We start from the raw sequence: 144,179 nt of genomic DNA, 5'->3' as shown, positions 1-144,179 counted from the left end.
TGCTAACCACTCAGACCATATAGATCCACAGACTTCCATTTGGGTGGGTTTTGTTTTGTTTTATTTTCATTATTAATATTAATATTATTATTAGTTGTGAGCCTAGCCTTTAACAGCTGAACCATCTCTCCAGCCCTTATCTTCATTATTTTTAAATTATATTTACATGTGTGTGTGGCAGGTGGGGGATGCTTATGAACTTGAGTGCAGAGATTGCAGAGGCCAGGAGAGAATGTTGTGTCCCCGACGATGAAGTTGAGAGCTACCAGATCTGGGTGCTGGAATCTGAACACGGGCTCTCTGGCAGAGCAGCAAACACTCTTAGTTGGTAAGCCATTTGTTCAGTCCCATGTTTTGTTTCAAATATTTGGCAGTAAACAATGCAAAATTCAGACCAAAAAAACCTTTCAAACTTAGTTTTATTTTCTTTTTTACTACAAACTCCAATGAAAGAGTTTCCTCCCAAGTCTTGTGAGAATGTGTGTGGAGCTGGGATTGAACACAGAGCCTTTTACATGCTCTCCCAGTGAGCTACAGGCTCAGCCCTCTTTCTGTTTTGAGACGGGGTTTCACTAAATTGCTCAGGGAACTGACTCTGTATGCCAGGCTAGCCTCAAATGTGTGATCTTCTTGCCTCAGCCTCCTACATAACTGGGATTTACAGGCCTGCCCCACCAAGCCTACCATTTTTGATGTTTTGTGTGGGAATCAGTAGTTTGCAGGCTGAAGATGAACCATGATCTCGTACCTCCTAGGCACGTGTTCTGCCACTGAGCTATATCCTCAAACTCCTCATGAACTTTGGATTTTATTTTTTGTGTATTTTGTCAGCGCCAACACTTTTGAAATTGTGCCTGTCATGGCTTGATTCCATGATATCTTTCTGTAATTTCCTAAAAGAACCATAGAGACTATCTAAAATGTTAAAGTATGATAAATTCACTATCATGGTTTCATAGGTAAATATAAACATCAAAATGTATCAAGATGTATGCTTAAAGTACATGAATTTTATTGCATGTTAATCATACATTAATAAGTATTTTATTTTAAAATGAAAGTACATTTTCTGTAGATTATTAGGCCTCTGTCAGCAATCACTGGACACATATGATGGGAACATTCCAGAGGCCTTCCTGGTGCCTTCCAACCAGGTCATGTTCAGTCTCTAGAAGCCAAAACAAAGGACTTACTGCCCTTCCAACGCTGGCTTCAGATAGAGGTCAGTCAATGGGGAATTAGTGGGAGAGAGAAGAAGGACAGGGGAGAGCCAGCAGCCCTGGGCCAAGGTGCCTCGGCCTGGCCACCTGCACCTTTGTACTGAGGTCACTCTGAAAGCAGCATCCCCATGTGCCTCCCCCTTCTAGGCCACGTCAGCTTTCCCACTGGTTCTCTCTGCTACACTTTCTGTCTACTCCCACATTCACATCTTCAAATAAAATATGGTCACTTTGCAGAGAAACCTTGGACTCTAATTTGAATATTCCATCTCCTTCCCCATTCAACCCTGAATGCTAAGGATTTTATAATTTCTAGAGAAAGGTACTCATCACTCCACACGCGCATAGAAACATGCACGTGCACACACACACACACACACACACACACACACACACACACACGCATACAAGTGTGTTAATACACACAAAGGATTCTTTCCACTGTTAGCACTACAAGCTTACTAAACAGAATATTGAGCCAAGGCTCAAACACTTCATAACATATACCAATATATCACCCAGCAGGATGTAAAAGTAGTATTTGATGGAACCCAAAAGCATCAGTGGATATAAATGTGCAAAGCTCACATGGGAAGCCCATCTATCACACACAGAGAATTGTCTCTGATCACTAGAAAACACTGCCAAAAGATGTTCTGCAGTTTGGTTTTTCTGTGCCATGGGCAGCGAGGCAGGCAGTCAGCTGAAACCTGTTTCCATTCTCTACCATCATGCAGAACGGGGAATTTGTTCTTTTTAGTTCCTGAGAATTTATTTGACAGAGCATTTTTATGGCATTATTGGGAAACAGAAGTCAAACTCTGGATGGCAGCCAAAGACGTGTGTTTGGTCTGTTCAAATGCTGTTTAAAATCAGGAAGCTATACTGTGTGGAGACACAGTAAACAGGCAGGTGCCAAGCTCATGCCACTCCAGCACAGAACTCTGGGGTTATCCCACAATGCCTGGGGCAGGCTGTCATGGGGTACAAATGCAAATCAGAAAAAGGACAGTTATCTAAACACAAGAAAGTATACAAATCTAATCCAGAAAAAGGCATAGCTGTAACATATGAAAGTTCATGGGTGCTACCACTCATCTGCCTTGTGTGACTATCTCTTCTTCATGAAAACAAATCCTCCTGCAAAAACAGCCCCTCCAAGAGATTGCATTTGACCACCCAGGATCTGCTCCACTGCTGCCAAAGGTATGCAAACCCCAGGGAGGGTCTTGCTTTTCATGACATAACCGACTAGAAACTTTAGTCTTTTTCTCTAGAGACCTAGGAGATGCTCGTTAGTTAGAAGGAGAAAAACAAAATCAAAACCACTTTCTGCTGTGGGAAGGAGGTTCTTGGCTCTTAGGTCAGAAGTTCATCCATTCCCCTTTCTGAGACCCAGGCAGTCTACTGATTAACTTTGTGTCTGTGGCAATAGTTTTATGTCAAGTTGACACATGCTAGAGTCATCTGAGAGAGCGAGCCTCAACTGAGAAAATACCTCCATAATATCAGACTGTAGATAAGCCAGTAGGACACTTTCTTAATTAGTGATTGATGGGGGAGGGTCCAGTTCACTGTGGGTGGTGCCATCCCTGGGTTGGTGGTCCCAGGTTCTATAAGAAAGCAGTCTGAGTAAGTCATGAGAAGCAAGCCAATAACAAGCACCTCTCCATGGCCTCTGCATCAGCTCCTGCCTGGAGATTCCTGCCCTGTTTGAGTTCCTGTCCTGATTTCCATAGATGATGGACTATGAAATGGAAATGTTAGCTGAAAAAACCCTTTCCTCCCTGATTCCCTTTTGGTCATGGTGCTTCATTGTAGCAACAGAAACCCTGACTAAGACAGTATCTCAGAGCTCAGGACACATCAGCCACCTTCATAAGAAACTGTACCAGGGCTCAATGGACCACTGTAACACACTTGGCAGTGGAGACCATTTCTCTCCCACCCTCAACAGTGGTAGGATAACACCCGGTGGAGCAGAAAGGAAATTCCATCTGTCTATCAGCCCTACACAAGTTGAACACATACCCTCCACGCACCCATGTGTTTGTGAAAAGCCACCTCTATGGCACTTGAGAATTCAGAAAACTGAACAGGCCTGCCCCTCTACCTTACACACCAGGGAGCCTGAAGGAGGTTTTCCGGAACAGAAAACAGAACAGAACAGAACAGAACAGAACAGGAGCCATGGGACATGATAGTGGCCAGCCAGAGGTTCAAAACTCTCATCCAGTGCTTTTGTCAGTCTCCTGTAGGTTTTAATCATGGTCAGAAGACACTTGTACTACCCTACAGTTTATTCCTGGGGATGGCCACAAAAGGAGAGTAGAAAATTTTCTCCCTCCCACTTCAAGCCTTCTGACAGTCAGCTGCCCAGGGTGCTGAAGCCAAGAGCTACAGAACACACATTATGTCTTAGGACCCTGGCTTGGCCATCTGGCTTCAGAACTGGCCCACACCACTGACAGTTTTAAGGGCCTATTCATTTTGGTGTTGATTAGTAAAGAGTTCACGGCTTTGACTAGACACACAAAGCGATGCTGTTTGTAAAAAGAACAAACAAGGTAGAAATGGTTTCTATAACTTCCTCTGCTTAAATTATAAATCCAACAGAGGTTTATTAAGAAAGAAAATATAAAAATTGTGAGAACAGAATTTTTAGTAAAGTGATATGATTAAGAAAGCAAAATCAATAATGATAATAGTGACCGGAAAGCAACAGTATATGCACAGATATTTTTCAGTTACAAATTGTTTATTACATTTATTTATGTGGAATGGGGTATATGTGTATGTGTGTGCATATGTATCTGTATGTATGTGCTTGTGTGTGGACATGTGTGCACTGCTTCACACACGTGGAGATCAGAGGACAGCGTGTAGAAGTCGGTGTTCTCTCACCTGTGGATCCCAAGGACTGAGCTCAGGTGAGCAGACTTAGTGGCAAGCAAGCACCCTTACCTGCTAAGCCATTTCACTGTCCTTGAAGTGATCATCAAGTAATCAACTACATCAGTCAATCAACTACAAAAATGTCACAAATCAACTGATCATATCCCAGATGGCCTCCTGGCTGCGTGCTGCTCTAATCTCTGCCTCCTTGCACTTTGGCCAGACGATGCTATGACTCTTCCGATTAGCATCACATGTGCTCACCCAAAGCCCCCGCTACCAATTCTCCTTGCTTTTCCTCTGTTTAATCTAGTTCAATGACTGGGAACCAACCCATCAAGGCTGGTAGGGACCAGGCCAGACCCTGAGGACAAGCAGGAATAGCAACTAATAAGGCCATGTTTACACAGACCTTCATGTCACCAGGCCCTCTTCCTCTGCAAGTGTCTCCTGCCAGTCTTGAAGCAGAAGTCAGGAATCACCTCCCCTGTGCCTGCACAGCCTCTTCCCATATTTCCTGTTCAAGGTTCTGCTTCGGGGGTGAGTAAAAAGCCCTGAGAATGTCTTGTCTATTTATCAATATGATTAAGAAGAATGTGGCTGAGGTCCCCTAGGAAAGGACTGGTGTCATCTTTCATTGTCTGTCTTCTCTGCCAAGGCTTATAGAATTCTGGCGTGGAGTGACCTCCTCAGTCCCCAGGGAAGAATAAGTTGAGGACTAAAAAGAGTTACTTAGCATTTTCACTGAGACCTGCCATTTTTGTTGTCCTTCAATCTTTCTTCTCCTCTCCCTCCTCCCTTCCCTTCCTCCTTCCTTCCTTCCTTCCTTCCTTCTCTCTCTGTGTGTGTGTGAGAGAAAGAGAGAGAGAGAGAGAGAGAGAGAGAGAGAGAGAGAGAGAGAGAGAGAGAGAGAAGGTCCCACCCTGGTAGACCAGGCTGGCCTCGAACTCACAGAGATCTTCCCAAGCACTGGGATTAAAGGAATGAACCATCTTGCCTGGCCTTTTAAAAAAACGTCTTTAAAAACAAGCAGGCACTCATTCCCACTGAGGTAAATTTTAAGTCCCCGTTTGTTTGTCTGAGACGTCTTGATTTGTAGACCAGGTTGAGCTTGTATTCTCTATGTACTTGAGTCTAGCCTCAAACTCCTAGTTCTTCTGCCTCAGCCTTCCAAAGCTGGGATTACAGGCACATGGCCTCCACCCAGCTCAGTCCTAGGTCTTGAACTATGATAGAGCTCCTTCTTGTCAGCTCACACCACATGCATCAGTTTAGCTGCTAACACTGAGCGAGTCTTTACACCAGAGAGAATCAAAGTCAGCCTAACAGAGGAGTCAGGCCTCAGAACAACAACCACTAACACTTGTACTAGAGGGCTGAGTGATGCCTCAGTGGTTAAAAGCACTCAAAGTTCTTACAGAGGACCTGGGTTCAGTTTCCAGCACCCTCCTGGTGGCTCACAACCATTTGAAACTCCAGTTCCAGGGGATCTGATGCCCTCTTCTTACCTCTGAGGGTACCACCACAGTACCAGCCACACATATGGTACACATATATACAGCCAGGCAAAACACTCATACACATAAAATAAATCTTTTTTTTAAGTAGACATTTTTATTGGAGCCTGGAGAGGTAGATGGCTCAGGAATTAAAAGCCCTGGCTGCTCATCCAAAGGTCTCAGGTTCAGTTCCCACATGGTGGCTCCCAACTGTCTGTAACTACAGTTCCAGGAGATCTGGAGCCCTTTTCTGGCCTCCATGAACACCACGCATAGACACAGCATACAACATGCATGCAGAAAAACTCCCATACATGTAAAAAAATAAGATTTAAATTAAAAAATATTACTGGGATTACAGATATACAATGAATATTGTATAGTGAATTGAGTCAACTTGTTAGAATTTGAAAGTTAGTATTCTCAAGTTCTCTGTTTGAACTAAAAACAGTATAGAAATGCTATTAGGAAAGATGAGAAGTTTGAACAGAGGACAAATGAATATAAATAAAATCTTTTCCCTATAGTAAATAGGGGCTGCTGAATGGAAGAGGTGTGGGAGACAGGAGAAAACTACTTTTCCATTAGAAACTTCTGGGCGCATTTCCTAGATGCAGTGTTAAAAATAAGAATGCCAAGCTGGGCATGACAGTACAGCCTTTAATCCCAGCACTGGGAGTCAGAAGCAAGTGGATCTCTGAGTTCCAGGCCTGTGAGTTCCAGGCTACATAGTGAGACCGTCTCAAAAAAACAAAAACAAAAAAATGTAAAAGAATGTCTTATGGAAGTTCAAATTTACAGTATTTATCAAAATTACAAATGATCATTACATTTAAACCCAGAAAATTTATTTTTGAGAAGCTGTTCTACGAATGTGTTTCAAATGAGCAAAAGGACATGTGTACAAGATATTGATTTTTGCCTTCTTTGATACAGAAAAGGCTGGAAATTACATTCATAGCCATTATTATGTGAGTGGTTAAAATGTTATGTTCACTAACAAAATAATATGCAGACATAAATGAAGATGCTATTTATTTAACAATATGAATGAGGCCAAATGTTCGGTAAAATTAAACATGGTACAAAGGTGTGACCAGGAAGTTACCATTCCAATAAAAAGAATGGAATATCTATATGTGCATTTGCTTGCCCAGTCATGAGGAATTTCTGGAAGGATCTTGTCATTCACAGCTCATCACCTCTCTGTATACTTCCCTATAAACACGGGAACTGATGCCTAAGATGTGTGGGGGTTGGGGTAGAGGAAAAAATTCAATGTAAACCCTTCTAGGAAGCTTTAAGGGTTTTAGATTTATTTGACAGGTTCATATACTTACATAACAGATTTTAACTGTTTTCATATTTCAGCCCCGGCCCTCCATAGTAGCACTTCTCAGCAGGTTCCCCTCCTACACTCCTGACTTCTCTTTGTGTGTGACCCTCTGAGTGTAATTAGTTTTTTGCCTGAGTGTGGGATGGGAAGATTTTACTGAAACAGGAGCAACTATTAGGGACTACACCACTGAAGAAAATAAAGCCCCCCTCCCCTAAAATTTGGGTTTTTTATGCCATACCTGTCTTCTACTTCAAAATGAAATGTATAGACTGATTTTAAAGATAGTGAGTAAAGGTCCTGGGGAGAACAGCAGCCTGGCTGTAGAGAGACTGAATTCTAATTCTCATGTTTGCCATTAGCTACCTTCCTCATCCACAGCTCAGTCTCCCCATTGCTCTCACCCACCTCACTCGGGCACTACACATTATCCACCAAAACATGAGGGTTAAAAGGTTCATGCGAAAGAACTGGTAATAATTAAATGTCTTAATACAAAAACCTAAATTCATATTCCTGTTTAATTCTTAACAGCAGAATAACTAACCTGTGCAGTGCTAGGCAAGGGCTATCTGTTCCCCTTGCAGTGTGTAAGGCAAGTGCTATCTGTTCCCGTGCAGTGTGTAAGGCAAGGGTCATCTGTTCCCGTGCAGTGTGTAAGGCAAGGGCTTTCTGTTCCCATGCAGTGTGTAAGGCAGTGAGTGCTAGGCAAGGGTCATCTGTTACTGTTCAGTGTATAAGGCAAGGGCCATCTGTTTCTACCAAAGATTGGTGGGTATGATGACATGCACTTTCCCTAGGACACAAAAGCATCAGGGACAAAGAAATTTAAGGCTAGACAGAGCATCAGACCTTAGCCCAGGTCCTGTATCTATTTGTGAGAAACCAAGTCCAGCAAGGTCATAATTTGACACATCCAAGACTGAAACCTACTTCTCTTTACTCATCACTTTCAAAAGTAAAAAACCACACACACACACACACACACACACACACACAGTCCCAAAGCTCAAGAGAGCAAAGTTCAGTTAGTCTAGGCTTCTCATCCAATTTTCAAATGTGAAGGTTTCCATAAACATTAACCCTCTCAACATTGGAAGGATTGAAATCCTAGTTTCAATTTTATTGCTGTGATAAAAACCACCCAACAAAAAGTAAGTTAGAGGAGAAAGGGTTGTTTTAGCTTCAGATTGCAAGTTACAGTCCATCAAGATAGGGAAGTCAAGGCAGGAACAACAGCTAACTAGCAACAGCACACCCACAGTCAAGAGCAGAAAGAGATGCGTGTGTGCCTACGCAGCTCACTTTCCCCATTCCCATCTGTCTAAGACACAAACTTAGGGGATGCTGCCAACACAGTGGGCCGCACATGAGTTAACACAATCAAGACCATTGTGCACAAGCCAACCTAATATAGGCAGTCTCTCACTGTGACTCTCTTTGAAAGAGATCCTATCAAATTGACAACTAGAACTAACCGCCACCAATTACAAGACTCTTGAACTGTTCTTTCAAGTACCTAATTTTGAAATAATTAACAATTTTTTCACTTTATTGTACTGAATGATTCTCTCAGAAGTAAAATCCATTCCCATTTTACATTAAACATGGGCAATTTTTAACTAAAAATATGATATTCATTTTTTAAGACGGAGATGTTTAGGAGCACTAGTGGTAATGTTTTTAATACTTCTGAGGAGGAAATATGCTATAGTTGTTGTAAGTATTGACTCTGAGCACACTGCATTTTCATAAGCAGTTCCAACATTTCTTAGCCCTGTGGCCTTGGGCACTTTTCTTCTGTATGACGTGTGTGTGTGTGTGTGTGTGTGTGTGTGTGTGTGTGTGTGTGTGTGTGTGTAAATGTGGGTGCAGGTGTGTACACACACAGCACCCATTGAGGAGCCAGAGGACAACCTAAGGAAGCAGCCCTCAGGCACCTTCTACTTTTTGGTCTTGATACAGGGTCTCTCATTTGTCTGATACTCTGCCATATAGACCAGTCTGGCTGCCCCAAAAGATTCCAGGGATCTACCTGCCCCACCTGTCATGTTGCCAATGCTGTGATTAAAGATACATGGCACCAGCCTGACCTTTTATGTGGGTTCTGGGGATCAGAACTCAGGTTCTCATGCTTGTGAGGCAAGTGCTCTGCCACCTCAATCATTCCCCAAGCCCGAAACTTCTTCCAGCCTCAGTTTACAAATCCTTGTTTCCTTGTTATAAAACAGCAATGCGAATACAACATGACTTTTAAAAATGTAAAATCACTGCTCTTCGGTATAAACATAACATCAGGACAGAACTAGAAGTTAATTTCAAAGAATAATGCTGCTGTTGTGGAGAGAAATATATCTGTATGTTCCAGAACTATCGCCACTGCTATGTCACTATGACCCCCAAGAAATATAAAGAGGTTACTATGTGAGAAAATCTATAGTTGAATATTTGGAAGGTACAGAAAATATTTTCCTGTAGATTCTAAACAAGGAAGTGTCATCAGTTTTGAATTATTGAAGGATAAAAATCATTGTTTTAATTCGCTTTGAAGGATATGAGAAACGTGCCCAGAATGTACCAACGTGTAGAATTTGAAAGCAACGATTGTTCTTAGGCTCCGGTAAAAGAATATCACTAAACAGGAGTAATATCTAACAGGAACTCTTGAACTCTAACGGGTGGGAAAAAGACAGAAGATGCTGAGTCAACTCCCTTGAGAGCCTCTGGTGGTGCTGGAGGACTCAGCATTACCTTTTCCTTCACTTATTAACCACAGGTCCACCCCAGTACTCAAGTATCTCCAAGGGCATGGTGGGTGCCCAACATTAGGGGGTAAAAGTGATCCATTCTGAGTGAGACTCCAGGTGCAGTATTTGCTTTCTTGTCCAGGTCTGTTAGGAGGATGTTGCGTAAATGAACAGCCCTCTCCATTATTTTGCAATGTGAGTTCAATTCTCTGTCTTCAGAGCAAGGGCAGAAGCACCTTCCCCTACTCCTGAGTAGTGTGCTAGTAGACACTTGCATTGGCCCAGGGACTACTGATTACACTTAGCAGCCTGGTAGATTCCCTGGAATGCCCTTACTGCTGGTAGGGAAGCAAGCCATGCTTTAGCTCCATGGTAAACTCTGGCTATGGTTCTGAGTCCTTTAGAAAAATATTATCTTCTCTCTTCAGTCTTCTGATCACTGTTGAAACGTTTATCTCAGTCTTTTGAACACGAGGTTAGTATTGATTTGAAAGGTTTGGGGAACACGTATGTAGGACTGTGGATTCAAAATGCTTGTTGAATAGACACTGTGTTGAAAATTCATTACACAGTGGATTACATCTTACTTACATTTACTGCTAATTCCTTTTCCCTCAAATATCTGCTACCTGACATCTTTGACTGACTTGTTCTAAATATCTACACTGGCGCCATGTTGTCTAAATCTTTGCATGAAGAAAGACCAGAAGATTGTGTGATTGTGTGTGTGTAGAAAGATGAGAAGGGGGAGAGGGAGAGAGGGGGGATGGAGTGATAAATAGAGTCAGAGAGAACACCAGTATCTAATAGTAACCACTACAAATTATTATATTTAATTTGGTCATAATCACATCAGGATTTTATAAACTCATCAGCCTCAGTCAGAATGGGGAGAGGGCTAATTTTACAGGTCTGAGATGACTACTGGATGCAGGAAACCAAGGATTACAATTTAGTAGCTATATGACTGACTCCTCAGCTGACATCCCATTCAGGCAAGTTATCACCTCACCTGTAAAGGAGACTCAAGGTAATGACCTCATGGGGTATTTTATAAATTAAATTTAAAGACAACAAAGCACTACTAAACGTTCCTTCTGATCTTAGTCATCTAACAGACACGTAGTCTGTGGGTAAATTCATCAGTTCCAGAAACCTTTTCTAAAGGACCGTGAAGATGCTCACACAAGTTGGATTTACCCTCAAATGTGGAAGGAGTATCAGCACCCATGTTTCATCTAGGGGTGTGGAGAACCTAGAAATGACTTCCTTCCATTGTTGGTCGTGTACAGCGGAGGATCTGGCCAGCCGACACTGGAGTTTCCAGGTTGTTGACACATGGATTAGTTACAGACAAGCAGATGACTTACTGAAGGACGGGCAGATACAGAGGCACCTGGGGTGTTCCTTATCTCGCCTGTAGCCTGGCTCCAAGGCACAAGAGGGACTGAGAGTAAAGGGTAAGACTTTTTACGGTACCCCCAGAGTTATACACGGTACCCCCCAGACTCATACATGGTACCCCACACCCTGCAGGCTTCTCTGATCATGCTCCCCTTGCCAACAATGTCAGTCTTTTTGGAGTTTCCAAGTTCATCTCTGAAACTCCCATCTACACGGTTTTCTATTCTGTCCCAGTGGGTCACTCCTGAGCACACCAGTTACCAGGGTCCTCCCCGCTCACATGAATTTCACTCTGGAGCTCCTTGCACCTCTCTCTTCATCCTTCCTCCATCCTTCAGGACCCTATCTACCCTCGTCCCTGGGGATTCACAGGTACAGCACCTCGCGATCACAGAAACCTCCACTCCTCAGACCTAGAGAAAACGAAAGCCACTTCAGCACTAGGCCACCAAGAGGACGCCGGACATGCGCAGAGGCCTGGGGAAGCCATGGGCTGCTAGCGCGGTCACACTGAGCCATTGGTGCCAGAGCGCGGCCTCGCAGAGCCACTCGGGGAAGAGAGGCCGGGTTGGCCCGGGGCGGGAGGCCACCTCGTACCTGATAGCGCCCGGTGAGCAGCTGGCTGCGCGAGGGCGTGCACAGCGGCTGCACGTAGTAGTTGTCCAGGACCACCCCGCCGGCCGCCAGCGCATCCAGGTGCGGCGTGCGGATGACCGAGCCGTGGAAACCCACGTCGTTCCAGCCCAGGTCGTCTGCCAACACGAAGACCACGTGGGGCGGCCGGGCAGCCCCGGAGGCCAGGCCCGGCGGCGGCTGCCGGAGCAGCAGCGACAGGAGCAGCAGTAGCTGCAGCCCGGGGCCTCGGGCCTGCCTCCCCGTGCATCCTTTCGGCTCGCCCATCCTTCGCAGCCAGCCGAGCCCGAGCCGCTGGCGTCCTGGATAGAATCAGAGTGGCCCGAGGACCCACAAGATTTCATTCACCTGGGCGGGCCGCGGGCTGGGGAGGGCCGACGTCCACGCCCTCTGCCTCCTCGGAGGGGTCGGGGGAGGAGCCCGAACAGAGCAAGCTTGCAAACTCCGCTGGGGCTTCCAGAGCCCAGAGCAGATTAAATCTATCCGCAACCAGGGCCTCTAAACGCTATAATTAGCGCTCCCCTTTACCCTCAGAAGAAACCACCTTGTAAGTGGTTCGACTCTTGGCTCCACATTCTCTGTCTCCCTGTGTCTGTGCTCCGTGTCTATCTGTGTCTCTGTCTCTCCCTCTTTCTCGAGTGTGTGAGTTGTAACTAGCAAGTTGTGTCTAGCTCGAGGCCATAGTTTGGAGCAGGTGAGAAAATAGAGAAGAGAGCCAGCCATGCAGATGGTGTTTCAGATTCATTATGAAAAGTATGCACCCATGAAGCCACTTCCTTTCCATCAGCAGTGGGCCAAACACACAGTCCATCTGCACAGGGCCTTTTTGATGGTGAAATTTCATTTCCAAGTTATTTGGGGTGTGCCCACGGAAGACTGCTTACTCAATGTCTAGAAATGAGTGATAACTGTTAGGTGGAGGAGAAAATACTGCACTACCTAGAGAACATAGCCTCTCAGGCTGAGGCCAAGTCCACGGGAGCTATTTACAGCTTTAGAAGCTACAGATGAATGATAGCCTTGAAAAAATAACCACTGCTGGTATAACTAAATGACTCGTATGCAGCCGATCGACAGACGTTTGTTGTATTGTTCGTCATACAGGCTTGAACTTCTTCATTAAGTTTAATAAAAATCTGATTATGTGTTCATTTTTACATTTGTGTGAGAGTAAAGAATTTTTCCTTTTTTGGAAAATTATCCTTAAATGTGTGTTGCCCTCTTAAGATACTTATTTTTTTTCCTTTGAAGGTAGATAACTACTTTTCATCTTTAGTAAAATGTAGTTGGAGAGCTTTAAATTTTAGCATTGTAAAATCAAAAGAGACTGTTTTAAAGAGCAGCTTGTTACCCTATATGTTGAAGATCGTATAGGAGGAGACAGAAATGTCCACTGTGGTCTTTGCATATTCTTCTACCCCATAAATTGTTCTCTATGTCCCATCCATTTTTTTTTTGAGCTAGGTGATCACTGTGTAGCCCAGGATAGCGTCCTCCAGCTCTCTGTCCTCCTGCCTCTTCTTCTAACTGAGGGGAACTGGGGTTACAGTCACATGTAACCATCCAGGCTCTCCCCACCCTTCTTGATGAAACTCCAACAGCCTGGCTAACCCTCTTTTATTACTGCTCCTGAAACTAAACATACACCCAGACTACCTGTGTCCTACACTTTCAAGTAAAAGCATGCAGGCTGGTGGTCCCCTGGAAATGTGCACATGGAAGAGTCACTTCTGGTTTTCATCTATGTACTGAATACCTGTGGCATGCATGCTGTGCCCAACAGTTGTTGTTTTTTTTTTTTTTTAATAATCTCTCTACTGGTGTTCATTTGATACTTTATCAGAATTTGACTCAGGCAACAGCTTTGTACACACATGCAAGAAAGCGGTGTAGGTGCTTCTTGGTGCCCTCAGACAGAGACACAGTGTTGATTTGCTCTCTGTGGGATCAGTGTTCCTGGCATCCTATTTCGTCTGTAAAGTTACGATTCCCCCCTTGTAATCACTAAGGAGTCCTCAAATTTTGCTTTTTGGTTTTCATTTCTTGCTTGAATTGGTTATAATTAGGATGGCTATCAATAGTGGCCTTTTAGTTTTCTCTCTATGAGTTTCTGAGTTCCCTATTTAAGTCACTGTGAACTCTTGGGATCTTGTTTTGATAAATATGCCCTAATTCTTTAACATAATTACCTCCCCCATCTCAACAGGCAGAGACTACTCTATTGGAACAATGAGTGGCCCCAACCTTTCCAAGGGATAAAGGTTGAGTGCATTTAGTGGGGCTGGGAGACACACACACACACACACACACACACACACACACACACACACACACACTTAGGTAGCAACCAGGAAGTTAGAGCCATTTTTTGTGATTTGATTGGGAGCAGAATGAGTTGTTTTTGGTATCTGGGCTTATTGTTTCCTCAGCTGGACCCAGAATGGTCAGGCTGGGGCTAAGTCATTCTTTATGGTTCAGGGATATTGCACCTGTACAGCCTGACTCAATTCCTGAAGACCTGAGGTCAACATATCCCAACTCTGGAAGGGTAAAAAGAAAAACAAGGGGGGAGTGTGGTTTCAGGAGGGCTGCTTCCTGTTGGAAGGAGGATATAATCTCAACATTGGAAAGGGAATGTTGAGATAGCTTCCAGGTGGGAAAGGGACTGGTAGTTTTCTGCCCTGAATAATTCTGTGATGGTCAGCTCGAGGCAGATGTTTGCTGGTGTTTTATTGGAACTGAATTAATTTTCAGAGATCAAGTTCTCTGTAATACTCAGGAATATCATCATGTGAGAGGTGCCTCTCCATTTCCTAAGGCCTACTTCTGTAACCTTTAGGAGTACATTAAGATTTTCCTCCAACACCTTTTTTTGAGTGGGTTTCTAAATTTTATTTATTTTTATTTTATGTGCATTTATGTTTTGCCATGGGTTTCAGGTACCCTGGAACTGGAATTATAGATAGTTGTAAGCTGCCATGTGGGTGCTTGGAACTAAACCTGGATCCCCTGGAAGAGCAGTCAGTACTCTTAACCACTGAGACATCTCTCTAACTCTACTCCTACACTTTTACACTTATCTTATTAAATTGATTCCTTAGTACTTCTCCTTCTCTGCTGTTGTTGGAACTAAGCTGTCACTACCATTTTATCTTTCAAGTCTGTTACTAGGTATGTGCCTTGAAGTTTCAATCATCTAAAAAGATAATGTGGAACAATAATCTCCAATACAACTTTTTCTGGAGTTAGGGAAAGTTATGAACGGAGTGCTTTCATTTTCTTCAAGTGTGTGGGGGGCAGGGGGCTGGTCGTCCCCAGGTAGATAGGTTGATCAGGTATTTTTCACCATGTATCCTTCTGTACCTTCAAACTCTGCATCTGAGTATTCATCTCTTCTTGTCCTGTTCCAATTAACATTATTATTAGTAATGTAACAACACACTTTGCAAAATAGCATGAGCAAGTCTTCACCCTACACTGAGGAACCACACCCAGAGCCACCCATGTCCACTGTCTCCTGCTATGTTTGGCTTTTGCTGAAAACCAGCAAGCCAAACTCAGAGTCAGAACTCCTTTGTCTCAATTCTTCTCCCTAACCATTTTTTGTCTCAGCATCTTTGAATGTGCTTAGTACTGGCTACAAAGACCAAACCTCCTTAAACACCTTATGTCTAAATGAAAAACCGTTGGTGTGGATGAAGTAAAGCTACGCAACTGCTGAGATAAGACTGGCAAGAGGTCTTTCTTCAGAGAGATAACTGAACGGTATGTCCGTGTGTAAAGTTGTGGTTGATGTTACTTATCGCTTCTGGCTGGCACAGTTAGGCACCTGAGCATCAGAAAGAAGACCAAGGTCTGTTCATCTAGATGTCATCTACTAAGCTATCTTCAAGATATATTTAGTTATAGAAATGGATGTGGGAGGCATTTGTAACTAAGAGGAAAGGATCTCATACGTGTGTAAAGTTCTAGCACAGGTGTCTGAGGAGTGTTCTGGGGTCCTAGGACCCTTCTTCCGTTTGCTAGCACTTACATGCATACACTTTCTGTACTGTTGAAGGAGGAAGAACCCCTGAGCCTTCCAACGGCATATTAAAAAGGTAATTCTTCATAAGAAGCATTTTCAGTTGTGTGTGTGTGTGTGTGTGTGTGTGTGTGTGTGTGTGTGTGTTTGTGTGTTAGGAAGGAAAAGGTGAGAGGAAAAAAGAAAAACAATTCCCTTTAGCTCTAAAATTCTCCAAATTTATGAAATTGCTAAGTTTGAATAAGAGCTGATGCTAATTCAAAATGAAACTACCTTGACCCCTTCATCCTGCCCACCACTTGTTGCCTCCAATCTCAAGGCCAGCCAGAGCAGAGAGAAAAACACAGTTCTGTTCTGAAGAGATCCTGGCATGGCAGTGTGCCTAAGGCAATGGATTCTAGCAAAGTAATTCCATTTCTTCTCTCCTTGGCCACAGCCTGCATGGAAACAGCTTATTTCTCGACCTAGTTAGTGTTGCTTTCTAGAATTCATGGACCTTCGTATACTTTTATGTCTTTATTTTGTGCCTAAAAGGAAATGTGAACACTGCTTTTTTGGGTGTATACCACACTGTCTACATTTTATATCCATTTTCTAAAAATAAGCTACATTTCAACTCTTTACAACCATATCTAAATATGCAAACTAATGTGAATACATTTGTTTAAAAAAATCATACTCTATAACTCTATAAAAAAATCCACTACTAGAGAAGAAAGCAATATATGTGCTATTTTAAGGAGAGTCTTAAAAAAGGTAAAATGGACATAATTGTGTACAATTAAATACTACAAAAAGTCACACAATATAAACTAGGTCTTTCAAACTCTTCCTAGGATTAATACAAAACATCATATTTCAGAGATAACACACACAGACACACACACACACACACACCCTAAATAGTGGCATATTTCACTTTGTCATGGAGTTATGATTTAAATGTAAAAGTGCCTAATCCCCAGTTAATGCTGATGTTTGGTGGCACTGTAAAGTCTTTAGGAGGGGTGGCCTAGTTGGGGAAGTGGGTCTCTAGGTCATGAATGAGCTAGGAGTTTATAGACCAGTTCTGCTTCCTGCCCTGCCCCCAAAGGTGTCAGCAGACAACCTGACCTCCTGTCACCACGGTGTCAAGCCAAACTCACCACCATGCCTTCCCCCTCATGATGAGCATGTCCTTAAACCATGGCCCTCAAATCAATCCTTCTACCATTCAGTTGCTTCTTGTCAGGTGGTCACAGAAATAAAAGTTGTTAGTACAGACATAATGTGAGTAGACTTTTTTTTAAAGTGTTGGTTCACCCAGAGCTCACTTCTTTCCACTAGGCACACATGCTCCTCCTGAATGTGAACGTGAATCAACAGACATCTCATTGTCCCAGTGGCAGCCACTGTCCATGTCGCGTTATCTGTTCCAGTCTTCCTCTCCTTTGGTCTGTCACAAAGGGCCAATCCTTACACAAGAGGCTGTGTCCCTTCACTTCCGGGGCATCCAGCTGGAGTGACTCAATGAGGGGCCCTGGCCAGGATTTGGAGGGTGAGAATAAGGAAGATGTTTTAGATACTTCTGTGGCAGCAGGGATGTATGATTCCAGCTCCTGCAGGTGTTACGGTGGCTCCTTCAGACATCTTCATCAGCCATTCTGCATGCTAGTTAGGTTGAGTATTTGAACTTTTTGGCAAGTTAAGCCCATGGAGAAAGCCCCTTACTCACGAAGTTGGGCAAGAGTTTTGCAGTTCAAGGCTAACCTGGGCAACTTGCCTCTGTCTCCAAAGGGAGTCTAGAGAGAGAGTTCAATGGTAGAATGCTTATTTGCCATCCGCAAAGCCATAGAGTCAATCCCCAATACTGGAGAAAAGACACCATTTTGGATAACCAAACGATGAAATTAAATTTTTTTTAAAAATTGTCTCTTCTACATGACAATTATTTTTTAGTAATAACATAAAATAAAACGATAGCTAGTGACCAGAAAAGAAATCAAAACTTTTCTATTGATATACACATACATAATTATATCAGTAAAACTGAGATGAAAAAAATAAGAATGAAATAAAAATTACATCACAAAAGGAAACAAAAAGATGATATTTCTAAAATATATTAGGTAATACTGTTTCAAAAAAAGGACAATATTCATCAAGATTCCCGGAGTTCAGCTCAGTGATTTGCTGTGGATCTCTGTATCTGTTTCCAGCAGTTACTGGACAGACAGACAATTAGGGTAGTCACCAATCTGATTACAGTAGATGACCAGTCAGGCACCCTCTTCACTGTTGCTAGGAGTCTTAGCTGGGGTTATCCTTGTGGATTCCTGGGGGTTTCCCTGGCTCCAGGTTTCTCCATAACCTCAAAATATCACCCAATCAAGATATCTCTGTCTTTACTCTCCCTCTCCAACCCACTTCCAACCTGCCTTCTTCAACCAACCCACTCCTTGAAATTTCCAGACCTCCATCCCCTCCCCCCACCCCCAGTTTGCCCAGAAGATCTCTATTTCCCTTCCCAGGGAAGTCCATGCATCCATCTTTGGGTCTTCCTTGTTATCTAGCCTCTTTGGGGCTGTGGATTGTAAATTGGTATCCTATACTTTACTCCTACTAGCCACTTATGAGTGAGTACATGCCATGTTTGTCTTTCTGGGTTTGGGTTACCTCACTCAGAATTATTTTCTTTTCTAGTTCCATCCATTTGCCTGCAAATTTCATGAAGTAATTGTGTTCTTACTGCTGAGTAGTACTCCATTGTGTAAATGTACCACATTTTCCTTATTCATTCTTTGGTTGAGGGATATTTAGGTTGTTTCCAGGCTATTGTGAACAAAGCTGCTATGAACATAGTTGAGCAAGTGTCCTTGTGGTATGATTGAGCATTCTTTGGGTATATGCCCTGGAATGGTATAGCTGAGTCTTGAGGTAGATTAATTCCCAATTTTCTGAGAAGCCACCATATTGACTTCCAAAGTGGTTGTACAAGTTTGCATTCCCACCAGCAATGGAGTAGTGTTCCCCCTTACTGTGTATCCTCTCCAACATAAGCTGTCCTCAGTGTTTTTGGTCTTAGCCATTCTGACAGGTGTACGATGGTATCTCAGAGTCATTTGATTTGCATTTCCCTGACTAAGGATGTTGAGCAATTCCTTAAATGTTTTTCAGCCATTTGAGATTCTTCTCTTGAGAATTCGCTGCTTGGATCTGTACCCCATTTTTAATTGGATTATTTGGTATTTTGATGTTTAGTTTCTTGAGTTCTTTATATATTTTGGAGATCACCCCTTTGTCAGATGTGGGGTTGGTAAAGAGGCAGGGGGGTCATGACAGGGGAAACCACAGAGATGGCTGACCCCAGCTCATGGGAGCTCATGGACTCTGGACCAAGTCCAGTGGACTTTGGACTCTGGGCCTAGGAAGCCTCCATGGGACTGACCTAGGCCCTCTGCATGTGTGTGGCAGTGTGTAGCTTTGTTTCTTTGAAAGGCTTCTAGCAGTGAGATCAGGACCTGTACCTGGAGCTTAGCTGGATTTTGGGAACCTGTTTCTCATGCTGAATTACTTTGCTCACCCTTGATGCAAGGGGAGGAGTTTGGTCCTACCTCAACTTGATGAGCTATGCTTTGTTCAAGCCTGCCCATTTCTAAATGGAGACAGAGGAGTAGTGGAAGGGGAAGGGAATAGGTGGGAAGCCAGGGATGGAGAGGGACCAGGAAGGTAGGAGGGAGGGGAAACTGCAGTCGATATGTAAAATAAATGAAAAAATCTTATTTAAATAAAATAAAATTTAAAAAGAAAAGGACAATATCAATTAATATCTGCACATTCTATTGTAATAAACTGGTCTCCCATGCATGTAATTCATTTATTTACTTTTTAAATTTCGTGTATGTGAATGTTTGCCTGCATGTATGTATGTGTACCACATGGGTGCAGTGCCCACAGAGGCCAGAAGAGGGTATCAGATTTCCTGGAACTTGAGTAATAGATGATTGTAAGCTGCTATGTGGGTGCTGGGAATAGAGCCCTGGTTCTCTACAAGTGATCTTAACCACTTAGCAATCTCCCCAGCCTCTCAGTTTTTCTGTCTTTAAAACTCAAGTTTTACAAAAGGGTCAATGACTTCATCACAACCAGTTTCCTTCAAGTATCAGTGTTTAAATGTCCAGGCAGCCAGATTTGTCCATTTATTGAAACACTGTTTTTTAAGCTTTTGACTTCATAGGAAAAGACTTCAATCTAATGATAAATTTGGCCAATCTGCTTTCACATCCATGCTACAATTGTCTGTGTCTTTGTTTTACATGAGAATGATTCTGGGTCATTTTGAACAATCCTCTGTACTTGAAACATTCTCAGTTCACCAGGAAATTTATGGAGCGCTTCTTTGGTTTTCACACAATTAATAATTTGAGAAGAAAAAATCTGAGGTTCAGCAATTCCAAGTACTGCCTGCTCTTTTAGAGGACTGGGGTTCAGTTCCCAGCACCCATGTTGGGTAGCTCACAACTGCCTATAACTCCACCGAATGTGATCCAGTGCCCTCTTCAGGCTTGGCAGGCACCTGCACACAGGTGGCACACACCCACCACACACACGTGCACATAAACAACACTACATTAATCTTTAAACAATTTAAAAAGAATCTGAATTTAACAAATCTATTCAAAATCAGTGAGCTGTAGATTTGCCTTCTGTTTTATAATACACATAACAAACAGATAGAAACTCCAGTATCACAGTACAACAGAATTGAAGAAGCTTGCCTTCGTTTCTGTTTAAAAACCTCTGTGGCTACTGTTATTTCCAATTTGGTCTTTAAACATAGGATAGCTAGATCTATAGGAATTGAAGACATAGATTCCGTCTATGTAAAATTGAGTCATTCCAGAAAAACAGAAAAAAAAAATCTCATTCTGTAAATGAACTGCATGGAGCTGTGAATATTGGGAACCCATGAGAAAATTGTAGCTCTCCAAATTATCTCTGTAAACAGTGCAATGTTCATTAAGATGTAAGTGATAGTTGGTCATACTGGGACAGACCTGTCACTCTAGCACTTGAACGGCTGGGAGAAGGATCAAAGCCTGTCTGGGCTATAAAATGCCTGCTGTGCAAGCATGTGAATTCTGATTGTGGCACTCAAATAAAAGCATGTGTGGCTGGGTGCATGCCTTTAACCTCAGAAACTGGGAGGCAGAGGCAGGGGGATCTCTGGGAACTGGAGGCCAGCCTGGCCTACAGAGTGAGCTACAGGACAGCCAGGGCTACACAGAGAACCATGGCCCCACAAAGTGTGATTGTGTGCACTAGTAGTGCCAGCACTGAGGTGAGGGTGGGGAAGAAAGATGGGTCCTGGGGATGGACAGTTTAGCTAATCAGTGATCTTGGGGGTCAGTGAAACATCTGCTTCAAAAAATAAGGGAGAGGGTGATAGCAGAAGACACCCAGGCAAGTAGGTGGCCAAGTGCTCAAGCCCTCCACTAGGAGAAAGATACCCAGCACACACACACACACACACACACACACACACACACACACACACACACACACACACACTTTCTAAAAACACAAACTCTTAAGTAACCAAGAGTGCTCATTTGAAGCTAATTGTCTGTGTTGCATAACCATATATTGATATGTATGATCGAAGACTTTTTTGGCCTTTGTCTTCATCAGTTCCCTGAAATTGTTCACACCACTAGCATCATCAATAAGCACTCTGCTTAACATGGGGGAGCAGATTTTTTAGCTTTTAATCTTATTTGACATCTCCTTCCTTCTGATATTAATTGTGTAGATGTATACAGTTAGAACTGAGGAGGCTTTAACAGCCTAGGAAAAGAGTAGTATGGTACCTCAGATGTTCTGGAACCTACCAAACATCTTAAGCGATTTAATAAATCACCTCCACTTCTGTTACTAAGATTTTTTTTAAATCTGCAGCCAAATGTTTGCTGCTAACTGACAGTCTTTATAATCATCTTATTTAAGGTTACTTACCCCTTATTGAAAAAAGCTGTGTCCCAATTCTCCAACTCCTTGTTCATCTTGTGATGCAGTCTGGCTTTTCTCCTCACTGGTCCCCTAAAACTGTTCATGCTGGTGGCACAAAAGACCATCTGCTGATCCTAAGAGGAACTTTTCAGCTTTTATTCTTACTTGACAGGTCCTTTTTCCCATCCCCTCATTCTCAAAAGATTTTGTCCCTTTGACATATATGACACCATCATATTTTAACTGTAGAGCTATCTGTCCTTTTCCTAAATGATTGCCTGAGGCTTCTGTAGTCTGGACAGCCCTGGAAAGCAGTGTTGCCAGGGAAACCTCTTCTTAAGAAAGGAATTTAGAAACAGACTCAGAAGGAAGCTTCAGGATGAGTGTCTGTGAGAAAGTCAACGGGGCAGGCAAGCTGTAGATCTTGGCAACTGCCAGGAAGAGAGATAGTGAAGAGGGAGAGAGAAAGCCATGCCATTTGCAATTGAGGTCAGCAAGCACCTGCATGGTGGAAAGTCAAGTCCTTCAGAGAAAGAGCAAGAAAGCCTGGAGCTCCAGGGAACATGAGTAGGCCTTAGGGCAATATCTGAAAGGAGGAAAAGGCAAAGTAAGGACAGCCTTGCCATACTGCTCATGGAGGTGCTTAAAGCATCCCTGACGAAGAGGCTTCTGGATGAATAAGTACACCATTGCATAAAGGGGACAATGAGTCCTCCCCTCTTCTTAGCAAGTCTTAGTGTGAACTTGCTTTCCTGCTCAAGAGATTGACAGGCCCAGCTGTGATCCTTAAAAGGAGAGAATAGTATATGAGGTTTGGGTATCTTAGACTGTGAAGTCTCCACCTGGGTTCACAGTAGAACGCAGACCCTATTCTTTTGACCAGAGGAATAACTACTTTGAAGGCCCAGATTCAACACCACCTCTTTATTCTGCAATTTAAATCCTAGTGTTAACAAGAAAACACGAGGTGGGTCTGAAGCTCACACGGAGAGAGGGGCCCATCCTTAAAGGCCTCCAATCTCAATAACGGGGGCGAGGGTTGTCAGTTCAGTAATCACTGTGTTCCCAGGGCTTGTCTGTATAGACCAACAAATCCTTCTCTAATCTGTCAGTCACACGTTTGAAATACAGGCATGGCTTCAGAGATGGACTGTGAGCTGTGATTCATTGATGGCAGGTCTTTGAGAACCAGGTCTGGAGTCCTTAAGTCCTGAAGCCTCCACACTATCCACTACCTCCATGTTCCATGGCCTTCAAATTTCATCCCAAGTCTCTCCCTGTGGAAGATGCTAACCAGTGTGTAGTCTTCTTATCCTTATGGAGCTTTCCATAAACCACGAAGTACTTCTACAACTTGTTAACAGCAGAGAGATAAAACTGGGGTGGTAATTTATACACTATCTTATGTATTACAAATGGTTTGCCTGCATTACGTATGTGCACCACGTGTGTCAGAGAGGGCATTAGATCCCCAAGAACTAGAGTTGCAGACAGTTGTGAGCTGCTATGTGGATGCTGGGAATTGAACCCAGATCCTCTGCAGGAGCAACATATGTTCTAAAGCACCAAGCCGGCAGCTCTCTAGCTTCCCTATTTTTCTAAACTGTATAAACTTTATTATTTAAAAAATAACTTGCAAATAAATAAGAACGACACACACAAAAATTACCCAGATCCAAAGTCTATTTGACTCAATGAACACAGTTAGAATAGGCATTTGGGACAGGAGCCTATTCAGTGGGCTCACGCCTCAAAAGGGAGGAACTGACTCAATTTGCTTTCTCAGAACTTGGTGTTGTGAAATACCATAGCTGCTCTTTCCTAACCCTCCCCAGCTTTCCTTTGGCTCAGTTTAAATATTCGCACAGGGAAGTGCTCAAAAGCCCAGAATCTAGTCTACCTCCTCCATGGCATACTTCAAAGTGTTTAAAATAGTTTTTCTCCTGTCATTTCTCCTTGTCGGTGGAAAAGAAGAAAAATGCAGATTCCTTAGGATGTGAATGCCAACAGCATAATAACACCATAATATCTTGAAAGAGATTGATTCCCTCTCCTGCACCTGGGTCTCTTTTAGCCCAGGATGACCTTGAATATCCCATCTTCCTTCCTCTGCCCCAAGAGCTGGAATTGCAGGTGTATGCCACTAGGTGCAGCCACCATCTGTTCTGCAGAATGATTCTCCTGTACAACTCTTCTACACATCTCTCTAGTACTTTCAAATTTTATTTGAAATTATTGGGAAGGAGGCTCATATGTACCATGGTGAGTAGAGGTCAGGGGACATGTGTGAGTTGACTCTCTCCTCCCACCGTGTAGGGCCCAAGTCCTTGTCAGGCTTGGCCACAAGCCTCTCTATCTGCTGAGCCATCTTGCCAGCCCTCCTTCCGGTATTTTCAAGAATGCTGGCTATTGGCTATTCAGAGCTCACATCAGTCCTAGGGCCAGTTCTCAGAGATCTCTCAGCGTATGATCCACATTTCAGAACTGGTTACCATGTGGGCTTTCCCTCCACCCCTCACCCTTCACCCTTACCTCTGATGCTGCGAGTCAAACCTGGGGCCTCATAGTAGTTGGAAAGTACTCTGCCATTGTGTTATATCCCTGGCCCATTTTAGTTTTAGTTTTGAGACCGGATCTCACTAAGTTGCCCAGGCTTGGCCTTGAACTTTGAAATCTCCTGCCTCAGGCTTCCAGGTATTTGGGATTCTAGGCCTGAACTACCAAGCCCAACTTCACTTGGGCTCTTTTGGTCACAGTACTCATCCAAGAGCGGCTGACTAGCCAACGCTGAGTGCTTGTGACCTGGATTCCTTCCCTGTCTTTCTCAGGGCTCCCTTCACAGAAGCGCTCGTCCTCTGTGGGCTTCATGGCTTCCTCTTCTGTGTATCTTTTCAGCTCCAATTTTGCATGCTAACCAGCTTGTTCGCTGTGAGCCACAGCCCATATTCCCACAGGGAGAAATCTGTTTCATTCTCCTTTCTAATAAATGGCTTCATTCTCCAATGAGGCCATTGGGTAACGGGTAAGCTGGGCTGTGTGTAATTTGTTAGCAATGGATTGCTTAGAGCAAGGCCAGACCACTGGCTGGTGGGGACAGGAACACAGGAGTGACCTAACTCCTAATGGTACAACATGAACAAAAGTGGGAACTTGGGCCACTTCCTACGGGACTGACAACGTTAGAGAGGACCTCTTTGTGAGACATAAGCCCTATGCATTCCAGTGTTGTACTGGGTTTTTGTTTGGTTGGCTTTAGTTTTTTGGTTTCTGTCATTGTTTGGTTTGGGGATTTAAAAAAACAAAAACAAAAAAAAACCTTATTTTGTAGCCCAGGCAGTAATCCTCCTGCTTTAGTCTTCCAAGGGCTAGGATGACAGGCATGTGCCTCGCTATCAGCATTGTGCTTTCAAAATTGCTTCTTGCTGTCGTATCCTCAAAATAAGAGAAATGTGAACCCACTTGGCATAAGTAGAGAGCAACTCTCCTGAGGCCACTGGGTAACGGAGCCGGAAGACAGGAATCCAGGTTCCCAATCCTCACACAGGAGTTTCTACCAGCCTAGCCTGGGAACTGGGCTCAAGCCTGGATAATATTCCCAATAACCAGGAAGCATTTATAACCAAGGGTCCCCTCTTTATGTAAGAAGACATACCAAAAGGGATGGTGGAAGAGATTCTTAGTCTATAATCACTTGGATAAAACATTGAAAATGCAAATTTGGTGTCATTTCAAAACTCACAAGGTAAAAACTCATTTTAGAGTCTATTTTGATTATAGACTCTTGAAAAGCTTCAAGTCCAGTTTTCTTTAATACCTAGGAAAAGTTCAAAACCACAGAGCAAATTATATATGTGCAAATTAATCACAAATGATATACCACCTTCCAAATCCTTTTGATTTATTCAGTCAACTAAATTCTAATGATGTTAAGAATATCAAAGATTTATTTCTCAATCCTCCCCCCTCCCCCGGGCCATCAACAGCGCTAAGGGTAATCCTGTCAACTCCAAAGGCTTTGTTTGACCTGTGTTGTCCAGTGCTTTGTGAAAAGCTGATCAGAAGGGCACCCTGTGATGTCAGCTTGGATTAATTCTTTCTCCAGGAGAGGCACTCAGTATTCACACGGTGTTTGTGCTGGCATAACCTATTTAGTCTTCAGCTTGTTCTGGGGATTTACAAGCACCACTTTGCTTCTGTGGGAAGACTCTGCAAGCCCTGTGCAAAAGCAAACTTGGGAAGGGCAATCACAATGTCCCTAAAGCCGCTTTACACCAGAGCCATTAAGAAACTGGTAAATATTTGAGAGAGCTGTGTAAGAATGTATGTGACAAACTGATAATAAATGCAGCTATTTCCATCATAGACACATTATGAAAATTTAAAACTACCACTTATCCACCTAAGGAAAAGGTTCTCAAAAAAGAAAACCCATCCATGTCATTGTATCTGTGTATGTAAAAGATAATTTATCCACTTGTTTTCAGCTATTAGACGCATACTGCGTTTCTAAAATCACAGCGTTCTTTAATTCCATTAGAATCACAATTTCATATCAGCAAACACCTAATCTTTCTCTGATCCAGTTTCATTTACATCGGTTTGCGGTAATAAAAAGTGTTCATCTTAAGTTCCTTATTTGAACGGACAACACAAATCACTGATTCATCAAGCCACTGTGTTTAGAAAACAAGTAAGAAAAAGGTTTTACTAAGATGTTGATCTAGATTTTGATGATTTTGAAATGAAGTCTTGGCAACCTTTATCCTGGTTGGAGCGGAACTCCTGAGCAGTCCCTTCAGCTACTGCCCAGCTGGAGGGAATGGGTTCTTCTCAAGCTTTGTCTTTCTACCACCCTTCTGAAGTCTGGTCCTGGCAGGTTCTGTGAGTACCAGGGGTTCTTGTATGATGGTTGCTGGATAATTTTTGCCCAGCAGTTCAACCTCCACTTGCCGTCCCACTTTACTGAGTTCTACGGGGACATAAGCAAAAGCCAGGCTCTTCTGGATGCTGTAACTATAGCTTCCAGATGTTGTGTTGCCAACCACCTGGAAAGAAGAATAGCTCTCCTCAGTATGTCAGCATAATGGGCAGAGCTTTGTGCTCCTCATCTCCAGATGTTTCTCGAGCTACAGAGCAGGTTCACAATAGATAGGGGGCTATTAGCATATACTCATTGTACAGAATACAATTCACCCTGAAATGGTCACACGTGCACATCATGTCCTTCCCTCCATCCTTCCTCCCTCTTCCTGCTGGTCCCTTTCGTCTTCATTTGTTCCCTTCCTACCTTTATGTCTTATTTACCGATATTTTTCAACCTGTATTGCACAGATGAAAGCAGGCATTGTCTGTCACTTAGCACAATAATCTCTGGTTCCACACCTTCTTCATTGGATATTTGTACTGTTTTCTTCCCCTCTTTTGATGGGCACCTAAGGTGATCCCATGTTTACTGTTGTGAATACTGCTGATCCTGGGTGTGGTATCTCTGTGTCTGCTGGCTCTTATTCCATTGTATATTCTCACAGTGGTACGGTTGTAATTCTGAATTTGATTTTTGAGGAGCCTCCACACTGGTGTCCATAGTTGCTAGACTACGTCAGCTCCCCACCAACAGCCTCTCACATTCTCACCAGCACTATTATTGTTTGAAGAAGTCCAGTCTGGAAGGGTGCTCTTTCAACCACACCAATTACAAGGCATTAGGTAGGTAAGGTGTGGTGTTAACAGTTAGCTTTACCATGTTTCCTAGACTCCGAAGAAATGAGTAGGAGTCCAGGTACCTACCTTCAAGAGCTTCCAGCTTAGCTGGGGGAGTTAACAGAGCTACAAGAAAAAAAGAACCAAACAGCCATGGCTTAAACATGAAAACAGGTAGATTAGGTTGTCAGAAATGGAGGATGAAAGACTCCAGGAGGAGGAAAGGCTACTACCAGCACATGATAGATAAGTCAATAAAAATGTGTTGGGTGAAATTGCACCCTACCTCAGTTAGCAATAGGCAAAGAAATGAACCATCAAAAACAGGGAGTTTCAAGGTAACTGGGGTGTGAACAACACCAATTAAGCAATAAAAACCCAGGAGATGAAAACAAGGGTTTTATTCAACAAAAAACAAAACCTATGCAATAAGTCTCATTGGAAGATCAGAGGGTTAGTGCAAGCCAGATCTAAATGAAAGGGATGACAGAGAATTAAAAGCAGGATGCCGGGCTGGAGATACAGCTCAGCAGTTGAGAGCACTTGCTTTTGCATCCCAGCACCCATGTGCTGTGACTCACAACCTCCTGTAACTCCAGCTCCTATAACTGGCATCCTCTTCAGGTTCTTAGGCACTGCACACACACATGGTAAGCATACAGGCATGCAGGCAAACAGGCATACATATAAAATAAAAACCTCTTTTTGAAGAAATCAGAATCCAAAACAAATTGTTAAATCAAAACACTGCTTGGCAAAAAGAATAGAACACAACAAAAGCAACATATGATATATCATTAAATGTACACACACACACACACACACACACACACACACACTTGAGGTCTCATGACATTCTACTGTCCCTCTGTCCAGCCACTGTGGACTGTACATGGCTGGTGTCAACACTCACAGCATGAGTCTACCTGGTTCCTCAGACAAGAGCTCAGTTTAGCTCGAATCACTTCTAGTGTTTCAAATGTTAACACACTTACAAACTTAACTGTAGACCCTTATCTCAGAGGTCTGGGATTTTTTAACTACCTCTTGGAAACTCCAAATCAGAAGCTCTCCATCAGATTCTAAGCTTATGATAAGAACTGGTTATTAAAGACAAAAACAATGGAGTTGAATGTTTTCCCCTGGCGTATGATTGATAGCTAAAATACAGCATGTGTTTTGAAGTTTCTTTTTCTCCTGGGTTTGGGTCCAAGAGGATGGGAGTTAAAGACTGTCTTGGAGACTTTGGTTTCATTTCTAAGTCTGTAACCAGAGATTTTTGTTGGGAGGTGGGAGATTTGACCTGGTTTGCCTCGGCCACTTAAGCAGGAAGAGTTCTGTGTGACTGTGGGTACAGTCCCCTGACTCACTGGTCACAAGTCCTCAACCACTTCAGAGATTCCTCAGCCATGCTGTCTCTCCTAATGTCCCCAGAGAAAATGACTTGCAGTCACTTCTTCCTTAGTCACCTTAGAAAACTGTTCATTTTGAGTGCTGAGTTTTAAATGTGCTTTGTTTTATGCTAGCATCGGCTTCCATGTCTACTTTAGCCCATCTTTTAATTCTTTAGCATACATTTACTTCTACAAAGTCTAATCTTTCCTTTTATCTTACTAATAAAATCCATAGAGATTTTTTCCCTAGCACAATCTACCCCAATTCCTCTGGTTTCAAGTAGATCCATCCCTTCTCACCCAGGACATCGAAAGGTCACTCTTTGTTTATTGGAACATTGACCTTGGGTTTTGTTTTTAACCAATATATATAATTCTAATTTATTTTTAGCCCTTTCTTATTTGTCTCTTAAATTAAGTCTCTAACTGATGTAGGACAGCATGGGAAATAACCTTTCAAAACGTGATACCCTTTAAAGTTGCGAGGTATCTTGTGCTTCTTCTGCTGTCCCTAAGAATTGCAATTTGTGAACAGAAGGAGGAAGAGAAAAAGAGGACAATGATAATGACAGTGACCCCCCCCCCACTCCTGAGTTCTCTAGACTTTTCGATGAGCCTCTTCTTAAAAACATTCTTTGTCCCTAAGGGTCTTTCAGAACTAAAATGCCCTTGTGTCTTGATTTTTAAGAACTTGAACCATATTTAAGTACAGGCACCATCCAGCCCCCACTTGGACTCTGCTTTTTCAAAGGCTACTCATCACCATTTGATGTGCATGTATTTCATGGACTTCCGTCTTTGTCTACCCCCTCTCCCCTAGTGTATAAACAATGGTTCTCTTGTGTTTAATGTTTGATAGGATAACTGTGGTAGTTAGCAAAGAGGTTTCTAAGTGTTGCAAATTGCTTCACATGGTGACACATGCCTTTAATCCCAGCACTGGAGAGAAGAGGCAGGTGAGCCCAGCTTGGTCTACATAACAAATTCCAGGATAGCCAGGGCTACCTAGAGAGAACCTATCATCAAAACAAACAATCAAAAAACCAACCAAGCAAACATAAATAAGCACTCTCAACACAAAGAAAGATAATGTCTAGGATAATGGAAATGTCAACCACCCTGAAATAATCACCACACATTATGTTAGGCTTTGAAGTGTCACACTGCCCCCTCTTAAATATACACAATTGGTGTGTCAATTCAAACTTTTACAAAACATTTGCCATGATGTTCTGATCAAGAATATGGAGCCAAGCAACAGAGGACTGGGCTCTCTGAAACCTTGAGCCAAAAGAATTCTTCCCTCCTGTAGGTTGTTCTCTTGGGTATTTTGGTCACAGCTATATAAACTGACTAATACAGGCATATTAGGAAATGCTGATGAATTTAGATAAGGGTAAAGTAAAAGAAAAAGGAAAGGAAAGATAAAGATGGGGGATTAATGACTAGAAAAGCTTAGAGAGAGAGAGCCATTGTGCTGGCTAAACTTAATTGACACACAAACTGGAGTTATCTAAAAGGAGGGAGCCTTATGCCTCCATGAGATGCATTTTTTCAATTAGTGATTTATGGGGAAAGGTCCAGCCCATTGTGGATGGTCCCATCCTTGAGCCTGTGGTCCTGTGTTCTATAAGAAATCAGGCTGAGCAAACACAGGGAGGGCAAGCCAGTAAGCAGCATCCCTCTGTGACCTCTGTGTCAGTTCCTGCCTCCAAGTTCCTGCCCTGCTTGAGTTTCTGTCCTGACTTCCTTTGATGATTAACAGTGATATGGAAATGTAAACCAAATAAACCGTTTCCTCTCTAACTTGCTTTTTAGTCATGGTATTTTGTCACAGCAATAGAAACCCTGACTAAAACAGCCATAGACATTATCCTGTCCAGGGGCTTCATTTAGTAGGTGAGGAAACTGAGGTGAGCAATTGGGTCAAGAAGCTGATTACGAGCAGAATTGGTACTTGATGGAAATCATGTCAACTGTGGGCAGATTAGAAATTGGAGGAAGAACAGGGGATTCCTATGTAACCCAGGCTGGCCTCAGTTTCACTGCAGAGCTCAGGCTGGCCTTAAACTGATGATCCTTCTGCTTCAGTCTGTTGGATGCTGAGATGACCAGAATTCCTAGCTAGCAACATGCATTAAGGAATGAAGTCTAGAGCTGAGGGATGGCCCAGTGCTGAGAGCATTTGTTGCTGGAATTGAGTCTCAGTGTCCATATGGTGGCTCACAACTATCTACAAGTCCATTTCCAAAAATAGAGTGAGGAAAGAGGAAGGAAAAGACACAAGGGATGATTCAAACAGAAGAGCAAACTCAGCCCTGGCTGGGATGGGAAGTGAGGAGCAGCCTGGTGGGGATGGCAGAAAGGAGCTGGAGACCTGAGGAAAGCTAATTCCACTGTGAGAGATGACATGTTCAGATGTGGAACTGTGGCATGTAATTAGGTTGTAAAGTGACTTTAGGGGAACGCCTGTGGTCATATATTGTTTATGATCTAATGAAGCTTGCCTTGGGGTTCATAATGCAAAGGTAGCCACAAGCCATAGATGCCAGGCAGTGTGGCACACAACTTTAATCCCAGGACTCAGGAGACAGAGGCAGATGGATCTCTGAGAGTTCAAGGCTACCCAAGGCTACATGAGTGAATCAGTCTAAAAGAGTAACAGAATTTACACCTTTAATCCCAGCACTAGAGAGGTATATAAGGAAGAAGGAAATCAGTCTCAGAGATTTATTCTCCAGCCACACTGAGGACAGGAGAGCCCTTTCAGCCTGAGGTAGAGGTAAGAGCTAGTGGCCAGCTGTTTTGCTTTTCCGATCTTCAGCTTGAACCCAAATATCTGCTACTGGGTTTTACTATTCCTGTTACATACACCAGCAAGGACAGAGAGGGCACAAACTGGAATAGTCCATAGTCTTTAGGAGAAAGAGTCAAGAGTCAAAGTCGGAGTGAAATCAGCTTCATCAACCAATCACTAGCTGTAGAAACTAGTAGAAATTTACCTGTTCTCTCTGAGTCCAAAGACCTCATCTTTACAACAGAAATGGTCACAAGAATCTAACAGGGATGCTGTAAAACTAAATGAGCAAACATGAAAAATATCTGGTGTGTAGGGGCAATTCAGTCACATCAGTTCTGTCATACGGCTTGTGCCTTAGTTTGTGTGTTTGTTCAGTGAGGTTATGATTTGAGGCCACAGGTTCCCCAACTCCAGCTATCTACCACTAAAGAGATGGAGAAAATGAAAACAGATGTCAGAGATGCCACAGTAGATTAGAAAAATCACACGTCCATATCTCTGAGCTTTGTGCATTGACGACGCTGACCTTGCTCGACATAGACTAAATAGCTCTTAGAAGAGCCTCGAAGGGCCAGTGCTCTCTCCCCATCATCTCACCGAGCATCCCACACCAGCAAATCACATCCTAATGCTGAACCACACTGGACCTTACAAATAGAAAAGTTGAAGGGAACGGAGTCCTGTGGGTGGGCTTTCCCACTAACTCTGTTTATACTGAACTTCAGGAAGGGCATGAACAAGGTCTTCCTGAAGAACCAAATGGTGGCTTCTTCTCATGTCACCTTCTAAGCTCCAATCCATGATGTGTCCATTTGGATTTATGGTTGTTGTGCTAATTGTATCTTTTAAAGAGATTCCTGAGAAATTATATAAGAATACTAAATTCTTACAAAATCTATCTTTTTCATTCACAGATATAAATATACTTAAAATCTTTGACTATATATTTTCAAATGCACATAGATTCTTCTGTTTACAAAAGTGAGCAGCATTTCAGTCTCTTGTCAGTTAATTGTTTTCTGTTTCTCTAATGTCAGCTCAGAAATTAAAAGTATGCCATCCTTTAAATAAGAGAATAAATCAGAAAAAAAAAATCCACCCTAGTGGTGCACAGAGAAGTCCAGTCATGGGTGACATGGTGGCCCCAGCACCTACCTTGCCCTTGTACCAAATGCTTTCATTTCCCTCGGGATCCACGTCCTCTGTTGCCAAGGTGAGGCAGACGAGTCTCCGTTTCAGGCCCTCGGCTTTAATCTGCTTCAGCGCTTGCTTCCCTATGAAGTCGGCTGGCTGTAAGAATCCAAGATAACGATGATGAATGAGGGCTCAGACACTGTGACAAGGTTAGAGACGCAAGCATTTAAATGTGTCTTTGCTATTTTCTCACTAATTACACATTAAATAAAAATACAGATTGGATCAAACGTCTAGACAAATATTTCTTAGTGCCCAAATGACAGTGCCAGCCACCCATCCCTTTGGAATAAGTTAGACCTAATGTAATAACTTGGGGAGACAATTTTACCAGAATCACCTCAGCAGAAAAGTGTAAGATGCTGTATTGGTGGCTTACAAAAGTGACCCCATATCTAATGGGTCTGGACAGTGACATCAGCTGTCTGAACAAAGTATGTCTCAATTACTCTCATTGGAAGCTTTTTATAAGAAATAGACATATTCTTTGATGTGTGGTACCAGAACCATCACCCCCATCCAAAAATGCTACATTTCCCTCTCATTCAGAGTAACACTTTCTGGGATGTATTTACTACCAGGCTTTCCTCACTAGTTATTGAGGAGATGTTTGTGGAAGCAGACTCCAAGCGAGGCCTCCTATAGGTTGTGGGATTGCAAAGTGAGTCAGATGTGGGCGCCTGCAACAAAGACCTCATTCTTGAACCTGCTCGTTAGCCTTTTCTTCCTACTTCCAAGGAACATGTGACAGACACACTCGGGCTCCAACTTGATGATTTTCCCATTATTAGTCAGACACCCCACAATTGAGCAGGACACAGAGTGGGGACACTGGGTAATAAAGAAAGGAAAGTACAATTCTACCTGGCCAGAATGCCAGGGGGACCTTGGATAAAGTGAGACAAATTCACTGGAGGCCAAGAGCAAGGACAGTGCCTGGAGGGAGGGGTGCCCTTCAGTGAGAAGATGCTAACTCTGCACAAACATGTCCTAAGAGGTAAAGATGGAATTCGACACACAAAACATACCTCACTAAAAGATTAGAGACGCAATAAAAACTGTCAAAATAAACTGTTATGTAATTAAAAAAAACAAACAAAAAAACCCACAACCCCAAGAAGCCACCTTAAACTTATATTTCTCTACTAGACAAAAAGAAAACAACAGTTTTTGTCAAAGATGCCCACCATGGCCAGCCTATAAAAAGTCTTCTGATTTGGGGCTGGTGAAATGGCTCAGAGGCACTTGCTACCCAGCCTGTTGACCTGTGTTTGATCCCCAGAACCCACATGGTAGAGGAGAGAACTGACTCCCTCCAATTGTCCTCTGATCTCCATAAATATGGCAAAGCCTCTGTGTGTGTGTGTGTGTGTGTGTGTGTGTGTGTGTGTGTGTGTGTGTGTGTGTGTGCATTTGATACATTTATTTAATATCTTGTGCACTATGGTTAGTCTTGTCAATTTGACAGGATTTAGAATCACCTAGACAAGTCCGGGAACATGCCTGTGCAGGATTATCTAGATTGGGTTCCCTGAAGTGAGAAGGCCCACTTCAACTGTGGACTACACCATTCTATAGGCTCTGCCCTGTACTGAAACAAAAGAAGAGAACTGAGACTGTCAGCCCCCTCTCTCTGTTTCAGGTGTGTGTGTGTGTGCACGCACACACACATATGCTAAACATTTATTAATGTATTTGTGTGTTGGGAAGGGGTGAGTGGGTGGCTGTGTGAGCCTCAGTGACTGAGGAAGTCACAGAGCAAGTTGAAGGAGTCAGTTTTTTTTCTTCTACTATGTGAGTTCTCAGGGAGTAAACTCAGGTTCTCAGGTTTGGCACCAAGCCCCTTTATCCAGTGAGCCATCTTGCTGGCCTTTCCTCTGCTTTCTTACTCTGAATGCCATGTGAGCAGCTGCCTCAAGCTCCTACTGCCATGCCTTCCCCACTATGGTGGTCTGTCCCTCAGTCTGGGAACCTAAACACACCCTCTTTCCTGAAGACACTGTCAAGCTATTTTATCACAATAAAAAGGAAAAGTAACTAAAATGCTCTATATATTTACAGTCTGCATTTTTAGATAAGAGTATTATAAACATTTTATGTATTTGCCTCTAGCAAGAACATTGGCTATATAAATGATACAAAAATGTTTATTCCAAGCTCTTTCAAACATTCATTTTCTTCCATTACTTTATGGCCCACCTGCTTAGGTTACAAAATTGAATTCACTGTAAACTAATATTCACTACAGCTAAACCATGTATCTTATAAAACAGAAAGAAAGAAAAACACTTTACTCTTTTTTGTTTGTTTGTTTTTATTTTTCAAGACAGGGTTCTCTGTGTAACAGCTCTGGCTGTCCTGGAACTCATTCTGTAGAGCAGGTTGGCCTCAAACTCATAGAGATCCACCTGCCTCTGCCTCCCAAGTGCTGGGACTATGTAGTCATAGCTACATAGTGAAATAGTGTCTCAGAGGACCCCTCCCCCAACCCAAACAAACAAAAAGAATTTCCTAGCAACTCTGTCTTCATCTGCTATGCCCCTGTTGAGTATCAGATACTTATTAATATAGAACATGGTCTTATAGCCTCAGTGAAGCCCCTGGAGAAACGTGGAATCTTCTCCATAGAACAACATATTTAATCCTGAAACTGTTCATGTTTTAACATGTCAGGAAGAAAACAGACAAATAGGAGATGCCTGCAAAACCAGTGGGCATGGAAAGTGTGGCAAGGAGCAATACCAATTTGAAACATGAATTCTACCAGAGCATACATATCACAGACATTTCTTAAATTTAAAACAAAGCACCTAAAGTGTGAATGCAAGCAGACTATGATGGAGGTGTGCTCAGCGAGCACTTGGGAAAGGGTGAGAGACTAGGGCTGAGAACAGGCAGCATTCTGAAAGTTAGGAAATCACTTCACAGCACGAGTTACTGGAATTGAGCTTCGAATTGAGCAGGTTCCATCATAACCTTGACCCAGGCAAACTTCACCAAAGGTACTTGAATCTGCATTATGATTGGACCTTCACAACAACACAGTTGATGGGTTGGGGCCTAAAAGAAATTAATCAGCTCAGCCAAAATATAAACCATCAGAAAACTGACTAAGAGCCACACTCTCTTCATCCATTCTTCCACTGAGAAACATCTAGGTTGTTCCCAGTTTCTAACAATTAGGAATAAAGCTGCTATGAACATAGCTGAGAAAGTGTCCTTGTAGTAGGTTGGCATGTCCTTTGGGTATATTCCCTCAGCTGTTACAAACAATGAAATCATGATATTTGCAGGCAAATGGGTGGAACTAACAAAAAATCATTCTGAATGAGGTAGTTCAGATCCAGAAACACAAATATGATATGTATTCACTTATAAGTGAACATTAGCTATAAAGTAACAGACACTCATGCTACAATCCACAGACTCAGAGAGGCTAAGTAACAAGGAGGGCTCAAAAGAGTGGATCTCCCTGTGAAAGGGAAATAGAATAGATTTTGTAGGCAGACTAGGGATGGTGGGGATGGGATTAGGAGGGATCAGGTTGGGGTGGAGAGAGTACTGGGAGAGACAACTGGAATGGGGGGCATTTGGAGGTGATGTGGAAAAAATTAATGAAATTTAAAAAAAGACCCAAGCTCTTAGAGAGTCTGTCCTGCTGTAGCCCTTTGCTAGAGCCACCTTGACTGAGCCACTGAAATCAGTGACTGCTACACCACTGGAGTAGGGCCTGGACATAACCATGGCTTTAAACCAAGGATCAGTGAATGAGAGCTGGGTACCAGATAGGTACCAGGATGGGTACCAGGTGGATACAGATGGGTACCATGATGGGGATGAGAAGCTAGAAATCATCCTAACTGTGCCTTTAACAAATTCACAATTGTACCAAAGGATAAAAAGGTGAGACAGATAAGGATGAGAGAAGCACAGATAGAAATTTTCTTTGAAAACAAAAACTGTTAACTGGAGATAGAGGGAACTTTAGAGGCAGTAGCCCCAAAAGCAGTTCAGGAGTGACCCTGGTCTCCAGCCAAGAATGCAAGAAGGGAGCTGTGGTTTCTTTTTCTCCTCTTACATTCACATTCTTGCCTGGGGCTGCAGGTGAAGGTGGGACCATAACTCATTTCATCCTTTCTGATGAGCAACTTTAAAATCAATCTCTAGATTTTCATGGTTTAAAAAATAGATTATGTCTATCCCCAGATTCAGTGCATTCTTTTAAAGATTGATCTTATTTTGAAGTATGTGTATATATGTGTGTGTCATGGGGATGTGAGTTCAGGTGCCCATGGAGCCCAGATCCCCTGGGGGAAAGATACTGGAAATGGAACACTCCAAAGCACATTTTGCTGGTCAGTCACTTAGCTAAGAGACCAAGCCTCAGGAAGGCTGATTTACATTAAGCCTTGCGTAAGTAGCTAGGAGGAATAGCAAACCTTTTAAGACAATGTCTTTTCCTTCCTGGAAAGCCTGTCCTGGTAAAGTCGAATCTGGGGCTGCAGCCATGGGTCTGGGGTACATCTACTCACTATGCCCACTATTCTGAATTATTCATTGAAGCCCAACTTTCCCCTTTTCTCCTCTTCATCCTTTCCCAGACACTTGACAATGCTTGGGAATGCGTTCCTGGACACTCTGGACCGTCTTGCTTTCTTTGTATGGAGTTGTTCTCCCACCTCAGCCCCCCTCCCACACCCTGCTTCCTTAAGCCGGCTGCTTACAAAAGGCAGAGCCGGCTCTATTCCTCTTCTCCAGCTCCCTCCTCTGGGTAGTGTAATTTCCTGTCCTGACCACCTGGTCCCAAATAACTGACTCAGAGGCTAAATATGAATTATTTTAAATGCTCAACCGATAGGTCAGGCTTGTTACTAGATACTTGCACACTTAAATTAACCATATTTCTATTTATGCTTTGCCATGTGACTCATGGCTTGCCACCTCATTTTTAACAGGTCCTGATTGATTGGCCCTGGCTGGCATCTCCTGACTCTACCCTTTCCTTCCCATCATCCTTAGTTTGGTTGCCCTGCCTATACTTTCCTGTCTGGCTACTGGCCAATCAGCATTTTATTAAAACAATTCAAGTGACAAATCTTTTACACAAGAGGACTATTCCACGGCAGGGTTACTGCTGAGGTTTATAGTTTGCTACCCTGCCACTTTTCTTTTAAACTCTAATAAAACTGCCCTGGAGATTTCTTCTGAGTCTGTTCTTAAATTCTTTTATTAACAAGACTAAGAACCCTGAAAGGGGGCCCAATATCTGTGGTAATAGGTGGCACCCCAAGTGGGACTTCCCAAAATTTCTAGTAACAAAATAACAGTAATGATTCAGTAGAGAATAATTCTTGATAAGTCACATTTACAATTTGTTTGGTACTGCCTCTGTTTGTGACGCAGTAATCCCTACAGTAACCCTGGGGTAGGACCAGGTAGGTACACCAGTTCACAGGACAATGACTTCAGGTTCGGTCACATGGCAACACAAAACAGCATCTGTACATTTTGTCCATGTTTAAAACAAACAAACAAGCAAACATCTGTATCAGGATCCTGGAATTCATGGCTGATAGAAACATCAAAATTCTGAGTTATAGATGGTGATTCATGCCTGTAGTCCTAGCACTTGAGAGGTAAAGGCAAGAGGATTTTGAGTTTGAGGCCAACCTAGGCTACATAGTAAGACCTTATTTCAAAATAAAATCAACAAATTATAAGAGCCAAAATTAACTTGTAAGCCCCACCTGCCAAGGACAAGGTAACTTCCTGGAATTTTAGGAGTTGTAGTTCTTGGGAAATAACAAGCCACATGATTTCACTTCCCTAAACAAATTTGTTTGAACCAACTATACCAGATGTGTTTGATCACATGTAGGTGGGAGGTAGAAGGCAGGAAATACATCAGGATGCATGCTTGGGACCTGATGGAAAATGCAATGAATTATGGTTTTTGCCTTTTTAAGCCCCTGCAAAATGTGACTTATTAGCCATCTCCTGGGAACCCAGAGGTGGACCTGGCCAAAGTCCTTCTTACCTGGCCAGTATTTTATTAAAGCTTGCTTCAAATGTGGCTCAAAGTTGTGGGACTGGTTTTGCTCTTGTGAATCTCAGGATTAACAAAGCAAACACACAAATTCTCTAAAAGGAAAATGCTTAATTTTTTCCTTCAGGTGACTTGTGTCTACTTCGGTTGACATTCATTAGTCTGCTGTTTTGTAGTGTAAAATATATGAAAACACTGTGAAAGCTGGTGCTAATAAAATCTGACAACTCTGTCTTTATCTTGTGAGCAAGGGCATCCTCAGACACAAGTGAAAACAATGTCCTGACAACCAACTCCTCATAGACCATACATCCTCAGACACAGTGAAAACAATGCCCTGGCAACCATATCCTCACTGCTCACACATCCGGTGATGGTTCATGTTGTCAATGTGATTGGATTGAGAAACGCTAAGGATGTTCATAAAACACACCCTGGTGTGTCTGCCTGGGCACTTGCAGAGATTAGATCATGAGAACTCTGACCTAATGTTTTAACCCACAGATGAATTCAGAATTTGCGTAGACCTATGGGAGTTGGTGAGCCTGGCTGTAGGAAGTAAGTCACTGGGGAATGTTCTTGGGGCTCTTATCTTGCCCTTGCTCACTTCTGTGACTCCAGTTCTGCTCTGCTTCCTGGTGGCCTAGAGGTGGAGAAGTCCCTCTCCCACAGGCTATCACTAGCATAATCTTATACTCCAATACATGAACCAAACCCTCTGAAACCATGAGCCAGAATAAAGTCTTCCTCTTTCAGGTTGTTTCTGCCAGGCATTTTGTCACAGCAATGAGGACAATGACAGAGAAGAGTCATCCCCTGCCCCTGCACACACCCTTTCTCAATCTAACGGGACTCCCAACTTGGGAAGACTTAAAGTGTGGCCATGACATTTATTTTATTTGGCTTACCTACCAAGACTGTATATTTTACTCTACTACCTACTTGTTTAAAAACAAGAAGAAATTAGTCTAAAGGTGATGCTGTAATTAGAAGTGGTGCTTTTGGAATGACCCAAGAACAGGAATGTATCTGTTGAATGAGTCATTGATGAATTACCTATATAAACAGCAGTTAATACCTGCGAATTCTGCCAGTTCAATCAACCACAGACCAAAAAATGGTCAGGAAAAACTACCATGCTTGTGTTGAACTTACGTAAGCATTTTTCTGATCATTTCCTAAACATTACAATATAGCCCTGTTCACATAGCATTTGTGTTGTCTTACGTGTTGCATGATTTGAAATATACAGGAGGATGTGGAGGGCTCCGAACTGGGCTCTTCCACTGTTTTCTAGAAGTATTTGAGCACATGGAGATTTCTGTATGCCAGAGGGGCCGGATCGGCACTACCCACCAATCACAGGGGCAGCTGGAGTTTTCATCTTTCTACAGGGTAGAGAGATAAACAAATGCCCTTACATGCAAAGCAAACAACTATCAAGGAAATAAGCATGAAAATCTAGCCTGGGCAGCGACCCAACATTTTCCTTGACTTAACAACTGAAAGGGTTTCACGAATGGCCTTTTGTTTAGACCTACTGCAATCAGATGGAAAAGGACTGATGTCTAGTGAGGTGACAAATGTTCATCTCATCTCAGTCTCATTGCCTGCATAGGAGGTTTATGTTTTCTTCATTATGTAAGTAAGAAAACCGAAGTGCTTGTAGATGAAATACCTTGTGTCTTACACTGGCAAGTGGAACAGAAACCACTGAATTCTGTCGGCAACCCGGACTTGACCATCACCTAGAGTGAAGGGTTGAACTGAGGAGGCAGCAAGTACTCTGGGGCGTGATAAACACTATGGCAGGGCAGGTCCACAGGAGTTCCTCACACCCCTGTCTTTAATTTCCACATGGTCTGAAGAACCCAAATCATTGCTTCTGGAACAGAGCTCCAAACCCACAGGTGCAGCTGCCTGCTGGGACTTTCCACTTGGTTATTCCACACCCACCAACACTCTCAGCCTGCCAGCCACATCTGTCCTGTTTCCAGATGCTGACGATATATCCCTATCGTTCTCTCCACCCCTTCACACGAAGCCCCTTGGGTGAGCCCCATGCCACCTCCTCATATTGCTCCACTACTTCCTTCTCCACTCTACGGCCTCCGCTTAGCCAAAGCCTTTGCCTTTCTCCTTCAGTAATCGAGAAAATGATCTTCCTGCCACACGAACAACTTTCTTTTAATCAGGTTTCCATCACCAGAGTGTCACTTCTTGCTCAAATCCTTAAATCACTGCTTAGCCTGGCGGACAGGAAAGCCCCTTTTCTGACAGCACCAATGTGTTCCTAATAGCATTTCTGGACACTGCTTTCAACAGAATATATTTACTGAAAATTCCTCATGTGCCAGTTCCAAGTTAGGTGTAGGAGATAAAACAACAAAGCCTATTTTGCGCTGCTAGCACCTGAATTGAAGTGTACCGTTCTGTTCAAAAGGAATAAATAGAAAAGGTTTTCTTTTTGAACAAGTACAGTAGTTCCAAACGCTCAAGAGCTACAAGGAGATCATATCTGTGAAAATTATGTTGGATTCCATAATTTACTTTAGAAATGATCTAATAAAACTTGACAATATCTTTAAAAGATCAATTGTGATCACCAAGTTAATTTTATGCCTCAAGTGAAAGGGTTAGCACTAGAAAATAAATATAATTCAACAGATAACAAGTAAAAAAGAAAAATTAGCTGATTAGATATAGCAAAACCCTTTAATAAAAATATCTACTCCCAATTAAAAGACAACATTTGTCACTAGGAACAGAAGGAAGTCACTTCAACGTGATTTAAAGTGGCTGTAATAACCTACAGTGAATGCTACCCCTGGTATTTGCAGTGAATACCTACTCCCCACTACCCCTGGTGATTAGGACAGACACTTTCCATCATAAGCTCAGGATCAAGGCAAAGGGATTTGTCATCACCACTTTTGTTCAGCTTTGTTGAAGGTTAAGCCAGTGGAGGTTCTAAGCAGAACAGTAAGGCAAGAAAAAGAAATAGAATATTTTAAATGAAACAAAGAAAAGCTGTATTTTTATACAACATGGTTGTCTGTGTAGAAGATCTGATGGAATCTGCAAAAAAACTTACTAGAACTACTAAGTAGAGTTAGTAAAATTCAAAGGTACAAAAACCTACTGTATTTTTTATTCGTGTGTGTGTATATGCGTGTGTGTGTGTGTGTGTGTGTGTGTGTGTGTGTGTGTGTGTGTGTGTGCTTATGTAGTGTGGGTATGTGTGTGTGTATGGGTGTGTGGATTTGTGCATTCTTGTAGAGGGTACACATATATGTTTGTGCACCCATGAAAACTAGAGATTGATGGTGGATATCTTCCTCTGCTTCCCTCCAACTTGTTTTTTGAGACAAGGATTTGCACAGAATCTGGAGCCCATTGAATAGACTAGAACATCTGGCCAGCAAGCCCCCAAGATCCTGTTGTTTCTGCTTACAGATTACATGTGTACTGGGATTACAAGTGCACATAGCCATGCCTGGCTTTTTATATAGGATCTGAGAATTGAAACTCAAGTCCTCATAATGTGGGAAGCAAGTACTTTACCAACTGAGCTATCTCCCAAGCTTTTCTATAAAGTAACAATAATCAATTGAAACTGAATTTAAAGTACTTTTTGTAATAGTATTCAAAAATTAAATACTTAGTTAAGAATATGTACAAAGATGTTCAAACTTATATACTGGAATCTACAAAATATTTCTGAGAGAAATGAATGATGATCTAAATGAGCATAGAAATATACATTGTTTAAGTGTTGAAAGACTTGAATTAACCTATAGATGCTGTGTATTTCCAACCAAAATCCCAGCAAGGCTTTTAAATATCAGTTGACAAGCTGATTCACAATTTATGGGAAACCAGAAGGACCTAGGCTAGCCAATATTAACCTTATGTAAACTAAAGTAATTGAGGCAGTGTGAATCAGTGTCAGGAAACACTAGTTGTTCAATGGAACATGGCAGAGCCCAGACATTGGACCTATGAATATACAGGAGCTTAGTCCTCCAGAAATGTGAAGGCAGTGAGAGCAGACAGTGCAACCTTTTCAACAAATGGTGCTGGAAAACTGGAGAGCCTTATGCAAATAAACTTAATCTACACCTCTTAGCTGATAAAAAATCAACTAAAAGTGGATCATAAACCTAAATATAAGAAGATAGTTTCAAACCTTGTTTCAAAATAAGCAAATTTTTAATGTTTACAATTTCTATTGCCAAAACTTTTGGGTTAAACAACAGTTTCTTAGACATGAACTAAAAGCATCATCCATAAATGATCAATTGAGGGCCAGTGAGATGGCTCAGTGTGTGAAAGTCCTTGCTTCCAAGCCTGAGGACCTGAAATTAATCCCCAGGACCCACATGGTGGAAGGAGGAAGTCAACAAGTTGTCCTCTGCCCTCTTAACCACATATATGCCTTCCCCACAATCAATCAATAACTCATCAATCAATCAATCAATCAATATGAGCTGTTTTGTGGATCAATTGGTAAAGACTTTAAATTTTATAAATTAAAAACTCTAAAAGACACAGTTCAGCAACCAAAATAAGGAATGTGCCACCACCTCCCAGCCCAATCAGTGTTTTATTATACCATTTTAAGTGACAAATTTTTACAATATACAATAGGATTATTCCATAGCATTTCTCAATCCACACTCTCCCTCTCAGGTATGAACTGGGCAAGTCAGCTGTATCCAACTGAAGCCCCACAAAGATGGGTTACAACACAGGCACACGCCTTTAATCCCAGCACTTGGGAGGCAGAGGCAGGCAGATCTCTATGAGTTCCAGACCAGCCTGGTCTACAAGAGCTAGTTCCAGGATAGCCTCCAAAGCCTCAGAGAAACCCTGTCTGGAACCCCCCCCAAAAAAAACTAACCCCCCAAAATAACCCAAAACACTGATTGGCCAGTAGCCAGGCAGGAAGTATAGACAGGGCTACTAGACTAAAGATAATAGGAAGGAGAAGGGTAGAGTTTTAGGAGTCACAAGCAGACACAGAGGGAGCAGGAGATGAATGTGGCATGTTAATAGGGGCATTGCCATGCCTCCGAGGGTAAAGAAGGAACATAGGTTACCTTAAAATGTAAGAGCTAGTTAGTAACAAGCCTGAGCTATTGGCTGTGCATTTATAATTTATATTCAGCTTCTGAGTTGGTTATTTGGGACTGAGTGGTCAGAATAGGAAACTGCACTCTACAAATAGTAGACAGGCAAATAAAAAGGTGCTCAACATCATTAGCCATGAGGGAAACCGATTACAACCACTCCACACTTCACAGAATAGCTCCAGTTAAAGAGCCCAGTGAGTGGTACTGCTACACGCCTTTAATCCCAGCACTCAGGAAGCAGAGCCAAGTGATCTCTATGAGTTTGAGATCAGTCTGGTCTACACAGCAAGTTCCAGGACAGCCAAGGCTATGGAGAAACACTGTCTCAAAAAACAAACAATAACAAAAACAAACAAAAAGACAGACTGACCAAGATGACATCTGACAAGGTTGTAGAGAGAGTGAAATTCTTACATGGTGTTTGTAGAAATATAAAATAAAGATGATGTACTGTATAAAAATAAGCATCTTAAAACATTAACATAGGGGCTAGAGAAATGGCTCCGTAGTTAAGAGTGCGTGTTGCTCTTTCAGTGGACCTGGATTCAATTCCCAGTACCCACATGGTAACTAACAAACTAGTTACAGAGGATCTGACACCCTCTTCTGACTGCCATGGGCACTGCATACACATGGTACACATACAAATGAATGTACATACATACATACACATACACACAGGCAAACACTCATCATTATTTATTTGAAAATAAATCTTTTAAAAATAAAATAAATGTAATATAATATATCCTTGCCATTTGACTCAATAATTCTACTCCCAGTTATTTATCCAAGAGAACATAAGGCATGTGCTCATAGAAACAGCTGTACAGAAATACTGCCAGGCACTGTGACACATGCCTGTAATCCCAGCACTTGGGAGATAGAAGCAGAATGGTAGGGAGATCAAAGTTATCCCCAGATAGATTGCGTAGAGCCAGCCTGGGCAATATGAAACATTGTTTCAAAATAAATATATTGTTAAAGAAGATATATTTGTAATAGCCCTAAACTGAAGAAATACAAATATTCAGTAGCAAATCAGTGCTTAAATAAATTGCAGTACAAAAGGCAGGGTGCTGCTTACTCTCAAACTGTTGGCATATAAGCAAATGCAATGGGGTTGCAACCTGAGTATAAAGCCAAAGCATGAAGGATCAGAGAGAGCTTTACTACCTGTAGTAGACAAGAATAGCACTGACTTAGCTCCAGAACAACACCCTTCTCAGACAAAGGAAGCTTATGCATACTAATGTAGGGGCTGGCCCATTGCTGAGCATGCTCAGTTGAAGGTCATAATTTAAGGACTGTAGACATATTTTTGGATATGCTTAGCTCAAGGATAATTTGAAGGTTAAAATGGTGGACAAAGGTGCCTCTGAGCACACTCATTTTTCAGGTTTTGACTAAAAATAGAGGAAAGGACATTTTGAAGTTGCAATAACATAGGAGTTTGTCACAAATGATGCCTGTTTCACCTTGAAACTAACATGTAACAACATGAATGACTCTTGAATTGTGCTGAGTATAGATCCACACCCCAAAAAAGTATGTGTTACAGGTGATAGTTATCTTTGTCAGCTTGACACAACCTAGAATCACTGGGAGAAGAGAGTCTTGATGGGAGACTGTCTACATTGAGTTGGTCTCTGGGCATCTCTAGAGGAGGGAGTTGTCTTGATTAATTGATGTGGGAAGGCCCCGCCCACTATGGGCGACCTCATTCCCTGGGTGGGGGATTCTGAACTACATAAGTGGAGAAATCAAAGTGGGCACAAGCAAGCAAGCAAGTGGGCACGATACAGCTATTCTCCCTCTGCTCGTCACTGTAGAGGTGACCTGCTCACTCCAGCTCTTACTGCCATGACCACCCCACATGATGGACCGTAACCTGGAATTGTGGGCTAAAATAATACCTTTCTTTACTAAATTGTTTCTTGTCAGGGTGTTTTATCATAGCAACATAAATGAAACTAGAACCCTATTTTATTCCATTTATATAAATGTTCCATTTGTTCCAAAAGATACAAATATAAATTACAGTGACAGAAAGCAGGAAAATGGGTGCCTAGGAGTGGGTGAAGCTGTGGGGAGGGTTGGGAAGTGGGGATCCCCAAGGGCTGTGATTATTACTTTTGCCTCTGGAGTAAGGTACATGCTATCTTCGTTCAGCTATAATTTCATTTTGGTGTGCATATCAAATCTTTGAAACTGTTTACTTCAAGTGTCAATGACCTTGTGCTCTATATGCTGTTCAAATAAAACTAATATACATAAAAGAGAAGCAGTCTAAAATTACTTAAAATTTATTCTGAGACCAGAGTCTCCACATATTTAAAAGTTTTAAAGCAGTTACTAAAGGGCACATGAGCTTTTAGGGTAGAAATATTGTTTCATAACTGAAATTGGATATATATGAGGATGATAATTCAATAGCTGTTAGTCTAATATATTCTGACAGGGGCTTGGGGATAGCAAACTATACTTCAGCCCAAGCTTAACCCCTCTTCTTACTTTCTTTTCCCCTTATCACTTAGGAATGAAAATGGGTGAGAGGTAAGGATGGCATAATTAAAATGGCACAATTATATGACTCATAAAGAAACATAATGGCTCCCTAAATTAGCCTTTTGTAGACTCTGAGACTTGCAGAAGGAGGTTTCACTTTAAAGATTAGAAATCAGCTTGGTTCTATGCAGCACAGAATGGTCTTCAACTCACAGCAATTCCCCTGCCTCAGCCCTCTTTTCACTTTTTATTTTCACTCTGAGTCTCGCTACATTGCCAGGATGGTGTTACAGTCATTTTATAGCTCAGACTAGGCTTGAACTTGAGACCTCTGGTCTCAAACTTGGAAGTAGCTGGGATTACAAGTGGCTAGGATGTACCACCAGGCCTGGCCAAGATTCATTTTAGTTCAAGTAGGGTGGAGATCGGACGTTGGAATTTTTTAATCAACATATTACATAGGAGACTCAAGCCATGTGACATCAATGTGCAGCCAGGTCTGACCTGCAATGAAGACTCCCTGCTTCCTCAAATCTCCTTGGGTTGCATACAGTCATCACTGTCACCTACCAGAAGTTCTTTCTACCTTGCTGGCCAGCAGCCATGTTTTCTGTCACCTTGGTATTTAGTAATAGCTAATGTAAGGCTTTGGGTATAGCTCAGTTGCAAAGTGTTTGCTTAGCATGCATGAAGCTCTTGGCTTGGTCCCCAGCACCACATAACCAGGAGGTGGTCAGATGGGGGTTCAAGACCATCTTCAGCTATAAGTCAGTATGAGGTCAGTTTGGCACATGTAAGTCCCTGTCTCAGAGAATAGATGTAGCTAATTTGCACTAAATTCATAGGGTGTTTTATACTTCTTTACCACTGGCCCCCGGAATCAGCATTGCCTTCTAACTTGCTGGCCAGAATATCAAGACAGGGGTGGGGGGTGTATAAGAAGAATAAATATATAAGAAGAAAAATCTGCTCTACCTAAGCATGCTCCTCTTGACACTTAACTCTCTCTGGCTCTAGAAATGAATAGAGGTTCGGCAATTGCAGGAGAGAAATTCCACAAATGTCTAAGGAATCCTGAAGCAGCCACTTTCCCTTTGCTCGTGATAGAATAACGCATCGTTTCATTTCCGATGCTAACTAAATGCTGACGATTTTCTCCCCACATAAACTTCTTTTGGAATGAATCAAATTGCCATGAAGGACATTGGTAAGACTGATTTTTCCAGAGGAGGTTTAGTTAGATTTTAAACAGCAAATTTTTGATTGGGTTGACCGATTTTGCTGGTTTGAAATTCCTCCTTTGGGGTGCTACTGCTCACTTCCACGAGATGGCAATGCTGTGCACTGTTGCTGGCCCCTCCTCATGCAGAACGGTGTTTTCAGAATACATTGTCCTACAGCCTTACTTGCTGAAAAATTCAAGCTTCTTGAGTTCTGAGAGGCATCAGAAGTGTATCTTCAACCTGGGGCTTAGCAGATGCATAAATGGTATTTAATCAATGTTTGCTAAATGGATGTGTGTGCATGCATGTGTGTGCTTGTGAGTGTGCCTGTGAGTATGTGGGTGCGTACATGTGAATGTGCATGTGTATGAGTATGTGTCATGTGTGTCTGTGTGTGTGTGTGTGTGAATGTGTGTGACTGTGTGCAAATGTGTATGTGTGATGTGTGTGTCTTGGCGTATGTGCATGCATGTGAGTATACGCAGGTATGAGTGTGTTTGGAAGTTATACATTTGATTTTGAATGTGCACTGTGTGAAACTTTGTAAAAGTGTGTGTCAGTGTGAGAGAGTACGTGTGTACATGTGTGTGTTTGAGCATATGTGTACATGTGTGTGTGTGTTTGAGTGTGCATATAGATGAGTGTGTGTGTGTGTGTGTGTGTGTGTATGTGCATGAGTGAGTCTGTAAGTATGTGCTTGTGTGTGTGAGTGTTCACATGTGTTTGAGTATAAGTGATGAGTAATGTGAATGTGTACATGTGTGAGTGTGTTTAAGGGTATTCTGTATATGTGTGTAAAAATGAGTTTGTGTTTTTGAGTGTGCATGTTTATGTGAACGTGTGACTATCTGTACATGTATGTTTGTAAGTATGTATGAGTGATATGTGTGAGATTGTGTGATGTGTGTGTGTTTGCATGCATGCACGAGTGTTTATCTGTGTGTGCATCTGTGTGTTAGTGTGTATGATGTGTGTGGATATGTGTGTATGTGTCTGTGTTTGTGCATGTGAGTGTGCATGAGTGTGTGTGTGTACATGTGTCTGTGTGTGTGTGTACATGTGTGTGTGTGAATATGTGTGCCTGTGTGTGAGTGTGTCTCACTGAACACTATGACTGACCACAGAGTGACTAACATAGTAACTACTATGCTGACCATTACAGTGGCCACCTCAATGACCACCACAGAGCGTGTGTGTGTGTGTGTGTGTGTGTGTGTGTGTGTGTGTGTGTGTGTGTGTGTGTGTGTGGTCTTTCTTGTAAGCCAGGGAAGGAGCTCTCCTAGTAATAGAAGATTCCTATTTTACATTTTCTCTTTCTCTACTTCCTCATTGGTTTTGACAAGAACATGAATCCCTTAACAAAGCCCGATGACTAGTCCCCTCCCCCACTTTGCTCCTTAAAACAGGCATGCTGCCATGCTAAAATGAAAAGGTTGTTATAACAAAGACATACCTGAGGATGGTCTCAATGTATAAGAGAGTCTATATAAGTTCCATAATATATGTTGTAAGTGGGGGTGGAGGGGTAAGGGGGATATACCCTGGGCAGATTTTCAGGTCCACTAAGCCCATATGAAGAGGACTATAGCAGAAAGTGAGAGGCAAGGGTGCTCCACACTGAACTTCCGTCCTGGCTGAAGGGACCATTCCTCAGGTGGCATTACCTCCTGTGATTTGCTTCCACCCTCAAAGGCAGAGGAGATGCCAGGTGGTCCTCAGCCCCCACCCCTAGCTCAGACAGGCACCTACCCATGTCATCTCACTATGGTAACTGTCATGTGATAAATATTTAAAGATTTAGCAAAGGATTCTAATTATTTGTTTGGAGGTAAAGAATGGGAAGAAACTATTTCAATAAAATTCTCAAGTTTTTTGTTTTGTTAGCTTTGCTTCATTAACAAAAACAAATATTCTGTATCAGTCTCTGCCTAGTATCAGTCTTCCAAAGCAATGTATCCTTATCCTTTACAGGCGTTTTACAGAACACCTTCGAAAGACATTGAAGGGAACATCTTTCTGTAAGTTAAATGTCCGAGTAATGTTTTTGGTTCTTAGGCACAGGACTTGACTTATCAAGTTACAATGTTTGATTACCAGGAAGCTGTCTCTTATTGTAGACTGCTGCAAAGCTGTGACAAAGCTGTGAAGCCCCCAGCAAGGATCTCAAGATAGCTAATCAGACTTTGTCACTTGCCTGAGAAATTAGTCTATATCTCTACCATCTAGATCCATCCCATGGTGGAAAAGACCCAGCTCAGATAGGGCTGAGTCCTTGGGCTTCATGAATGTTCACCCAACACAATCATTAAGAACTAACTCTTTGACACCTGAATAAGAACCAACAATTCAGCATCAAAAGACCATGCCATCAATCAACATTAGTGCCTATTAAACAGTTTGCTTTGGAGCTCAGCTTTGCTTATTTGATTGTATCATTTAAAGCAGCTAATAAATTCCTATGTGCACCTGATGATTGTCATAAAAACCATCTAAAGCATCCACTTTCAATATGAAGACATCACTCATCTAGACCTTTATCCCACAATAGCATCCAAAATACAGAAGCAGAAAAATTGGTTCTCCCTCCTCCTATCAGGGCCAGCAGAGAGAGCTGGGTACTTTGAGAAGGCAAGCACTTTTATCTTTATTTTAAACAGCCAAACGCAGGCTTCTGTCACCACAAGGAGCAATCTGCTGCTAGGAGCTGCCCAAATTCCAAGCACCTGCTTTCTCTGGTCTAGAGACAGATGGTGCATCATAAAAATAAAAGCCAGAGAAAATGCACAGAGAGATGGATTCCTTTAAGAACTCTCTATGGGGTCCTTGCTCCCAAAATCCAGCACTACAAACACACACATTTCCTGTTAATACTTTAGCTGAGAATTTTGGAACTGATGGAAAGCATTAAAAAAAAATCCCATAGCTTGGTTTATAGACACACAATTACATATTCCCACAGGAGGGAAAGCCAGCCTAGAGATTAAAACATAATAGTGTATTTGGGGAATCCTACAGATACCCTCAGAGCAGCTGCTTTTCCTAACCTTGAACACTGTTTGTTGAGTGCTGCAAGCCCTATTCAGTTCTTTCTTACAACTCAAGCACCCTCGATGGCATGACCTCATTTACATGTGTAGGACTGGCACCGATGAGTGGGGCCATAATAAATCGGCCTCCAATGATATGAGTTTCCACAGTAATTATGTAGCATAGTATTTCTCAATTCCCAGAAACCCCTGTAGGGCTTATTAAAGCACAGCTACGTTGGCCTGGATCCCAGATATTCTGCTTATAGTAAGTCATGGATTGGACCTGGGAATTGCCATCTCTAACACATTCCCAGATGAGGACCGGGCTGGTAGGCTGAGGACCACTGGTGTAGAGCATCCCTTTGACACACTGGTGTCAATAATGACTCTTTGGGTCTGTGTCAGCTCCTCAGTAAATACCTACTTTGCGCTGGGCACAATCGAAAGACCTTCTTTGTTTATATTTAGATGCTATCATTAGATACAGATAAGCACCTGCTTAGCCCAGTGTGGCAAGACTGCCTTATCCTTTGAGTATCTCGGAAGAGTCAATGTCCAATCTGCTTGGTTAGCTGACGTGCAATCTCATCAGTGTCCAGAAGTGGCTGAGGCATGCACAACGGAGCACTATCTCTAGAGAGATGTCTGTTGAATTCTAACTGTTAATCATCATATGATTTTTGTTACCTTTCTTTGGTTTTTCTGTGTCAGGGTTTCTCTGTGAGTTCCTGGAACCCACTCTGTAAACCAGTTTGGCCTCAAACTCAGAGATCCACCTGCCTCTGCCTCCAAAGTGCTGGGATTAAAGGCGTGCACCACTACCGCCCAGTGAGTTTTACTACCTTTCATCTTGGGTTTTAGTCTTAACCCTTAAAGAAGCTGGATCCTGCTATCTTAAATCTCTAAGCCAGTGGCTCTCGACCTTCCTAATGTGACCCTTTAATACAGTTTCTCATATTGTGGTGATCCCAACAATAAAATTATTTCGTTGCTACTTCATAACCGTAACTTTGCTGCTGTTATGGTCATAATGTAAATATCTGATAGGCAGGGTATCTGATATGTGACCCCAAAGGGGTCCTGTGTTGAGAACCACTGCTCAAAGCACACCCCCACAGATTGCACTGATCAAATTATGACAGACAGTTCATATGGAGAAATTAAGCCACATTTAGTATTTATGTTTGACTTCTTCTATACTCACACTTGGTTAAATTTTAGAGCATGGCTCTGGTGCAAAACACTGCCATCATTTTAACATTTACTTCATACACATTTGAGAATATAAACATACCTTATTCAACTTGACAAAATCTTCCAGTCCTGCTTCCAAGGGGTTTGTATCACAGTTCATCTGAAAGGAAAACATGTTTCGAGTTTTGGATGAGCATGTTAATTTGGTTCACATCAGAACTGTGTTACCTTTAAAAGGTTTAGTACTTCACCAAGATCTGCCTGCCTCCGCCTCCAGAGTGGGGGACTAAAGGAGTGTGCCACCACCCCCAGCAAATCTTAGTACATTTTGGGTAGGGGTGAGAGGTATGTATACAAGTTCACCATTACCACAAAGAGAAGAGTAAAATGGAGAAACAAACCTATTACCTCCATTCAGCAAATACTGGCAAACACTGGCTTCTCCCTGAACTGGTGTATAAAACTGATTCAAACAGTAACATCATTTTCTTATATTGTTATCTAGGAGCAAAGGCACTTCATGATTTTTGAGTAAAGATTCTTGAAAAGACCGATTATGGACTAGCCTCCAGAAAAGTATTTTTAATTCAAAATTCAAATGAAGTCTTTTGGCAAATGCTGTCCTTTAAATACAGCAAGCACAGAAACTGGAAGTTGGGATTTGTTTCCACTGCTCTTTTATTTTAAAGATGTTAATTGATTAATTAATTTTAATGTGTGTATGTCCATGTCTGTGTGGCTAGGGCTAGGTGCAGGTATCCTTGGAGAACTGAGGCATCGGATTCCCAATCCCAGAACTGGACTAATAGGAGGCTGTGGACTGCCCAAGAGGATGCTGGGAACTGACCTTGAGCCCTCTGTAAGCAGACTACCTGCTGCTACTGCTTTGAACCACCAAGCCATTTCTCTGGCCCCTGCTATTCTAAATTAATAAATATTTGAAGGATAACACATGACATTCCACAAGCAAGAATCTCCTGTGTATTATGTAATATTTTTACATAATTATGTTTTTGAAAGTTCTTAAGTAACTTCGCTTATCTTGCAATTAGGCATGAATAGGAGTAAAGAGGGACCAGTTGGTGACAGAACACTGGCTTTTACAGAGTTCAGAAAAGAAAAAGGGAAAGTAGTGTTGAATTTCAAAATGGTTGAATCATGATAGGATTCATCGATTCAGGGGAAAGCCAATATTTAGTACTAAACCTGAATAAAGTTACGAGGTGCTGTCTCTGTTTTGCTTTTATTTTTTTCCCTCCACAAATTTTTATTAGAAGATTCGAATTTATATGATGAGAAATAAGAAAAGATGAAAGGGGTTGAGATAAACTCAGTAGAAACCGTTAGACGTACAGAAAAGGGAACAAACAGAAAACCACACCATATTCAGTTAACACTGTTCATGAGAAGAACTTTCTAGAAACCAGCCTGCTTCTCTATGGCAATGGAAACGGCCTGCTCTAACCTGCCAAAGAGCCAACACAGGAAGGCCTTACATAAGCCAGATAGACATAAGACTACCTTACACCACGTAAAATTGTTCTCATATTTCTTAAATCGGTTTGAGTTTCCTTGAAATTTTTTTTCAGTCTGCTAAAACTTGGAGGTTTTTTTTTTTTTCCCCTCCAGGAAAACAGAGCGGCTTCGTCGCTATATCAACACTAGAGGGCGCTCTGGCACTGTTGGGAAACGGAAATGGAGTGCAGCGGTAGGAAGCAGAAAAACAGAGCAAAACAAACAAAAACCAGGAAAACACCAGAAACATAAACAACAGAATATAGCAATGCTTGACTCTCAGGGGGCCGCTTCTCTACTTTTTGGGGTAGACCCAGGAGACGAAACTTTTTCTGAGGGCGCTGCCCTCACCTAAGTCCTGGCTGTAGATTGCGCCCTGAGCAGGCAGGAAAGGGCTTCCTCCAAGTTTGCTTCTAGAATAAGGCCCAAAACTCCCTACATGAGCTTTCATGTTAAATTAAAAGTTAATTGTATGGTGTGCTTGTTCGACTCATTATAAAGCTTCTCTGTGTCTATGTTCATTTTGTTTCACAGAAGAGCGGAGTATCCAAGAGATTAGGTCACAGAAAGAGAGTGCAGGCTGTGGAGGATCAATCTAACCCTGAGAAACCCCACTCTGAGGATCGTTTTCTCCATGTCCGCTAAAACCTCAGGGTTGGGCTTTGGCTCTCTCACAAGTAAATAAAAATAGGTGAATAGGAGCTGAATCGGGAATCTGGACCATGTGATCAACAATCCAGTGTTGTTGCATGCAAAATAAGAGTCATGGTAACAGCACTTTCTTGAACAGCTGAGAAGGTTGATGGCTAAATGTCAGACTCGTGGGACAAGGGCCTCTGGGTGTGCCCGTAGTGTTGCTGCTTCATTGCAGCAATTAATGTGGGAAGACTTATCGTCATTGTGGGCACCACATTTCCTGGACTATGGATGAAATATGCCAGTTCCCTCAAGCTGCTGCCACTGTGACATCCCCACTGTGAAAACCCTTTCTCCCTGGAGTTGCTTTTGCCAGGGTATTTTTATCACAGCAACAGGGAAGAAAGTAAGGCAGAGCTAAATGGAACCAATGCATATAAAAATGTTGTATAAATGATTAAGTATTTTCCAAAGAGAAACCCTTGGCTACCACTATTACTGGAAAAGGCTAGACCAACATATACAGGACCATTGTCCCATCCCTCAGAAAAAAAGAACATTAGTTCATCCAAGGATGTATTGTGAGAAGAAACTGAGACACAACATACCAGAGAAGGCAAGGATATGAAAGGTAGTACTAGAGTTCTCTGGGGTGTGCCTGTCAGAAAATGTCTGGGATTCACCACCAAGTGGGGGTGAGGGGATAAAGGAAGAATAAACATTATCCCAGAACCTGGTCAATGTTCAGTGGTAAATAGGGGGAATCAAAGTCATCCAATAGTGTATGATTTCTCAACAACCAGAATTGATAATAACACTGATAAAACTAGCCCTCCAACAAACATTAGATTCAATGATCATAAGGACGCTGGTATACAAACCTCTGAGCCCCAAGCTCGGAAAGCTTTCTCCAGTCTTAAGGCATTCAGGGCATATGTTCCAAAATTGTCGATCCCCTCCTCCTGGCCTGCATTCATGATAAGTTCATACAGTGCTGCCGAATCTTCTCGTCTGTGGTACAGCTCCCATCCCAGCTCACCTGAAATGAATGGGCAGAGCCCACCCGGGAGTGAGAGCACTGCTTGCAGTGTGAGCACTCACATACACTTGCTAACACACACAGGAGAAGCCCCACTCATGTAAGGCAGTCTTTGCCAGTTTTTAAAAGAACAGCTCATGAGGAGCCAGCCGGTCATCTTATGGTCATTTGTGTGTAGTCCTGGCTCCTATACACAGGGCAGATGCTAGAAGACTCAGCTCCAGACAGAAAGACTTGCTTCCCACCCTGGACCTCCGCTTCATGCTGAGCCTTGCCTGGTTTCAGGACAGTGTGAGTAGGTAAACAGCTAGCACATGTTTTCAAGGGCTTCGGCTAGATATGGAGAGGATGTCTGTGATGCCTACATTCAGGAAGCTGAGGAAGGAGGATTGTGAGTGCAGGGCTAGCCTGGGCTACTGAGACACTGTTTAAAAATAAAACAAACTAAAAACTTTAAAGAGGGTGAGGAGGAGCCAGTTCAGACAGTAACATACTTACCATGCACTTTGGCAGGAAGACCTGAGTTTGATCCCCACATTTTAAAAAAGTGCAAGGTGACGGGGGGGGGGGGATGGGGAGGGCACAATGGCTCAGTGGGTAAAGGTGTCTGCTGCCAAGCCTGATGATCTGAGATCCCTAATACCCATACACTGAAAGAAAAGAACTGGCTCTTGAATGTCACCCTGTTGGGCTAGGGATGTAGATACTCTGGCTGGTCAGCCAACCTATGAGAAGTTCTGGTTCAGAAAACAACATAACACCCAAGGTTGACATCTGGCCCCCACATGTAACCATATGGGTCCCCACAAACATGCACACACATATGCTCACATACACAAAAATAGATAATAATGGAGTTCAAGGTTTAAACACTCCAGTTTCCAACCCAAAAATCACAAGCCTCAAACATATAAAGAATGTGAAATTATTCCTATTTCTCTCTCGTAGATAGGCAGCTATAGCCTTTAGCTTACTTTGCTTCTCATTCCTCCCGCCCTCCCCTTTTCTTCCACTATTAGAGCTAGGTTCTAGAAAACCAAAGAAAAGAAAATCACAACTCAAAGACTCCTTTTGTTTGTTTGTTTTGTTTTGTTTTTATCCCAGTTGCCCTTTTTGTCAACTTTGGGAAAAGTTAGGAGAGAAGCCAGGAGGCTGTGATGTAACAGTGAGCACACTCCTTGTTCCCCATCATCATGGGATGATAGTGATGGACTCTGGCAGGACACCATCGGAGCAGGAGCAACATGGAAAGGCGAATGCCTGGGCACAAAGCACCCCTTCACTAAGGGGACACAGGAGTGAGAGGAACTCGAGGTAAGTGGGGGTGTCACTGGATAATAAAGAGCTTCCTGCACCAAATGCATACTCTGTGCAAGGTGGGGTGAAGACCCCCAGTGAACACATGGCTGGGAGGGAGGATTGCTGGGGGCCATGTTCTAGTGCAGTGGTTCTCAACATGTGGGTCTCAACCCCTTTGGGGGTCAAACAAGCCTTTCAGAGAGGTCTCCTAAAACCACCAGAAAACACAGATATTTACATTGGGACTCATAACAGTAGCAAAATTAGTTATGAAGTAGCAACAAAAGTAATTTTATGGTTGGGGGTCACTACAATATAAGGAACTGTATTAAGGGTCGCAGCATTAGGAAGGCTGAGAACCACTGCTCTAGTGGAAAGGCTGGCCTGGTCTGTCACATCAGGCTGGAAGCCACAGTGTGAGTGTTCCCATACAGTCTACTGACTGAGGTCTTCCAGTCATCCCAATGCATCCTCTGCTCCTTCCTTACCCACCTTCCTAAAGGGAAGCAACTAGAAGCACTACAGAAGGCAGGAGTGGCCAGACAGACTTCTTGTCTTAGAGTTTGGCAGAAGAAATCTTTCTTCAAAAATCAGAGAAGTGGGGGCGGGGGTAGTAAGTATGCATGAGTTTTCATGTATGAATACGATTACGGGTGTATGTGTGAATGAGCATGTGAGTGTGTGGGAAGGTGAGTGTGTGTGCAGGTGAGTGTGTGCATTGAAACCGTATGAATGTTGGGGTATGTGTGAGCACATGAGTGTGTATGAGCATGCATTGTGAGGGTATGACTGTGTGTGAGCACATGAGTGTGTGTGAGCATGCATTGTGAGGGTATGACTGTGTGTGTGTGTGTGTGTGAGAGCATGCATTGTGAGGGTATGACTGTGTGTGTGTGTGTGTGTGTGAGCACATGAGTGTGTGTGAGCATGCATTGTGAAGGTATGACTGTGTGTGTGTGTATGTGTGTGTGTGTGAGCATATGAGTGTGTGTGAGCATGCATTGTGAGGGTATGACTGTGTGTGTGTGTGTGTGTGTGTGTGTGTGTATGTGTGTGTGTGTGAGCACATGAGTGTGTGAGAGCATGCATTGTGAAGGTATGACTATGAGTGTGTGTGTCCCAGTTATGGTAGCCTTTCCTCACGTTAGTTGTTTTCCAATTCTTACCAGTGTAAGAGATCCTGATAGCAGTGACAGGAATGTCAGACACCTTTAAAGACTTGGTTTGGAGAAACTTGAAAACATTATCGCTGAGATCTTCTGAGGTCAGCTTCTGAAGGACTCTCCTTGCATACGGCCCTGCCACTCCCAGGACACCAACCTCATCAGTTATGTTTTGAATTTCTACATTATAGCCACCTCTGACAGCTGCTTCTTCAATCCATCTGCAATGGAGTCATAAGCACTATGTAAACGTCGCTTGAATAATGCATGCTTCTAACATAATACATCTCTGAAGACTTGCTTCAAATTAGGAATTATCAGAAAGTCCCTTGAGGGTCACAGCATGCAGCCATCTCAATTTGAAAGTTGACGAAACCGAGTCCCGGAGAGGTAAAGAGATTCTTTTTAAATTGCCCACTGAAGACTTGGGAGGGAATTTTCCAGGTAACAAGAATCGTCCAGTTTAAATGAGCTTTGCCACGGTTATAAATAGTGATGGTTCTGTTGCATTTAAACTAATGGTTCCATCTTCAAAAATTAATTTACACCTGAGTTTGCTTCAATGCCTGTACCCAGGATGCCTACTTGTGCTTCTAGCCATTAATAATGTGCCTGCCACCAGACATATAATTGCTCTGACAATCACAAAGAAAAGAGAAAAACTCCAGACTCAATTTCTAAATCTTGATGAGTTTTTGGGAGGCAACTGTCTGGCCTGTCTAGAATTTATTGAGCCATCCCTGGAGCCCTGGGAGTCTATCATAGTGTTTGCCTAGACTAGGAGAGGCTTTAGTGGCTAAGGTGACCTCCACACCCCTTGTGCTTGATCATCAGATTTCCATAATTCTACAACTAAGGTGAGGCTGAGTCAGACCTTGATTTAATAATACTACCCCACGTACTTTCGGAATACTAAAGATGGAAACTTTACTGAACTGAAGTTCCAGGCAAAGGAGGTCAACAATTCAGCCATGAGCCACTGTGCGCAGGATGTGGCAGAGGGAGATGATAACTAAGGGCATTAGCTGGCTAAAGTGAAACCAGCCAGGATGGAACCTTAATCAGTCATGCAAACTTGAACAGGTGACTTTAGCTCACACAGGTTTCCTCATCTGAAAATGGGGATAATGCATACTTTCAAAATCTTTTTATTTGGCACATGTATGTGCATGTGATGTATATGTATGCACACATGTTGTTTGTGTGTGCATATGAATGTGTATTTGTGTGTAGAGGCCAAGGAAGATACATGGAGTGTCTTCCTTGATGGCATGCCACCTTATATTTTGAGGCAGGGCCTCTCTCCTGAACCCAAAGCTTGCTACTCAGAGAGTCTAGCTAGCCAGCTTGTTCTGGTGACTCACTGTCTCTGACTCCTAAGTTCTGGGATTACCTGCAAGCCACTGGACCTATCTGCCATTATTATGGTTGCCGGGGAGTCTAAATGGATTCTACTTATGGAGCCATCTCCCCAGCCTCTGTACCATCTTAAGAGAATTAACTGAGGTCATGTCTGAAAGGAGTTCTGGCTCACTGATGATGCTTAATAAATAAGAGTCACTATTATCAGAACCAGGTAGCCCCACTGGATGGGTAGTCTTGTGGAGTGGGCAGGGGCTTTTGCTTCAACTCCTCCTATAAAACACATGAGGTTTGTTCACATTGATGAGGTTTAAGAATTAAAGTTGGGGGCTGAGGAGATGGCTCACAGATTAAGAGAGCTGAGGATCTTGCAGAGAGCTGGAGGATGGTTCTTAGCACACAGGTTCATAGCCGCCCATAGCTCCAGCTCCAGGGCTCTGATCCCCTATTCTGGCCTCTTCAGGAACCTGCACATGCACATGGATACACACACACACACACACACACACACGCACACACACGCACACGCACACGCACACGCACACGAACACGCACAAGCACACACACTGCACACATTCAAATACACACACACATTCCACACACTCAAATACACACACACACAACTACTCCACACACTCAAATATATGCACTCACACACTCAAATGTATACAACACACACACACACACACAGACACACACACACACACACACACACACACACACACACACACCCCACACACTTTAAGTGCTATGTGATGATTATCTTTTTTAAATTTTATTTTATTTTATTTACATGTAGGTTGTATTTTTGCCTACATGTGTGTTTGTGTATCATGTATGTGCCTGGTATTCCAGAGATCAGAAAAGGACATCAGACCCCCTGGAACTGGAGCTAAGACGGTTGTGAACCACCATGTGGGTGCTGGGAATCAAACCCTGGTCCTCAGGAAGAAATAAATGCCAGTGCTGCTAACAGCTAAACCACCTCTCTAGCCATCATGATGATTATCTTTGTCAACTTGATGCAACCTAGAGTCATCTGGGCAGAGTCTCAATGGGGAATGGGGCCTGGGGCGTGTCTGTGGGGGCATTGTCTTAATTAAGTTAAATGATGTAGGAAGACTTGTCCCAGGCAGGGAGTCCTAAACTGTATGAGAGTGGAAAAACAGGGCTGAGTACAAGCAAGTGATGGTGCATGCACTCCCTTCCCCGCTCTTGATTGCAGACATAATGACTAGCTGCTTGAAGTTCCTACTCCTGCCTTGACTTCCCCACAACGATGGACTGGAACCTGACATTGCAAACTGAACCCAGTGCCTTTCTTCTCGAAATTGCTTTTTGTCAAGGTATTTTATCACAGTGACAGAAATGAAACTAGAATGTGCTAACACAAGAAAAATGGAGTCTCCTGTTCAAAATTATTTTCCTGGATGTATATTTACCTAAGATCGTGAAGTTCTGATCCAGAGCCAGTAATCAACAGGAACTCCCCCGGAGACTGGTGAGAAACAGTCAGCTCAGCATACACTCGACCTTTAGGCGTCAGCATGTGACTTATGTTTGTAAAACCCACCTGCACAACACAATTTAAATCATTTTAGGGTGAATTAAATATCTTAACACACATGTAAACTCCGTGGGCCATGAAAAACCTCCAACTCTTACCATTTATATCAAGTTATGAACCAAACAGATTAATTTAAATTTTCCATTTAACCAATCATACAAAATTATTTGTCCTAAAATATTTGCACTTCAGGGCTGGGAAGATGGCACTGGGGTAAGGGCACTTTGGCCAAAGCTGACAATTCAATCCCTGGTGAAAAGACAGGGTGAAAAGACGCTTGGAAGTTGTCCTCTGACCTCTACATGCATAACACACATAAATAAGTGTAACAATTAAAAAACCCACCACATCCATTTACCTGCAGTCAACTTTTAGGATCTCACTGGCATATTAAATGAAGTCATTATTTTCCTAGATGACAATTAACTCAGCAGAAATTGCAGTTGGGAATTAGCTTGCACACTCTTGGTCAGTTGAAGCATTCTAGAATCCGCTCAGACTCAGATTAAGTGGAGCCAAAGAACGGTGGGTTTGAGGTTTTGTTTTGTTTTGTTTTGTTTTTTGGACCGGGTCAGAATCCTGGACCTTGTCTATTTACCTTAGGAATGACATTTGCCAAGAGATGGTCCAGAAGTCGGGTGGAATCTTGGCCTTTGATGTTGAACTTGCCAAATGGAGTCAGGTCAATTACACCAACTCTTTGCATAACCTGTTTGTACTCAGAGCCCACTGGCTCAAACCAGTTTGTGCGGCGGAAACTTGGCCTGAAACACGATATTTGCTGTTCAAGACAATTGTCATTCATTATCGAAAATAACAGAATAAGAATATTTTAATCAGCATCCCCACCATCTAGAAAAACTTGCACATTTGGAATCTAACTTTAATAGTTTAGTTATCTATGCGTTCCACCCATTTTATAATGAGTGAGTGAAAGCTAATTATTGAGAAAAATAGGACAGAACTCTCAGATACTCTGGTCTGAAGAGCAGTGTATAAGGCAACAGTCCAGGGGGTTTGAAACCTGGTTGCATGTTAGAAACATCTGGAAGCATTTTTCAAACACCAGTTGTTAAGCCTCATTAAATCAGAATGGAGTGTGTGTATGTACACATGTGTGCATGAATGCTGTGCATGTGTCTGTGCATGTGTATACATGTCTCTGTGTGTGCACATGTATAGGTGTCTCTGTGTGTGCATATGCATACGTGTTTCTGTGTGTGCACATGTATACGTGTCTCTGTGTGTACACATGCATACGTGTCTCTGTGTGTGCATATGCATACGTGTCTCCGTGTGTGCACATGTATACGTGTCTCTGTGTGTGCACATATTTATATGTCTCTGTGTGCATGTGTATATGTGTCTCTGCATGCATGTGTATATATGTCTCTGTGTGTGTACATGTATATATGTCTCTGTGTGCATGTGTATATGTGTCTCTGTGAGCATGTATATATATATATGTCTGTGTGTGTGTACATGTATATGTCTCTATGTGTGTACATGTATATATGTCTCTGTGTGTGCATGTGTATATATGTCTCTGTGTGCACGTGTGTATGTGTCTCTGCGTGCATGTGTATATATGTCTGTGTGTGTACATGTATATGACTCTATGTGTGTACATGTATATATGTCTCTGTGTACATGTGTATATATGTCTCTGTGTGTACATGTATATGTGTCTCTGTGTGCATGTGTATATATGTCTGTGTGTGCACATGTATATGTCTCTATGTGTGCACGTGTATATGTCTCCGTGTGTGCACATTAATGCATATGCCATGTGTATATGTGCATGCATGCACACTCACAAGCAGCTATTTAGCCAGCACTTCTTCAGAACTGTGAAAACAAGTCACTTCCACTTGTTAAAAGTGGGTTGGGTGCCATGGCAGGTTGCAGGGAATGTCCACCTGAAATAAGCAGTGGTCTAGCCCAGCACCTTCACTTTTCAGAGAAAAGGCACAGAGCAGCTTCCAGGTCTTTTGCAGTAGCTGGTGACAGAGCTGGGTCTAGAACCAAGGTCTCCTGATTCATTTCAAAAGGTCCTTCCCTCCTAAGAAAAAGGGCTTCTAAACATTCTGTTTTTAACTTCAAAGCAGGATGCTAAGTCTGCAGAACTTTCTGGTAGCCTAACTGTTAAACTAAAAAAAATTAAGCCAGATCTAAACGTCACAGAATGAAAAACAAAACTAGTGTTTATCTGAGTCATTCCTGGAAAACTAAGCCAGTATTCGGCCCCCATAATGCTAGACCAGCTGTTTCTAGAGCGGAACACACTCATTCATTCACAGCTGCTCTGCTTCTGTGTTTTACACCACTTATCTGAATTTAAAGTAGACATCAAAACCTGTTGTTTCCTGTGCATGCGTGTTCATGTGCGTACACATATGTGCATGTGCCTGAGGCCACAGGACAACCATACTCCAGGAGCCATCCACCTTGTTCTATTGCCAAGACAGGATCTCTCCCTGGCCTATGGTTTGCCAATAGGCTAGGCTGGCTGGCCAGCAAGACCCTGTTTCTACCTCCCTAACACTGGGGTTACAAGCATGTACCCCCACACCTGACTTTTATACATGGGTACTGGGGATCACACTTTAGTCCTCATGTTTGCATGGCACTCCTGCTTTGCCACTGGACTATCTGTCTAGCCCCAAACCTTGTTTAAAATAGCAAAATGAAAGTGTAAATTATCTTCTAGACTTGTTGTTCCTTTTTCCTTAGTTTATGGGTTCTCCTGGGAAAAATAATCACCATTAACACCAAGTCCAGCAATGACACACAGCACTTTACAGGAACTCAGAGGCCTGTTTTGGTGGCATGCTTGGTGTTTTAGTTTAACCCAAAATGCAGGTGCTCTCAGCTGTTTCATGACCCAGAGCTGTGGGGTTTTTCCATGTAGTATTTGAACCTAAGCTACGACAACCCTTCTGCAGCCAATCAAAACCATGTTGGTACTTGTATGGGGATGAGGAAGGATCCTCTGAGGTTCTGGTAACTGCCAGCAGAAAAGGCTTCATACAGGGTGGAGTAGTACATGACCTTAATCCCAGCACTTGGGAGGCAGAGGTAGACAGATCTCTGTGAGTTCAAGGCCAGCCTGGTCTACAAATCGAGTTCCAGGACAGCCAGGACTGTTACACTGAGAAACCCTGTCTTGAAAAAAAAAAAAAAAAGAAAGAAAGAAAGAAGGAAAGGCTCCACTGAGACTAGCAGTGTCCCCTGTGCTGGCCTAATGGAGTACCCCACCAGCAGCAGGTAAGTGATACTGGAGTAGATTCAGAGCTCCTCTGAAAGCAATGCAGTTATGATGGGAGAAGAGCCATGCCCTGCTGTCCTTCTGCTGTCCTTCTGATCTGCCCCTGCAGTGGAAGCCCTTGATCAGAACGAAGGCAGGCTAAGACATTCACTTACCGATACTGAGTGTCCTGGCCAGGTTTGTAGAACCAGTGTGGCTGTTCCCAGCCCGCATGGAAGCCCATGGAACACTTGGACTCCAGGGTCTTGTAGAGCCCACTGACCCTCTGGGTTGGCCTCCCAGCAAACCGCTCTTCTTTAGGGTAACCGACTGAGAAGGGAACATCAGTGCTCTAATAGCATGCCACTGATATGACACAATATACTGAAGGGACTTTATCATGGAAACAGCAGAACTTATATTCCAAAAGCATATATATGCTTTTTTAAAAAAAAAATGTGCCGCCGGGCGTTGGTGGTGCACGCCTTTAATCCCAGCACTCGGGAGGCAGAGGCAGGCGGATTTCTGTGAGTTCGAGGCCAGCCTGGTCTCCAGAGCAAGTACCAGGACAGGCTTCAAAGCTACACAGAGAAACCCTGTCTGGAAAAACCAAAAATAAATAAATAAATAAATAAATGCCACTTATACTGATCATCAAAGGGTAAAGTAAAAATACACCCAAAGCTTAAAAACCAGTGATGTGCCCAATCATTAACTACATAGTCACATGCATCCCTTGCTATGCCTTAAGGCAGGGTGCTGTTTACAGCTTCTCACCACCCCCAGGGGACCGAGCAGAGTATCTAAACTGAGCAGTCTTTCTAGAAGTCAGCAAGTTAGTACTTCACCAATGTTGTTGAACCCGTACGATTCTCTGGCTTTGGCCTCGGTGTACTGCGTTGTCGTCCACTTGCCATAGCGATTGGGATCCAGTTCTATTAGGTCAAAAGGTGGTTCTCCATGCAGGATCCAGTCACTGAGGTACTTGCCTACCCCTCCAGCATGGATTATGCCATAGCTTTTGGATACAAAGGTTGGCACCTTGTTACAAATGCAGTGCATTCAAATGGTAAGACATGTTCAAGTATTGTACAGGCCATCAAAAGTTGGAGTCACCTAGGCATGTTAAAACACTCCAGTAATATCATATTTATGCTGTACATGTTTTTTCCCTCAAAACATGTCAGGGCATGTTCTGGCATGCACATGAAAGGCACCTGACTTGATTGCTGGTTTGTTTTCACTGTCCACCACAAGGGATACCAGACCTACAGGTAGCCTGTGGCTGCTAGCTAGTAAAGACGATGGCTTTAGGGAGGATGTGGCTGGCACTCCCCTGCCTTCTTGAGCTGTGATTACTCTGAATGACAGGAAACTCTGTGGGAGATGCCCCTGCATCTCCTCTTGTCCCAGTGTGGTGCTGGTTCTCTTGGGTGGTGGCCCCTGTGCAGGGGACCTAGGAACACTCAGGCAGAGGCAGGCACTCAGTGGGAACTTTCGGGAGAGGGCAGAAAGGAATGTAACCTCGGTGATTTCTTGGAGGGGGAAGGTCTGCTTGTCCCTTATTTCTACAAGAAGATGTGTTGGGGTCTCATGTCACCCAGGCTGGCCTCAGACTGACTACCTAGCTGAAGGTGGCATTGAACTTCTGATCTTCCTGTACCTCCCTGTCCCTAGCTCTGGCATCACAGGGATATAGCATTATGCCTGGCTTATAGGGCACTGGGGATCAAACTGAGGGCTTTTTGCATGTTAAGCAGGCACTCTACCAGCTGGGATACAGTCCCCAGCTCCCAAGGATGCTTTAAACTACACAGATAATGGCTTGTGACATCAGAATCAGTTTCTGGTAGGCTTTAATGAGGGTCTACCTGACAATCCTTATCCAACAAAGCTTTTCAATATGGGTTACTGTGGTTACATAAGAAGGAGCTTTTGAGGACCTGAACGGGGAGAGAGAATCAAGGAAAGTTGATATTAAGTTGTGAGAACCCCATTCTATCCCTGGGTTTGATCCCCTTTACTACATATTTTAAAAATCCTAACTAAAGAACCCCAGCATCCCCCAAACTATAGTGACTTGCCAGCCAGCACCTTATTTCTAAGAAGTGTAAGAGGAATTTGACAGAAAACAAAATGCTTTTTCCATAACTGCACTCCTTTAGGAAAATGGGTGTGGTAGACTGTTAACAAGTCAGTTCCCAAGGAGAATGCAAAGGCACACTTGGTGCTTGCAGCACGAGGCTTGGCACAGAGCTTCGATCAGTAAAGATCATTAGGACCAACAGCCAAATAGAATGGAGAACAAACTAGAATATTAGAAACTGTGATATGATGGTAAAGTGAGTTTGATATCAATACTCAGCATATTAATTGGACAGATATTAGAAATGAAACATGGGCAAGGAATGGACTCTTAAACAGGAAGCAGCCAGGGGAGTTCTGCAGAAGTAAACAACCTTAGACAAACAGGAATTACGGTGAAAACACACAAGACACGTCATCCATGTGATACTTTGAATATGTGGCATTATGTTATGAAAACATTCTTGTCCAATTGGGACATTAACCCACTGGAAGGTAATGGCATAAAAAGAGGCACAGAGAATGGAAGTGTCAGGAAATACATGAAGACAGTTTCAGAAAATGACTGCCACCTGTGTGCTAGCCTTTATCATATAAGTGCTTAGCGCATTACATGATTAGCTCCTGCTTTCATTCCTTGGTCATCAAAAGGAGACAATCCCACCCTTATCTTACTCCCCATTCCACCGTATCCCCAGCCTCCATCACCTCTTCGTTTTCCATTCTGGGGCCTGATATTTTGAGACTGGATTTAGCTAAAGTAAGTGCTTCTACAAGAAATGTTAAATCTTGGGGTGCTACTCACCCAAAGCCTATGGCCACCCAGTAGTTTCTGACCCCCTGATGGGGCCCCACCATAGGCAGAATGTCAGGAGAGTAGGTGATGGGGCCATTGACGATATTGATGATGTCTGCCTTTTTCAAAACAGGAATCATTTCCATGGCAGCTTCCAGGTGGTCCGTCATCCGGTCCAGATCAGACTCGAAGAGTTCCTTTCCAAAGCCTAGAGAGACAGACCTTTGAGGTCAGAATGTCTCCGTGTACAAGCAAGTCTCAAAGCGATGCAGTCTCTGGAACAGGTGTCTGTTAGGTAGACATTCCTTCATCTTTAGATGCTAAACTTGGGACCAGTGAGACGACTCAGAGGGTAAAGGCACTTTCCACCAAGCCTGACAGCCTGAGCTCATTCCCTAGGAAAGAACTACTGACCCCTGCAAGTCATTCTTTGACCCCCACACATGTGCCGTGGCATTTAAATGTTCACACACACAAATCAATCAATCAATCAATCAATGTGACATTAAGACTAAACTTGACACTCACTATCCCCACACATTCCTGGGAATAATAAAGCTATTTCTCTCTAAAACAAAAGTCAACTTTTTAGTAAATAGAAATTGAAATTTATGCTTGGGGTCTCCCCCTAATATTTAATCCAATTTTTTTTTTGAGACAGGGTTTCTCTGTGTAGCTTTGGAGCCTATCCTGGCACTTGCTCTGGAGACCAGGCTGGCCTTGAACTCACAGAAATCAGCCTGCCTCTGCCTCCCGAGTGTTGGGATTAAAGGTGTGCACCACCAACGTCCGGCCTAACCCAATCATTTTTAAAAGAACAATAATTTGGCTTGGCAGGAGTTTTTTTTTTTTTTTAACTTGTAATTAACGTAAAAAGGAGAGCAAATGGAGTGTACAGTTACTCCAGAACTCTGAAGAATGAGGACCACTACTCCAGGATCCAGGGTGGAGGACTTAAGAGCCCTTTGAACTCCCCTTTCCCCAGGCAGCCTCCTTGTTGTAGCTTGTTCCCACATGCATCCACAGGCTCATGTTCTGGGTGCAGAGGTGAGTCTTGTGCAACAATTATCTTCTTCGTGTCCTAGAAGTCACTGTGACTGAAAGCATGGCCACAGGTAAACTTGATGACGACTGTCCACATAGTAGCCACCCAGGTTCTCCCAGCCCTTCCCGAGGCCTGAGGTCAGGGAAGTTGCATGGAGCCACCAAGCTAGCTCGGTTACACTGGGACACATGGACACCCATGCCAGGAACAATACACAGTCTGACTCTCCCTCCAGCTAGGATTATTTAAATATTTGTTCAGCATTTATTTGGAAGAAAAGCCACAGTATGGGCAGAATGGAGATGGGGCCCCTCCCCATACCAGCCTCCCAGCTCAACCCTCACTCAGAAGTCTGGAGCAATTCTGCTCAGGCCCAGATGCTCAGGGCCCACTCAGCAAACCAAAGCCCTCCAGATGCTGGACCAGCCTCTGCAGGAGGCAAAGTGGGGCATAAGTCCTTTCCTGTCACATGGGAGGGAGGGGTAAGTTATCTGCCCCAAGTTATTTATCAACATACACTTCCAGAAAATAATCTTATGTTTCTTCATATTCCCTGATACATTTCAGTGCCCAAACCATATTTTACCTTCTTTTATAGACTAAAACAGAGGGTGGGGGAGATGGCTCTGTCTAGAAAGGAACTGGCCTTGCAAGCACAAGGACCTAAGTTCAACCCCACAGGCCATGTTTTGGATGGATGGACAGATGGATGGATGGATAGATAGATAGATAGATAGATAGATAGATAGATAGATAGATAGATAGATAGATAGATAATAGATCAATGATAGACAGACAGACAGACAAAGCTGGCTGTGGCTGCATGCACTAGGGAGATGGAGACAAAGTGGATTCCTGGGGCTCACTGGCCATCCAGCCTAGCTTCTGATGAATTCCTGGCCAATGAGAGGCATATGCCCCCCAAAATAAAATAAAATGTAGACAGTGTCTGGGGAATGACACCTAAGGATGTTCTCTGGGCATCACACGTACACACATCTATACATACATGCCCCTGCATACATGGACACACACATACACACAAGGTTAAAACTAGGAGTATCTGCTTATCTGCTTAGATAACTCAATTCTTGATTTAGCTTATTGGAAATGTTTCATGGATTAAAAAAAAAGACAGAAAAACAAAGCAAAACAAAACCCCAAGCCCTTCTCCCCTGTGGAACTAGAAAGCACGGCCCTTCTTGCTGCAGCATAGAGCCCCAAGCTGTCCCTGATTGCAAAGTGCAGGAGGGCCTCTGCCCATAGTTCCGAATTGGTTGAGGATTCTGGCATGCATTCTTTGTAGGCTGGATATCCTGTTTTGGGTACTTGCAGTGTGGACAACTGTCAACACACACATCTGTAGTCAGATCTTGAAACTAGACCAAGCAGGCAGATCGAGGGAAAGCGGTTGGCAGAAGCTTGGCAAGGGCCGATAAAAATGTACCTGGAGCCTTTCCCAGCACTGGACTCAGCTTCTCTCCTCCACCATCTGTATCTCCCCCCTTTCCTCAGGTCTGCTTACTCTCCACAGGGGTATGAGGACACAGTCACCTCTAAGCCCTCCCTCGTGCCATCCCAGACACCCGAAGGCCAGCCCTGGGGTTCTGTCTTGTTCTCCACTTGGCTCTCAGCCATGGGAAGTTGATCCATCTTCCCTGACCTTTGCACTTTTTGTTTGCTGAACCCACCTGGAGGGACTCCGTGAGCAACCCAGGAGGCCTGAAGTTTCATCTTCTCCTGACTTTCATATGGGCCAAACAGAAGCCCGTCCCGTTCCTGTCGGAGGTAGTAGGATCCTTCCAGGTCACGAAGTACTGGGAGCTCTCGTTTCAAAGCTTTCACTTCCGGTATTGTTGATGTGACGACATATTGGTGTTGTACAGGGATGAGAGGGTGTTCTAGGCCAATCATTTTACCTACTTCACGAGCCCAAAATCCTTAAGTGAGAAAAACGTTTAAAAAATATCAGCACACATATCCATTACCCACAACATTGATATGGCAATCTGTATTTGCAAACATCTACATTGCTTATCTGGTTCCAGTGCTGGAGATCAAACCAAAGGCCTTGCACATGCTTGTCCATTGAAGCTCCACCACTGAGACACATCCCCAATGAGATGTTTTTGAGCATCTCAAAACTGAATGGAAGAGGAGACAATAGTTGGCACTGCCCAGAGTTTTGATGATATCTGCAATCAAAGGCTCTCCTTTCACAAAAACTTATTATCCACAAGTAAAGGAGAGCAGAAAAACTGAAAGGAAAAAGGCAACCCAAACATATGAAAAAATACAAGAAAGGTGATAACAAACTAGTCCCACCTGTAGACAGAGATAGCTAGGCGAACGGCGAGTCCTTGTGTGGATGTGATCAGCACAATTGAGAATATCACATGGGGCAGCTCTTCAAGTTAGCCCCTCCACCCTCCAGACCTGCCCGCCTCAAATTGTTGATGCCTGAAATTCTACAGATTCAAGACTCTTCTGTTGACTTAAAATTAAGAGTCGATATATGTTGGGAACAAGAACACATTATGCTCTGCTACTTCAAGAGTAACAGTGAGTTTGTGAGGTTCCTTCTTGGAAAGCACTGGAGTCAAAAAGTGAGAGAAACTGGTAGGGAAGCTCAGGGGTGAGATTTTCGGCCATGTATGTGAGACCCTGGGGTCATCCCTAGCTCTGCAGAAAGGAAAACAACAAAATGAAGACAGGGTACATCAGTTCCCAAAACAGATGTTTTTCCCTTAACATCATTTCCTAAGGTTAAACCTGGATATGAATGTCTGAAAGACCCAAGAGACTATGACCAACAAATCTAAATGCTTTTGCTGTTGCAGCAAGGCTTTAGTCCCCCCCTCCCTCCCTCCCTCCCTCTCTCTCTCTCTCTCTCTCTCTCTCTCTCTCTCTCTCTCTCTCTCTGTGTGTGTGTGTGTGTGTGTGTGTGTGTGTGTGTGTGTGTGTGTGTGTGTGTTTTAAACACGGGGTTACATGTAGCCAGAGCTGGCCTCAAACAATGTAGCCCAGGCTGGCACTGAATTCTGGCCTCCACCTCCCCAGTCCAGGTGCTGTAGACTTGCACCTAGTTAGCAAGACATTATTATTTTAAATAAACACCACACCTTTACCAAAAACAAAACAAAACAAAAAGATATTTCAGCATCTAAGATGATCAATGTGATTTTTTTTAACAAAGGAGTGATTCACCCCTCAGCTAATTATTTGTAGGGAGGGACTTCTGCTGACCAGCTTGTTCTGTTGTAGTTTAAATAATTACCAGAGGGCTGGTGAGTCTTCTCGATTACTGCTTTTTAGGTTGCAGTCTAAAATTTCAACCGTTTCTGTTTCTGGCGAGGGGTTCTTCCTTATTCATAGGTCACGGCTAGGTGCAGAAGCGCCATGTGTCATCCTGGGACCCAGAGCAGGTCCCCTGGTAGCCAGCATTTGTTTCCACTTCAGCAAGCACCATCCATATTCCCTGCTGTTCTGTTTCAGCCTGGCCTGTCAGGTCACTCATGCTTGAGTAATCACCCCCCACAGGCTGCCCTTTGTAAACTTGGAATCCAACTTATAGGCATTGGAGATGCTTGCTGGTCTTTAATAATTTAGAGTCTTAATTTATTGTTTCCTGTAGAAAGGTATGAATTACCAATGTTGGGACTTGGTAGGAAATTATAGCAAAGCTATGTATTGTCGTTATATACACTAGGACAGTTTTTAAATCTAAAGTCAAATATTTTGCCAAGTAATTCAAAGTACCACAGTATCCCCAATCTAGTTGTTTTGATTAAAAACATAAATTAAAGAAAATAAATTCTGTCCTATTCAAACATAGTTACAAATTTCTGAGTCCAATGCCTTGCTTGTTACTGCATTTTATCATTAAAATAGAGTATACTTGTTTGCCTGCATCTTGTCTAACTGCATTGCTTTAAACCCCACAAGCTCCACACCAGTTACCCTTTGGTGTTGGTATCTGAGAAGCCTCCTTTTCTGTTTATTGAATTAATCTAAGTCTACCCAGGATTACACTTTAACTCTGGTGAGAGCACCCAGCAACCAAGGTCAAAGAGGAGAGTCAAGCATAGAAAGTCATCCTAAAAGAAAGCAATTGAAGGGCCGTAAAGATGAGTATTGGAAACGGCCTCTGTTCAAAAGATTGCAGAGCTGGTCATGTCCCTCAGTGGTAGAGCATTTGCCCAGAAATGAGGTTAGAAAGAAGAGAGGCTGATTCATGACTGAATTTACTTCTTCAAGATGGCTTGTACCCAGTGACAAGGGAGGTCTCATCCAATACAGAGTGACAGGCAAAATGCAGCAACTAGGCTCCATGTTAGCACCATTCAGTCATTTCTTGACTTGTCATACTAGGAAAATTCTTAAATAAAATTTGCAAAGTTTTCTCAGGTTTAATGAGTCAACTAGAAACAAGGTCAACAGGCCCTTTGCTTACCATGTACAAGTAAGTGGCATCTGTGTGTGCTAGGCTGTGTCCCTGTGCGTGTTGCACCTGCCCTTGTGCCATGACCCTGTGCCCAAGCAAGGGGTGGAATAAAGTAGAATCCAGTTCATTTATAAAGCTTTGGGGAATAAAGGGCAGTTGGCCTACTGCACACTAAGATGTTACAAGCACTGAGAATACCTCCTTAGCCCTGCTTGCTCACAACTAGTGTCACACAAAAAGGAAAACAGGCAGGGGAAGGGAGGGAAAGGAAAGAGAGGGGTAGGATGAAGGAAGGGAAGAGGAAAGGAGAGGAGAGGAGGGGAGGGCAGGAGAGGGGAGTGGGGGAAGAGAGGGAAGGGGAGGAATGATCAGGCAGTGAGACAAGGAGGGAAGAGGGATGGAAAGAAGAGGAGGAAAGACAAGGAGAAAGGAAAGGGAAAAAAATACGGTCAGCATACTCTACTGCTGGTAAGCCAGGCTAGGGCTGTTCTCAGGAGCTGTTTCAGCATGGTAATACAGTCACTCCCATGATCCCAGATACTCAGGGAATGAAAGCAAAACAGTTTCAAGTCTAAAGCCAACTTGCATTATGTAGCATTTGAGGCCACCTGGAAATTTAACAAGACCTCAGCTCAAAGCATAATAAAATAAATGAATGGATGGATGGATGTGTAGGGTGCAGCTCAGTGGGACAGTACTTAGCGTGAATGAGGCTGTGGGTTTGGTCCTCAGCAGCAACCCCAGCCCTGCCCCCTCCACAGCCAAAGAAAAGGTCTTGCAAACTCATCTAGTGAAGACAGTGCAGTTTAAAACACAGCTCCTAGGCCAGGAACGTAGCTCAGTGCACTAGAACACCGGTATCCTGGCCAGTTTATGTTGACCTAACACAAGCTGGAGTCATTTGGACAAGAGAACACCAACTGGGAAAATGTCTCCATAAGACTGGCTGTAGACAAGCCTGTGGAGCATCGTTTTAGTTAGTGATCATGTGGGAGGGCCCATCCCTCGGCTAGTGGTCCTGGGGTGCGTAAGAAAACAAACTGAGCAAGTCTTGAAAGTAAGCAGGGCTCTTCTGGGGCTCCTGCTTCAGTCTCTGCCTCTGGGTTCCTGCCTTGACTTCCCACGGTGATGGGCTATTAGGGGGAAGTATAAAATGAAATAAATCCTTTGCTCCCCAAATTGCTTTTGGTCATGGTGTTTTTTCACAGCAACTGAGACTCTAACTAAGACAAACAGCCTAGCTTTTGCAAGGACCCAATCCCCAACGTTTCAAAACAAAACACATATAATAAATACATCTTGCAAGCCCCCAGCTAGACTGCCTAAATTAAAATCTTCCTGAAGCCTGACAAACATTCCAAGGTGATTCCCAGGTCCCCTAGCTTGACAACCAAGTTCTTTGGGAAGTCATTTCGTAGCAAATGTTTGCTAGATGGTTTTGGGCAAACAAAAGGAATAATACTATGATTAGTATCAAGAAGCCATGATACAAATATTTCCCAGACAAAGGCATAAACTTTCAAGGAAATAGGCATCACGGTCCTAATTATTATCATTATAACTAATGTTTTTACTGTTTTCCACATATACTTCTGTCCTGGGTATTTTACATTTTACTGTACACAATAACTTTGAGAAGGCATTATTATCTTCTATAAATTGGTAACTTGCCTCAAGCACAGACTCTGCAAAGCACATGTCTCTGGACCAGAGTGTCCCAGTCATACTAGACAAAACTAGAAACACACCAGCAAACTCACACATCTGTTCCCATCTACTCCTTATGGGCATCCTAAAGACTTGGCAGCCTTCACATCTCTCACAGTGTGACTGTGTTTCCAGATCCGCATCCTGATTCCTTTAATTGGATTCCAGAGCTGAGGACTATGCCCAAAGGTGTGTGGCATCTTGGTCTCACTGAGCAACTCTGGGAAATGCTCCAGCTGCCACATTCTGAAACCATTAGTACTATGCTTGCTTTTATTCATAAAATTGATCTTACTAAAACAGCATCAGTGCTACAAGAGGGAGGGGCATATCTGAATCTCTGCCCCCATTTACCAAGGCCAAGGCGTACCTTATAGAATGTCTCCAGTCTTTAGAACAGTTTTCTTTGCAAACACACAGAGAAAAACACACACACACACACACACACACACACACACACACACACACACACACACACACACACACCTCCATACTTCCCAGGGGCTACTAATATGTAGTCAGTGACTTCCACCCAGTGGAAGAAAAGGAGAAGAAAATGGGAGGAATAGGTTATAGGTAGTTGAAGGTTTGGTATGAATGGGAAAGAGTTGAGAACTGAAACAATACAGCTTTCATCAAGGAGCTTCCTACAGTATCATAGAGAAAGAGTGAAGGTGATTGGGCAGTTTTGAGGAGCAAAGCATGAAGGGAAGGACAGCTATGCCATGCAGGGCTGGCATCATTAGAATCAGATCCCATCAACATGTCTTCCTAGGCAGTTCAAACGGCATTTTCCCAGGGCTATCTGCACGGCTTCCCCAAGCCCCATCACCTCAGAATTTTACAGCTACATCGAAAACTCTACCTGATGACCAGTTCCTGGGTGTAGGTCAGATCTCTTTGGAGCAATTCTCACTTTGCTCTTCAGAAATGCCTTAGATGTCATACATAGTACACAGTTATAAAAAGTCATTGCCATGGTACCCTATTATGTAACCAGTTTTATCCATTTTAGATAAGCAATGGGTAAATGTGCTAAACTGAGAGTTATTTCTCAAAATATATGTTATGGCTTCATGAGTTCCTGAAGTATTATGTTGAAACAAAACATGGTGGGCCTCTGCAAAAGCTTGCCCAAAATGAGTGCAGTTGTTGATTATTAATGTCTGCCACAGGGACAGGATATGGAGGTCTCAGTATTTGTTATCACTATGAAAGTAGCCAAATGTCTTAGGAGTAAATTCAGGAGAACATAAAGTATTGCAGACTTACAAAGAACTTTGTTAGTTGATGGTGTTGGTGGGATGAATGATTTCCAAGTCTAGTCTTCTAAGATAACTTGGACTAGAGGTTCCCAAGGACAATGGGACAAAGGAGTAACAGATGGAGAGTCAAGGAAAAGGGAAGTTTAAGGCCTGATTTGTATTCAATTGTTTCTACTTTTTAGGCAAGTTTTATAGTGTGTTTAATAATGTCCTGAAAGGAAAGGGGTTAAAAGTTTTTGATTAGTCAAAATAATCTTTGGATAGACAGAGAATGGGAGAGCAGAAATGATCAAATCTGCCTTAAAAGGTAAATTAAGAACAAGGTACATGGTAAGAAACTGGAACAGTAGAATTCAGGTTTGTGGGTTTGCTTGGTTATTTGTTTTGAGACAGAATCTCAAGTATCCCAGGCTGGACTCAAACACCCTATGTAGCCAAGAAAGACCTTCTGATCCAAGGGCTTTATCCATCCCAGACAAGCCTTCTACAGATTGAACTGCATCCTTAGTCCTGGAATTTGATCATGAGCATAACCAGTAAAGAATAAAGATAAAAAGTGAAAGGGGAACACTCCTCCACTACTGGTGGGAGTGCAAACTTGTACAGCCACTGTGGAAATCAGTATGGTGGTTTCTCAGAAAAGTGGGAATCAATCTACCTCAAGACCCAGCAATACTACTTTTGGGCATATACCCAAAGGATGCACACTCACACCATAAGGACATTTGCTCAGCTATGTTCATAGCAGCATTATTGATTATAGACAGAACCTGGAAACAACCTAGATACCACTCAACTGAAGAATGGATAAGGAAAATGTGGTACATTTACACAATGAAGTATTGTTCAGCAGTAAAAAACAATGGCATCTTGAAATTTGCAGGCAAATGGACAAAACTAAACAACACCATCTTGAGTGAGGTAACCCAGATCTAGAAATACAAATATAATATGTACTCACTCATAAGTGGACTTTAGACATAAAGCAAAAGACAATTAGCCTACAGGCCACAACTCCAGAGAACTTAGGTAACAAAGAGGACCCTAAGAGAGACACACATGGATCCGCCTAGGAAGGGTAAAAAGACAAGATCTCCTAAGTAAATTGGAAGCACAGGGTGGGAGGGCAGTTGGAAAGTAGGAGGGGACAGGGGAGGAGGTATGGAGAAGGGGAGGAGGGGGGAAATGTATAGCTCAATTTTAAAAAAAACTGAAAGGAGAAAGAAGCCTAAATTGGTAAAAACACAATCTAGAATAGAAGAGAAGGGAAACTGGTGGAGTAGATAGGTAAGGATGGCTGAACCTAGGCAGAATGACAGAGACAGAGCTGGTGGCTTACCGGCAGCATTCACAATTCTGTTTGCTCTCACAGATCCTTGTGGAGTTTCCACATCCCATGTTCCATCTGGCCTGGGCTTCAGGGATGTCACTGGTGCGGGATACTTTAGAAGGGCCCCATATTTCCTAGCCCCAGCAGCCAGGGCCATCGTCAGAGAATAGGGATCAATGTGACCATCTCCTGGATTATACAGTCCAGCTAAAATCTAAATCAAACATAAGGAAGTCAGTATTCTATAATAAACATACAGAAATGTGTGTATATTACTCCATGCAAATATAGCCTGCTAAACAGATGTTTAATAAAACTAGACTTTAAAAGTATATCGGTGGCTAAAAGTGTGCATGGCTGAGTAGCAGAGGGCTTGCCTGACATGCACGAGGCTCTGGGTTTTGATTTCAGCATGGAGGGAAAGCATCTTGGCAGCAATTGGCATATCTTTTTTTCTAAGTCCTACTCAGACTTGAGCAAGAGCCACAATGGGAGTTGAGTGATTGGTCACAATGATAAGCCACTTGATAAGGTCTTGCAATGGTCTCTAATAATTGGACACATGCCACTAAGAAGAAATAGCTTTCATTTCATGAGCTACTCCAAAAAGACAACTGGCGTATGTCTGTCTTTGTCCCTTTCTCCATCCTGGGGTCTGAAATCCAGATGTGATGGCTGGACTCTAACTGCCATTGTGGAATAATAACACAGATTCACACCCCAGGAATGATAAAGCAATGAATGTGACTTGATTCTTGAAATTGTAATGACTCCATGACTGTTCAATATGTTCTTAGTTAAGGTTTCTATTGCTGTAGTGAAACACCATGGCCAAAGCAACTTGGGGAGGAAAGGGTTTATTCCGCTTAGGCTTCTAAATAACAGATTATCATCAAAGGAAGTCAGGACAGAAACTCAAGATGAGGAGGAACCTGAAGGCAGGAGCTGAAGCTCACTGGCTTGCTCCCCATGGCTTGCACATCCTGCTTTCTTATAGAACCCAGGGCCGGCAGCCCAGGGATGGTACCACCCACAATGGGCTGGGCCCTCCCAAATGAATTGCTAATTTAAATAAAAAGTCTTACAAGCTTGCCTACAGCCTGGTCTTATGGAAGCATTTTCATAACTGAGGTTCCCTCCTCTCAGATGACTTTAGCTTGTGTCAAGTTGAAATAAAACGAGCCAGGATAAATGCTTAAATGAAAGAGAAATAGCCTTGCTTCAGCATTATTATTTCAGTTTTTCATGTTTAAAGCCAAATCTAACTCTAGCTGACATATCAGTTATGACATATTTAATATTCAATGCTGTAAATAAATTTGCATGTTAATGCATTTCTGATACCAACTGAGTTTGGTGGTACAGGTCTGTAATCCCAGCTATGAGGAAGGATAAGGCGGGATTCCAAGTTCAATACCTGCCTGGAATAGAGTAAGTTCAGTGTCAGCCTGAGAAGCTTGAGGAGACAATGTCTCAAAATAAAACAAAAAATGGACTGGGACTGTAGTTTAGTGTTAAAGTGGTACCCTAGCATGTGAAATCACTAGGCTTCCATCTCCCCTGTATCCATGGGTACACATACATGCTTGATGAAAATGTATACTTGGTTCATTACTCAAAAATGACTTCCTGCACACCTACTTTGTGTTAAGGCTTAGGCTTAGGTATTGGGAGAGAAATAATAAAAGGATGGACTAGGATGAAGTGAATTGACAGAGCCAGCACAGTGGCATGCTACAATGAGATCTCATCTATTGGACAAGAATTTGCCATCAAAGGGAGTCTTGACAAATACTTTTCCTGCATCTGTTTAACTATTTTGTGTTCTTTGCCCTTTGTTAATGTGATGTTATTATATTATATTGATTGACATTTAGTTTTTAAAACAATCTTACATTCCTAGGACACACTCCATTTGCCAAATTGTAGACTCCTTGGTACAAGGTACTGGATTTTTGTTAAAGGCTTTCCCATCTATATTCATAAAAGACTATGTCGTTTTTGGCTTTTGTTTTGTTTTGTTTGTCCTGATGTTTTTGTCTCATTTGCATGTCAAAAACATGCTAGCTTTGTAGGTTGTGTTGGGAAGTATTCTAATTTTAAAGACTATCTGAAGGATTTGTATTAACTCTTCAAGTATCCATTAGAATTTATGAGAGATACCACCTAGGCCTGAGCTCTTCTTTGTCTGATATTTTTTACTATAGTTTAGCCTTTGTACAAGTCCAGTGCAAGAGACTTTGAGTTTTAATGGAATTCACGCTCCTGCGGACTTGCAAATGTCACACTGGTGTTTTGTAATGGCCATGTCCTTGTAGTGATCCTGTGTCTGTTTGGATTGACACTCTGTCTCTGGTCCATGTGTTTCTATTGCCTAATATCTGAGGAAAGTCTGTAATGAGAGCTTCTAGGGAAGTGTTGCAGGGCTGACATCCTGCAAAGAGACATAAATTGATTCTTAGTAGTGTAGTGGAGATGGATTTCAATGAAGACACTGCTATCACATAGCAACCCATAGACAAGGACTCTCAAGAGCACAACACCCCAGCATGCACAGCAGTTACACAAACACTCAGAGACAGGAGCTCCTGACACAGTCACTAGCAGAGAAACAACTGTCTGCTTCCTTAGGCAACCTGTTGGCTACCCATACCCAAGGCATCTGCACAGCATAAATCAGGGACTTGGGTTCAAATCTTTCCTCCAGCAATGCTGTACTGAACACACTTATCCTAATGTGTAAATTGTTTAAGATTCTGGGTTTTTTTGGGGGGGAGGGGGCAGGGCATAATAGATTCTGTATAGGAGAGACTTAACATGGTCTCTGTTGCAGAAATGCTACTGAAGTAGATGTTAATGCTGCTATCATTATGTTAAAAGGATGGTCATCCAGGAAGGAAAAACCATTAAATTCCATGTCAAGTGGATTCTCTTAAAACAAATTCAAAGTAGACCTAGATCTTTGCCTGGCACAGTCTGAAAGGGAAGTGCAGCTGGGAGCCAGGAAGTGTAAGGATGGCACAGGGCTTCTTGAGTTTTAAAACTTCAGCAACCCCTTTGCAGAATCGTCATAGCAGGATGTCATTGTCTTTGAAGTCCCCAACAGTCAGCTGGTGTGTAGGCGAACTTCAGTCTGGGCGATCCCGTCATAGAAAGGCTTTGAAATGTTTCTTTAGTTATCACAGGCAGAAACTAAAAGGGTTTTCATTGCTGCTGCATATATTATTTAGTAACAGCTCACCATGTGATTTGCCCACATTCCTGGACCAATCATCTAATGTTGCTATTTTAAATGTATGCATGGATTAGTTTTAATTTTAACTTATCAAACCCATTATAAATTCATTGAACTCATTAAAATACATTTTAAAAACCATTTTAGTTCAAGTTGACATAGTGAAATTGCCCTTCAAATAAATACCTTATTCGAGCAGGGCAGGGGTGGTGCACACCTTTAATCCCAGCACTTGGGAGGCAGAGGCAGGTAGATCTCTGAGAGTTCGAGTCCAGCCTGGTCTACAAAGAGAGTTCCAGAACAGCCAGCATTGTTATACAGAGAAAAGTTGTCTCGAAAAAAACACAAAATCAAACCAACCACACAAACAAACAAAATACCTTGTTCATGTTGAGTAAAGGGAACATCTCTTGGATTTTTTCAGGCCCAATAATATACTGTTCTGTTGCATGCCAGTTGGTCCGTGTCATTTGGTATTTAAACTCATCTACCCTTACAGGAGTGGTAGCAAGTCTGATACTACCTGGTTGATGGAATCCCACCACCTGTGACAATAATTCCAATAAAAGCACGTAAATAAACTATCCTCTGGAACTCAAACACAGTTCTCCAACACAATGAAAAATCAAAAATGAAAGAGAAATTTATTCTGCAGCGACCATAATAATCACATATTTACAACTTATGAAAAGCAACAGTTCACTTGGTGCTCCTGTGTGCCAGGCAGTAGTGTAAGCCTGAGCTTCTGGGTGAACCAGCGAGGCGAGCCCCTGACTGATGAAACCATCTGTCTACAGGTAAAGGTAGGACAGTTAAGAGCATACTGTTGCATGGACTGAGGGTTCAAATGCAGAGTGAAGGAGCAGTATGTGAAAAGGGGAAAGCCAGAGGGTTTAGAGAGGGACTATAGAGAATCTACCAGCATGCTGCCATGGTGAGTGTGATTTAACTTAACACTCATTTGGCACTTCTGAAAGTCTTTCCATTTGAAAAGTCTCAGTGAAGCCCTAGGTCATGGAACAAGAGGGCAATCCTGGTCTTCAAGTTGCTCACCCTCTGCAGGGAAGACCAACAGTAAAGTAGCTGACAGTGAGACAGCGTGTTAGGACAGCGTGCACATACACTGTGTGTCAAAACAGTGCGCACACACACAATGTGTTGCAAGCTTGAGGAGTTGGTTGGTCGTCTGTGTAAGGTGAGGGGAAGATGGTTCCAGTCAGAACAGGTAGGAAGAAAACAATACAAATTTATAAAGCAGAGGTGTGAGAGCACCTAGAACATTCCAGAAGTATGCACCATTGAGAACATGTAAAGCACACAAGCAAAGGAAATCGAGGCAAGAGTAAATGTTGGCAAGTCAAGAGACTCTGAGGCTGGGGGCCTCAGAGTCTAAGTATTTGGTCTTGATCCTGAAGACTCTGGGGGGCTTTTAGTGCCCTTCATCAAGAATAAATGCATGAAGATATTCAGAAGCCTTTGATCTTAGCCAATGGAAACTTATTTTGTGGATACAGTCAATATAAGAAAGGATTAAAAAAAAAAAAGACAAGGAGTGGGGCTTAGTGTGCTGTTTTTAAAGCCGTGTGGCAGTCAGCTCACTGTCAGACCCTGTGTAATCCACTTGCTGAAGTGCAATGACTTGGTATTTTCTAGCTATGGGAACTGACTAAACAAAGTTTGAAAAGTTGCTATTTATTTATAATAATCTCTTCCTTTAAAAATGAAGAATAGTTAATTATATAGATAATATGCTTGAAGAAATTAAAGAGATGTTAAAATCAACCCAGGTTCATACCTTAACCTTTCTCGCTCTACCACAGCAAGCATTGTACATGGATTTTATATCTAATTGGCTGACCTCACAGACAACTTCAAACTCAGTGGTTTACCTGTCCAGTTTCTTCTTCCAGCTTCTCATAAAGTTTGATGCTGTCATAGTGTATTTTCTTCAAGTTTATCCCAGGGTGAAAGTAAGTTGTTAAACCTGCCTTAAAACGGAGGGAAGAAAATACTGAAATAAGCATGGCATTTGCACAATGTTAATAACTTCTCTGCAAACAGCAACTTGGTGCTACTGAGACATGAAGTATATGGGGGATGCAAGAAAGAATACAATGGCAGCAGTTGGAGCCCCCAGAGCAGATGCCTTATCACATGGTATATGAATCAACTTCAACCATACAAGTAGAGTAAGAGCCAAGTCACAGACATGGCCATGAAGAGTCTAAAAATCGCTGGGAAAAGGGTAAAATAGAAAGAATTAGATGGAAGGTTTAGATTATATGCTCTGGTTGACTAATTTTCATCTGAAATGCATGGGACCAGAAGTGTTTTGAATTTGGAGACCAGGAAAATAGCTCAGTGGGTAAAGGTATCTGCCACCATGCCTGATGAGCTCAGTCCCCAGGATCCCCAGAGCCCACTGGGTAATAAGAGAGGACAAACTCCTGCAAATTGTCCTCTCATATTCATGGCACATGTGGCTAAACAAGTGCGCACACACACACACACACACACACACACACACACACACACACTAATTAATTAATTAATTTCTGGGGGATTGAATTTTTAAATTTTGGATATTTGTGTATACATAATAATGCCTTATCATGAGAACCCAGGTCTATAAAAAAAAAAAGAAATCCATTTGTTTCCTAGACACCTATAGATACATTATAACATGATATTCCAAATAACTCCAAATAGGCAGCACCTACACACATTTGCTAAATGAATACTGATTGATTATTCTTTGAAAAAGATTTATAAATATTAGAAATGTTGTAGCCCCTTGCATCAACTCTGAGAGATGCAATGTAGCATCCAGACCAAGAATTCTAGGCAATTACACAAAGCAAGAGTTTCCTTAATTAAGTATCTGGGGTCTCATTTTTCAGCTAATTTATCTTGGGGAGCTCATCAGAACACAATCTGTTCAAACACAAATCCATTTAGGAATATTTATAACTTTCTCCTATGGGAATTTGATTCTCTGAAACTCAAAACTATTCCCATTAAAGTTAGTCAACCACTGTTTAGAAACCAGAAGCTCAACGCTTCCATCTAAGCTTGTCGAAGCATCTAACACACACACAAGTGATGCTTCTGACAAAAATCCCATCCAGTTCCTCAGCCATCTTGCAGCACTGCTCTGGTGAGAGTAGAGAATTTTTCCACTGCAGAAGAACTGCCGCCAGGGTTTAGAAACATGACCAAACGGCTCTTTTCCTTTCCCCTTTGATATTCAGTGCATGTATGCACTTTCCTCATTCAAACAGGGAGCATCTCTGGCCTTCAGGTATCTGCCACTGACCCCAATTCTGTCTTCAATGGATCTTCTACCCATTACTTGAGTAGAAGGATGCTCCTGAGTACTGGCCAGAACTCTGATCCTGGAGATCCTGTAAGCCACATCCCTATGTGAATTCAGGTGTCTTATTAGTCCTGTTGCTGTGAAGAGACACCACGACCACTGCAACTCTTACAAAACAAAACATTTAATTGGGGCTGGCTTACAGCTTCAGAGGTTTAGTCCATTGTCATCATGGCAGGGAGTATGGTGACACACCGGCAGACATGGTAGCTGAGAATTCTACATCTAGATCCTCAGGCAGCAGGAAGCAAGAGACTCTGGGCCTGACTTGAGCTTTTGAAACTCCAAAGCTCACCCCTAGTAACACACTTCCTCCCACAAGGACACACCTACTTCAACAAGGCCAGACCTCTAATCCCCCTCAAGTAGCACTGTTCCATAAGACTGAGCATTCAAATATGTGAGCTTGAATAGGGGGCAATTCCTATTCAAACCATCACACCAGGCCACCAGAAAGTTCCATTATCTACATCCACCTATACACTATCCTTTGTTCCCCTACCCCAGAAACCAGTGCCTAATGAATTTTCATTTGAAAGAATCACATGGACTCATTAAAGACATTCAGTACTTTGTTTAGGGAACAAATTGTTTTGGATATGCATGGCCAAGAAAAAAGCTAAATCCCTTACTGAAAGAGAATATCCATCTAGGAACAGTCCACGCATCTCTCTATTTATTCGTCATTGCTGGGACAGTCAGGAGTGAGTGTGTTTTTCTTAGCTATAACTGGTTAGCAGTTTCTTGTGTTGGCTTTTGTTTTTTAACATGTGTTTAAAATACCATGCTTCTACTGCTTTCAGATCACTTGAATCTTCTTGTATATTGTCTACTGTTAATTAAACAACTGTTTTGTGATATTTTGGGCATGTGGAACACACAGTGTTTTTCTCTTCTGTGACTTCCACATGGATATAGTAAATGAAAAGTCTGAGAAAGGAGAGAATACTGGTCTTAGTCTTCAGGCACATGTTAAATGCCAGGCCACAGAGCAGGGGACTTAAGAAGTAAGGGGGCTGAAGAGATGGCTCATTAGTTCAGACTCCCAGACACTGGTAAGGTCAGAGAAGTCTTCACAGCAAGAGACCCTTTGACTCAAAAAAGAAAACAATAGCAGTTGGTAGAGGAGGTGAAGGGAAAAAGACAGAGACAGAATCCTTTGGAAGTATAGCCCTTTGGATTGGGGTGTGGCATAGGCTGCAATCCCAGTACTAGTGAAGCAGAAGCAGGAGAATCAGGAGTCCAAGTTCATCCTTGGCTACACAGGATGTTCAAGGCCAATCTGGGCTACATGAGACCCTGTCTCAAATAAATAAATAAGCACAACACACACACACAGACACGCAGACACACAGACACACACACAGACACACAAGACACACAGACACACACACACACACACACACACCTACCTTTTAGTAAATGCAGAATTTGCAAATTCTTGTTGACATAAATTTAAAATAACAAGAAAGGACTACTCTTCCTTATAGTGCAATGACAATTACCAAGTAATAAAAACTGCAGGAGTTAGACAATCAAAGTGTGCTAAGCAATAGGGAGTGTGTTGGATCTTAACTCTCGGTGTGATGCCCTAGTGTATCTAATATGTTTTCCTGTCTTTCAGGGGCCTTCACTGCCTCAGAAAACTCTGCCACTGGCCTAAGTCATCATATATCCCAGTGGCTCCAGATCTTTTTTTTTTATTCATACACTTGATCATTTAGAATGCTTGTACATAACCACTAAAATATTCTTATGTGTTTATTTATACATAACACATAAATATAGGTTACTACATTAATAGAGGATCATAAAGCATACTAAATGAGCTTGGGGTGAGTGAAGTATTTTAAATAAATTTCATCTTACTTATTGTGCCAGAAAGCTTTTGAATATTAAGCTCATGAATTACATTTTCAGTAGAGTGTTGTGATTAATGTACTTCATTATTGAACTGTGTACACACTGGATTGAAAATACAGCCTGATTCTCGGCCTGCTTTACATCCAGGGTGGTTGGTTTGTGTGTTTGCTTTAATTCCTTTTTGTTTTAAGCAGTCTCCCATTAAACATTCAATCTTTCTGCGCATTATTTTTTTTCATTGTTGTGAGCAAATACCAAGCGAGAAGCCACTTGAGGAAGAAAAGGTTTATTATGCCTTGCAGTTTGAGGATTACACCCATCATGGTGGGGAAGGCACAGGAGCAGAGGGGAAGGTGGCATCTGCCCTCAGGAAGCAGAGAGAGGTGGATGCTGGGTCTGAGTACTCCTTTGCCTTTTTATTCAGCCGGGGACCCTGGCATGGTGCTCCCCACAGTCAGGGGGTCCTCCCACCTGGACTAACACAGTCTAGCAACTCCCTCACAGATGATTATCTCCTAGGTGATTCTAGAACCGAAAAGTAGGATTAACTGCAGCTTTCTTCCTAGGCCTCCTATGCTTGAGACTGATTTCAGAGGCTAAGACAGCAGAAGATGCCTCTCAATCCTGCACAGACCCAAGTGGAAGCCATGTTCTCTTGGCTGTGTTCTTTGTGTCTTAAACCCCATCCTCCAGTTCAAGCACCTGTCACTGCTCTGACCTACACAAAAGTTCCTGGTAACTGTTGACTATCATGGTCTCTTGTCTCTCTGTTCCTCCTACAACTTGGAAAGTATCATGCTCTTTGTATTTTAAATACATGCGAACGAATTCTACTGGAATTCCTTATCAGAAAAAAATTTAACAGGTTAAAAATGGTCTCACAAAGGAGAGACATCTAGAAAAATCTAACCATAATATCCGCATTTCTAACTATCCCTTTTTAGCACACTCTCTTCCCAACAGGGCTGCTTTGCAAGCTAGCTACCTCCCTCCATCACCCTTGCTTGGAAGGAAGAAGCTGCACCTACTTTTTTTCTAATGCTAAGGATCAAGCCTTGCATCTGCTCCCAGACAAGCAGGCCACCATTAAGCCACACTCTAAGACATAGCTTTTAAAACCTATATAACTGCTAAGTAGAAACCACCCACATCCTTTCGGATTACTAAAGATCAACACATTTGGAACACTTGCCTATTTGTAAAAGAATGAATGTTTAAATTTCACAACCCTTATCATCACTGCCAGGTAACAAGTCTTTTAATAGTGCAACACTCTGGACCTCAAGCCACTCCTCTTTCTTCACAAACTATACTAAAAGACTAAGTAAAGCTAGTCACAATGATGGCTTCACATAGCAATCAAAGAAAGAGCCCAGATGAGCCCACCAAGAAGAGCCAACCTGCCCCCCAGAGAACCTGGGGATCTTAAGCAATATGTCAATCATGCCAGATGCTACTCACTTTAGTAAAGTTTAATTTCTTTCTTATGCATGGAAGTTCTAGATTATCTTCCACCCTGGGTCTTTCATCCTTGGATCTCTAAAGATTGTGCTGTGACATCATCCTCAGGAAGTGGAGGATCCTACTCTCCAAAACCGCTTCTGATGCCATTCCTCATGTACTGAGCAAGACCTCAGGGTCTGCAGACTTAGCAGCACTTTGAACATTCGGTCTCGGGCTGTGCAGTCCTCCTGTCCTCATTTCCTGTACATTGTGATATTTACATCACAGACAACATATCAAACTCCAGAGATTTCCAGGGAAGCTGCTTTCATTTTCAGTCTGTCCATTTAGCCTGTGCTCTAACTTTGCATACTCCCAATCTGTTCCCAGATATGTCTGGGCTGAAAATTCTTGGCATGTAGAACTTCCAAATGTCATTCCTTCCAGAAAGGCTCATGGACTGGTAAAAGCTCCCAGAATCAGTTCCTAGGACAGGTCTTGCCATGTCCCTTATTCCAAGGGGCACAAATCACCCAGGTACTGCTGTCTGACTCCACAGAGTTCCCTATTTTGTTCTAACTTAATGCATTGTCTATAGGGATGGGGAGGTGTTTTCTCCACTGTTTTGGTATCTTTTAGGGAAAAACACTTTACACAGTTAACTTCACATAAGGGATATCACCTTATAATCTATGCCTGCTTGTCTTAAAGAGTTCAGGCTAAGGTATATATCTTGTATTGGTGGGACAGCTAGTGAAATCCCAGGGAATCCCGTAGTCTACTCTGAAATGCAAGCCATAGCAAAGCACCATCTGTGAACAAATAAGCCATTCCATTTACTGTGCCCCCACTTAACAGCCAGGAGGTGAGAGGCAGTATAAGCACCACTCACCTCAACTTGCCTCTGCCTAAATATTGTTGCCTGGTTGACCCCAAAGCCCCTTAGGTCCCTTGTCCCCTGCTTCCCAATCTGTTTAGAGTCTTCTCTTTGCTTGTCTCTCTAACTGTTCCTCCTGCATTCTATACTCCTTACCAAGTTTCTCTTTTCTCCAAGGCTCAGGTCCCATTCTAAGTGTTTTCTGTGCCCAAGACTAGCTCCAGGAGGAAAGGACTGCTTTGTTTTGTTCCCTTCTGGGACTGACCATGGTTCCCTAACATAATCCTTCTGTCTTGAGTGATAACAAAATGCACACTGTGCTGGCCAGTTTTCTGTCAGCTTGACACAAGCTATGGAGGAGGGAACGTCGATTGAGAAGATGCCTCCATAAGATGGGGCTACAGGCAAGCCTATAGGCCAATTTCTTAATTAGTGATTGACATGGGAAAGTGCAGCCCATTGTGGATGGTGCCATCCCTGGTCCTGAGTTCTATAAGAAAGGAGGCTGAGCAAGCCATAAGGAGCAAGGCAATAAGCAGCACTCCTCTGTGGCCTCTGCATCAGCTCCTGCCTCCAGGTTCCTGCCCTGCTTGAGTTCCTGCTCAAACGCTTTTGATGATGAATTGTTCTATGAACCTGAGTGAAATAAACTCTTTCCTCCCCAAGTTGCTTTTGGTCATGGTGTCTCATCACAGCAAGAGTGACCCAAGGTGCACACTAAGGAAAAGAGTATATGAGATAGATTTCTAGAAGGACAACATGAAGTCTACACAGAAAATCTAATTTAGGGATGTGAGACAAGCTAGAGTACCGAGGCTTCTGCAGACAGGAGGAAGGCAGTGGGGACCCAGTGAAAGAAGACACCTGTGCTGGGAAGACTGATGTGGACAAGTGATGGGATGCCCAACCTCCTCCCACACTGAGGATGGAGGGTTGGAGGGGGAGGAGATGGACTTGATGATGTTTTTCCAGGAGCACTGGCTGACCAGTGTGTTGGGTCTGACTGTGGGACTGGAAGACTGCACCAACTGAGCTTGTGTCTGGGTAGCACTGTTCACCAGAATTCAACCTTGCTAACCAGTCCTACTCAAAGACATCTGGCCCATGTTTTGAGTGTATGCTCAGGGTGAAGAGGCCTTCGGAGAGAGTTCCACTTTCCTCTCACCACAGGAAGGCTGGTTATGGGAAGAGACAGCAATGAGGTCATGTTTTCCTCCAAATATATAAGTGTGTGTGTGTGTGTGTGTGTGTGTGTGTGTGTGTGTGTGTGCATTCCAAATATACATATATATAGAGAGAGATGGAGCTATAGAGAAAACACAGTGCATTGGCAATCATAGAATCTCCCTTCCCTACCCTTCACTGACTCAGGAGTAACCGCCTGGCAATATGGGAGCCGTGGCAATCCAGGGCCTTTTTACCTAGGCCATCCCAAGGGCAGCCCAGCCATGCTGCTTCACTAGAAAAATAACATGTGCTGACTACAGGGTGAGACTCTGTCACAAAAACACAAAACAAAACCAACTCAGAAAATGGGATGCATCAGAAAATGGAAAGTGAAGGAACTTTCTGGAAGTTACCGGGGTAGAAAAGGACAAAGCCAGGATCAGAATCCAGAATCTGCATGTTCAACATGAAGGGTATTCAAATAACGGTTTCCCACTTCTTGGAAGCACACCTGTCAACCGACAGTACACTTTCTGGTGAGGTGAGGGGTCCCAAACTCTGGAGAGCTCTCTGTAGGAGTTGTGAATGGGAGGAACTGGTGCACTGTTTGGGGCATACATAGAACACTTTGGGGGTGATTTCCTTACTGCGTGCCAGGTAGAGCCAGCCGTGAGCTCGGACTTCTCCAGCAGGATCACATCTTTCATCCCTGCCTTGGCCAGATGATAAGCCAGACTCACGCCCACACAGCCGCCTCCAATGATCACCGTCTCTGCTTTGTCCTTCCATTCTGGGGGTGAGGGTGGGATTTCCTGTCTGGAAGACAGTGTTTTTAACGGTGATGACTCATTTGCAGATAGCAGGTCCAGTCTGCGTCTGATTCCCTTGCTTGCTGCATACCTACAGGCTGCAATTTGCATTTAGAAACCTGGGGTATCTGAACCCTGACTAGGCAACCTGCACCTAATGGGGCTCGAGAAATGAGCAGTAGCTGATGCAGCAGCTGCTTCTTTCTCAATGTAGACAACATTTTTCTCATTTAAAAAACACATTGTGGGCCAGTAGGTGGTGGCGCACGCCTTTAATCCCAGCACTCAAGAGGCAGATGCAGGTGGATCTTTGTGAGTTCAAGGCCAGCCTGGTCTACAGAGTTAGTTTCAAGACAGTTAGGACAACATAGAGAAACCCTGTCTCAACAAACAAACAGAAAACAAAACAACAACAAAAAAAACCCCAACCAACCAAAAACCCAAACCCCACCTTCTGGGGCCGGCCTCAGCTGGTAAGGGAGGCCCGTGGTCAATCCCCAGGATCCCTGCAAACAAAGTTTGTAATCTCAGCTCTGATATAGCAAAGGGGATCCTGGGGGGTCTTTCTGGCCAGTCTTCCCAGCCTAATCAGTGAGAGACTCTGTCTCAAAAAACAATTTGGAGAGCAATTGAAGAAGGCACCTAGCCTCTGGTCTGCACATCCCCACCCCCCTCCTATTGATTTTAGTCTTTAGTCATGTAGCTTGGTACCAATGCATCCTCTTCTCTCTAGTGCTCTCCCAGGCTGAAGGGTGGTGAATGGGGAAGTATCCTCCTCTTCCAGCATCTTTAGTCATCAGTTTACAGGATGGTCTTCCTGGCTGCACTGTGAGCTTTTTGAAGGCAGGGACAATATCATATTGGTCACTGATCTCAGCCCTCTCCCAATGCCCACATCCAATATGAATGTCCGGTAAACACATCTGATCATTTTCATAGCTTATTCTCAGCCTTATACTGGCATGGTTTCCCTACACAAGTCCCTACGGATGGCATTCTAGCATTGGCATTGCTCTTAGGGGTTTGTTTGTCATTGTCATATTTCCTTCAGTGTATTTCCTTTTTCATTTATCAAGTGCTTCCTGCATCTCCGCTGTGCATGGGGCTGGACATACAGGGCCTTGGAGCTCTGAAGCTTGTAGCAGAACTAACAATGTGGACACTACAGCAATGAGGCACTCTTTGAAGGAAGGTCCAGGTTACAGGAGCATTCATCAACAGGAAGGCATGATGTGGTGGATGAAGAAAGATGAAGGAGGCAAGGGGCAGGGCATGAAGGCTTGCAGGCTGCAGGGGCAGTTGTGGGCATTCAGTACAGGGAGGGGCTGGGCTCGAAAAGGCCACTGAAGCTTCATGTAGAGGGGCCTCAAGGATACACCTGGCTTGAGGATTCAGTGACACAAAGGGCGCTCAGTTAATCCTGTGAAACATGACCGAAGAATGTGATTTACTAATTCCTTAGTTCTTACTTTCTTTCCTACTCACCAATCTCTTTATTCCATTAGTGTCTAACAAAGAAAGTCACAGTATGTATTAATAAGATTTCTGGGAAGATTTTGCATGGTATATTTGGTGACACCAAACCAAAAATTGTCATTTTAAGGACAAGGTTTTGTTGTTGCTTTGTTTTTTCGAGGCAGGGTTTCTCTTGTTCCCCCACACCCCACACCCCATTCCCTGCTGTCCTGGGACTTGATCTGTAGATGAGGCTGCCTGCCTCTACCTCCTGAGTGCTGGGACTAAAGGTGTGTGCCACCACCACCAGTTTAAGAATAAATTTTAAATTGAGACCAGAAAAAGCAGGCTGGGACCTTCTCTTGGACTGACATGATAGTACTGCTGGATTTGTCTAATTACACCTTAGTAGGGAAAAGCTGTGTTTATCTGATGAAGATGAAATTGTTGCACCTCTCGATGTCTAAATTCTAATCTGCCTTCAAAAATCTGTCAGATAAAACTCATACCTTCTTCACAGTTTTAACAACATGGGGTGTGACTCTATAGTCAGACACACAGCTTCAGACTGACAGGAAAGCTGTAAAACTCGTAGAAAGAACTCATAGAACTCTCTTTTTTGTTGTTGTTTCAGTTTGGTTTTTGAGACAAGGTCTCACTATATATCTTCCACAGGCTGCGATGGCTTTGAGGTTGACATCCTGCCTCAGCCTCCAGAGGCTTTTGCCACCACACCCATCTCTGAGGACTCATTTTCAGAATATATGCATATAAACAACCCCACGTTGCAATAGTGCATAAAGACTTTAATGTTACACTGGACTTGCCTAAGTCGCTTTATACAAACTAACCCAAGATCAACAACACCTTTCTACTTCCTTCCGTATTAGGTGCAGTTTCCCACTGGTGATGCTTTTACAGCTCACAAATCTTTCTTGTGCATTCCTGTGCTTAGGGTTTGCAGCACTCCTGAAAGCCAGGCAGAGCAGAATTAGCATCCTATCTTTGCTGATGAGGAAACTGTGCTCAGCCAGCAGCTGCTGTGTCTGATGGAGCCAGAACTGCCATTCTGTGGGCCTTTGTGTTCCCAGAACCAGGAACAAGCCCGTACACCACACACAGGTGCCGTGTAAAAATCTGTCGATGACTGCTGGATGAGACTCAAAAGCAGTCCTTGCACACCATAGGATGTAAAATACAAACGAAGTCAGCTCATAATAATGTTTGTTGAGTGACTTTGTGAATAGAAACCTCACCTTGCCACTGAGGATGACGTCAGGAAAAGAAAGTCAAAGATGCTGCCCGGCTCTTTTACATGCATATACTACAGAAAAACACAATTTCATAACCCTGTTCTAGGAGCCAGGGAAGACTAGGGAACACCTCCCCGCCCCCCACCTCCCTTCCAGGACATCTGAATCTCACTGTCTTTGGGCAAGCTCATTGCTGTCTTTTGATCTTTCAAATGACCTAATCCTTTCCCTAACTTTTTTTTTCTTAAAAAAAAAAAGATTTAAAAAACAAAACAAAACCAGACTCTCATATTTGCCCAAACACACGTGTGTTTAAAATGTCAGGTTTATGTTCTTCTCTGCGCTACCAACTAACCTGAAGCAGTCTAATTGTTAATGAGTGGGCTGCTTAATTATATTACAGAATATTGATCAAATGAAAAACCACGCAGCCATTAAAAAGAATAAGGCAAATCAATACATCCTGGAATAGAATAATCTTGAAGATATATTAATCATTGAAAACCATAGTAACGACAACATCAAGGTGCAAGTGAATCGGAGACAACAGCTTTCAGCTATTGGAGCACAGGAGACAGGCTCTTACAGACATCCACACACTGCCCACTGCTGACCCGGCAGGGTTGGGGCCAGAGAGACCGAGTTTTCCCTAGTAGTTGTAGGTGATCTCAGGAGGACCCCAGCCAGTTCCTGGGAGGCCAAAGAGCTGGGCTGGGCTATTCTTTTCCACCTGCAGGTGGCGAGCACTCACCCTTCCCGGCGGCTGGTGGAGCTTGGACGCCCAGGGGAGCCCTGAAGCGCGAGACCCCGGAGCGCGAGACCCCGCAAAGGCAGCGCGCCCAGACGGAGCATGGTGGAGGGGAGGCCGAGCACCTACGAGCAGGGACGGCGACCTTAGGCAGGAGGCAGCGTGGGGGGAAGGGGGACTGGTCCTCCCATCAAGGGGCGGGCTAGGGCACAGGGCGCCCTCCGGGACCGGTGCCACCGGGACCCGCGCCTGCACACTCGCGGAGACATGGAACCAGTAGGACGCCCGCGGGCTAAGAAAGTGAGTATGGCTCAGGCCTTGGTTCTTACTTTCCTGGGGAGTTCGAATCCCACTTCAGTCAAACTCCTAAATCTCACATTTCCGGATCGTGACTGAATTAGATCATGGAGCCCTTACCCAGTCCAGAGTATCCGCAGCTGCTGGTATCTCCAGTTTGTGGGTGAGAAAACAGAGGCCCAGGAGTCAGGTGACCTACTCAGAGTCAGTGGTCGCATTCAGGACAGAGGAGGGAACTGGGGTCAAGTTTTTGGAGTCAGGGGACCCTCATTTTTCTCTCAAGGAAGCTCATGGAGTAGCCCCAGAGGTTCACCGACAGGTGTTCCTGTCAGTCTCCCTCTGGTTTTGTAAGCACACCAGGCCCTGCGTCTTCACACCTGTCCTGTGTGAAACAAGGACACCACGTAGTTCCTAGGGGTAGGTGTGGGAGACTCCCCTGTTGCCTTCAGAAAGCAGTCCCACATCTGGCCCTTTTCCCACTGCGACAAGATATGGGCTTCATTCCCACAGCACTGAGGACATGTTGTGGAAGCAAAAGATCCCAAACAACCAGAAAGGCATGAACTTGGAAGAGGGGACTCCTGGGACCCCGCAGAACAGGCCACCTGGGCACAATTCAGAGTTCTGGGGGCAGTAGAACTCTGCTTTATGAATGCTAAGAAACTGTGGACAGAGGTGACCTAGGGTAGGGGTCAAGTGAAGTCCAGGTTCAATCTCTCGCTATGTTGTTAGTCAGCCATTAACAGCTCCCAGTGAGAGAGAATGAGTGTAATATATACACATCATAGACCCACCCTAAATATGCAACAGTAGTCAGACACATTGGCAAGAGGACTGACTGGTCAGGGCCCCACGCAGAATGTGGAGCCTGGGTTTTATAGCATGCTAAGAGATGTTCTTCTAAATGACAAAAGTTAAAATGTAGGGAAGAAATGAGATTATCAAAGACTTGCCGGGTGTGGTGGCGCTTGGGAGGCAGAGGCAGGTGGAACTCTATGAGTTTGAGGTCAGCCTGCACTACAGAGTGAGTTCTAGGACAGCCAGAGATACACAGAGAAACCCTGTCTCAAAAAAACAAAACCCAAAACAAAACAAAAAGACTCCTTTTAAAGGTGAAAAACATTGTGCCGCCTTCATTCGATTGACCTTCTGTAACGCTATGTTCATTTTTATAATTCACTTCTTAAAATGAATTTTATTACATTTACATATGCACTTATTTATTGTGTACATGTGTGGGCCTGTACATACTAGGATGCACCTGTGGAAGTCAGAGGACAGCTTGCAGAAATTGGTACTCTCCCTCTACCAAATGGGCCCAGGGATTAAACTCTGTTGGGAATTGAACTCAGTCATTGTGTTTGCAGCAAGCACCTTTCCTTACTAAATCATCTTGCCAGCCCATAATTCACCTTTCAATTCTAATTTTTATTTCTAGAGGACTTTTTTGTCTTCAATCGTGGTCTCTCTCTGGAGCCCTGGCTGTCCTGGAACTCCCTACTTACTAGGCTGGCCTCAAACTTGCAGAGATCTGCCTGTCTCTGCCTCCCAAGTGCTGGGGTTAAAGGCTGCACTGCCACTCCTGGCTATTCACTTTTTAAAAAAGATTTTGTGGCCTGGAGAGATGGCTCAGTGGTTAAGGACATGTATTGTTCTTGCAGAAGACTAGAGTTCAATTCCCAGCACCCACATCAGGCAGCTTACAACTGCTTGTAATTCCAGTTCCAGGAGATGGTACTACCTCAGATACAATGCATAAACACATGTACACATAAATAATCATCATCATAATAAAAGGTTTAATTTGGCCAGTGTGGTGATACATGCCTTTACTCTCTGAGTTTGAGGGTAGCCTGGTTTACATAGTGAGTTCCAAGGCTACCCAGGGCTACATGGTGAGACCCTTTTGTTGTTGTTGTTGTTAAGGTTTTAAAAACATTCTGAGCCCATTCCTCTGGACTCTGCTCCCAAAACAGCATATTTTCACATGCTGGTCCCTGTTAATGTATACCTGGAAGAGAACTAGGGCTCTATCTCTCCTCAGCTGGCAGACACAGTTCACCAGTGCCTTTGACTACTGCTGGGCAATTGAATAGCTGAAACCCCCACCCCATTGCCCAAACCATAGAAGCTGACTCATGTACCACCCCCACCCCCACCCTGGCAACCTCCAGTAAAATGAGGCAGATGGGGCTCTTTTAGGCAGATTGAGTCTGTGTCCCACCTGTCATGGAGCAAATGGCCTCGCCTGAGGATCAACAGTCTCACCCTGAGCCCAGAGGGTAAATCCAGAGGTTTTGGGTTGTTCTCTTCCAAAGGGGGATGCAAAGGAACCCCAGGCCCTCCCCATCAGATCAGCAGGTACAGGCACTGCCAAAAACGAGACTGAATGAGAAGGCAAGACTGCTGCATGTGAATTCATGTCCTCCTCACTTGACTCTCCCCACCCTTTTCACATAAGCTGGCATTAAAACTAACAGGTGGTGGAGACAACATGGAGGGATGGGCTAGGCTGCTCTGAGTCAAGTTTTCATAATCCAGTTATTTTGATAATGATGATAAAGAAAAATGGAGAATTTAAAAAGTTGGGCAAGGGGCTTGAGAGGTGGTTCAGCAGTCAGGAGCCCTTGCTGCTCTTCCAGAGAACCTGAGCTCAGTTCCAGCACCCATGTTAGGTAGCTCATGACCACCTGTAATCAGGTCCAGGGCATCCGATGCCCTGTGGCTTCTTAGGTCACTGCACACACATGCACACATGCACAAACTTGTAACATATATATACACACACACATAACATTTTTTAAAAAAGATTTATTTATTTATTATGTGTACAGCATTTAGCCTGCATGTGTCCCTGCAGACTGGAAGAGGGTACCAGGTCTTGTCATAGATGGCTGTAAGCCACCATGTGGTTGCTGGGAATTGAGCTCAGGATCTCTGGAAGAGCAGCCAGTATTTTTAACTGCTGAGCCATCTCTCGAGCCCCACACATAACATTTAACATAAATTTCTGGTAGTGGTTCATACCTTTAGTACCAACACTCTGAAGGCAGAGGCAGATGGATCTCTGTGAGTTCAAGGCCAGCCTGGTCTACAGAGCCAGTTGCAGGACAGTTAGCGCTAAAAGCTGTTACACAAAGAAACCCTATCTCAACCTCCCCTGCTACCAAAAAAGAAAGAAAATGTCTGACTTACCCTACCCTGCCTCACAAAGATGCAGTCAAAATCTGCATTATGGCCGAGCGTTGGTGGCACACGCCTTTAATCCCAGCACTCGGGAGGCAGAGGCAGGCGGATCTCTGTGAGTTCGAGACCAACCTGGTCTACAAGAGTTAGTTCAAGGACAGCCTCCAAAGCCACAGAGAAACCCTGTCTCGGAAAAAAAAAAAATCTGCATTATGGTTTCTTTGAAAGCCTCCTAATTTTGGGTGGAAGTGTGCCTGGTTTTGCTTCTCAGGACACAGCTACTGCCACTTGTGGTTCGTCTGATGTTTCCAGAACTATTCAGTACCTCTGCTGTCTCTGTTGGCATAGTTCTTTAAGGATCTCTCCTTCATTAGATGCTAGTAGAGGTGGGAGGGATATAGACAAATAAGGTATGTCACCTGCCCCCACACATCCCACCATCAAAGTGAGACAGATAATGACCGGATATTGCTGGACTTGGATGGAGGTGCACAAGGGAAGGGCAATGACAGATAAAAGAAGGACCAGCGAGGAGAGCTGCATGGGGATTAAGATCATCCTGTAACCCAGTGGCTGCCACAATAGGGGGGATGGAGCCCTACAGACAACTTGTGCTTTACAGACACAAGTTGTAAGCTTGGGAACAAGAAGAGGGAACCTCAGCTAGAACACTGGAGTGATGGTTTTCCCCTCAAGGACTGGTTGATGTGCACTATGAAGTTTGTTGATTAACACAAGGGAGTGATTTGCATCTCTCACCCCACAAGATGTAAAGGCAAGCGAGCCACGCATACCTGTTGTGGCTGCTCTGGGTTGTTATATGAAAAACCATCCTACCAGTTGGCTCCCTGTGACCTTAAATGCAGCTGAAATGGCTCTACACCTGGTGTCATGACTACATTCCAGTCAGGAGGGGAAAGAGAAAAAAGATGGCTTCCACTTGTCTTGTTGGCCAGTGGTGTGACTAGGCCATGCCCAGCAGCCAGGGAGCTTTGCAAGTTTAGGGGTTTGTTTGTTTAAGTTGAAGATATTTTGTCCCCAACCCCAACCCCTAATGTATTAGAACATGGAAAACCAAAATGACTATCAGGTTCATCAGTGCTTTTAGTATAGTTTGACCCAGAAAGTGTTACTTGAGAAATTCCTTAGGTGGCCAGGAATCACGCTGCAATGTTTTCTGAAACACTCTTAGACATATTTAGCAGAACTACTGCCTGAAGAACACAATAAAGACCAACATTCCTAAAATTAGAAATGACTTTAAAAGGAAAAGCGGAGTGTAGAGAGTTTTCAGTCTCTTCCCAGGGCATTTTGGAGCGTCTGGACAGCAGGGAGGTCGTGGTTGGTGATGGCGGCTTTCTCTTCACTCTGGAGAAGAGAGGCTTCGTGAAAGCAGGGCTCTGGACTCCAGAAGCAGTGGTAGAGCATCCCAGTGCTGGTGAGTGCCCACACCACCCAGAGGTATGTCTGCAAGTAACAGTTAGCTCCACCACCAGTGAGAGAAAATCAAGGAACAACAGCAAGTATTTCCTAAGGACTGCTTTTCTTGCAAAATTGCCAAGAGGTGGAGGCTATGGTAGCGTATGGACTGAAACACAGGGAAAATTATCCTTCCATCCCCCTCCCTTTCCTCCTCTGTCTCAGTTTCTCTGTCTGTTTCTCTCTCTCCCTCGCTCCCTCCATCCCTCCCTTTCTCTCTGCCTCTCTCTCTCTACACTCATATTTTCTTGAACAGCATTAAAAAAAGTCCAGCTCACTGTTAATTCCTTGGAAATTTCCCTTGTAGCTATTCAAGAGTTTTCTTAAGTTATCAAAAATCATTAATTGCTTTAGATTCATCCTGCTGAAGGTTGTGCATCATAGATAATAACCATGGCCATGGTGACAATGGCTGATGGTCATCACCACCTTAATGAAGCAGACAGCCAGGCTGTGGGGACCAGAGTGCCAAGAAAGGAATAACCTCTTTATCTTTCTGACTTGGGGGAAAAATAAAAATAAAAGAGTTGGAAGTAGAAACCATTGCATTTGGATGGTGACATCACAATGGTGCATGGGATCCAATTGGGAACCCTGGGCGATGCTCCATAGAGGGTGCTGTCCTGTCACACTGGTAGCTTTGTCAGTTCTAGGTTTGAAATTGGGTCTGGTGGGGAGGGAAGGAAGGGAGGGAGCTGCTATTGAGAACATAAGCTTCTGGAATTTGATTTGTAACTGCAATTTCAATTGCTTGGCAGTTCGTCAGCTCCACACAGAATTCTTGAGAGCGGGAGCTGATGTCTTGCAGACGTTCACCTTTTCTGCCACTGAGGACAATATGGAAAGCAAGGTAACTGGGGAGCCAGTAGAAAGCAGCTACAAGGAGCACAGCATTCTCCTGGGAGGTGGGAGAACTGGGCTCCTGTGTCACTGCACTTTGCTACCAGGTAGCATTCAACTTCTGTGGATTCGTGACTCCACGGAATGCATATGAAACAGAACGTCTTAGTTAGGGTTTTCATTGCTATGAAGAGACACCATGACCGTGGCAGCTCTTACAAAGTAAACATTTAATTGGGGTTTCAGAGGTTCAGTTCATTGTCATCATTATCCACAGGGAACATGGTGGCATGTAGGCAGATGTGCTGGAGCTGTGAGTACTACATCTTGCAGGCAACAGAAAGTCAACTGACAGTCACACTGAGGGAAGCTTGAGCAAAAGTGACCTCAGAGCCCACCCCCACAGCGACACACTTCCTCCAACAAGACTATAGCTCCTAATAGTGCCACTACCTTTGGGGACCATTTTCTTTCAAATCACCACACAGAATATTATCAGTTTAGCTGGAAGATGACAAGATCAGATAGAACAGGCTGTTGGAAGGGTGAGGCATCCCTTTACAGGTGTTTTGTGGAAAAAAAAAAAAAACCAAACATTTGGCTAGATCATGTTTTATCCCCTCATTCTGTATTGTTCTTTTGTCCTCTTAACTGTCTGGAGACAGGAGGATCTTGGGAACTTAGGACTACAAATGACAGAAATCAGGCTTGATGCCCAACTTTGCTGTCTACTGCCTGTGTGGCTTCATGTAAGAACATCCCTGCATGGCATTAAGCAGTGCTATGCTCAGACCTTCCAGGAAGAACAGTTGAGATGAAGGATGGGAAACATTTGCAAAGCCAACTGTTAATGACAACTGACAATTATGGATGCTCATGTTCAAGAAACCCACACTTAATGAGAATCAATATGTGCTATGTTTATGGTTACATCCCTGGACTCTCAGTGCTAAGCAGAAAGATGATATAAAAAAGAAGTATCTTAGTTAGGGTTTCTATTGCTGAAGAGACACCATGACCATAGCAACTCCTATAAAGGAAACATTTAATTGAGATGGTGGCTTACAATTGCAGAAGTTTAGTCCATTATTACCATGGCAGGGAGCATGTCAGTGTGCAGGCAGACATCTTGATTAGAAGGCAATCAGCCAGAAGTTAACTGTCTGACTGAACAAAGCTTACGCAAGAAAGACCACAAGGCCTGCCCCCACAGTGACACACTTCCTTCAGCAAGGCCACACCCCCAATAGTGCTATTGCCTATGAGCAAATGGAGGCCAATTACATTCAAACCATGACAAGAGGCTTTGACCCTGTTCTGAAGAAGCTAATGATCTGAATGAGAGGGGAATGAATGCAGTTATTAAAATCCAGTGTGGTGGGACCGAGATGGCTCAGCAGTTAAGAGCTCTGGCTGCTCTTCCAGAGGACGGGGATTCAATTCCCAGCACCCACATAGCAGCTCACAACTGTCTGTAACTCCAGCCCCTGGTGATCTGATACTTGCTTCTGGCATCCAAGAGTACAAGGAACACACATGGTATCCAGACATACATGCAGGCAAAATACCCATACACATAGTAATAATAATAATAATAATGAAGCGAGCCACTATACTTCACCATTAGTCTAAATTTATATTTTAAAAATTCAGTGTGGATAATAACAATAATGGAAGTATAAAGTCACAGGTGGGGCTGGGGAGATGCCTCAATCTGTAAGTACTTACTATATAAGTACAGAGACTGAGTTTGAATTTTTGGATTCCCAGAACCCCTGTAAAAGGCAAGTACATTGATGAATGTCTGTAACCCCATCACCAGGTTTGGGGGTGGACAGAGCCAGGCAGATTCCCAGGAGCTCTTTAGACAATTATCTAACAAAATCAGTGAGATCCAGACTCAGTGAGAGACCTGGTCTCCCTCCCTCTCTCTTTCTGTTTCTTTGTCTCTGTCTGTCTCTGTCTCTCTGTCTCTCTGCCTCTCTCTCTCTCTCTCTCTCTCTCTCTCTCTCTCTCTCACACACACACACACACACACACACAAGTAACTGGTAACAGGAGATTATGCTCAACTCCTCTTGAATTGCAGTTTGCAAGACTGACTTGCTCATTGCTCCCTCTGTGACTTGTTTTATTTTTCATTTAAAATACCAGGCTCATGTTTCTGCTCTTGTTCTCAGTGGGAAAATGTAAATGCAGTTGCCTGTGACCTTGCCAGGGAGGTGGCTGATGGAGGGAATGCTTTGGTGGCAGGGGGCCTCTGCCAGACATCACTGTACAAATACCACAAGGATGAAACCAGAATTAAAACCCTTTTTCGACAACAGCTAGAAGTTTTTGCCAGGAAAAATGTGGACTTCTTGATTGCAGAGGTAAGGCTGGTCTTAGAGGAACTGGACAGGGCTGTTCTATGTCCTCATTTCCTCCATATGGATGGTCAGAGATTTAGGTTAATACACTGCATTCCAGGCAAGGCTCAGCCAGCTGCATGCTGGGTTCCCTCTGAGGCAGGGGATGGACCCAAGGCATGCGTCAATATGGGTTCTGCTTTCTGAGATTTACATGATTGTAGTAGCTGACTTGGGGGACATATCCCCTCCCAAAGGAGAGGCCGGGCTGGAAGGTGCTGCAGTTGGAGACAGTGGGGGTGCAAAGCCTAGCAGGCAGATGGCTGCTCAGGTTCACCAGGGCCTCACTGGCAAGACATAGCACTGAGTAATTGTCTTCTCCACCCTGGCCTTTCTCACTGCCTCTCACTACTCCTCAGCATATCACCTGTAAATGGCATCTTAAAGGATTGATATATTAAGTCAGATTTGTGTTGTTGTTGTTGCTGCTGCTGCTGCTGAGACATATACCTGAGAAAATCAACTTAAGAGAAGAAAAAAAATCACTAGGGCTTATGGTTTTGGAGATTCAGTTTCCAGCCAGGTGCTCCAGGTCACCTGGCAAAGCATGGTGGATGGAGGATGTGGCAGAGTAGGACATGGCCACTAGGAAAAGAAGGGGGCAGAAGGAAGGAGCCAGAGACAAGATGGCCTTCAAAGGACACCTCCAGTACCTACTTCCTCCCACCAGACTTCACCTCCTACTATTTTCCAACCATTATGAATCCATCCACATCTAAGTGGACTGATGAAGTCAGATCCCTTGTGGCCCAGTCCCTTCCCAGTGCTTGGCTCCACCAGCTGAGTTCCAAGCCTCCACCACATCAACCTATTGGGGGACATTTCATATCTAAGCCATAACAACTTGACTGGACATCAAGGGCACTCTCTCCCTTCTCTTCCCCATTGTTCCTGCCTGGGATCAAGCCCTCAACTCACCTCTTCTCCCCATCACTTTGTGTGCTAGTACAAACCAGCTCAAGGCCCAAGGTTGCCTGCTCCTCACTGCAGATTCCAGGAACACTGGCCTAAGTGTTCTCCAGCTGGGTGGGAACATAGTCGCATCGTTTCCAGAGTTTTTCTTGATTATCTTTTCCATTCCTCAATGGGCTTCTGTAGAATTTCCTTCAGTAGTGAAGAAAGAAACCAGGCGGTAGTGGCACACACCTTTATTCCCAGCATTCTGCCTTCCAAGTGCTGGGATTAAAGGTCTATGTCTCTATGGCCTGTTTTAACATATATAGCTAGATAGATATCCTTTAAACGGTATGATTTTTGTTTTACTAACAGTCACCAAATGCTGATCCCCAAATAAACCTCCAGATAGTCTCACTAACGGAATTCAAATGTTTACTCAGAAAGTTATTTACATAACCTGCTACAGACACATCCCTCAGCAAGCTGTAGCACACATTATGGATTGGGTAATTTTTACAACAGTTTTCTAGCATTTGTGCTTTGTTATTCAAAAATCTACCTTCACTTGAGACCAATTTTAAAAAGTGCTATCTCCTAGTATTTTGAGCATGTGGAAGAAGCTGTGTGGGCTGTGGATGTCTTGAGAGAAGTAGGGAAACCTGTGGCTGTGACCATGTGCATCGGCCCAGAGGGGGACATGCATGACGTGACACCTGGAGAATGTGCAGTCAGGCTGGCACAGGCAGGTAAAGTGGCCCTTGCTGAGGTGGGTGGTGCAGAGGCTGCTTACAAAATGCTGCAAAGTTTAAAGAACAAGAAGGAAACTTTCTTGTCTATAAATCCTAGGGTAGCTCATCTCCAAGCTAGCTTCTAAGCTGATTGATTTGTTGATTGGTTGGTTGATTTGGAATGAAATTGAATCACATCTAATCAATGTAGCCCATCCTGGTGTTGAATTTGTGACCCTCCTGCTCTCAGATGCTTCGATGTCAGGCCTGCTCTACAACCAGCTCAGCTTCGAACTGTTACAAAAAGAACAGATGAGTCCACTGTAGGTTGTAATGACTCCTCATTGTCTTGCACAGGAGCGAACATCATTGGGGTCAACTGCCGATTTGGGCCCCAGACCAGCTTACAGACCATGAGGCTCATGAAGGAGGGCCTCCGGGATTCGGGCCTACAAGCTCACCTGATGGTGCAATGCCTGGGCTTCCACACACCTGACTGTGGCAAGGGAGGGTTTGTGGACCTCCCAGAATATCCCTTTGGTAAGTGCAGATGCATGTAAAGTCCCTTATGATTTGTTTTGTTTGTTTAAAAAAAAAGTCAGGGTTTCTTTGTGTAGCCTTGGGTGTCCTAAAACTTGCTCTGTAGACTTAGGCTAGACTTGAACTCATAGAGATCTGCCTGTCTCTGCCTCTTGAGTGCAGGGATTAAAGTCATGCATCCCCACAGCCTGGCTCTTATGTTTTCTACTGTGACTAAATTGATACAGTTTTATAATAAAAGGCCATGTAAGAAAAAAAAATATCTTTCAGTGTTAACCAAAAAGAAACTACCTAAAGGATGCATGATCATTCTAACACTTACATTAGTTTGATTTTAACTGGGGTGAGGGTGGGGTGGAGGAGAAGGCCAACCATCGAGAATCTGTCATTTGAAAATGGGAGCTGCACTGGTCACTTTCTGATTGTTTTCATGAAATACCTGATGAGAAGTAACTTAAGGATATTAAGGGGATGCCATCCACCATGGTAGAGCAGCATAGCCGCAGAAGTGTGGGGTAGCTGGTCAGAAAACTGAGTGAAGACAGAAAGCAGAAGTGCCTATCAAACCTCAAGCCCACCTCTAGTGAGAGCTGCACATTTCCAGTCCACAGCTGAGGACCAAGTATTCAAACACATAAGCCTATGGGGCTCATTTCTCCTTCAAACCACAACTGAGAGCTAACAGAAGTGTCAAAACCTTTGTTTTACAGGCCTGGAGCCCAGGGTTGCAACCAGATGGGATATTCAAAAATACACCAGAGAGGCCTACAACCTGGGGGTCAGGTACATTGGCGGCTGCTGTGGATTTGAGCCCTACCACATCAGGGCAATTGCAGAGGAGCTGGCCCCAGAAAGGGGATTTTTGCCTCTGGCTTCGGAAAAACATGGCAGCTGGGGAAGTACTTTGGACATGCACACCAAACCCTGGATCAGAGCCAGGTGGGGTTGCTTTTATGTTGCACTTGTACTTGCTCTAACCTCTTCCATGTATTGCTGTAAACACGATGCATGTACTAGGCAATGAGAACACAGCAGTGCAAAGGTGCATAGGAGGAAAGCAGGCCGCCCCTGCCCCATTCCCTACTCAGGCTACTGTAACAAAATGCCATCAACTGCATGGCTCAGAAACAGAAATTTAGGGCCAGGAGTGGTGTCCTGTACCTTAGCCAGAGCACACATAAAACAAAGGCATGTGGGTTTTCTGTGAGTGCAAGGACAGATTGATCTCTACATAGCAAGCTCCAGACCAGCCCAGCTACAGAATGAGACCTTATCTCAAAACAAACAAACCAGAAATGTGTTTCTCATAGTTCTGAAGTCCAAAATCAAGCTGCCAGTAGATGCAGTGTTCAATGAAGGTTTACTTTCTCAAAGATAGTGGCTTTTTGCTGGGGCTCTGTAATGAATCTTTCTCTGTCCTTCCAGCCAGCTCCCAAATAACCACATGGAGACTTACTACTAATTATGAAAGTTTGGCCGTAGCTTAGGCTTGTTACACTAGCTCTTATAACTTAAATGAATCCATTTATATTAATCTACATTTTGCCTCGTGACATTTTACCTTTCTTACATTCTGTATGTCTAATTCCTTCCATGTCTCAGCATCACCCTTCAACCTAGATTCATCTCCTACTTCTTCTCTTTGCCTTGAAGTCCCTCTTATACCTCCTGCCTAGCTATTTACTATTCAGCTCTTTATTAAACCAATTACAGGAATACATTTTCACAGTGTACAAATATCCCACAACAGGGCTCTCATAATAGAAGAGTCAAGGCAAGTTCTCTGGAGCATCTTTGATAAGGCCACTAATCCCATTAACTAGGGCTCCACCCTCCTGACTCAATTACCCCCCCAACCCCCACCAAGACTTGACTCTTGTGTATTTATGGGTGTCACATGATGTTTTCATACATGTACACACTGGATAATATCCATGTCAGGGTAAACAAACATATCTACTTCCTCCAATAGTTACCATTTCTTTTTTCTTTCTTTCTTTCTTTCTTTCTTTCTTTCTTTCTTTCTTTCTTTTGTGGTTTTTCGAGACAGGGTTTCTCTGTGTAGCTTTGGAGCCTATCCTGGTACTCACTCTGGAGACCAGGCTGGCCACAAACTCACAGAGATCTTCCTGCCTCTGCCTCCCGAGTGCTGAGATTAAAGGCGTGAGCCACCAATGCCCGGCTACCATTTCTTTGTGATAAAAATATCCAAACCCCTTTCTTCTAGCTCCTTTGATATATATATATTTGGGCTGGGCATGGTGGCACACTCCTTTAATCTCAGAACTTGGGAGGGAGGCAGAGGCAGGCAGATCTCTGTGAATTCGAGACCAGCCTGATTTACATAGTGAGTTCCAGGACAGCTAGGACTATTATGCAGAGAAACCCTGTCTCAAAAAACCAAAAGAAAAAAATTGTATGTATGTATGTATGTATGTATGTATGTATGTATGTATGTATGTAGTGTTCTCTGTAGTCACCCTACTATGTAACTCAGAGGTCCTGAGTTCAATTCCCAGCAACTACATGGTGGCTCACAACCATCTGTAATGAGATTGGGTCCCCTCTTATGGTGGTCATAAAAACAGAACACTCATATACATAAAATGCATTAATTTAAAAGAAACAAAAATGGACAGACAGAAGATGGAAAGGAAATCTTCTCATCACTTGATTGTCACCCTGTTAGAGGTTGTACTTTTGGAGCCTGGCAAATCTCCACAAGTATGGTACAGGTTTTTCAGTCTTCCCTGCACACTCTGGTCTGTTCCCATGCCTCTGGCATCCTTTCTTGAATTGCTACTCCCCCCTCAGCTTCCTGCTTTTCCAAGAGCTCCCCACCTGGAGATGCTCTATTTGGGGTCTCATCATCCTTCTGGTCCCCACCCCCTCCGGGGCCAGGCTCTCTCTCTCTCTCTCTCTCTCTCTCTCTCTCTCTCTCTCTCTCTCTCTCTCTCTCTCTCTCTCTCTCTTTCTCGTACAGACTCCAGTGCGGTCTGACCCTCTCTGTTCCTGAGCAGATGTGTTGACTCTTTGTTCTTTGGTGACTCTGAGTTTCCAGTATGGTGTCCTGTGGGTGTAATGGGTTCTTGGTCAACTTCTAAGAGTTCTAGAGAGTGAGCATGGATATCTGTTATTGTTCATCCCTTGGTACCTTCACACTTCCATTTCAATGCCCTGCTGTGCACAGTCACCTCACAACACAGCACTGTGCTGGAACCCCAGGGAAGAGCAACAGTCCCACTTTGCAAACATTGAGCCCTGTAACGATAACTCTTTCTGCCAGCCTCCTGAATTCTGCCGTCACGTTAGGGCCCCCAAATAACACACAGAGTCTTATATTAATTACAATACTGCTTGCCAATGACTAGTATTCCTTATTTGCTAGCTCAGTCTTAAATTATCTACCATAACTATTAATCTATATATTTTATAAAGCCTTATCTTAGAGGATGCCTTTCTTCCCTGGGATCACATGGCGACCCTGTCTACTACATTTTCCAGAATCCTCCTTCTCTCCTAGTCCTGCCTATCTTGCTTCTCTATTTGGCCAACAGTGCTTTATTTACCAACCAGTAAGACAAACATATACACAGAAAGACCTCCCCTATCATCTCTTCTTTTCTGTCTAAATAAAAAGAAGGGTTTTAACATTAACATAGTAAAATACATAACAAAACAGTTATCAAGTAAGAACTATAGTTATGATATTTAGTTCATTAACATTTAGCAAGATTTAAAGAAAATATTCTATTATCTATTCTATCTTTGTGAGTCTAAGGTCTTATATGTAATTTATCTTTTATAATAACTAAAGAAAACTATATCCATAACTATCTGTCTTCAACTCCATCAAAAACCACAGAAGGATAATATATAAACTCTAGATCTGACAGAGACATCTCCCTACCTGGACAATCACCCAAAGTTCCTCTGTAATGTTGGGGCATCCATCTTCAGCCTATAGGCCACAGTGTGTCTGGCAGACTTCTCCATGAAGCAGGAACCCTTCAGGACTTTCTTGTTTTGCAAGTCCAGAAGTCATTTTCCTGTGGGTCCTGCATGTCCAGTTTATCAAACAGTCCAGGCAAGAGCAGTTTCTTGCCCAAATGGCTAATCTTGCCATGTTGTAGGCAAACTCCATATTGAGTTTCTTCCATGCCCTTCCTCCTTTCTGATGTAATTGGTATGCCAGGAGCAGTTGTGTCTCACTGTCAAGAAAAACCCGAAACCATTTAAATGCCATATATTCTGTAGGTCTTTGAAAGGTTTGAAGAATATCTTATCCATCTCAAATACATCTCTGTATATCTAGAAAACCTAATTAACCTAACTATAAGTTTTGATTATTATACCTAACTATATACAATCTGAATTTAATTATGCATTACATTTTAAAAGATCTGTATAAACACAATACCAAACAAGAGGAGAAATTTACATATAACAAAATTAACCTTAAATTTCTATCAATAAATGAAGATCCATACCAATGTAAAGTATTCATTTCTATATCCTATTTCCCTTTTCTCATTTAAAAAGAGATTGACTGTGATCATTACCATTTATAACCATCCCCATTTTAATAAAAACAAACATTTATAAACAATATTTGGGAATTTGGGCATTGTTCATTCCAAACTGCTTCCTGCTGGTTGGGGGCGATGTCCATATCATGCAGATCATGATAAAACACAGAAATCCTGGCTGTAGTCATCCATGGCTGCATCATCTCAGCTGCTTTGGATGTAGGATCACCTGGGACACTGCTTCAGGGAGTGTTACTTGATCAAACCATATTAGTCTGGAAGGAATCCATAGCTTTATATTTTCTGTGGAAACATAAGCAAAAACTCTTTTCCCAAGTAACCTGTCCTTGTATTTAAATTTAGAAGTCAAAGCATTTTTAAAATATGTAAGTTGGATTAATTTAGCAGCACCTAAGCAAATGTATTTTAGTAGTTGTAGCTCTTTCCTCAGCAATCAAACAATTTTAAAACAACAGTAAAACATATAGTATCCAGATTCTCTGTGTATTTTCCATCTTCATGTGGATTTTTTCATTACTTATTTCTTTTAATTTTATTTTTTCCTTTTATGAGACAGGGTTTCTCTGTGTAACTGTGGCTGCCCTTGAACTGACTGTACACCAGCTGGCCTTGAAGTCACAGAGATCTGCTTGCCTCTGCCTCCCAAGTACTGGGATTAAAGGCATATACCACCATACCCAGCTAGTCTATTTTTTTCCTTTTTTTAAAAAAATTTCTCTGTACTTTTTTTTTTCTCTACCAAGCCTACGTATATTTTTAAATACACTGTAAACCTTTAGAGGTTTTTCTTCATCTGAATCTGTCTTTACTGTTTATCTTTTGGGGGCCACAAGCCTTTTATCTGCTAAACAGCTAAAAGAGCCTTGCAGCTTTTGCCTCTTATGCTGAGCCAGGAAGCCTCTCTTAAAGGAACTGCTCAAGTCTCTGCTTGTCTCTAGCAAAACAGAGCCCACACAAGAAAATGCTGCAACCAAGAAGTCATGCTTGTCTCTGTTCTTTTGCTTCTAAAATCCCTTTTTAAGCTTTTGTGAAGTTTTTATGCGGAAGTTTGGAAAACCATGTCCTGACACCATTTGTAAGAATAACTGTTTCTGCCAAATCCCACTTGTTACACCATTTTGTAACAATAAATCTTTCCGCCAGCCACCCGAGCCCTGCCGCCATATGGGCACCCAAATAACACACAGAGACTTATATTAGGTACAATGCTACTGGCCAATGACTAGGATTTCTTATCTGCTAGCTCAGTCCTTAATTATCAACCATAACTATTAATCTATATATTTTATAAAGACTTATCTTATGGAGGTTGCGGGCAGCATGTGTCCTCTGTTGCAGGGCGATCACATGGAGACCCCACAGAGAAGAGAGGAGGAGGAAGAGAGCGATTTCCTGCTTGTCCCTGCTTATTCTGAGTCTACCTGCTATGTCACTTCCTGGCTGGATCACAAGACTTCTCTTTACTACATTTACCGAAATCCTCCTTAACTCATAGTTCTACCTATCTTGCTTCCCTATTGACCAACAGTACTTTATTCAACAACCAATAAGATAAACATACACACAGAAGGGCCTCCCCCATCAGAGCCCTTCAAAGGGGAATGCACTGAGCATCAGGGTCAGGTAGATTCTCCCCTCTTATAGTTCGTCAATTATCCAAATTCTCACCAGATGTAAATTAGCTTCATGATTGGACTGACATTCTTTGTGCTTGTATAATATCTGGTTTTCTAGGTTAATTTCTAATTAACGTGCTCTTTCACTGTTGGAAGAAAAAAAATCACAAGCTCCCATCTTCCATGAGTTCTTCCTGATTCTAAATTATACTGCATGTTATGATCACATGTTTGTTTGTTCTTTGAGATAGGGTTTCTCTCTGTAACAGCCCTTGCTATGTAGACCAGGTTGGCCTTGAACTCACAGAGATCTGCCTACCTCTGCCTCTTAAGTGCTTGGATTAAATGGATGTGCCACCATCTCCTAGCTACGATCACTTTATTATTAAAGATGTTTCTCTCAGTGCTCCATGAACCTTGCTCTGTTTTCCCATGTATCTGTATGTTCTCTCTTTTTCCATATTTATCAATGCAACCCCATCTCCTTTACATTATCTAAAAGCTGGTCGTGATTTGGGTCACCTTCTCATGGTGCCCTGTTTACTCAATGATGTTATGTAGTAAATACATCTTCTTTGTCCATCTTGGTGAGATTTGAAGGCAAGGAATCTTTGCCAGACTTTTCTATGGGTGTCTGGCAGAGAAGATGATTTTCACAGGTGTAATCCATAAGAATGGATTAAATGTAATTCAACAACAAATGAAGGAGGCTTTGGTGATGATTACAAGTTTAAATAAGTGAAAACAGCTTATTTTAGTTGCCATCACCGGTGCAACCTTGAAAGTATTGTGCAATAGGATCAAAACATCAGTCTAAAGACCAAAGTACTTTTTGCACCCTGAACTTCCAAACCTAATGTTTATAGAAAGTTGTGAATCATGGGAGCCATTATAAACCATGGGTTCTGACATTACATCATATAAATATTAACCTTTTTCATAAGTTTCCTAAGCAAAGTGAGGGAAACAGTAAGAATGTATTTAATACCAAAGTCTGTACCAGGAATCCTATACTCTTTTACTTTTGTCACACAACAAGGAACAAAGCCTGACAAGGCCATTTGTATTCTGTTCTTGGTTACTTTGTTGAAGAATTATTCTTTGCCTCCTTACATTTAAAACTGTCTCCATAAATTCTCAGTTCACTAAGATACTGAGTAGAGTTAGGATCACTCTGCTGGATGCTTCAGGATGAAATGTAATTAACAGTAACAAAAACTCCAACTACTGAAATACATTGTTCTCAAAGGTGGCCTTGAAGCCTAGTGGTCAGTAAGAGGATTAAAGTATGGAAACCAGCCTGGGGAGATCGCTCAGTCAGTAACTGGCTTGCCATGAAAGTAGTGAGAGCCTGAGTTCGCATCCCCGGAACCCAAATAAAAAGCAAAGTTCAGCAGTGCACATCTAGAGCGAACATCTACAGTCCTGGTGCTGGGGAGACAGGTGGATCCCTGATGTTCACTGGCCAGATAAATTAGTCACATTCATGAGTTTCATATTTCACAAAAGACTCTGTCTCAAAAGGCAAGGTACAGGGCAACTGAGTGAGACAGCTGACCTCTATGTGTATATACACACATATGCATATCAGCATGTATACACACATGCATACATATATACCACATTCAAAAGTTGTGAAAAAGCCACTGGTGACATATACAGAGATCTTCTGACTGTATGTTGAAACAAAGGTTCCACTTTAATCCAATCCCTCCCTCCTTCCCTCTCTCCCTCGCTCCCTTCCCCTCTTCCTCTCCATGTCTAACACACACACACACACACACACACACACCATAAAGAATTTATAAAATGAGTGTGAATCTTTTACTTAATGATGCGTATTTTCCAAACCCAGGGCTAGACGGGAATACTGGGAGAATCTGCTGCCAGCTTCAGGCAGACCTTTCTGTCCTTCACTATCAAAGCCGGATGCCTAAGAAGCAAGGAGAGAAAACTCTGAAATAATGACAGACCAGAAAGAAATGCCCTTAAGCCCTGTCTTCCATTGCTGTCTTCAGTCTGCCTTGTTCTTCCAGACGCTGAGCATCGATGAGCTGCTGTCCCTTCAGTTCAAGCAACACCTCCTTCCAGAGCACGCTCACCAGATGCTGTGTCGATATGGAGGCACCTGGACTAGCCCCCTCCCCATGTACTCTGTGACTAGTAATGTCATGGAGCGTCCATGAGAAAGTCATCAGGCAGGCTAGAGTTGCCTGTCAGGGTGGATTTGACATTCTTAAATAATCAGAAGTCAGCAAGAATAATTAGTGAATAATTCAAGTGTCTAAGCTAGATGCTCGAGGAAGAGGTAGCAGGCTCTGTACTAGCAATCAGTATTCTTTTCTCAAGTGAGTTCTGTTGTCGCTACAAACAATCTCAGTAGAAGAGATGCCAAAACTGTTGTGAGTGATGGCAGGATTATTGAAATCAAAGATGATTTTTGCTTTCAGGCCCTAGAATCGCTAAGTACATCTTTATAACCACACATAGCTAGATTATAAACTCCTGACCCTCAAGGATCATATACAATGCTGTTTACATTCCTCTTTATTTAGTATCATGCTAAACACAATCACCAGTGCTCAATGTTGTTGATTAAAGGAAAGCAGATGAACCCCGGAAGACCTTTTCAGAAGACAGAGTTCAAGTCCATCTCGTTCTCCTACTTTCTCGACTCACATTTGTGTTGTACACTGACACTCTGTCCACTCTCCTCTTTTTCTCAACAATGTAGCAATGTGTGACAATTAGTAAAAAGTTATTTTCCTTTTATAGAATTTGAGTGTCTTAAACTTTGTAGATGTTCTTTGGAATAATGATAATAAATACCTGTTACTTTCGTGTCCTATATTCTCAAAGCTACATAGTCACAGGGTTAAAACCGGGAGTTTTATTTCTAACACAGCAGTGTACAGGCGAGGAAACAGGTTACATGTGGGAGTGACATTTGAGCATACCTGCTCTAGATCTGAAACCCTCAACCACTGCTCTGCACAGCCTCTGCATACACACAGCTGTTGCTTTTTTTTTTTTTTATAGTGACTGAATCAAGGTGTTAGTATTTCCATGTCCTTATATTATTTAACATGTCTTTGTGTTTGAAGCCTTCAAATTCCTCTCTTGCAGTGCCTCACAAAATATAAAGCATGGAGTTTAAGGTTATCAACTGTCTTATAATTGAATCAACCCTTCAGTCTGGATGTGCTTATTTCTGTAATGCTAACAACCTGGGATTCATTCACCATTGCCACTTAGCAGAATGCCATCTGAAGCAATTAGAGTGACTCATCTCTAATCACATCAAGGCCTTTGAAGTCCTTGAGGGTGACCAGTCTAAGTGATCAAATGCCCAACTCTCTTTGCAAACCTCTCCAGCCAGCGCTCCTTCACTGGAGCCTTGCTACCTCTCAAGGTCACTTACTTCCTTTTGAGTATCCATACGATTGTCTTTTCCATTTGCTGACTCTTCTAACATAAAAACAGCTGTCAGGATGCCTGAAAAATGACTCAGAGGTTGCAATATACACTACTTTGACTGAGGACCTTAGTTTAGTTCCTACACCGATGTGGGGCTCACAACTGCCAGCTTCAAATGTTCTCGTCTTGCCTCTGCAGGCTCTTGCACACACAAGGTGTCAAAAACTCACTCAGGCTCACACACATACAATAAATAAATAAATAAATCATTTTTCTCAATTAGTGATTTAAAAAATAGCTGTTAGACTTCCCTAGGCATCATTTTCTTCATTTCTTTTAAACCAAAAAGCTTTGGACACATCATTTGTCCTGTACCATCTGTGTGATAGTCAGTTCACTTCTCTGTCAATATCCTCTTCTGTTAAATGAAGGGAACTGTGGAAGCGTACTCAGTGAGGTGCAATGAGGACTAAATGAGATAATACAATACTTCAAACAGTGACTGGCATGTGCTAGACTCACACTGCCCATTATACAGTGTGTGTGTGAGCAGGCTTGCGGGCCACTTGTCCTCATGCTGGCTCATCCTGGACCAAAGCTTCTGCCTGTATTAGTGCTTGGTATTGAACCTGCAATCCAGCATGGACTTCTCACCCTGTACCACAAGCTGAACAGATTGAAGTCATGTAAAGAGGGAAGTGTATGGCAGTGTGAGAAAATTGAGAGTGGAGGGTTTACACTGGGGCAGGGCTCTCCCTTCTGGAGTCTACACATACCTTTCCTCTAGTTCTGTAGCAGTCAGTCCAGAATGATATAGCAAGTTTAAAAAACAAGTGACATGGTAGGTGGTAAAGAAGTGTTTTAAAACCTAGATCCATCCACCTATATATAAAAAAAGGAAAATCAGTTGAGATTCAAATTAACAAAGAATAGCATATTTAGACCTGAAGAAGGCATTAGGCTATTCATCAGCTTTCAGATTGACAGTGTGACAGTTGCAAAGATATAAGTAAAATGTGTTCTTCAGAATGTGAGCACAGGAATGCCATGGCCCGAAAGATGTGAACACAGACAATAAGAAATTGAAGCTTAAGAAGATGTTTAGGCATGTTAGGGCCCATAAAAATGGCTTGGCTTCATCTTGGCTTTAGGTCAGAGAGTTCAAAACTATCCTTACCTTCCAAGGTTAAAGTCATAAGACCTAAAGGTCTAAGGCGTGGCTACTGTAGGATGTTTGGTCCTGATGGTGGATGTCTTATTTAAATAACAAGAGACTTGGTCTGAAGTGTGGTTACTTTTAATCCTCAAAGACAGATAATGGGAGATTTAGTCTATGGCATGGTTACCAAATGTTTGGAGAACTAAGGAAGAAGGTCTGTTTCTTCTCTGGATCTTGATAAAGAAGGTTTTTTTTGTTTGTTTTTGTTTTTACCATGTTCCCCTTTTTGGTTGGGGCATTTAAGAATATTGAAGAATAAGCTTGGCATGTTCAGTAGTCACTGGATGGCCCTCCTGACTCCATTCTGTGTCTCTGTCTTTTCTTTAGCATCTTTACCTGCCGATTCTCAATCCACACTCCCCCTCTCAGGTACAAACCAGGCAAGTCAGCTGTATCCATCTGAAGCCCCACAAAGATGGGTTACAACAGACGGCAACAACCTTGGGGCTACAACACATAGGACACTACAGATGGCACTGCAACATGGACCTGAACACAGGAGATAGAAGTGATGGACACCACGGAGGAATAGACACTGCTGGTGTACAAGTGTGAAGAGAGCTCTTGGATAAAAAAGTGCAGTGAGCAAAAAAACTAGGGATTTAAAAATTGTATATATTTGCAGATATGGGTCAAAGAAGTAGCAGCGAGCTGTCTGTATAGTTGATTAGAGATACTATAAGAACCAAGGGAACAGAAGTTGAGCAGCAACAAATAACAGAAATGTTTAGAATTTATAAATCAGGTATGCCCTTGGTTTCCCAACCACGGGACTTTAGTCTCCGGTACATGGAACAAAATTGGGTTAAAAATCCAACAGCATTATTATGAACATGGACCTGAAAGCATCTCTACAGATACTCTTTGGTTATGGGTGCTTATTCAGGAGAATTTGGATTTAGGTACTGAATGGCAAAAGTTATTGCTTCCTGAACTGGTTAGAAGTGAAACAAAACCCTCTGAGCTACTGGAGGAGTTGCCAAATAAGGGGGCATTTACAGGACTGTGTGATTCTGATCAGCCTGAGGGAAATGCTGCTAAGTATCATAATGAAGAGTTTTCATCTCCTTCAGTTCTGACTAGGGATACAGAAAGGCAGAAGTCTAATAGTAGATTCAGCAGGAGCTAAGAGGCTTGAAAGATTTAGTAGAACTGCTTTCACAGAAGATAGGAACTCTGCAGGTCTCCTCAGATCCAAAAAGTATTCCTCTTCCTACCATAGTGGCTGGTTTAGATCTGCCTAGGATGCAGGGACCCCCAAGGTCATGGCAAACACTCGAGGTGGTTCCTCTGCAAGTAGTGTTAGAGAAGCTGCTAGTGGAGGGGAAGATGCGCAGGGGTTTCAGATGTTTCCTGTAACTGAGCAAAGCGATGCTCAGGGGAAACTAGTCAGGGTACATACCCCAATGCCATTTAAACAGCTCAGAGAATTAAAAACTGTGTGTGTTCAGTACAGACCAATAGCAGCCTTTAACCAGATGCTGAGAGAGAATATTGCTCTAGAAGCGTTACCCCTAGGAGATTGGAAACAGATAGTCAAAGCTTGCCGGTCAGGAGGGGACTATCTGTTGTGGAAAACTGAATTTGCAGAACACTATCAGGCCACAGTTGAGAGAAATCGAGCCCAACAGCTTCCCAATTCTTACAATATGCTTGCTGGTGAAGGGCAGTACAAAGACACAAATCAGCAGCTAGGTTTTTGAGCTGGCAGTGTATGCCCAGGTTAGCACAGCTGCCAAGAGAGCCTGAAACAAGCTTCCAGACTGAAGACTTATCAAAAATAAGGCAGGGGCCCAATGAATTATTTCAGAACATTGTCTCTAAGCTAATGCAGGCATCATCCAGACTAGAGGAAGATACAGAGGCTGGATTCTTGATTGTTAAACAGCTAGCCTATGAGAATGCTAATGCAGTATGCCAGACTGCTCTAAGACGTTATAGAAAGAAAGTGATATAGATGAATTTCTTCAAATTTATTCATGTATTGGACCTCATACACTCAGGGCTTAGCTATGGCTGCTGCATTACAAGGGACTTTAGTTAAGGATATGTTATTCCAACAACAACAACAACAAAAAAATCAAGGCTCAGGGAGAGAGAAGGCCACAAAACCTTCTGGAAGTTGCTTTGGTCAGAAAGGCACCAGGTCAGGCAGTGTCCAAACAGAGAAGTAAATAGGGAACCTGGATTGTGCAAGAGACGCAGGAGAGGAAAACACTGGGCAAATGAATGCAAATCTAAGAAGGATGCCCAAGGGAATCTCCTGCAGGGAAACTACCAGGGGGGCTGCCTCATCTATGGGGCCATCCAGAAGCTGCTTCCCCCACAGGGAAATCCATTCAGGGCCTCTGCAGAGCCAGGGCAGGAAGTGCCAGTCTGGACCTCCGCTCAACTGCCTACACAGTTTTAAGTCCAGAGATGGGGATGCTACCCCTTCCCACTGGTGTTTATGGTCTTTTGCCAAGTGGCACTGTAGGATTGTTATTAGGAAGAAATAGCACCACTATGCAGGGAATCTTTGTTGCTCTTGGAGTGATTGATGCTGATTTTGAGGGAGAAATCAAGGTTATGACTCATTCACCAAATGGAATTTCTGTGGTAAAGTCAGGCCAGAGACTTGCACAATTGGTTTTACTTTCCCAAGTGCAAACCAAGAACCAGGTTAAGAGGATTAAGAGAGGAAAATCTGGGTTTGGTTCATCTGACACCTACAAGCCATAGGTCCACAGTGCCCAGAATCACTTTATATATAAATGGCAAGAGCTTTTCTGACCTCCAGGACACTGGCACAGATGTGTCTGTTATTACAGCCAGTCAACATGGCCAAAGACAGAAACTATTATGCAACTGCAAGGAATTGGTCAGACTCAGAATCCTGAGCAGAGTAGCAATGAACTTGCTTGGAGAGATGAAGAAGGTCATGAAGGGACTTTGCAGCCATTCATTATTCCTCATTTACCTGTAAATTTATGGGATCGAGACATTATGGCCGGAATGAGGGTATATTTATATAGCCCCAATGCAGTTGTTACTGATCAAATGTTTCAACAGGAATTGTTGCCCAATCTTGGGGCTGGGCAAGGAGAATGAGGGGAGAGTTGATCCTATCTTGCCTAGTGTGAGACTTCCCAGAGCAGGATTAGGGTATTTTTAGGAGAGGTCACTGAGAAGCCTGCACTGCATGAAGACCCTATTATAAGGAAAAGTGATCAATTGGTATAGATAGATCAGTGGCCTCTATCAGAAGACAAAATATGAGCTACTCAGCACTTAGTGCAGGGACAGCTGGACAGTGGTCATATTGTGCCTTCTGATTCCCCATGTAATTCTCCTATTTTCACAATTAAAAAGAAGTCAGGGAAATGGAGATTGGTACAAGATTTGAGAAAAGTTAATGAGACCATGCAGCTAATGGGACCTTTACAGCCAGGGTTGCCTATTCCTGCAGCCATACCAAAAGATACCTATAAGATTATCGCAGACTTAAAGGGTTGTTTTTACACCATCCCTTTGGCCCAAGACTGTCATAGGTTTACATTTAGTGTTCCATCAGTTAATTTCAAGAAGCCCATGAGGAGGTATCAGTCTTGCCCCAGTGCTTGGCTAATAGCACAACTTTATGCCAGAAGTTTGTGGCTCAAGCTATACAAATTGTCAGGGATCAATTTCCTCAGGTTTATATTGTTCATTATATGGATGATATTTTACTTGCCCATAAGAGTGAAGAAGTTTTGCTTGCAACATATGGACAGCTGCAGCAGAACCTTGCCAAAACAGAATTAGTAATTGCCCCAGAAAAGGTGCAAAGACAACTGCCTTTTCAGTATTTGGGACATATGTTACATTCTAAAGAAATTAAGCCTCAAAAATTGGAAATTAGGAAAGATAGCTTTCAATTTTTGAATGACTTTCAGAAGTTATCGGGAAACATTCAATGGTTATTTAAAAGCATCTCCTGGAGATTTGAAAACTTTAAGCAACATTTTACAACGGGACAGTGATCCTAATTCACCTAGACAGCCAACTAAAGAAGGTAGGCAGGCTCTCCTGCAGGTAGAGAATGCTATCCAGCATCAACAAATACACTATATTGACTGCAAAACCCTGGTAAGCTTATACACTTCCTACACAGCATAGTCCAACTTCTATCTTATGGCAATAGGGACCATTATTATGGATGCACCTACCTGTTTCCCCAGCCAAAGTGTTAAATCCTTATTATGAAGCAGTAGCTTATATGACACAGAAATGCCGTATGGAATCTAGGAGATACTTTGGCAGAGAACCAAGTGTAATATATGTTCCCTATACCAAACAACAAGTTGTTTGGTTATTTCAAAACATGCTTTTGCTCAATTTTTGGTCCAAATTGATAATCAGTTTCCAGCTGATAGACTTGCAATGTGCACAAATGCATCATTTTTACTCCCTAAAGTGTAAGGAGAGATCCTTACAACTATAAAAAAAAGAACCAAAAAAAACAATTAAAACACAAAACAACAAAAAACACTATGTTAGTTTTAACTGATGGTTCTTCTAATGGAAAAACAGCATATGTTATTGATGGTAAAGAGTTTATAGTACAGACAACTCCAGCTTCAGTTCAAAGAGTTGAGTTATGAGCTATTGCAATAGTTTTTCAGCTTCTAGTGAATAATTCATTTAATTCATATACTGATAGTCATTATGTTTTTAAAGCTCTTCAAGTAATCGAGACAGTTCCGAACATTGGACCTAGTAATGCTCAGGTTAGAATACTGTTTGAGCAAATCCAAAATGCCATTCATCAAAGAAAAATCACCATGGTTTTTGGGTCATACACGGCTCATTCAAACCTTCTTGGTCCACTGGCTGAAGGTAACAAGTCAGCTGATAAGTTAACAAAGATGGTTGCTTTATCCCAGGCAAAACTGGATCAGCAATAGCACAACTTTCATCATCGGAGTAGCAGAAGCCTAAGAAAGCAATTTGGTTTAACTACAGAGATTGCTCATCAAATGGTCAAACAGTGTGATGAGTGCCCACAGTATTTACCTGTGACTAATTTAGGAGTAAATCCCCAAGGCCTGCTTCCTAATCATTTATGGCAAAAGGATGTTACTCATATTGCAGAGTTTGGCAAATTAAAATATGTGCACGTGGTAGTTGATACATATTTACACTTTTCAATGGCCACTGCACAAATTGGAGAAGCCACTAAGCATGTGATAACTCATTGCTTGAAAATGTTCTGCTTACATGGGAATTCCTAAAATTATAAAAACAGACAATGGATCTGAATATATTAGTAAAGCATTCCAGCAATTTTGTTCCCAATGGAAAATTGAACACAACACAGGCTTTCCTTATAATCCTCAAGGTCAAGGAATTGTGGCGCGTGCCCATAGTTCCTTGAAAACACAACTTCAAAAACTAAGTAAAAGGGAGTTATATACCCAGTCTCCACATAACGCATTAAATCATGCACTCTTCATTTCAAATTTTCTGTGTATGGATGTCCGTGAGCAATCTCCTGCAGATAGATTCTGGCATGATGGCACTTGCGCGACTTTTGCTCAAGTCAAATGGAAAGATCCTTGCACTGGATTATGGAAAGGACCCGATTGTGTTTTAATATGGGGTTGAGGGCATGTTTGGGCTTTCTCACAGGAAGAAAACAAGGCTCCGTGGCTGCCAGAACATCTGGTGAGGTGTGTGGAACAGAGGAATGCCAGACCTGATGACACTGTGACTGCTGGAGCCCCCTCCCCGCCAAACAAATTTGAATGAGATTTGCTGAAGTTGTATTCCTGACTCTCTGATGTTATCATTCTGCAGTCTGAGAAGGGAAGGAGACTGTGGTTGGAGATTTCCAGTTTCTCAACAAACCTGCTGCATCAACTTCCCAGACCTCTGTGAATTTTTATCCTGGATCCAGCCAAGGACTAAATGTCTAGCAGTTTATTCACACTGCATCTTGGGACATAGAACTCATTTTTGCCAGTAGAAACTCATTTCTGCTGTTGCCTCAGAGACTTCCCCTCTGGGGGAAAAGGACTCATTAGAACAATTGAACACTATTATGGAGGTGATGTATGGGTAAAGTCTCTCTGCAGTATGTGAGGAAGAGTTGTTCAAAAGCTTTGCTGCTGGTATTCAGTACTCAAGGACTGTAGTATTTTAAACTTATCTTTGAGATGGGCAGCAATGTATTGGACTTTGAGAGAGGAGAAAAAGAAAAGATTCAGAATTGTGGAGTTATTCATACTTTACCCATCACAAAAACACTTTATTGTCCTTTTATTGAATTGAAATTATGAGAATTGTAATCTAGACAATTATGTGTCTATTGTGAATAATCATACTGGAATTATTAATGTTTGCAACATTTGCTATGCTATGTAAGACAGAAAAAAGAGCTCATTCTGACAGGAATTTGATATTATGCTAATGAACCACTAGATACAATGTAATTAAGAAGGCAGATTTAGATTTTGATACAGGCTAAACTACTGGAGAAATCCTAGACTGTCGAGGCCCCAAAATATTGATTATGATTTTTTGGGGTGCAAACCTCAGCTCCATTCCAGGAACCTGAATCTCCCATTGTCTTTTAGATGCCTGCTGATTACCTCCAGATGTCTGGTCTTGGTGGAGAATGGTTCATAGTTTGTTTAACAATAGGCCTGGGCCTCTGGGTGGACTCACACCCATCATGGGGCTGGTGGAATGTGCCTAGAAACTAGTAAGCAACTAGCAAGACATGCCCTTGTAGATTGTCAAGGGGCTTGTATACATGTGTTCCAAGACTATCCCTAAGATTAAGGGAGGCATCTCCTAGTCAGCCCTTGATACATGATAATAGATGTCTTTTGATAGTACCCTCGCTCTTGGAAAACTATTTAAGTGAACTCTTCAATAAGCCGTGGCTTCTCGGCATCCACCGGGAGCCCTCCTGAGATGATCTGGGGTTTCCGGTCTCATCATTAACTTTGTTGGGGAATTAGATTCCCCAGGTCCACACACTCCCACTCAAGAGATGGACCTGGGGCTGTTCAGATGGCTCCAATTGCAGCCCCAAAGACATCAGTGTAGAATAGATGGCCTCTGTAGCATGGGACTGATACAGGTCAGACCCCAGCACTAGACCAATTTTAAGGCCATTTATCTTGGTCATCCTTTATTCCTTTAATAGGAGATATTGTAGCCATAGAAGCATATGCATTGCTTAGCATTCTTAATGAAAAGTTGACTCAGAGGTGCATAGCATTAAGCTATGCACTATCTCCTAACGTTTATTACTACAGAGGCTGGTAGCAAGGATGGGTAAGATCTTTTTGCTTCCAGACAGCATGACAACCAGACAAGCATGACAGAATGTGTGTTCCAATGACAGGTAAGGCTGGAAGGTAAAAGAAGACAACTTAAGACAGACACAGTCATCTGTCCTGTGGTAGAAGCACAGGCATTAATTAATTAAATTTAGAAGAGGGAATTGTCAGGGCTCAAAAATGGCTTGGTTTCATCTTGGCTTAAGGTCAGAGCGTTCAAAACTATCCTTACTCTTCAAAGGTTAAAGTCATAAGATCTAAAGGCATGGCTACTGTAGGATGTTTGGTCTTGGTCCTGGATGTCTTATCTAAATAACAAGAGACTTGCTTTGATGTGTAGTTACTCTTAACCCTCAAGGCCAGATAACAAGAAATTTAGTCTATGGCATGGTTACCAAATGTTTGGAGAATTAAGGAAGAAGATCTGTTCTTCCTTGGATCTTGATAAAGAAGTTTTTTGTTTTTTGTTTTGTTTTGTTTTGTTTTGTTTTTTACCTTGTTCCCCTTTTTGGTTGGGGTATATAAGAATATTGAAGAATACACTTGGCATGTTCAGTATTTACTGGATGGCCCTCCTGACTCCATTCTGTGTCTCTGTCTTTTCCTTAGCATCTTTACCTGCTGATTCTCAATCCATACTCTCCCTCTCAGGTATGAACCGGGCAAGTCAGCTGTATCCAACTGAAGCCTCACAAAGATGGGTTACAACACAGGTGCATGCCTTTAATCCCAGCACTTGGGAGGTAGAGGCAGGTGGATCTCTGTGAGTTTGAGACCAACCTGGTCTACAGAGTGAGTGCCAGAACAGGTTCCAATACTGCACAGAGAAACCCTGTCTTGAAAAAAGAAGCAGATGTTCAGAAGTAACAAGACAATGAGGGATGGTACAGAGATGATCTGAGCAACCTGTGCCTTGTGCTTCCTTAATGAAACAGTGCATAACACTGACAATTGGGTCAAGAAGACTGTTGAATAATCTGGGTGTCTGTGTTACTTTGCTCTGGTGATTTGTAGTTGGAACATTATTGATAGGACAAAAGTCATCTCATGTCATTAAACATGCAGGTCTCTCTTTGGGTGTAGAGGTTCAGTGGCCTTGCCTAAGATGTTGGTGGCACTAAAGTTGATAAAGCTCCAAAGAGATACACAGATACACCATTAAAGTTAGGATTTTGGTGTTCCTGATTGAACGCATGGCTTTGCACATGCTAACCAGACACTCTATCACTGAGCTACACCTCCAAGCCACAAATTAAATTTTAAGAACTGTTTTGAGACAGAGTATCATTGTGTAGTCCAGGCCAGCCTTGAACTACTGAGTCTTCTGCTTCAACTTCCTAAGTACTGAGATTACAGATGTGTGGGAGCACACTTAGCTGCAAACATTTTTACAGAATTGATTTCCGATGTGGAAAGACTAAAAAACATATATAGTTATTGGATCACAGTTTAAATTGCAATAGGACATATTAAGAGAAAGAATTTCAACTCCATTAAAAACAAAAAACTATCCCCCTAAACACAGCCTGGAGCTTACCATAGCACTTCCTGTCTCATTCACTGTGTTCTGGCAATACTAGACAACACATTAGGTAATTTAGAATATCAGAAAAGCAAAGATGAAAATGTTGTTCAGTAGAAGAAATGGTTGTACAGAAAGACTACCCAAAAGACTAGTATAGATCATAAGAGAATCCAGTAATGAGAAGTAAGTTTCTACACACAAAAGTCATTGCTCAAATATATATATATATATATATATATATATATATATATATATTTGAGAACTCTTTTGAAAGTATAATGGAAAATATTTATTTCACATTTTAGAAAAATAATTAACTAACTAGGAACAAAATTAACATGAGTTATACAAGAACTATTGAAGGAGATTAGGGAGATACTGCTGTAGGATGCAGAATAAGACTTCAATTAATAAATGTTCCTGCTCAAAGGAAGGTGTTGAGATGCTCTGAATTGATAAACAACTGTTATAAGACCTCAAGGAAAAATACCATCAGAATAGAGGAGAAAGGGGCATGCAAACTCTCACATCCATTTGGATCAAAACTGTAGAGATCAAGGTAAAGTTAGAAAAAGAAAGGTGGTAAGGCAAGTGTGGCATTGCCAGATATTCACTACATAACAGAATAATTAAAGCCATGGGGCATGGGCCTGAGAAGATGGCTTAATAGGTAAGAGCACTTGTTGCTTTTCCAGAGGACCTTAGGTTCAATTCCTGGCACTCATATGGAGGTTCACAACCATCTGTAACTCCATTTCCAGGGAATCTGATTCCCTCTTCAGGCCTCTTTGAATAGCAGGCATCCAAGTGGTGCATAGACATGCATGTACATAAAACATGCATACACTTAAAATAAAAGCAATATAATTAAATAAAAACACAAAGGTTATCTAATTAAAAAGCAGTGATAGAGAGGAGAATTTCAAATCATCCAGGAGAAACAATTAGTTAAAAATGGGGACAACTGGTCAACCATCTGGTGCATGCCTTTTCTTTCTTTCTTTCTAAATTTAAAGCTGATCAATTTTTTGACCAAAATTCCATGAAGAAAAAGCCATAAAAGAAAAAACTTGTTACATAAAAATTTTTAAATGTATGTACACCCAAATACCCTGGTCCAAGTGGTGGAAAAGGTAAATGGGGAGAGAGTGCAATGGACATTAGTAAGCACTCTTCTAGGAAGGATATCTTTAGCCTAGCCTTTCTCCCGCTCATGCACATATGCAAGGGAGGTACAACAACATTCAGGACTCCCCATTCTGTTTTGGGAGGCTTAATAAAGTGATATTAAAGGGAGCTATACCCAGACAAACCCCTTAGGTCAGCACTAGTAGTATCATTGTTCTTGCTTGATGTTCACTACTCAAGGTACAGCATAAGACACTGTCACCCAGATGTTTGGGGAAGCACAACATACAGAGAAGAGACGCTGTGCCAGACTGGGAACTCGATCTGCAATCATTGATCCAGCACACAGGCAGTTTCTGAGAAGCCACACACAGTCCCTAACAGAACCTGTGAAGCCCAACGTGACTTCCTCTCCTAGGTAATAGGCTCTGCCCCTTTGATCAACTTCTGGGGATCAGTCCTACACTTGTATCCACATGACCTGACACTCAGTGCTCAGAACCAATAAAATTTTCTTTCTTTCTTTCTTTCTTTCTTTCTTTCTTTCTTTCTTTCTTCCTTTCTTTCTGTTTCTCTCTCTCTCTCTTTCTTTCTTTCTTTCTTTCTTTCTTTCTTTCTTTCTTTCTTTCTTTTTCCATTAAAGGTTTTCAACAAAACAAACAAAAAAACAAAACCTCTTGGTGTGTTATTTCTACAGACATTCCATCAAAAGCAATGGAAAAATAAGATCATCTTTCTCCCAAACATACCCTCATTGGAGGTGTGAAAAAAGGCTTGCTTTGTGTCTATCTGAAGCCAGGAAGATAACAGGTGACAAATAATTTGTGTATAGATTGAAGAATCCAAGTGCTAAATCCTGCTGCAAATATTTGCACATTTACAAGACTAATGGAGACTTTCCCCAATTCACAAGTTAGAGAATAGATTATCCTTAGTATACTTAACACAGGAAAAGATAACAACACCTTTGAGATTAGGGAAATGTACTGCAAAGCAATGAGGTGCATTTTTCCCACCTGTGTTGACAAGGTCAAAAAATTCATAATGCTTTATATTGCTGAGGATGCAGGGGACTGACACCCCTATACATCCACACTGTGTAGAAATGTCAAATACTGTAAACTATTTGGAAAACAATTTGCTCATATCTACCAAAATTTCAAGTTACACATCCTTGTATGAGCAATTTCCTTTCTAGGGTGTAGTCTGTGTTTTCATATGTGTACAAAGGTACGTGTCTGGAAAACACCTAAATATCTAACAATAACATATAAGTTAGTGAATTCTCCAACATTTACATATATCAAAGCATAGAGTCATTGAAAGGGATACATTAAGGCTGGAGAGAGGCTCAGCAGCAGGTAAAGGCACTTGCCACCAAGCCTGATGACCTGAGTTTATAGTGTTAGAACCCTCGTGAGAGAAAGAACCTACTACAGCAAGTAGTCCTATGATCACACACATGCACACACATACATGAATGTAAACACACACACACACACACACACACACACACACACTGACACAGATGGGAACATGTTAGATCAGCATGCTGTAACATAAAAGAGCATTCCTAGATGTGTTGTATGAAAGCCTAGACCCCTCTGTGAGTATAGAACATTCCTGGAAGGAGCACTTCCCTTCCTTAGAAGAAGATTGGTGATTGAAAGTCTAATGCCAGGTAAGGACTTCCTTTTTCATATGCCCTATTTAGTCTGATAGGCATTACCTTTTCCAGGAAATAAATTAGTTTGACAAGTTATGAAAATTTTCTGGTTGCCAGGGGGTGACAAGATATCTTGAGTTCCTGTTATAGCACAGAACAGGGAGTCTACACCACCAATGATGTATAACCACCAAAAATGCCAGAGAGAACTCTAAACCATGGCAACTAAGAGGACATATGAAGTTCTTGTCCAGTTTCCGCTGCTGTAACTGAATACTATGACTGGGTATTTCTAAAGAATAAAGGTTTCAAGAGTTGGGAAGTCCCAGAGCATGGTGTCCACAAATGGGAAGCCCATCTTGCTTCATCTCAGCATAGTGAAGAGCATTAGATATGAGGCAGAGCTGTGTCAGTTGGTAGCTGTCTTCTAGTAATTCCACTGATGCTATTTTGAGGGGAACCCACCTTCATGACATTTGGATCATATCTCAAAGGACTTCCCTTTGAATACATTGTATATGACTTTGGAAACTGTCTCTATGAGTTTTAAGAGAGACCCTCAAGGGGTAGATTAGGGCATCGTAACAAGATAAATACCACCAAAGTAAGACATTGGGTAAATCGTGTTTTCTAGGACAGCTGGTTTCTTTTCATGGGAGTGTCATGGGAGTGTCCATGTGTAAAGAGCCTGCCCTACATACCTGCAAGTTTTCTTACCTATAGATGAAGGCCCCACAGATCCACAAACTGGGGCAAGGAGTGAACCTGTATTTAACATGTACAGAAATTCCATTAACAGTGCGGTATAGTAGTTACGGACACACACTGTGTGCTGTGTTTGTTATCAGAGTAATTTAGAGGAAATTTGAGGGCCATAGGAGGAATCTGTAGGTCATGTAAAGGTCCTACGACATCTCATAAGAGGGAGTTAAGCATCCCCAAGAGACGACCCCATAACTAACTGATGCACTGTGTGGTCTCAGATGGATGTCTGCTTGGGAAATAATGCCTAGGAAAAGATCATGAAGGAACAACTAGGGGAGTTAGCACATGAACCAGATAATAAGGAATCAGAATTGATTCTAGTGATGCAGGAACATGTTCTTAACTTTTTGGGGAAAAAAATTAAAATGCATATTAAATGTTAAATTTAATTAAATGTTAAATAAATTTTGTAATTTACCAAATATTTCAATATATAAAGTGAGGGGATTTTTTTTTTTAAAGGCAAGATTTCCACAGACTCTGGTTTGGTAGGAAGAAACCAACAGGGAGGTAATTGTTAACAGACTAACCCCCCACCCCCATGAGCTTGATGATCAGTGAACTAAGAAAAGCTGGTTTGAACCAGCTCTCTCCAGTTCCACAGTAGATATTTGCTGTCCTAGAGTTATCAAGAAGAGCAGATGGCCCTCTGATAAACCCTGCAGTGGAGAGAATCCCAAATGCAAGCCAGCAAATAGCTGGTGTAGAAACCTCTTGAAAAGGATCGAAGAGATGAGGGGAAGCTAGGGGTGGAAGCGAGCTAGAGGTGAAGGTCAGCTGGAAAAACAATCCCTGCTTTGCAACGGCCACAGCCGTGGTCTGACACCTTATGCAAAATCATAGGCAAAGTTAGGCAACCTGTTTTTGGCTGTACAGTCAGCTGCCTTGAAGACAGGCACATACTTTGTTTAATCAATAATGAAAAACGCTGGGAAGAGTTTTAGAAGGGCACACACACATCTGCCTGACCTTGGGTTTTTGACTAGTGGTTTAAAGAGGTTGGGGCTGACTGCAGAATTCTGGCAAGCACATTTAGGCCTGACCTCTGCCATTTGGGTACTGTAGAGAGATAGGTAGAGGATCTTGTGACCTATGACAGACCAGCACCATACTATGTGGCCCAAGGACACTGAAGTTAAGGATGCAGTATTAATCCCACACCTCAAGAATAAGACCACTACCACAATTTTGGGCCAAATTTGAAGCAAGCTTGATTTTTATTGGGGCGCACCCTAGAGCAGACCACCAACTGCCTCCAAAGTTGGGTTAAAGAGAGCAGACCCGACTACATCTCTTGGGCCCCTTTTAAGGAGTAAAATCACAAGTGGTTGCAATGCAGGTTTATAAAAGAGAGACAATGGAGCAATAAGGAAATTTAGAAAAATCTCAAAAAATACCATGTGGTTGCCACATGATTAGGGAGGGTGATTTGAGAGGGCTAAGGAAGGTCAGGACTTTCTCAAAAGCAAGTCAAGGTCATGGGTTGGGGCAGGTCAGGCTCCAGGAAACAAATTCAAAAACAGCAGCTCAGATCTTACAGTGAATGGAAGCTTATTTGTAACAATACAGAATAACAGCTCCCGCCTTTAAAATGGAGTCAGGCAGGTTCCTCAACTGTTAGTTGACAGGATGGAGTGCATCAGGCATGACAGGCTGGACAAGTGGAATGGATCAGGACGAAAGAAGGCCCAGACCAGAGTAGGTGGGAAAGCATTTACCATAGAAGGAAAGATGAGCAATGGAAAAACAAGCCCCTCTAAAGATGCAGGGTTACTGTTTTGTTTGTTTGCCTGTTTGATTGTCTGGTTTTGCCCATGCGTGTGCATGTGCATGCACCCACACGTGGTCTACGCATGGGTTCCTGTGGGGGTGTGGAAATGCTTGTGTGCAAGGTAGAGGTCAGTGTCTAATGTCTTCCTTTAGTAGAAGACAGGATTTTGTCAATTCAGTCGAAGTGGCTGGCCGTTGAGTCCCAGGGACAGCTCTGTCTCCACACCTCGGACACACACACACACACACACACACACACACACACACACACACACACACACACACACTGTCATATGCCCACCTCTCCAGCACTGGAGTTACAGACACACGCCACTGTGCCAGGCCTTCACATGTGTGCTGGGATCCAAACTCAGGTCCTCATACTTATGTGGCTTTTTCTTTCCTGACTGGAGCCATATCACCAGCCCCTTGGTGTTTTTGTTTCAATAGGTCTCACTGCAGACCATGCTAGCCCCGACTTGTATGTAGACTATGCTAGTCCCAATTTATGTCAATACTTTTGTCTCTGTTTCCCAAGTGCTGGGATTACAGAGGTGTAATACCACATCTGAGATGTGAACTATTTTTTTTAATATTGACCATAAAAGATTTTATTCTTTTTAAAATTCAATAATATATAATAAATACATAGGATATTTTTAACACAACATAAAGTAAACAAGAAGAAATACACTTGTGTCTTTTTAACATGCTATTTGTGCTGCTTATAACGTTTGATTAGAGTATGTTAGTTGTGCAAAGTAATGAGACCCATTGTGATACTCTCATACATGTAGATAATGACTATATCCTTTCTCCAATCTGGTTCCTCTCACCACCAGGAACTGTTTTGAAATCTTTAAAAAGGAAAGCTAACATGGCTGTTCTAATCCTTCTTCCTAAAAGATGGACGTGGGACACATTATTACCAATTACAATAAGAGCAAAACTGGTAGACTGTAACATTCTGAGTGGGAGATGAAGGAAGGTTGATGGCCAGCCACAACAGCTGGCCTTTTTCCGTGCCGAGGAAGCCGCCCATGCTGCTATCATGGAGGGATACGAATGTTCTGATTTTAGGGGTAGAAAGTAACCACCTCACTCCTCTCTTGCAGTTTCTTCCTCTTGGCCACCTGCCCATCATTCATCCTAGTTACCACACACTTAAGGCTGCTGGGAAACACTACTGAGCCTCCTGAGGACCCCAGGTCTCTCACAGTCCTGCTTCAAACCCTCCACCCTGGGCCAGAGTGGGCACCCTGGAGCCACAGCACTGTGACTTTCTTTTCTTTGTTCCTTTCTGGATCCTTTTCTGAATCATAATAGGGCAGTGAACCAATTAAAAAGACCTTCTCTCTCTCTCTCTCTCTCTCTCTCTCTCTCTCTCTCTCTCTCTCTCTCTTCTCTTCCTCCTCCTTCTTCGTTCTGAGGATCAATCCCTGGGCCTTGTACACAGCTACCCAGCCAAGCTCTAAGCTTGACAACCTCATGTCCCACCCCACACACACCCACTTCTGACAGTTGTGTGATGGTTGTCAGCGGGAGGTGGCATAGGGGTGTGGTGGTGGTGGGGTGTTGCTAAGCATTCCAAGTAATCCTTCTGAAAGTTCTGGCCCCCTTCAAACCTCACCAAAGAAACAGAGAGAAAACTGTGGTCTGCATTTGTGGGCTCTGTTTTGTGTCTTTAAAAGAGCAAGAGGGGGCACTGTGACCACTGACTTCCAGCTTTAGAACCAGAGGGAAGAGCACGAAGAATATAAATGAGGTTCTCTAAGTGGCTAGGAATGCTGGCTGTGAGGGAGACAAGGATTCCAAGAGGGTGCTCTGTAGGGGCCAGAACACCTCTGTTCCAGCTCTGCCACCTCCAGAGAGGGGCCTACAACAAGGGCCCTAGCTTCAGCAAGCTGTTATTTCTCATCCTGCATCAGTGGTGGTGCACACCTTTAATTCCAGCACTCTGGAGGTAGAGGCAGAGGCAGGCGGATCTCTGTGAATCTGAGGCCAGCTTGGTCTACAGACAGGACAGGCTCCAAAGCTACAGAGAAACACTGTTAAAACAAACAAACAAAAACACAAAACAAAAACTTTGAAAAAAATTGCACTGACTCCCAGGGACTTAGAAGGATTCCATGGGGTAAAACATCTACCTGGGACAGGATGAGTCCATATTTATGTAGGCACAATTACTCAAGACATCTTCCCAGAGCCAATGTCCAGATCTAAAGCAGTTTGGACTCTTGGAGACCCAGCTGTGCCTTATGAAGAACAACATCCATTTTCAGATCTGAGCATAAGGTTTGTTGAGTGAATAAATGACTGCTAAAGCATTCTCCCTAGTATTTTATGGAGTAGAAAAGGTTTTCAGTTACGGACAGACAACTGGAAGATTTTTGTTTGTTTGTTGCTTAGAAAGTAAGGATTTAGACTCTGGATGAACAGAGGTTTCCGGGGAAACACACTCTATCCATCAGTTCTCTCCATTGCTGGCAACAGAACTCATTGTAACTACTTTAAGCCAGAAGAGGATTATTAAAGTTGGAAGCATCCAGCTGCTGATGCTGCGTGTCCTCAAACGCCTGGGCATGAGTCCACACCGTCAAACTGTGTCCTCATCAGCTCCCATCACACCAGGGTCCTTCCCCTTCACTTCATCCTGTAGCTTGCTTCTCATTTGTGCCTCTGGTTACTGATTCCTAAGTCAAAGGCTGGACACCTCCCAGATATTAGGAAATCTGGGAAAGTGTGTTTGGGGCCTTAGAAAGGCAGAACTCGTAAAACTGCCCCCAGACACAAAAATCTGACAGACAGTCATCATGACTATATGAAAATACAGAAATCAGATATTCATGCTAAAGCCAGGTGTGTGACACACATGGATAGTCCTTAGCTCTTAGAAGGTAGACGCTGAAGGATCATAAATTCAGCTATACAAGGAGTTTGAGTTTGAAGCCAGTCTTTCTAGAGCATAGCAAGTCAAAGTAGCCTTTCTGGATGGATGTTGAAGAGAGAAAGGTTTGGGCCCATCCTGCTCTGCGGCTGTGTTGAAGAGGCTTGGGAAAGGATTCTTGGGAAAGCAATGAATGGCCTTGGGTAAATCAATGAAAACCATCGGGCCTATTGTCTCGCATCAACATTAATAGAGTTGAATCAGCAAAGAGATCCCCACCAGGCTTTTAAATGCTATATATCTATCTTAGTATTCAATCTAGAAGAACAAATTGAACAGATCTAATAATTGGATGTAAATATCCTATTTTAAATCAGAATAGAGACACACAGAGAGTCTATTTCATCTTCAACAGGCTGTAAAGATAGAGACACAGATTTGTGCAATAGTTCCAGGAATTAGCTACTTTTCTTTTCTGATGCTGGTCTTAAACAACCATAACCTTTCAGTGGCCGTGGGTAACACAGGGCTGCACACAATCCACAAGTCATGGTGCATTTGGTGAGTGATAACTTTCACCCACGCTGCCTTCTGCTAGTAACTGATAATGTGTTTGTGACTTTGAACCTCTGTCAGTTGGGGAGACAGGGCTTCTCTGTAGGGCCAGGTGAGTTGGATGGGTCTAAAGAGTTTGGGAAGTTTTCAAGAAAACCAAATACAGAGAGCTCTAAGAGTATAAAATCTTTGGTCTCAAAAAGTCCCTGTATTGGGGTCTGGGGAGACAGCTCAGTTGATAAAATACCTGCTGTAAAAACATGAAGACTTGAGTTTGATCCCAGCAACCAGGTAAAAAGTCAAGCAGGGCCACACATGCTTGTAATCCCAGCATGGGGAGGGGTATAGTGGGGGGGGTGGAGACAGGTAGGTCCCTGTATCTTTCTTACAAACCAGCCTAGTCCAATCACTAAACCCCATATCCCAGTGGGTAATCTTGTCTCAGAAACCAAGGTGGACAGTTCCTGAGGAATGGCACCCAAGCTGACCTCTGGCCTCCACATCTATGAACAGCATGTGAACATGCACACTCATGAACACACACACACACACACACACACACACACACACACACACACACACACACACACACACATGCACACACACATGCACACACGCACACACACACAGTCTTGCCCCAGCTCTGTTTTCCTCTTGATGAGCTCTTAGGAGAGTTTCCTCTCAACCCTTGTGTGCCTCAGTATTGCCATCCATCTAGTGGGGATGGCAATGCTCTTCCCTTGTGGGGTTATCGTGAGGATAGGATTATGTAGTACCTAAGAGGCAGCCAGCATGAGCAAGTGCTTGTGACATTCTAGTCCTCTGCTTTTCAAAAGAAAAGCAGCAATGTGCCCCATGACAAGCTGAGATCCTGTGAATTAGAAAACAATGAAGGGGAGACCACAGGAGTGGGACCCGGAGCTGGAAGGAGAATTTGAGGTGCAACTACCACACTGAAAGAATCACTCTAGAAATCTAAGGGAGTGCAAAATAAGTAAGACCAGTGGTTGAAGGCTTCTTCTAAGGGAGAACAGGATGGCTGGCCAACGGGCAAGGGCACAGTTTCACCTGTGGCAGAAAGACACCTCCCCACAAAGTCCAGCAAAAACAAAAATCTCAGTTGTTTCTCCAAGAACTAAGGAATCAAAAGTGGATGCTCAGCCATGGGAAGAAGTTAGACACCCAGCAGGTGCCAGACACACTCTTAGAGCCAGACTAAGAAAGAGTTCAGGGTCAGGTACAGACAGTGTCTGTGGCACCCCCTCTGGATAGGTTGAGGAAGGGGGGTCACTTGAGCCTAGGAGTCAGAGGCCAGTCTAGAAAAAGTGCAGCAAGGCTCTGGCTTAAGAAATAAGAACAGGAAGAAAGGTCTTTTCATCCCAAAGAGAAAACACAGGCAGCACCTAGGGAAAGAGCTGTTCTGGGTTCCAAGTATGTGCCAAGCTGATCACAAGCAAATCCAGCTTCCCGTCTCACTTGCAAAAGAAATGAAGATATTTCCACAAGGTTGTTATGTGATAGGGTTTGAGATGCCCAGTGTGTTGGTATAAATATTGTTGGAGTGTGGCTATCACTACCAAAGAAGACAAAGTGAGGAAAGTGAACAAGGCTAGCCGTGAGGTTTCGAAGAAACAGCCTCCTCCATCACCACTTCTTGATGAACCTGGGAGGGTGAGAAAAGCTAGCTGCAGTTAGCGATACTGAGAACACAGAAGGCAAGTGAACATGCCAGTGTGGAGTCTACTTGGGGAAATAAGCATTTAATGATCTAAATAATAAATATATCTTCTTATTGGGTTGGTGGCTCACAGCTACGATACTAGCATGGGTGGAGGGTGAGGTAGAAAAATCATGAGTTAAAGGCTAGCCTGGGCTGTCTAAGGAGTTCTAACCCTAAGGGGGCTACATAGACTCTCTCTCTCTCTCTCTCTCTCTCTCTCTCTCTCTCTCTCCTCCCTCCCTCTCTCTCTCTCCACACACACACACACACACACACACACACACACACACCTTCTTCAGAGGCTGAAAAGTAAGCACACTGGGCATGGTATGGATGACACACAGGAAGGGGTGAATGCCCTGCACAAAGGAATGCACATTTCCCTTGTTAATAAACACTGGCTTTGCCAAAGGAAACATGGATATTGGCTACACTTCCATGTCACCAGTTTGCAAAGAGCTCTACTCAGATGTCAAGACGTTGTTAAACCTGGTGTTAAAATACAAAAAACATTCGATCCTTTAAAACTCAGTGGCTCTTTTTTTTTCTTTTTGACAAACAAACGAACAAACAAACAAAAAAAGATCTGAGGAAAGCCAATTTCATGTTTAATTGTTTTACTTATTCAATCATTCATTTATTTGCCTAAGAGGTGCTAGGGGTCAAATCCATGGCTTCATGCATACAAGGCAAGCACTGTAGTGCTGAGCTACACCTCAGCTCCGACTCCATTTCAAAGAAAATCCCAACTGATTAAGAGATGAAAGCCTTGACATTTCCCATCTACATAGTGACAAAAAGGACATCAACGCTTATGAAAGATATGGTCTGTTTCTTCATGGGGGAACACAAAGGGGGAGGCGTGCAGGTGTTTGATATACTGTGCCTCTGTGCTTCATGTTTGTTAAGTGGTATTTAATAAATGCTTTGCAGACTCTGCGTAGGGCAAAGTATAAGCTGCAGGCAGAACAATAACCTCTCTTTTGAGGTTATGAAACTCAGGGGGTGGATTTCCTGCTCTAACCCTCCTCTTTCCTTTTGAGATTTACTTTTAACACTGAACACTTTGCACTGGGCAAGGACTTCAGCTGTAGGACCCCCTCATCTCATTATGGTAGCAGAGATCAAAGAATACAGGCATTCTCCCAAGACCAGCTTATTACTCAGCATGCTGCCTCTGGTTTTGACTTAGTCCTGTGGTGTCAGGGCAAAGGAATTGGAGATCTGTCAAGTTTTAAGGGTTCTTCCTGCCTTCCTGTTTCAGGATGCCCGAGCACCATGTAGGACCACCACTGCACTGAGCTGTGAGGTGTAAATAGCAACCTGGAGAAGGCACAACGGATGCTTAGGCACAGTGGCACTCAGTGAAATGTGGGTTTTAGTGTCTAACATGGAAATAGCAAGTGGGTGATATTTTAATAGACCCAATTTAGTGGTAGAAGAAAAGTTAAGACAACAAATTGATAGGCTGGGAAAGATTTAAAAAAAAATTGCCCCAGCACTTGGGAGTCTCAGTGAATCTGAGGCCGGCCTGGTCTACAAAGTGAATTCCAGGACAGCCAGGACTGTTACACAGAGAAATCCTGTGTTGAAAAAACATTTAAAAAAATCGCAAAAGCTGCCTATAAGTAATGTGGGGAAAGTAGAAGTTAGCATCCCAGGAACTAAAGATCTCTATGTTCACATGATTTTTAATATACATGCTTATACTGAAATAGGCATGGCATTCCCTGGAAAGATAGTGAACTGATGAGAGTGGTACTTCCTGGGATGGGAGAGGTGGTCAGTGGGTAAGAGCACTTCCTGCTCTTCCAGAGGACCTGAGTTGGATTCTCAGCACCAGAATCCAGATGTTCACAACTGCTTGTGCTTTAGCTCCAGGGACACTTTGGTTCTTCATGGTCACCTGCACTTGTGTGCATACACAGACACAGCAATATGCATAATTTAAGATAATACAAATTATTTTTAAAAGATGGTAATCTCCAGAGCAAGAACATGAATTTGCAACAGCAGCTAGGGCAATTCATTTTTTTAAGTTTGTCATGTATTTATATTATTTATTATTGGTTTGTTCTCAATTTAAAGCTACTAGTTTTTATGTTTTGTGCATCTGTGTTTTGCCTGCATGTATGTCTGTGTGAGGGTATCAGATCCCCTGGAATTGGAGTTACAGTTGTGAGCTGCCATGTAGGTTCTGGGAATTGAATCCAAGTCCTCCAGAAGAGCAGCCAGTGTTCCTAACCACTGAGCCATCCCTCCAGCCCAAAGCTTCTAGTTTGTTTTTCTGAATCTGGATGAACCTATAAAGGTGAGAATGCTGGTTTATTGACAGGCAGAACCCTGGTAGGGCCCTCTAGTGCCTGGTACAGAAACACCTGAGTTTCTCTGAGGCCACAGTGCACTTCACCAATACTGGCTGTTATTGCAATAGCTAGTGAGGGCATTAACTAACTGTTACCTATTTAAACTCTACAGGACATTAGTAGTGGAAGATATGGCCCTGCAAAAGATGACATTAATGTATGCCTCACTCTTGCTAACTCCTGATAGTGTGTAGGGGCAGTGAAATATTGCCACTTGATTGCTTTCAATATATCCTTTCTTTTTTTCAATTTTGTTTTACATATTCATCAGAGGAAAATGGGCTTTTGAAAAACTTTCTCAGTTGTATATCATTCCTCATCACTTTAAACTTTTATCAGTTTGTAATCTGCTGCTATAATTTCTTCCACATGTGTGAAATTGAGGCCATTGTTTCTCATGGAGAATTTTCTCCTGTGCTTTTTGTATTTGGATAAAAGGTTCTGAACACTCAAACTTGGTTGTCTTCTACACATTTGCTAGTATGTTGTACAGTTTTTGAAAGTGATATTTCTAGTGTTTTAAATCATTATGTTACAATTTTAAAAGGATTTAGGGAGATACCATAAAACAAAGAACAGGTTAAAACCGGCCACCATTCTGTGATCAACAGACAGCTACTCTTCTGGTTCCTCTCAAGTTTGCTCTGTCTTTACTTTTCGTGTGGAATTTTAAAGTTTTCAAAGTCATAGTTAGATAGTACAGGTATTCCTATTGGAATCACTGTGAGTAGAAACTGCAGATCCTGTTTGGCTGTGAGGTCATTGAGAGCGTACCCACTGCTTGAGGACTGGCGTAGAATGCCTCTGCAAATGCCAAGTTCGTGTTCCTCATGCCAAGCGTAGACCATGCAGATCACACTTTGCACAAAGTTCTCTCAGGGCAACACCTCCTCATGCAATGATCTTGAATCTTCGCCTTTGTCAAATATTTGGGCACTGAATGGAATTCTTAGGGGCCTGGTCGGGCAGCTTAAGTGGGTCATGGGTACCTGACCCCAAATCAAGGTCAGAGACCTGCAATTGGCCAAAAGGGCAGTGTGCAGATGAGCAAGCAGCGACCTCAGTATTTTTTAAATTTTTTTTCTTCCTTCTCGGAGTTTCCACCCATCTCAGAGACCAATCTCAACATCTCCTCGGCCAGGCAGCTTCCCAGCTAGCCCCTGGCCTGAATCAAAGGCTGATGGGCGTGTTCCCAGCCTGAAGCCACGTGTTGGACCTGGCCAAGGCTAGGGAAACCAAGCCGCTGTATAAAAAGGGACAGAAGGCCACCAGGCAGCACGGGCTTTGCTTCGGACAGCTGGCCTCTAGCCTCCAGTCTGCAGCTGTGCCCAGCGCCACACTCTGCACCAGAAAGATGGCACCGGTTGCTGGAAAGAAGGCCAAGAAGGTGAGTCTGCAGGAGCCTGAGTCGCTCTCCGTACCACCACCAGCTGGGTACCCCCAATGTCAGCGAGCGCAGAGGGGTGCGTGGAGCCCGGCTGTGGCCCAGCACCTGCCTAGTTGGCGGTCTTAGGTCTGAAGTCTGAAGGGACACCCAGAACTTTTATGTGACTTGGGGCTTCTACAGAACGCACTCCAGACAGCCCCTGCCCATGCCCCTGCCCCCCACCTCCACTTCGGATCATGATGCACCCTGGATGTGTGGGGTGATTTCCTGCTGGACCCAAGGCACCCCCGGCAGCTACCTCGGATGTGTGGGGACCCCTCAAGGCCTCAGACTCTCAACACTTCCTGAGTGCCCCCACCATAAATACCAGGGAGTGAACGCTCCCAGAGAAGCTGATCACCGACCCAGGGTGCAATTTCCTACCCAGTGGAGGTGGCCCTGGGCTGATAGCTAGCGGGGTGTCTGTCGGGGTGTCAGTGCAGGAGGGGCAGGCAGCTAAGGAGCCCTCCTGACTACCCGACGGTTCCTGCCTCGCGCCACTTCCCACCCGACACCCCTCCAGCTGCCGCCAGGAGGACAGGACTGTGGGGGAGTGATGGTAGGTTTCAATGACCACAGAAAAAAATGCCTCATAGGGACACCAGAAACAGTTTCAGAAAAGAATAAATAGACTGATTGTAAGACACTGAGGAAGGACTGTTCATAGAGTTCTAAAAACCAAAATACCTACGGGTCCCACTCCTGTCCCCAGTGTCCTGCTGGGCACAGTTGAGTCCAAATCAGACCTTCTTCTGGGTTAGGGGGAGAAGGGATGGACGGGAAGATGGGAATATACTCGGCTCTAATACCAAGCCCAGCCACAGAAGACCCAGGAGATCGCTGGGAGACAGATGGAGCCTGGCTGTCTACACCCCTCAGTACCTCTCGAAAGCAAGGCATGTCCTGTTGAGAAACCTGGTGTGCCTAGTTTGTAAAGGGAGAGCCTCCAATTCAAAGAGACATCCACTCAGGGAAGAAAGTTAATCTTGCTAAAATTTGGCAGCACCATGGCCCAGAGGTCGATGCATAAGGATAGTATAAGAATGGTGTGAGGTTCAAGTTTTTGGAATCCTGCCAGCCCACAATTTACTAAATGATGTCCCTTGCAGACTGCAAAGAGTGACTTAGCCCCGCCCCGCCCCGCCCCGCCCCCATACACAGTTTGGCCCCATTTGTAAAACCATGGATTCTAATCCCTTCCCAAACTCAAGCTTAGAAATTTCACCATTTTAAAGACACTCGCTAGCAGGGTCTGACAGCACGGGGATGAAATCACAGCACTCAGGAGAAAAAGGTAAGAGAGTCATAGTTCAAGACCAGCCTAGACTGCACAGTGACACAATGTCTGAAAAAACAATAACTCTCTCTCTCTCTCTCTCTCTCTCTCTCTCTCTCTCTCTCTCTCTCTCTCTCTCTCCCTCCTCCCTCCCTCCCTCCCTCCTCCCCCCCCCTCTGTGTGTGTGTGTGTGTGTGTGTGTGTGTCTGGGGGGGTGTTTAGAGAATTATCAAGAAACACGTGGTATAGGGGTTAAAGCAGGGGCAATAATATGCAAGCCTACATATTTGCACTTAAAAGATAGTACAGGTACACATATTCATTTTGGAAAAAAAAGCTGGTTAAAATACAAAGAATAGAACCTGCAATATTTTGATATATATTCTGCTAGTTACCTAGGCAGATGCATGCTTTAAAAAAAAAAAAAAAAGCTGATGTTACATATACTGCTTCATAATTATTTTACACACACACACACACACACACACACGCACACGCACACGCACACGCACACGCACACGCACACGCACACGCACACGCACACGCACACACATGAGAGTCAAAGTTAAATTTTAAGTCTTAATTACTATGCCTAAGAGATCCATGAAACAAAAATGCCTCTGATCTGCAAGCCCCTTGACCAAGGACAGATAGTTCCTGAAATGCTGGAGGCTGTTGTTTATGGGTGATAACAAGCCACATGTTTTTCACTCCCCTAAACAAGTTTGTTTGACCCATCTGTACCAGATGTGCTTGATCACCTGTGGGCGGGAGGTTCACAGGCTGGAGGTACATCAGGATGTATGCTTGCCCCTGACTGGACATGAAATGCAGTGAATTAGGGATTTTCCTTCTTAACCCACTACAGTGTATTAATCTGAGCCATTTCCCAGGAACCTGGGTATGAATCTGGCCAGAGCCCATCTACCTGGCCAGTATTTAATTAAAGCTTGCTTCAAATTTGGCTTTAAAGTGTGGAAATGGTCTTATTCTGGATCAGTGGGATTAGCAAATCAACTAAGCTTTTCATAGCACATTGCACTGTTTAGCTGATGTCTAGGGAATTAAAAACATAGTAGAATCTAAGTGTATGCTGAAATAATCACTCAATAATATGATTGGCATCATAATTGAACCACCACTCTCCTATTTTCAAAGATCAGATTCTTGGCTATGCTGTATATTAAAATGCTTTGGGTACTAAAATTTGAAAACATGCTCAGTGAGAGCTACTAATTGCCACAATGTCACTAGTTATTTCCACCCAGAGTGAGTCATAGCTTATTTTTTGGGACCATTGTTCATGTGACTGATATATATATATATATATATATATATATATATATATATATATATATATATACTATGCATATATAGAATATGTATATATAAGTATACACATGTATATTACATAATTATGCTTATTAATTTATATATATATATACATACATATATATATATATATATATGCTTGGTAATTTAAAGTGTAGTATTTAGATCCATTTTAGCCATGATGAATATTTGGATTTCAAAATTACACATGAGCAATTCTGTATCTTTATAGTTGTTTGTTAACTCACAAACTTCCAGGCTTGAAAGTATTTGGGGCCCAAAAGGAAGCCAAGGCAGTAGGTAGGGTACATCCCCATGTAATTTCCTGTTCCACGGTAAAAAAGTCAATGGTTTGTCTCTCGGTGCTTGCTTTCAAAATGGCTTGGGGTGGGGCTGTGGAGGAGGAGGGTTAAAATGAAGGAGGCTCCTTATAAGAAGGTGGGGAGGAATTTTGGTGTAAATTTTGAAGATTCCTTGAGCTGTTTATGTAGCCCGTGTTCTCTTCTCATTTCTAAAAATCCACAGATGTGGCTAGTAAACGAACTGTAGTAAGTGTGTACATTCCAACGCATTCCTCTGAATTTTTCACTCTTTCAGAGCTGCCCCACCCTTCCTTGCCTTTATCTGAAATCAAATCTAGAAATCATTTAATGCTGAGACAGTCATAAGGATCTTGAATAAATTATTCACAGACTCTGGGCTTTAATTCCTCATTTCTAAAATCAAGGAGAGAACTTGAAGATTGGGTATGTTTAATTTAAAGTTTATGATTCTTAGAAGCTGCAAAAACAGCTTTACTAGTAAATTACTTTTGAATCTATAAAACTCCTTTCCAATTCACAATTCAAAATTCATCTCTTGCACCTGAGCACAGTGGCAATCATTCCGAAGCACTGAAATGGAGTAGTTATCGAGAGTACACTGGAAATCATCCATGATGCTATGCCCGTCGATTCCCTGTTCTTGGCACAGAGTACAGGATGTGTGTACTTACAAACTCATGGGTGCATAACAGATCTGCCGTTACAGAGAATGCCAAGAATGGAGCCCATAAGTGATTTGGCCACCTCTGTTCTAACTGCACCAGTGACTTTTCAGTCTTCCACCTTACAGCATTCTATGCTACCCACTCCCTTTGATTATCTTCTCGCTAGTGTTAATCCTCCCTCTAGTGTATTGATAGAGCAAGAAGACCAGCTGTCTGTCATCCTTTAAGACCATGTACCACTGGGGATATATCTCTGTAGCAGAGTGCTTGCCCAGCATGCACGAGATCCTGGGTTAAATCTTTAGCACTTCTAAAAAGATGGACTTTGTCGGAGTGGCTATAGTTTACATTCTATTATGTATTTTATGAGGAAGTAGAAGAAAAGAATTTAAGGATTCCACCCTCCCAATGATAAATGATTAATGAAATTGAAATCCTAATTGCCCTAATTAGCTCATTATTTACTGTGTATATGAACTGAATTATTACACTATGCCCATAAGTATGTAAAATTTTAAAATATATATACAAATGGGAAAAAATAGATGCTTTTTTCCCCTTTATCCTGCTGGGGAGAGAACCCTGAGCCTCAGGCTTGTTAGGCAAATGCTCTACCACTATCCTATGCATCAAAGTATTTTGTTGTGTGTACCGAAAGACACCCAGGCTCTGCACATACACACAAACCCAGAACATACACATGAATATGCCAGTTTTCAATAGCTGAGCCTTCTAAATAAACTAATGTATAGAACACATAAATTAATGTATATATTACACATGCACTTTTCTGATGTTGGTGCAAAAACACAGCTCTCACCTCACAGGGATAACATAGTTTATCCTGGAATCACTCTGAGTGATTATGGCTCAGCTCACTCTAAATTCCATGTTCCAATGTTGTACCAGTTTGACGAAGTTTTATAGTCATACATCAAAGACAGTCATAAGTAAAGGCACTCTTTAAATACATTTGTGGAAACATTAGGTAGGCCAGTTACAGCAAAGCAGAGAAACTCTGTTATTGGTCTCAGATACTATCTGACAGCATTCATAGCCCTTTGGTTGGTTGGAAACTGGGAGTCTATTGGAACGTTCCAGAGGATTTACCTAATGGTCACAAAGTTGTTAGGTCATGTATGGAGGAAGACAATTAAGGCCATTAAGAGGGCCAAACAAGCCCTAAGAAAACTTGTCTCTGGACTTACAACATTTCAACCTCTCCTCATCACTGAAGTTCTTTTTTTAATTAATGTATTTATTTTATGTATATAAGTGTTCTATCTGCATGTACACCTTTATACCAGAAAAGGGCATCAGACTCCACTATAGATGGTTGTGAGCCACCATGTGGTTGCTGGGAATTGAACTCAGGACATTGTTCAGGAATTGAACAGTCAATGTTCCTAACCACTGAGCCATCTCTCTTGCCCCATCACCAGGGTTCTAATTAGCCAGTCATCCTCATGAAGGTGGAAACTCATTCACATTTAGGGTGCTAAATAAACTATACTTCTCAGGTATGTATTTGCAAAATAACTAAAGATAGAATTTGTCATTGAAACCCAACTCCCTTCTCTCCTTCCTCTGTAAATTCAGGGGATCTTAGAACGTCTAAATGCTGGAGAAGTTGTGATCGGAGATGGAGGATTCGTCTTTGCACTGGAAAAGAGGGGCTATGTAAAGGCTGGACCATGGACCCCGGAAGCTGCCGTGGAGCACCCTGAGGCAGGTCAGTGCATGCTCCATTTTAAACTATGATAATGTGTGCTGTGTTGAATGACCTGCAAGAGCCAACCACGAGACATTATGCTGGGAATGTGTCCCATACCTATTGTTGACCCTGGGCACTGCCAACTATCAGTTCAGAGTCACATGCTGCACAGCACAATGGTTGCCCCTGCTTTGGTCAGCAACCCACCACCTGGCTCCTGCCCTTCTCTTGAGATGAGTCTAGAGCTTATATCATCTCCTTCTCTTCCCCTCCCTCCCAGTGTTCATAGACAATCCACTCAGCAGTTTGGGAATGTCTGAATCTTCTCTCCAGTGAACTTTTCCTTTGTCGTGCCTCAGCCACCCACCCTGAAATTTCCCATTACCAAGAGCTGTACACCTATGATGTGCTGACAACAAGTCCCCTTTGACTATCACCTCTTGTCTCCCTCTTTCCTCCATCTCATGAAGACCCTCCATCTTTTGTTTCAACCATGTGCCTGACTCAGTCTGTACCTCTACCCACCCCTATAAAATCCTTCCGCAACACCAGCAGTTCCCAGAAGCTCCCAGCAGCTCGGTGTTCGTTTGATAGACAGGTGTTCCCTATGTGATGTTTTTATTTGATTCTGGTGCTGATTAAAATGAGCTGTACAGCTCAGGTGTGTGTTTAAGTTCCTTTCCTACTGAAAGCTAAAGTTTCCATGATAAAAAGAGAGGAAAATCACCAAAGGCTTGGCTTCAAGCTTGGGAGGCTGTTTTCTAAAATAAAGACACTTTTTGCTTTTTTTCCTCATTGTTCATCCATTCAACACACACACACACACACACACACACACACACACACACACACACACACACACGGGTTTCTGCATTCTAGGGACTCTGCTGAAGCATGGGCACAATCCTAGCCTTAGCTTCCTCTCCAGTGTCCCAACTAATCCCCCGATCTCTGACATAGCTGCCCTCATCTGGGTTTTATAGGCCTTTGACATTTCAAAACACATTCCAGGGATTGGCAGGGCTTCTGGTTCCTTCCTTTGCTGGGCTAATTCCCCTGACAAAAACAAGCACCAAGTTTCTCATTTTATAAGATGAGTGTTTCCCATCTGTCTTAGCATGACAGTTCTCAGCAAGGCTGAAAAAAAGAACCAACAGGGAATCTTCAAAAGGATAAAAAACGAAAACCAAAGTAATGCCCAAATCCCACCCCAAATGAGCTAGAGTATCTGTGGGTTTGACCCTCCCTCAAACTCATCACTTTTAAAAAGCATGCAGGGGACATGATGAGCACCATAGGTTTAGAGGCAATACTTTAGAGCCAAGTATAGCCCTTTAAATTGAATATAGGTGACTACATGGGAAACAGTTTCCACATTTGTCTTCAGCCATGAAAGTTTTTCCACTTGCCATTCATCAAAGGGCAGTGCTCCAATTCTCATTTTAGTGAGTATTCATCCTCTCTCTCTCTCTCTCTCTCTCTCTCTCTCTCTCTCTTGGTTTTTGAGACAGGGTTTCTCTGTTTAGTTCTGGCTGTCCTAGAACTCTCTCTGTAGAGCAGGCTGGCCTTAAACTCACAGATTCACCTGCCTCTGCCTTCAGAGTGCTGGGATTAAAGGTGTGCGCCACCAACGCCTGACTGAGGACCCATATCTCATAAGGAGGAGGCAAAGTGAACCCCCAAATGGGGATAGTCTTTTTAAGTCTTAAAACTAGGCCCCAATGATACACTTCCTTCAACAAGGCCACACCTCCCAATCCTTCCTAAATAGTTCCACCAACTGAGGACCAAGCATTCAAACATATGAGCTATGGTAGTATTCTCAGTCAAGCCCACAAGACCTTTTCTCAAAAAACAAGCAAACAGAAACTCAGAATTG

At 42.9% G+C, this 144,179-nt stretch overlaps 4 protein-coding genes across 4 annotated transcripts in view; 2 read left to right on the top strand and 2 right to left on the bottom strand.

Annotated features, from left to right (window-relative positions):
- Nucleotides 1-12,112, bottom strand: part of Arsb (arylsulfatase B) — a 149,282-nt gene extending 137,170 nt beyond the window's left edge. The window contains exon 1 of the mRNA XM_027401718.2: nt 11,699-12,112. Coding sequence (XP_027257519.1) covers nt 11,699-12,001 — 303 coding nt within the window. The 5' untranslated portion in view covers nt 12,002-12,112. The remainder of the gene's footprint in view (nt 1-11,698) is intronic.
- A 13,985-nt stretch (nt 12,113-26,097) lies between these two features.
- On the bottom strand, nt 26,098-92,799 carry Dmgdh (dimethylglycine dehydrogenase). Its single transcript, XM_027401719.2, has 16 exons — nt 92,699-92,799; nt 89,078-89,246; nt 81,594-81,692; nt 80,085-80,249; nt 76,479-76,683; nt 69,415-69,663; nt 66,688-66,886; nt 64,646-64,815; nt 63,974-64,127; nt 61,149-61,314; nt 60,426-60,556; nt 57,625-57,842; nt 55,002-55,159; nt 52,070-52,129; nt 32,796-32,930; nt 26,098-26,791 (listed from the first exon to the last, which is right to left on the bottom strand). The coding sequence occupies exons 1-16, from the start codon at nt 92,797-92,799 to the stop codon at nt 26,546-26,548; spliced, it is 2,625 nt and encodes an 874-aa protein (XP_027257520.1). The 3' UTR covers nt 26,098-26,545.
- Nucleotides 92,800-92,962: 163 nt separating this feature from the next.
- On the top strand, nt 92,963-111,173 carry Bhmt2 (betaine--homocysteine S-methyltransferase 2). Its single transcript, XM_027401720.2, has 8 exons — nt 92,963-92,995; nt 97,484-97,616; nt 98,416-98,507; nt 100,678-100,869; nt 102,401-102,548; nt 102,888-103,070; nt 103,781-104,009; nt 111,092-111,173. Exons 1-8 carry the CDS (start codon nt 92,963-92,965, stop codon nt 111,171-111,173), a joined length of 1,092 nt encoding a protein of 363 aa, XP_027257521.1.
- A 25,745-nt stretch (nt 111,174-136,918) lies between these two features.
- Bhmt (betaine--homocysteine S-methyltransferase) overlaps nt 136,919-144,179 on the top strand; it is a 17,109-nt gene continuing 9,848 nt past the window's right edge. The window contains exons 1-2 of the mRNA XM_027401721.2: nt 136,919-136,951; nt 142,186-142,318. Coding sequence (XP_027257522.1) covers nt 136,919-136,951; nt 142,186-142,318 — 166 coding nt within the window. The remainder of the gene's footprint in view (nt 136,952-142,185; nt 142,319-144,179) is intronic.

Source organism: Cricetulus griseus, chromosome 2 (genome assembly GCF_003668045.3).
Source record: "Cricetulus griseus strain 17A/GY chromosome 2, alternate assembly CriGri-PICRH-1.0, whole genome shotgun sequence".
NCBI lineage: Eukaryota > Metazoa > Chordata > Mammalia > Rodentia > Cricetidae > Cricetulus > Cricetulus griseus.
This window is presented reverse-complemented; position numbering and strand designations above follow the sequence as displayed.

Coding starts and splice junctions, on each gene's coding strand:
- Dmgdh (XM_027401719.2), bottom strand. CDS start 92,799: ATGCTCCGTCTGGGCGCGCTGCCTTTGCGGGGTCTCGCGCTCCGGGGT. Junction 69,664..76,478: donor CAGAATTGTGAATGCTGCCG/GTAAGCCACCAG, acceptor TTCTCACTTAAG/GATTTTGGGCTCGTGAAGTA. Junction 60,557..61,148: donor TGGCAAATGTCATTCCTAAG/GTAAATAGACAA, acceptor TGTGTTGTGCAG/GTGGGTTTTACAAACATAAG.
- Bhmt2 (XM_027401720.2), top strand. CDS start 92,963: ATGGAACCAGTAGGACGCCCGCGGGCTAAGAAA. Junction 102,549..102,887: donor AGTCAGGCTGGCACAGGCAG/GTAAAGTGGCCC, acceptor TGTCTTGCACAG/GAGCGAACATCATTGGGGTC. Junction 104,010..111,091: donor AAACCCTGGATCAGAGCCAG/GTGGGGTTGCTT, acceptor TTCCAAACCCAG/GGCTAGACGGGAATACTGGG.